The 115081-nt window shown below is 36.7% G+C and overlaps 4 protein-coding genes across 4 annotated transcripts; all 4 read left to right on the plus strand.

The window, feature by feature from the left end:
- Positions 1 to 4856: 4856 nt before the first annotated feature.
- Positions 4857 to 53979, plus strand: GCSAML (germinal center associated signaling and motility like). Its single transcript, XM_043912506.1, has 5 exons — positions 4857 to 5003; positions 32292 to 32351; positions 35871 to 35923; positions 51144 to 51172; positions 52082 to 53979. The coding sequence occupies exons 1-5, from the start codon at positions 4975 to 4977 to the stop codon at positions 52313 to 52315; spliced, it is 405 nt and encodes a 134-aa protein (XP_043768441.1). The 5' UTR covers positions 4857 to 4974; the 3' UTR covers positions 52316 to 53979.
- Positions 53980 to 75781: 21802 nt separating this feature from the next.
- On the plus strand, positions 75782 to 76714 carry LOC122700944 (olfactory receptor 2G2-like). The gene has a single exon (XM_043913966.1). It carries the CDS (start codon positions 75785 to 75787, stop codon positions 76712 to 76714), a length of 930 nt encoding a protein of 309 aa, XP_043769901.1. The 5' UTR covers positions 75782 to 75784.
- A 12192-nt stretch (positions 76715 to 88906) lies between these two features.
- Positions 88907 to 89860, plus strand: LOC122700945 (olfactory receptor 2G2-like). The gene has a single exon (XM_043913967.1). The coding sequence runs from the start codon at positions 88907 to 88909 to the stop codon at positions 89858 to 89860; it is 954 nt and encodes a 317-aa protein (XP_043769902.1).
- A 15240-nt stretch (positions 89861 to 105100) lies between these two features.
- LOC122700946 (olfactory receptor 2G3) lies at positions 105101 to 106078 on the plus strand. Its single transcript, XM_043913969.1, has one exon. The coding sequence runs from the start codon at positions 105129 to 105131 to the stop codon at positions 106071 to 106073; it is 945 nt and encodes a 314-aa protein (XP_043769904.1). The 5' UTR covers positions 105101 to 105128; the 3' UTR covers positions 106074 to 106078.
- The last annotated feature ends 9003 nt before the right edge of the window (positions 106079 to 115081 follow it).

Raw genomic sequence — 115081 nt, forward strand, 5'->3', positions numbered from 1 at the left:
AAGCAAGATCCTCTATGACCCACCTCCTAGAGTAATGGAAATAAAAATAAAAGTAAACAAGTGGGACCTTATTAAACTTAAAAGCTTTTGCATAGCAAAGGAAACTATAAACAAGGTGAAAAGAAAACCCTCAGAATAGGAGAAAATAATAGCAAATGAAACAACTGACAAAGGATTAATTTCCAAAATATACAAGTAGCTCATACAACTTAATGCCAGAAAGACAAACAACCCAGTCGAAAAGTGAGAAAAAGACCTAAAGAGACATTTCTCCAAAGAGGACATACAGATGGCTAACAAACACGTGAAAAGATGCTCAACATCGCTCATTATTAGAGAAATGCAAATCAATACCACAATGAGATATCACCTCACACCAGTCAGAACAGCCATCATCAAAAAGTCTACAAACAGTAAATGCTGGAGGAGGTGTGGAGAAAAGGGAACACTCTTGCACTGTTGGTGGGAATGCAAACTGATACAGCCACTATGGAAGATGGTATGGAGATTCCTTAAAAAACTAGGAATAAAACCACCATATGACCCAGCAATCCCACTCCTAGGCATATACCCTGAGGAAATCAGTGTTGAAAAAGACACATGTATCCCATTGTTCATTGCAGCACTATTTACAATAGCTAGAACATGGAAGCAACCTATATGTCCATCGACAGGTGACCGGATACAGAAGTTGTAGTATATATACACAATGGGATATTACTCAGCCATAAAAGGAACGCATTTAAGTTAGTTCTGATGAGGTAGATGAACCTAGAACCTATTACACAGAGTGAAATGAGTCAGAAAGAGAAAGATAAATATTGTATTCTAATGCATATATTTCTTTGGAGAAGGAAATGGCAACCCACTCCAGTATTCTTGCCTGGAGAATCCCAGGGATGGGGGAGCCTGGTGGGCTGCCATCTATGGGGTCGCACAGAGTCAGACACGACTGAAGCAACTTAGCAGCAGCAGCAGCAGCAGCAATGCATATATACAGAATCTAGAAAAATGGCCCTGAAGATTTTATTTACAGGGCAGCAGTGGAGAAACAGACATAGAGAATAGACTTATGGACATGGGGAGAGGGGAGGAGAGGGTGAGATGTAGGGAAAGAGTAACATGGAAGCTTACATTACTATATGTAAAATATATAGCCAGTGGCAATCTGCTGTATGGCTCAGGAAACTCAAACATGGGCTCTGTATCAAACTAGAGGAGTGGGATGGGGAGAGAGATGGGAGGGAGGTTCAAAAGGGAGGGATATATGTATACCTATGGCTGATTCACTTTGAGGTTTGATAGAAAACAACAAAATTCTGTAAAGCAATTATCCTTCAATAAAAAAATAAATTAAAAAAAGAGAAAATATAATAACGGTCATCCTAACTGGTTTGAGGTGAAATCTCATTGTGGTTTGATTTGCATTTCCCTAATGAGTAGTGATGGTGAGCGTCTTTTCACATAACTGTTGTCCATCTGTAAGACATCTTCAGAGAAATTTCTACTCAAATACTTTGCCTATTCTTTTATCGGGCTACTTATTTTTCATTATTATTTTTGCTATTGAGTTGTATGAGTTTATGTATTTTGAAAATTACCTTTTTATCAGATGCATAGTTTGCAAATATTTTTCCTTTTTTGTAGGTTATCTGTAGGTTGCCTTTTCCCTCTGTTGACTGTTATAACATAATGCCTATAGTTAACCAAAAGGTATTGTACACTTAAATTTTTGTTAAAAGTATAGATCTCATGTTAACACATGCAAACACACACCTACATGCAAACACCAAAAGGACGTAAAGAAATTTTGGAGGTGATGGTTGTTTTTATTAGCCCGATTGTGGGGATGGTATTGAGTATATATGTGTGCCTGCTAAGTTGCTTCAGTCGTGTCTGTCTCTTTGCGACCCCATGGACTTATGGACCCTATGAGGGTCCTCAGTCCCTGGGGATTCTCTGGACAAGAATACTGGAATATGTTGCCATGACCTCCTCCAGGGGATCTTCCAGATTCAGGGTTCAAACCCACATTATCTCTTACATCTCCTGTGTTGGCAGGTGGGTTCTTTACCACTAGTGCTATACTATATATAATATAGCACTATACAATTTATACACACACACACACACATATATATATCCACTCACCAAATTGTATATGATAATTATATTTGGATTTGTTTTATTCCAATTATCCCTCAATAAAGCTGGAAAAAAGAAAAAAAATAAGAAACTGATCTTTGAAAAACCCATTTAAAGGCATAGAAAGACATGTGCAAAGGAAGACCTCCTTTTGGAAATTTTTTTAACCCAAGGGGTACATATGTGTATTCACAGAGCAAAGACTATAAATATACATTAAAATACATAGAAATTGTTTCTGGGTAATAGGATTCTGGGATATTTAAATGTTTTCATTTTTTCTTATTTGTACTTTCTAGATTTTCTATGCCAAGCATATAATAACAATGATAAGAAAAACCCATGTTATCAAATATCTGACTTTAAAAGTACAAAGTGAGATGATAGTTCTGACTATAAGAGTAAATAGAATGCATTTTGTGCGCCTTTCAAATAAATGACAAACGAAGTTGTTGATAGGGAAGAGATGAAGTAGAGAGAGCAACCATGTGGAGAATATTGACAGGGAGGATTCTTCTAAAGAATAAAAATGACCCACATCAAGTGTGTAGTTTGAGATATTGGCTTTGAAGGCTAGTATCTTGTTCTTCTACACAGCACTGAGACTACTAAATGAAATTTCTTATAGCATGCATGTCAGCTCATTCAACAGTCATAGCCACCATCATTACATAATATTTTACACTAAAATCCACTTTCACTTATATACTATCTATTTCACAGGTGAAGAATGTCAGGTGCAGGAGGCTCATTGGCTAGCCTTCAGTAGTAGAATTAAGAGTGTTAGTCAGTCAGTCATATCCGACTCTTTGCAACACTATGGACTGTAGCCCACCAGGCTCCTCTATCCATAGGATTTTTCAAGCAAGTATTCTAGAGTGGGTTGCCATTTCCCCCTTCAGGAGATCTTCCCCACCCAGCAATTGAACCTGCATCTCCTGTGTCTCCTGCATTGCAGGTGGATTCTTTACCCTTTAAATCCTTGTCTTTCTCCTGACCAACTCATGCTAGTGTGAGCAGAGGGGACCCTAAAGAGGTTGAAGAAATTGGAGACCTTGGGTGTTACTACATCTCCATCACTGAATGTCTGGCTCCCAATGGGGACCTACTTAAGCATTTAGGGACTGATGAGTTCATTTGTGAGTAATAAATGGTTTATGGCACTGGTTCTCAAATCTCAGCAGGCAATAGGAGGAAGACATCCCAAGAGTCTCTGATTCAGCAGGTGTGAGCTGGGACCCAAGAATTTGTATCTCTAACAAGTTCTCAGGTGAAACGGATGTTCTTGGTTTGGAATCATGCTTTGAGAATTCCTCGTCTAGCACTGTGTTCCTTAAAGGATCAGCAGGAGTGGCATCTACCCAAGAGTTTGTTAGAAAGGCAGATTGTTGATTCCAGCTTGACAATCAGAATCTGCATTTACAAGATCATCAGATGATTATTATAGATGTGAAAGTTTGGGAAGCAGGGCTTTAGTACACAGGTTCTCAAATACGAGTTGGGTAAGCCATAAACCCAGAATGGGATGTGTGACAATCTTGCTGCAGATGTATTTTTCTCACAATTGTGATTGAAACATAAACTAGAATTTAGAAATTTCTGAACCAGAATTTGGGCTTTCCCAGTGACTCAATGCAGGATCTGCCTGCAATGCAGGAGCCACAGGAGACATGGGCTCGATCCCAGGATTGGGAAGATCCCCTGGAAGAGGAAATGGCAACCCACTCCAGTATTCTTGCCTGGAGAATCCCATGGACAGAGAAGCCTGATGGGCTATAGTCCACAGGGTCACAAAGAATCAGACACAACTGAAGCGACTTTGCACACACACACAAGGCCTGATACTTCCTGAGCTCTGCCAATGGCTAAGTTAAAACATCCTCAGTCCTGGTATTTGGAAAAAGAGAATTGGAACATATGAGTGTATAGTTTCTGAATTCAGCAGATCAATTTCATGTTGGATGAGAACTGAAGAAAAGTGGCTACTTGTTCTCTCCTCTTTTGCGTGAGAACTATAACGAAAAAGCTATTTCACTCTCCCAGCAACAATGGCTCAGAGTCAGCAGGCAGCTTATTGCCTGCCTTGAAATTATCACTGTGGCCAGCTTGCGCTCTGTGGCTCTGATGGGTGGTGTAGGGGAGGAAGTGGGGAACCAGATGGTGGAGATTGTATGTTAGGCCCTGGCACCTTCCTCCTTGTAATGTTAGTCTTGAAAAAACAACAGGAAGAAAAATTTCTTTTTTACTTACCTTGAATAATGTCCAGACTCTTCTATTTTTCTTACTCTTTCTCTGCAGTCTTGTCTTTTGAAGTATCAGACCACTAAGGAAAGGCATTTACATTTGATTTGATTTTCATAAATGGAAGAACAAACAGACATTTGTTTTATTTTTAACTTTATTTCTTTTCCTTTTAGGAGGGTTTCTTTTTGTGTGTTTGGAAGAGGACAAAATATTGAGAGTCTTGAAATCTCAAATTTCTGAGAAATAGGGATAGTCCCTGCCCTGTCTGACTCTGAAATCCTGACATTTTCTTGAAAGCAAAATGAACCCTAGATTTATTCTTTCATGTTTCAGCCTGATTTTTCCACACTCCACACACACACACACACACACACTCACATTCACACTAACATCTCTTCCTTTTCCCCTCCCCTGCCTTCTCTACCATGCCTATGCCCATCCTCTGGCAACTTGTCATTGGTGAAAGCATGAATCAGTGGTCAGATGTAACATCCTGCCCCGTTTTGTGGCCACTGTCAAACTTTGGTCAAGACACCCCAAGTGGAATTAAACTCAGGATCTGAGAAACAGAGTCACAGTGAGAGAATGGGAAATAATCTCATGAGAGAAATCAGGTAAGTCCTGACTCTGGGCACAGCCCTTCTTGGGAAAAGAGACAGGAAGAGGGAGGTGGGGTGTGTGCATTTGGAATGGTGAATCAGTTGTGCTTTAAGAAGGTTGAACTTAAAGACAGCATCTCCTAAGAACACACAGGAAGCTCCCAATCCACTTTCTCTTGGCCTACTTTGGAATTGTGGTAGGTTGCCAGATTTAGAAAATAAAAATACAAGATGCCAGTCAGATCTGAATTTCATAGAAACACACGCATTTTTGTTTTTTTTCAGTATAAGTATCCCTCTTGCAATATCTGGAGCACTATTGCACAGGTCATGTGCTGTGCATGGGTCATACTTAAACTGAAAAAGTTGTTGTTTATCTGAAATTCAAATTTAACTGTGCATCCTGTCTTTTATCCAGCAACCTGGGTCTGTGATCACTTGAATCTTTCTACATCTTTTTCTTCATCTGAGTAGAGGGCTTATCTTGCCATTCATTGACTTCATGGGATCAGAGTGAAAATAAACACCCAAGTTCTTACAAATTGTTGAAGCAAAATAATTCACTCAAGTGTTTTTAACTTAAGTAGTGCCTTTTGTGGGTGATTTTTATCCCTGTCCTTATCAAACACTTCCCTCTTTCTCATAGGTGAATAATTTTTTCTTTGCCTAAGATATATAGACACACTTCTTTTTGTTGTTGTTGGAATGACTTTTATTTTATTCTTTATTGGAATATACTTGCTTTACAAGACATGTCTTTTTTATCCATTCGTCTGTGGTCTTAGATTGTTTCCAAACAAGATATATCAAGTGTTGGCAAGGGTGTAGAGAAAAAGAAAGACTTGTATACTGTTGATGGTTCAGTCACTGTGGAAAATAATTTAAATAATTAAAAAATGCAACTATCATATGATCAGGCATTCTTGCTTCTGGGTACATATGCAAAAGAAATGAAACCAGGATCCTCCTATGTTTGTTGTAACATTATTCACAACAGCCAAGACATAAAAATAACCTAAGTATTGAGCAACGGATCAATGGATAAAGATTGTCTTTTCTTTTTTCTCTTGTTTTTCTTGGTAATAGCCATACTAATGAGGTGATATCTCATGTGGTTTGATTGATTTGTATTTCTCTGATAGTTAATGATTGTTGCTGTTCAGTCTCTAAGTTGTGTCTGACTCTTTGTGACACCATGCACTGCAGCATCCAGGCTTCCCTGTCCTTCACTGTCTCCCAGAGTTTGCTCAGACTCACATCCATTGAGTTAATGAGCCATCCAACCATCTCATCCTCTGTTGCCCCATTTTCCTCTTGCCTTCAATTTTTCCCAGCGTCAGGGTCTTTTCCAAAGAGCTGTTGTTGGCCATTTGGATGTGATCTGTAATACAGGTAGATTGATCTGGCCTTGCGGCACTCAACATATTGCTCCTGTGTTCCAATGAGTATATCCGTTTCCCACTAGCTAACATCTAAACTGTGGAACATTTGTTTTAGAATTTAAAGTCCTATATATTGTTTTAATCACTCCCTCCTTGTTCTCTTCTCCCTTTGGGCATTGCCTCACTGTCTTGCTTAGCAACCAGCCTCCAATTAAGTACTTTCTACTTACTAATGGAGTCTCTCCAAGGCAATTTTTACTTTGAATATATCTTTACAGCCCCTATAACTGTCTAGAATGTAGAGAAAAATAGAAATCTAAAGAATGTGTACTTAGTTAGTTAAATATACCTTTTTCCCCCTTCTGTCATAAATATGTTGTATGGATTTTGTCAATCTGGTCTCTTGGCCAATTTGAGTTGAAGTGTGCCTTGGCTGTCAGAATTCTTGCTCCAAGGTTCATTTTCAACCACTTTTTATTTGCCAAAATATAATATTCCCTCTACAGTGCTGTGGCCAGATATTACATCTTCCTGATCTTTACCAGAAATTATTCTTTCACTATTCAATGACTTGTAAATGGTTCATACACACTGATGATTCTAAACGCATCGTGTTCTGTCATGGTTATATGGGTGAAAGACTTTTAGATAATGTATTCTCTGGTCATGAGGATAGTACTCTTAAACTTTGAAAATCCCTGAAATTCTTGCTAATGATCTGCAGAAAGAAGGCTCTCAATAAATGTTTTCTGGCTAGTGGGAAGAAGCATGTGCGCTCATTGGAGAAAAGCAGAGATTAAAATTGTCCTCTTCAGATTACTGAGACTTAAAGGAGCTTTCCATTTTTAGCTGTCTTCCTATCTGTATTGATTTTTAAAATATCCAATCTTATCTGTTACCGTGTTCTGATAAGGTTGGTGGTCTCTTTCAAAACAGTCAAGAATTGTGCTTACTTTACAAACATGAAAGCATCATGAGGATGCTGATTCAGTTCAACCATGTTGTAAACGAAGCCAGTTAGACTCAAAGAGATGAAAGTGTCTTGGTTTGCTTACCCTCGTCATTGCAAAAACCCCTTCTTATTCTACTCTTCATGGGATGGCAAAGAGTCAGACACAACTGAGCAACTAACACACACACATATATTCTACCCTTTAGCCACTGCTTTCTGCTTAGGATCCTATTCCCACCTTCTGGAGAAACCTATCAGCTAGATTTCAGATCTATTTTAAAGTTCAGGAAGATGTGAAGAGGAAGTAGACAGATGTTATCTTAGGATTTCTCATGGTTGTCATCTGTGAATGATGCCTCCACAGTAAGAGGCATCCTTAAGAGGCATCCAGTAAGAGGCATCTAGGCCCTCCTGCATGCCCACAAATGTCAAGGCAACCAGATTCTCTAGTATTCAAGGAACTCACAGGACTGAGTGAAGTATTCAACTTGCATTGATAGTAGAGACTAATAATTATTTCAGGCTTGCTCTCTGCTCTATACACCATTAAGAAGTTCATAAGATTATCTCATTATTTTTCCATACTAAGTGGTTATTTTTATCCTTAGGTATGGTTTCACTGGAAAAATACAATATTAAGTATAAAAGTGTTGGATTTTTGAATACATTTATTAATTGATGATGGGAGGTTATTTTATTTTCAGTAAGTAAAATATGGGTAATTTCTGTCTAGAGTACTCTTTGCCTTGGTGAACTTCAAACGGCAGGTTAGCAGCACTGCTTGCAGTTCATACAACTGGATAAAGGAGAAATGAATACTTTATAACAAATAATTCACCTGAGAAATCATGAAGCTAGATTAAGCTTATATTTGATAATTGTCCTATTTTTCTTGTGATCCTGAATAAGCTCCTTGGTTTCTATGATTGCATAACTGTATCTCCACTGTGAGGGTAATAATATTGCCAGATCCTAGATTTAGTTGTGATGATAAAATGAAACAATGTATATGTGTTAGTGGGCTTCCCTGATAGTTCAGTTGGTAAAGAATCCGCCTGCAATGCAGGAAACTCCAGTTTTGATTCCTGGGTGGGGAAGATCCCCTGGAGAAGGGATAGGCTACCCACTCCAGTATTCTTAGACTACCGTTATGGATCAGCTGGTAAAGAATCTGCCTGCAAGCAGGAGACTTGGGTTCAATCCCTGGGCTGGGAAGATACCATGGAGAAGTGAAAAGCTACCTACTCCATTATTCTTTCCTGGAGAATTCCATGGACTGTACAGTTCATGGGGTCTCAAAGAGTTGGACACGACTGACCAACTTTCACTTTCACTTTTCATATATGTTAGCAGGAACATCAGTTCAGGTTAGTCTCTCAGTTGTGTCCAGCTCTTTTTAGCAGAAACATAGTAGCTGATTAATGAATGATACCTATTATTTAATTCCATTAGTACTGAAGTCAACTTTATTTTCAGATTCTTGAGTTACAGTGCATTTTGTCTCAGTGAATTACTCATAGAAATTATTTAATTCACAACGAACCCCATTCAATGCACTGCAGTTATGATTGAGAACAAGACGGAAGAAATTCTACCTCATGGAACTTGTTCTAGCAGGAGAAATGGGTTACAATTTTATAAATCATGCACTTCAGGGAGTTATAAGCACTATGAATGAAATATAGCAAAGAGAGCAGTATGATGTCATGGAGCGCTAATATTAGAGAGGCATGGGTAACTGGGAATAAGCAGATTAGGCAAAAATCTGTGGGATTAGCTTCCAGACAGAGAGACCATGTGTAAAGGCCCTGAGGAGAGTCAGAGTATGGTGTGTAATGGGATGAGGAGGGCAGGGGACATGAGGTTAATAGGGTCACCACTTGGTCACTTCATATTTTACAACTGCTTGTCCTGGGCTTTTTTTCTCTGAGTGTTATTGAGATATAGTTGATATGCAAAATTCATATATTTAAAGTATGTATTTTTAAATTGATACATATTTACACTTCTGTGATATCATCACCACAATTAAGGTACTAATATCTTAATTAGTGGAGATAATTAAGAGTGAAATAGAGGAGAGTGAAAAAGCTGGCTTAAAACTCCACATTCAGAAAACTAAGATCATGGCATCTGGTCCCATCACTTCATGGCAAACTGATGGGAAACAAGGGAAACAGTGAAAGACTAGTTTTTTGTGCTCCAAAATCATTGCAGATGGTGACTGTAGCCATGAAATTAAAAGACGCTTGCCCCTTGGAAGAAAAATTATGAACAACATAGACAGCATATTAAGAAGAAGAGACATTACCTTGCCAAGCTAAGGTTTTTCCAGTAGTCATGTATGGATGTGAGAGTTGGACCATAAAGAAGGCTGAGCGTCAAAGAATCTATGCTTTTGAACTGTGGTGTTGGAGAAGACTCTTGACAGTCCCTTGGACTGCAAGGAGATCCAACAAGTCAATCTTAAAGGAAATCAGTCCTGAATATTGATTGACTGGAAGGACTGATGCTGAAGCTGAAACTCTTATACTTTGCCCAAATGATGCAAAGAACTGACTCATTTGAAAAGACCCTGATGTTGAAAAAGACTGAAGGCAGGAGAAGAAGGGAACAACAGAGGATGAGATGGCTGGATGGCATCACTGACTCAATGGACAATAGTTTGAGCAAGCTCCAGGAGTTAGTAATGGACAGGAAGGCCTAGCGTTCTGCAGTCCATGGGTCACAAAAAGTCGAACACAACTGAGTGACTGAACTGACTGAACCATCACCTCCAGTTTCCTTGTTTAGTGTGTGTGTGTATTTTGTGTCTGAGTTAAGAACACTTAACATGAGATCTTAATATATTTTAAAATGCACAATAACTTATTATTAACTATAGGCACTATGTTGTGCTGCATATTCTGGAACTAATTTATATGATATAACAGAAACATGATATTATTGAGCAGCAATTCCCCCTTTCCCTATCTCCCCAGCCCTTTGCAACAACCACTCTACTTTACGTTTCTATGAGTTCAACTATTTTCCTTTTTTAAAAAATTTAAAACTTACTTAGTTTTCATTGAAGAATAATGCTTTACAATATTGGTTTGATTTCTGCCATACATGACGTAGCCATAGGTATACATATGCCCCCTCCTTGAACCACTCTCCCACCTCCCAGCCTTTCCCACCCCTCTAGGTTGTTACAGATCCCCAGTTAGAGCCTTGAGTCATAAAGCAAATTTCCATTTGCTATATATTTTACATATGGTTGTGTATATGCTTCCATGCTACAATTATTTTCAGCTTCACATAAAATTGAAATCACGCAGTATTTGTTCTTCTGTGACTGGATTATTTTACTTAAGCATAATATACTCAAGATTCATCCATGTTGTTGTAAAAGGTAAAATACTTTCTTTTTATGGCTAAATGATTTTAGATAGTATGTATATGCTACATGCCACATTTTCTTTATTCATCTGTGAATGGGCATTTGTGTCGTTTCCATATCTTATTTATTGTGAATAATGCTGCAGTAAACATGGGAAGGCAGACATCTCTTTGAGACCCTGATTTTGATTTCTTTTTTTTTAATATCCTAATATATTTATTTCAACTTGCTTTTGTGATTAATTGGATTTTGATTTCTTTGGACATATGCTCAGAAGCAAAATCACAGAAATAATTATTTTGTTTTTAATTTTTTTTTAAATAATATATTTTATTTAACACAATTTGTTCAAAATATTATCATTTCATTGTTTAATTACTACAAACATATTAATGAGATTTACACATTCTTCTTTCCATACTGTCTTCAAAATCTAGTATGTATTTACAGCTAAGCACAGCTTAATTTGAAATATAGTTATATTTTAATTGTTCAATAATTCTTGGCTGCCATATTATGCAGCATATCTATAGAACTTTTCATCTCACTTCATCCTGCCTTTTCTCTGAGATTTGTTTCTTAATTAATAAAGATATGTAGAGATTTCAGCATAGTCAGAGTATGGATTTTTTGTTTTTAATTTTTTTGAGAAGTCATCATACCGTTTTCCATAGTGCCTGCATAATTTGCCTACCTACCAATTTCTCCACATCATTGCCAATATCTGCAGATATATATATCGGCTTCCCTGGTAACTCAGTTGGTAACAAATCCACCTGTAATGCAGGAGACCCCGGTTCACTTCCTGGGTCGGGACGATCAGCTGGAGAAAGGATAGGCTACCCACTCCAATATTCTTGGGCTTCCCTGGTGGCTCAGAGGGTAAAGAATCTGCCTGCATTGCAGGAGACCTGGTTTGATCCCAGGATTGGCAAGATCCCCTGGAGGAGGGTATGGCAGCCTACTCCAGTATTCTTGCCTGGAGAATCCCCACAGCCTGAGGAGCCTGGAGGGCTACAGTCCATGGGGTCATAAAGAGTCAGACATGCCTCAGCTATAAAACAACACACACATGCAATATATTTTTGATAACAGCCATGCCATTTTAATAGGTGTGAGATGATATAACTTAATGTGATTTTGATCTGCACTTCACTGATAACTTTGTTGAACATTTCCAGGCAGCTGTTGGCTGTTGGTATACCTTCTGTGGTGATGAAGGTAAAATGAAACAGTTGTGCTCAAAGAGTTGAATTCACATATGCCATGATGAAAAATGCTTCCCTCTTTTAAGGTCAGTCAGAATTTATGGGAAGCCTATACGAGACAGCACTCTTGGCCTTAAAAAAATAATAACATAGAGGAGGGATTACAGTGGGTGCCGACTAAAAAGTTGATAAGCCCCTTGAACAAATACTGTACTTAATAGCTGTTCTGTACTTAAAAAAATTAGAAATTATATAGCTGAGAGATGATAAAAGCTTTTCAAGGTCACTTCTGCTATAAGATGATGAAACTACAGTGTACAAATGGTGATTTAACTAACACATGTATATGTTGTGAAATGATTACCAGGATATATCAGTAATTCCTGATGTCAAGTCATGTGTCATTTCCACTATACCACAACAACCTCTTTTTTTTTCAGAAAGGGCAGATGTTAATGTATTCTTCATAGAAGCCCAAATAGTGTGCAATAGAAATAAGAGGAAGGGATGAATAGAATTCTGATTTGGACTGGCAGGGACGTAGGGCATGTTTGAAGAATTGCAGCTTGGATTGTTCTGCAAATGTTAGGCAGGCTGAACAAAGTGGAAAAGACTACAAACTAAAGGGACAATGTGTGAAAATGTGTAAGAGTTTGAAGTACGTGGTGTTTCAGGAAGTACAATTGTCAAATATTAGAGCATATTGTTCAAGGATAATCCCAATAGGAGAAGAATTTGAAAATGAGATTTGTCATTTGATGATAAAAAGTCTTCAAAGGCATCCAGGGAGTGATAATGCAATGAACATTTGTGAGTGGAGAAAGATGTAATGTGGCTTATATGTTAAGAGAACTGTCTGTCCTTAGTGTGTAAGGTGAAATGGAGAAAAATGGACAAAGTTAAGAAGCTCTAAAAAATACATGAATTAAAAGGAAATGAAGAGCTGAAATTCAGCAGGAACAACCAAAATGGAAAAAAAGAGGTTTGGTGAAAGTAAATGCACTTTATTTTGGTGTTTGTCAGTCATTTAGATCACAAATGTGGCATGAGAGAAGGAAAAAGTTATTCCCCTGAATGACATATCAGTCTCTTCCTGGCCTCTCCTGAGGACCTCTCCATTATTAGAGACTCTTGGGATATGCTGCACATATTTGGAGATGAAGGAGACACAGAAACAAGGAGAGCAGTGATGAATATTAGGCGAGGTGGTACTTCCCAACTTCCTCCTGTAACTGTCAAATAAATCCCCATCAAATCTGCCAGAAAGAGGAAACAGAAATGATAAGAATCAGACTCAGCTCTCCCTCTTTCCTTTGTCTGTGATAACACTTTTTTATTCTCCAAACTCAGCCGTTACCCCATTTTCACGGAATGAAAGAGCCGTTAGACCTGTACCAAAGATTTTCCAGACTTCACTCTCAGACACTCTAATGCAATGGCATTGAGGGGGAAGGGAGAGAACATTTATCAAGCAACCGAACAAGTGCCAAAATATTGTATAGTTGGGCTAAATCATCACAATGATACCACAAAGGAGATACTGCTATCCCCATTTTGATATGTTTTGAAATTAAGGGTGCAAGGGTTTCAGTCTCTCAGTTAGAAGGGGTGGTTTAAGTCATCAAACATGTAGCCAGCAAGACTCCAAAGGCCACAATCTTTGTTTGATTACTTGAGAGAGGTTTTCTATAAGGCTTCCCTTCTTTTCAAGAAGAGGGTACTTTGGACCTTCTGGAACATGGAAGGTGGGAAGCCTGCCGGTGGTTCTCAGAGGAGTATGAGGGGATGACATGAAGCCCTCTGCCTGTTGCTTGTCTATTGGGTTCAGCATTAAATGGATAATAAGAACTGTTTCCTTCTGGAAATCTATAGCTGACACATACATTATATTTAGAAAGTGTGAATCTTCTCTCCATCTATCCAATGATAGGGTTCAGGACGTACTGCCCTTAAATATGGTGCCTTGGTGTATTGACTATCTCAAGCTGAAGGAATTCAAGGACAGCAGAAGCAGGATGGTTATTCTGATTTCCCAAAACTTGCCTTTCTTCCCTGAAAGCAGGAGATGGATCCCTTATGTGAAAGGTGCTCTCCTTGTTCCAAGAGGAAGAGAGACATTTCTATCACCAGAGACAAGGAATTTAGGGTCAAGAAAGCTATGCTAATAAAACTTGTTACACCCTTATTAGCTCTAGATCAATCCCTCCGCCTTGTCAATGCTTTCCAAGCTTGTTGTGCCTTTGTCTCAAAGATATACAAGCTTCCTTTCCTGGTCACTTCTGGTCTTCTTTCTCAAGTGAAGGTTCTCACATGCATGAAAAATTCAATAAAATTTGTATGTTTTTCTCCTGTTAGTTTGCCTCATATCAGTTTAATTTTTAGGCCCAGCTGGAGACCTAAAGAAATTAGGGGAAGACTTTTTCTCCTCTGCATCATCTATCTACTTCAAGTTTGTATCTATATATGTACACAGCATGCAAACAAGCCATTATTGACTAAAAATAATGAAATTTCTGAATAGTGCATGGAAACTTTAAAATTATAGATTAATAGCTTTATTGTTCTTGATCATCTTAAATATTTATTTATTTATTTATTTTTTCAGTGGGTTTTGTCATACATTGACATGAATCAGCAATAGATTTACACGTATTCCCCATCCCAATCCCCCCTCCCACCTCCCTCTCCACCCGATTCCTCTGGGTCTTCCCAGTGCACCAGGCCCGAGCACTTGTCTCATGCATCCCACCTGGGCTGGTGACCTGTTTCACCATAGATAATATACATGCTGTTCTTTTGAAACATCCCACCCTCACCTTCTCCCACAGAGTTCAAAAGTCTGTTCTGTACTTCTGTGTCTCTTTTTCTGTTTTGCATAAAGGGTTGTCGTTACCATCTTTCTAAATTCCATATATGTGTGTTAGTATGCTGTAATGTTCTTTATCTTTCTGGCTTACTTCACTCTGTATAATGGGCTCCAGTTTCATCCATCTCATTAGGACTGGTTCAAATGAATTCTTTTTAATGGCTGAGTAATATTCCATGGTGTATATGTACCACAGCTTCCTTATCCATTCATCTGCTGATGGGCATCTAGGTTGCTTCCATGTCCTGGCTACTATAAACAGTGCTGCGATGAACATTGGGGTGCACGTGTCTCTTTCAGATCTGGTTTCCTCAGTGTGTATGCCCAGCAGTGGGATTGCTGGGTCATATGGCAGTTCTAGTTCCAGTTTTTAAAGAAATCTCTGCACTGTTCTCCATAGCGGCTGTACTAGTTTGCATTCCCACCAACAGTGTAAGAGGGTTCCCTTTTCTCCACACCCTCTCCAGCATTTATTGCTTGTAGACTTTTGGATAGCAGCCATCCTGACTGGCGTGTAATGGTACCTCATTGTGGTTTTGATTTGCATTTCTCTGATAATGAGTGATGTTGAGCATCTTTTCATGTGTTTGTTAGTCATCTGTATGTCTTCTTTGGAGAAATGTCTGTTTAGTTCTTTGGCCCGTTTTTTGATTGGGTCATTTATTTTTCTGGAATTGAGCTGCAGGAGTTGCTTGTATATTTTTGAGACTAATCCTTTGTCTGTTGCTTCATTTGCTAATATTTTCTCCCAATCTGAGGGCTGTCTTTTCACCTTACTTATAGTTTCCTTTGTAGTGCAAAAGCTTTTAAGTTTCATTAGGTCCCATTTGTTTAGTTTTGCTTTTATTTCCAATATTCTGGGAGGTGGGTCATAGAGGATCCTGCTGTGATTTATGTCGGAGAGTGTTTTGCCTATATTCTCCTCTAGGAGTTTTATAGTTTCTGGTCTTACATTTAGATCTTTAATCCATTTTGAGTTTATTTTTGTGTATGGTGTTAGAAAGTGTTCTAGTTTCATTGTTTTACAAGTGGCTGACCAGTTTTCCCAGCACCACTTGTTAAAGAGGTTGTCTTTTTTCCATTGTATATCCTTGCCTCCTTTGTCAAAGATAAGGTGTCCATAAGTTCGTGGATTTATCTCTGGGCTTTCTATTCTGTTCCATTGATCTATATTTCTGTATTTGTGCCAGTACCATACTCTCTTGATGACTGTGGCTTTGTAGTATAGTCTGAAGTCAGGCAGCATCTTAAATATTTTATGATCTCTATATGACTCAGCCTTTCAAAGATGATAGTTTAAAGGAAAATTCAATAACAGAAAATCTATATTTCCTCTGGTGGAATTAGACCCAGCCCATATTTCCTCAGGCAATATGGATTTAGAACTTACATTTTGGACAGAATTTTATAATCAGATCTCCATAATTGTTTATGAAGAATTCTTACATTCCTGCTCAGGGCTAAAGTAACCAAATTAAAAGCTTGGATATTCCCCAGAGAATAAGGCTTTAGTATGCCTCTGTATTCAGAAAGGGGAGGTAGTAAATTGACTAAAGAAAAGGAAAAAGTACCTTAAGAGGAAATTTATTTACCATCTCACCATTGTGCCCTTACTTTTAAAATTGTGTTCAGCGCCAAGTGCTTAGCCAGGCATCAGAGACTGAAGTACCTGACTTTGAAGCAGATGAATTTTTCATGTGTAGATGATCATGTGGTTTTTTCTTTTTATTCTCATTAGTTAATAATTAAGTGTAGAATTTGATGACTTAGTGGTGCTTTTCTGCTTTCCAAAAAGTAGAAAGAATGTGTTAAAGATTTTCAAGACAAACTACTCTTTGTGACCATTGAAAAGTATTTTGCATTGTTATTTTCATCTAGGTTCTAATAAAGTGGCAGGTGCTTTAAAAGCAGCAAAAGGAACAAAGGAATCACCACTAACAGGAAGACTAAGGAGTGGTATCTTGTTGTTTAGTCACTAAGCGGTGTCTGACTCTTTTGTGACTTCGTGGACTGTAGCCCGCCAGTCTCCTCTGTCCTTGAGATTTGCCAGGCAAGAATATTGGAGTTAGTTGCCCTTCCTTTTCCAGGGGGTCTTCCCAACTTGAGAATCAAACCCACATTTCCTACATTGACAGGCAGAGTCTTTACCACTGAGCCATCTATGTAAGACCATTCTCATTATGTTTTCTCCTTCCTCCCTAATTCCCAATCTCACTCCTCTTCCCATAAGTACTAATTTTAATTTATTTCATGTGTAGCCTTAGAGTGTTTGGATCTGAGTCTTTGAAATGTTAATAGATGCAAACAATAACTTAGTATCAACTTAGTCCGTTTTCTTCTATACTCATCAATATCTTTGAGATCTATATTTATTAGAGTATCTGCCTTGTAACCTCTTATCTGAGCTTGCTTCACACCATCCATTCATTGCCAACCTGCCTACCAAAGTCCTGCTGTGGATATCTAAAACATACCTCTTATATCCCTTTGGAAGGAGTGACCTGGAATATACCCCATTTCTTTACCGGGAGGCTACACCTTCTACTCTCCCTTTCTGGAGTTTTTGGATCTTCACATCTGTTCCTATACTTGAAAAATGCATGTTTTCTAATTTTGCCATATATTTTAAACGTAAATTTGTAACCAATTGTTATTTTAATTTTCATTTCTCTGGTTGTTCATTGGTGATTTTGTGTATCTATTCAGATGCTTCTTAGGCTCTGAAGCTTCTTTTAAATGTTTACTGTCCAAATCCTCTGCTCCCAGAGCAGCAAGCTGAGTTCCCTGTGCTACATAGCTGCTTCCCACTAGCCAGCTTTTTACATATGGTGCTCTGTGATGACCTAGAGGGCTGGGAATTGAGGAGTTGGGTGGGAGGGAGGCTCAACAGGGAAAGGATGTGTGTGTTCTTACGGCTTATTCACGTTGTGCAGCAGAAATCAACACAGTATTGTAAAGCTATTGTCCTCCAGTCAGAAATAAATTAAAGCAAAATAAAATACCCAAACAAACAGAAACTTTTTTGCTCATCTTTTCCTCCCTCTTTGGTTTCTTGAATTCTTGTGGATTAACAAACACCTTTTGAATATTGTAGACTCACCTCTTGAGTGTTAGCCAGGTTAAAGAAAAAAGTAATGACACTTGTTAAAGATGGCAAGGAAGACTTGATTTTATAGCTGGGGAGAGAGATGAGGCTGAAAGAAATTTACAGTCAAGGAACAGGGTAGGGGTCAGTGGATGAAAATTTACTAAGAGGAAATAGGGTTAAAAGTGGTTCTGGCTCAACTGACCTAACAGAACTCTTGTTGAAGACAGGCCATGATGATCAGAAATCTCTTGGTGGATAGTGGAGAACAAGGAGCTTGGTGGGGTTCTGGTTAAAGCACCTTGGCAGGATTTTTACTAAAACTGGATTTTATGGAGAAGTGCACAGACAAGCCTAGGAAGAGGTTCAGGAGACTGATTCAAGTTTGCTAGCCATAACAAATACCTAATCTTACTAGGCATCCATCTACTTGCTACATTTTTATTTATTAATACCTGAAGTCCTAAATGTTGATGTAATAAAATTTGTCAAGTTTTTGCCTCATGATTTGTGGTTTGGTTCTTTTAAGATAAATTTCCTTTAATTGATTTCTGTATTAAGGCAAAATTTGCATATGGCAAAATGAGCAAATTTTAAGTGCAACACTTGTTGAGTTTTACAAATGTGTATACCTATGGAACGTGGTATATATCTATAGAATATGTGTATAGTCATAGAACATGTGTATACCTATAGAACACACCAATCATGACATAATTTTTCATCATCCCAGAAATTTTCCTCATGCCTCTTCTCAATCACCTCAAAGTACTCTTCTATTCCCATGTTTTTTTTTTTTTTTTTTGCAAATGAGCTAATAAAATATGTACTTTTTTTTTTGCTTGCTTTTCAGTCAACATTAATGAAAAGATTCATCCATACTGTTGCATGTGACAAAAGTTCATTCTTTTTTGTTACTGAATATTCCAGAGTCTGTTTAGGTGCAAATACACAAGAATATGATTATGCATTCTTCTATCCATAGTATTTGAGTTACTTCCTATTTTGGGCTATAATGAACAAAGCTACTATAAATATTCATGTTTAAATACTTTTGTGGATAGATGTTTTCTTTTCTCTTGGGTAATTCCTTAGGAAGAAGTTTTCTCCCATTTTTATGTAGCAAAGCTATTACTCTGAATTTTTTTGTACTGATTTTCTTCATTAGATCTTTGATCTCTATTAGTATGTGGATTAAGTTAGGGATTTTGCTTTTTTTTCTCTCAAAAAAATGACCCAGATTTTGCAACTTCAATTACTAGAAGATATATTCTTTTCCCATTGAACTATAATTACTTCTATATTATATATGGAGTGTCTACATATGGTTGGTTTATGTCTTGTATTCCTTTACTAGCAGCATATAGATTTTATTATTATGACTTTGTAGTACGTCTTGATATCTGGTGTGATGTTATTCTCTATGACATCACAGAGGCTTGATATAATAAATATAAACCATAGTAGAATGATTTTAGTAGGATGGGTTTTAAATGTAAAGACTTTGGTACCTACAAAATCACTGGATTGGCTCTAGTTTTGGCTTTCAGCCTGGGCCTCTTTTTTTTTTTTTTTTTTTTTAATTTTTTTATTAGTTGGAGGCTAATTACTTCACAACATTTCAGTGGGTTTTGTCATACATTGATATGAATCAGCCATAGATTTACACTTATTCCCCATCCCGATCCCCCCTCCCACCTCCCTCTCCACCCGATTCCTCTGGGTCTTCCCAGTGCACCAGGCCGGAGCACTTGTCTCATGCATCCCACCTGGGCTGGTGATCTGTTTCACCATAGATACTATACATGCTGTTCTTTTGAAACATCCCACCCTCTCCTTCTCCCACAGAGTTCAAAAGTCTGTTCTGTATTTCTGTGTCTCTTTTTCTGTTTTGCATATAGGGTTATCGTTACCATCTTTCTAAATTCCATATATATGTGTTAGTATGCTGTAATGTTCTTTATCTTTCTGGCTTACTTCACTCTGTATAAGGGGCTCCAGTTTCATCCATCTGATTAGAACTGGTTCAAATGAATTCTTTTTAATGGCTGAGTAAAATTCCATGGTGTATATGTACCACAGCTTCCTTATCCATTCATCTGCTGATGGGCATCTAGGTTGCTTCCATGTCCTGGCTATTATAAACAGTGCTGCAATGAACATTGGGGTGCATGTGTCTCTTTCAGATCTGGTTTCCTCAGTGTGTATGCAGCCTGGGCCTCTTTATAAACATATCTTTATGCTACAAAATTGACCAAGCTACCCTGCCTAAGCGGTTTCTAGGGTGATTCTATATTAAAAATTTCCCTACCAGTACTGTTTATGAGGCTTAAGAATGGACACCAGAAGGCTGATGCACAAAAACTTCTTGTCTGTGAACCTGACTTTTGGAGGAAGAACCACAAAAAGGCTTCTTCACACTTTCAGCAGCATATAATTTGCAGCTTCAATATTGGTGGCAAATGATTCTGAGGAAGGCAGTCATCACTTTCCTTTTTCCAGAAAGAAGATGGAATAGATGTTAACAATGCCCATTAACTATGCTCAGAACATGTCCTCTTTATTCCTCACTTCAAAATTGATTTAACTTTTTGAGGACTTTTACCTCTCATATTTATTAAAAACTAAATTAGTTGAGTTAATCAAAAGTGTCAGCTTGAATTTTGATTGGGAAAGCATTGGATATATAGATTAATTTCAGTACAAAAAGCTATGTTGATGCAACCACTATTCCAGTCAAAACAGTTGTGTATAACTCTATTCAAAATTTTAGTGTATTTTAAAAGAGTTGTAATTTTTTTTTTTTTTTGATTCTTTGCTTAGGTTGATTTCTAAGTACTATTTATAATACCAAATAAAGTACATTATTCTCTAGCCTAGTGTTGTTGAAATGTTATTGAATTTTGTAAGATCGTTTTGTGTCTACCAGTCTTGTTAAATTTGTTATTTAATGGTTTGTTAAGTTAATGCTACTGGGTTTTACATATAATTAACATATAAACTACAAAAAATACTTTTCTATTTCTTTTCATTTTTTACAACTCCTGCCTTTTTCTTGTTTTTTTTTTTTCATTAACTTTTCTGTATGCTTTTGATATATTGCTTTTATCAAAATAAGGAAGTTCTGAATTATAATACATTTTATGAGAATTTTTATTATTAATGTGGCTAAATAGTATCAAATGAATTTTTGAAATTGTTGAGATAACCTTTAAATTTTTTGGTTAGATTTCTAAGATGGTAAATTATGTTAATAGGTTTCTTTCATTTTTTTTTTTTAAATTAATGGCTTAGAGGTCTGATAGCAATCAGTGTTTGATAAACAGAGATGGTAGTGAGAAAGCAATCAAATAATGAACATAAAATCCATTATCAATTCAGAACCGTATTGTTACTGACTTTCCTGTCCTGTCTTAGCAGTGTCTAAGTAAACTCTGGGCTTGTGAATAAGAGAGATTGTTAATAAGTAATGGGAAACGATTAGGAAAGGCTTTTCTCCTTGTCTTTTTTTCTCTATTAGTGAATTGGAAACACTGTCATTTGCATGATCCGTATCCGTTCCTCAAGATTCCTTACTAATATAACTTTGATTTTATTTATTTTAGCAATATAATCAGCTCTAATATCCCTTGTAGGTAGGCATATCATTAGATGTTCAATGAGATGACCTGGAGCTTCCTACGAAATCTTTTTCTTTTCTAATAAATATATTCAGCATAAATGGCATCTACTTTCCCTTTTATAATTACTTTGAACATGGACATGATGTCTGAGGTTGTGATAATAACAAGACAAGCATAATAGTGACACCAAAAAAGCAGGCATGGCAAAAGTAACAAGGGTGTCTGCCAGATAACACCCCTGAATGTCTCAATCCAATATCTGTAAATGTATCTCTCTCTAATTATTTTCAGAAAAATGCACAAAAAATGCATAAACAAAAATTTGCTTAAGCTTATAATTTTTCTGTTAGCAGATTAACACAAGCTAAGTGAAAAATACAGTACAAGTCAATAATGGCATTGAACTTCAAATAGTTGATAATATGGTTATTTTTTTAAACTTTTAATTTTATTTTGAAGTTGATTAGCAATATTATATTAGTTGTAGGTGTACAGCAAAGTGATTCAGTTATACTTATTCATGTAACTATCCTTTTTCAAATGATTTTCCCATGTAGGTTTTTACATAATATTGAGCAGAGCTCCCTTTGCTATACAGTAGGTCCTTGTTGGTTATCCATTAAAATACATCAATGTGTACATGTCAGTCCCAAACTCTTAATCTATCCCTCCTCTAGACCCTTTCCCTCTGCTGACCATAAGTTTGCTCTGTAGGTCTGGGAATCTGTTTTTGTTTTGTAAGTTCATTGTATCATTTTATTTAGATTCTATATATAAGCAATATCATACAATATTTGTCTTCACTCAGGATAACAATCTGTATGTGCATCTATGTTGCTGCAAATGGCATTATTTTTAATGGCTGAGTAATATATCATTGAATATATGTACTGTATCTTCTTTATCCATTCATTTGTCGAGGTACATTTAGATTGCTTCCATGTCTTGGCTGTTTGTATTGATAACCTACCCTGTCTGGGATAACACCTAGTTGACTGTCATGTGCTTTTTCTGATTTTTCAAACTTTATTATTTCTATTAAAGTATATTTGACTTCTAATGCTTTATTAATTTCAAGTGTACAGCATACTGATTCAGTATTTTTACAGATTATACTCTATCCAAAGTTGTTACAGGAAAATGGCTATAATTCCAGTGCTATACAGTATCTTCTTGTTGGTTATCTATTTATAATAGTAGTTTGTCTCTCTTAATCCCATATCTCTAATATGCCCTTCCTTCTTTTTCTCTCCCTTTTGGGAAACACTAGTTTGTTTTCTATATCTGTGAATATCTTTTGCATATATTCATTTGCATTATATTTTAAATTCCATATATAAGTGATATCAAACATTATGTCTTTGTCTGACTTACTTTGTTGTTGTTCAGCTGCTCAGTCATGTCTGACTCTTTGCCACCCCATGGACTGCTTGCGACTTTGTGACCCCATGGACCCCCTGCAGCATACTAGACTTCCCTGTGCTTCATCATCTCCTGGAGTTTGCTCAAACTCATGTCCATTGAGTTGATGGTGCCATCCAATCATTTAATCCTCTGTCATCCCCTTCTCTTGCCTTCAGTCTTTCTCAGCATTAGGGTCTTTTCCAATGAGTCAGCTCTTCCCATCAGGTGGCCAAACTATTGGAGCTTCAGTTTCAGCAGCAGCATCAGTCCTTCCAATGAATAGTCAGGGTTGTTTTCCTTTAGGGTTGATTGGTTTAATCTCCATGCTGTCGAAGGGACTCTCAAGTCTCCTCCAGAGCAGTTCAAAGGCATCAGTTCTTTGGCCATCAGTCTTTTTTATTGTTCAGCTTTCACATCTGTACATGACTACTGGAAAAACCATAGCTTTGATTACACAGACCTTAGTAGGCAAAGTAATGTCTCTGGTTTTTAATATGCTGTCTAGGTTTGTCATTGCTTTTCTTCCAAGGAGCAAGCATCTTTTAATTTCATGGCTGCGGTCACCATCCACAGTGATTTTAGAGCCTAAGAAAATAAAGTCTGTCACTGTTTTCATTGTTTCTGTAGATCCACCGATGTAGCAACAAATTTGATCTTTTTTAAAGACTGAATATTATTAATATTATGTATTACACACATACATCTCATGTCTTCTATATCCATTTATTTGTTGATGAACACTTAGGTTGTTTCCATATCTTGGCTATGTGATATGGCTATGTGATATGTGAATAGTGATATTGTATGTACACAGCATACAGCATCATGTGTCTTTTGCATACATGCTCTTGTTTTCTTTTGCATACATGTTCTTGTGTCCTTTGCACACATGTTCTAGTTTTCTCTAGATGTAGTATCAAGGAGTGGAATTTCTGGATCATATGTAGTTCTATTTTTAGTTTTATGAGGAATCTCCATACTGTTTTTCATAGTGATTGTACCAATTTGCATTTCCACCAACAGTGTACAAGGGTCCACTTTTCTCCACATCCTTTCCAACTTTTGCTGTTTGCAATTGTTTTGATAATGATCATTTTACAGGTGTAAGATGATACCTCAATGCTGTCTTGATTTATGCTTATCTAATAATTTATGATGTTGAACATCTTTTCATTTGTCTGTTAGCCATCTGTATGTCTTTGAAGAAATGTCTGTTCAGGTGCATTTTTTGTTGTTGGGTTGTTTGTTTTTATGATACTGAGTTGTATGAAGTATCTATATATTTTGGATATTAGCCTTTGGTTGAGCTCATCATTTGCAAATATTTTATCCCATTCTGTAGGTTGTATTTCCACTTTATAAATAATTTCCTTTGTTGTGCAAAATGTTTAAGTTTAATCAGATCCAATTTGCTTATTTTTGCTTTTATTTATTTTGGCAAAAAATGTTGTTGTAACATGTCAAAGAGTGTTTGCCTATATTTTTTTTAGGAATTTATGGTTACAAATTTTACAATTAGGTCTTTAAATCATTTTATTTTTATGTCCAATGTGAAAATTTTTTCTAATATCATTGTTTTACATGTAAATGTCCTATTTTACCAGGAAAATTTGTTGGTATATTCTTGCCAATGATTAGCTGGCTATAGATACATGAATTTATTTCTAGATTCTCTTTTCTGTTTGATTGACTTATGTGTCTGTTTTTTGTGCCAGGACAAACCCGTTTTAATTACTGTATATAAGTAGTATACTCTGAAGTCTGGGGGAGTGATACTGCTGTGTTCTTTTTTCTCAAGAGAGCTTTAGAAATTCTGGGTCTTTTGTGGTTCCATATAAATTTTAGGATTATTTGTTTTAGTTATGTGAAAAAAGTCATGGGTGTTTGTTGCGGTCCTTTAATGGACCGGAACCTGGTGGTCCAGAGTCGACGATAAGAAAGCAAAAGAGAGAAAGAGGCTAATATTTTTTGGGTTATGCAGAGAACCAATAAAGCCCCAGGACAGCGCTTGCACCACTCATGTAGGCACAGGGCGTCCTCTCAAAGAGGTCTTGAAAGCCCGGGCAAGAAAGTGAGCTCGGCAGGCTTCCATGCTCCAGAGAATCAGCCAGAAAGAGACATAGAGAAAGAGAGAGAGAGAGAGAGAAAGGAGGACATGGGGACTCAGGTCTCTAGTGGAAGGAGGGCGCTTTATTGAATTCTGTGAGTATATATACTGTTTTACAAGGTAGCTTCTTCAGCAAAGATAAAGATCAAAAGACCAGACTTACAAGTTACCAAGGAAACAAGGAGTAATAGGGGTCATAAAGCCAGGAGACAATCCATATCAAAAGAAAGAGGGTCTTAAATAATCACTTTCACTGTATGGAAAAGCTAATGAAGGAAATCCATGCATGCATTCCATCTCATGACCTCAGTCCTGAGAGCAGCGTGCCACTCCACTTGTTCCTGTAGAAACTGATAAGGAACAGAGGGCTCATGAGAGACAGAAAACAGCACACAGGAATCCTACTGTTAAACATTCCCTGACAGGTGTTTTGATAGAGATTGCATTAAATCTGTAGATTGCTTTGATTAGAATACTCATTTTAACAATATTAATTATTCTAATACAAAATCACAGGATAGCTTTCAATTTCTTTGTATCATCTTCAATTTCTTTCATCAATGTTGTATAATTTTCTTAGTATACATCTTTCACCATCTTGGTTAAATTTATTCCCAGATATTTTAATTCTTTTTGATGTAATTTTAAACAAGATTTTTTTAAAATGTTCCCTTTTTGAGGATTAGTGTACAGAAACACAAAAGATTTCTGAATATTAATCTTATATCTTGCAATTAGGAGGGATTTATTTACTTTAGTAGACTCTTTGTAGACATTAGGGTTTTCTATATAAAGTATTGCATTACTAGTATTAATGTACAGAAACAAAGAAGATTTCTGAATATTAATCTTATATCCTGCAATTGTGAGGAATTTATTTATTTTAATAGACTCTTTGGAGACATTAGGGTTTTCTATATAAAGTATTGCAAATAGGAACAGTTTTACTTCTACTCTTCTAATATAGATGTATTTTATTTCTTTTTCTTACCTAACTGCATTGGCTAGAATTTCCAATACTATGTTAAATAGAAGTGGCAAGAATGAGCATTCTTGCCTTGTTCTTAAATTTAGAGAAACAGCTTTCATCTTTTCACCATTGAGTATGATGTTAGCTGTGGATTTCTCATAAATGGCCTTTATTATGCTCACTTATATTCCCTCTATCAGGGATCTTAGTTTTCTGAATGTTGAGTTTTAAGCCAACTTTTTCACTGTCCTCTTTCACTTTCATCAAGAGGCTCTTTAGTTCTTCTTCACTTTCTGCCGTAAGGGTGGTGTCATCTGCATTGCTGAGGTTATTGATATTTCTCCCCGCAATCTTGATTCCAGCTTGTATTTCATCCAGCCTGGCATTTCACTTGATGTACTCTGCATATAAGTTAAATAAGCAGGGTGACAAAATACAGCCTTGATGTACTCCTTTCCCAATTTAGAAACAGTCTGTTGTTCCATGTCCAGTTCTAACTGTTGCTTCCTGACCTGCATACAGATTTCTCAGGAGGCAGGTCAGGTGGTCTGATATTCCCATCTCTTTCAGAATTTTCCACAGTTTTTTGTGATCCACACAGTAAAAGGCTTTGGCATAGTCAATAAAGCAGAAGTAGATATTTGTTTGGAACTCTCTTGCTTTTGTGATAATCCAACAGATGTTGGCAATTTGAACTCTGGTTCGTCTGCCTTTTCTAAATCCAACTTGAACATCTGGAATTTCACAGTTCATGTACTGTTGAAGCCTGGCTTGGAGAATTTTGAGCACTACTTTGCTAGCATGTGAGATGAGTGCAACTGTGTGGTAGTTTGAGCATTCTTTGGCATTTCCTTTCTTTGAGATTGGAATGAAAACTGACCTTTTCCAGTCCTGTGGCCACTGCTGAGTTTTCCAAATTTTCTGTCATATTGAGTGCAGTACTTTCACAGCATCATCTTTTAGGATTTAAAATAGCTCAACTGGAATTCCATCACCTTCACTAGCCCTGTTCATAGTCATGCTTCCTAAGGCCCACTTGACTTCACATTCCAGGATATCTGGCTCTAGGTGAATGATTACACCATTGTGGTTATCTGGGTCATGAAGATCTTTTTTTGTAAAGTTCTTCTGTCTATTCATGCCACCTCCTGTTTATATCTTCTGCTTCTGTTAGGTCCATACTGTTTCTGTCCTTTATTGTGCCCATCTTTGCATGAAATATTCCCTTGGTATCTATAATTTCTTGCAGAGATTTCTAGTCTTTCCCATTCTATATTCCCTCTATACCCAGTTTGGTAAAAGTTTTAATCTGGATTTTAATCATGAATGGAGGTTAAATTTTATCAAATGCATTTTTCTCATCTGTTGAGATGATCACATTATTTTTATCCTTCCTCTTGCTAATTTTGTATGTCTCACTGATTGATATGCAAACATTGAACCATTCTTGTGTTCCTTGAATAAATCCAACACAATCATGGTACATAGTTCTTTTAACATATGATTGTATTTGGTTTGTGAGTATTCTTTTGAGAATTTTTGCATCTGTATTCATCAAAATTCATCTGGGCAATTCCCAGATGGCTCAAGTGGTAAAGAATCTGCTTGGCAAGGCAGGAGACAGAAGAGATGTAGGTTTGATCCCTTGGTCAGGAATATGCCCTGGAATAGGAAATGGCAACCCATTCCAGTAATCTTGCCTGGAAAATTCTATGGACAGAGGAGTCTGACAGGCTATGGTTCTTGAGGTAGCAAAGAGCTGGACACATCTGAGCATGTACATACACTCATCAAAAATACTGTCCTGCACTTAGGATATTCTACTCAATTAGAATAGAAGGTAAATAAAAATTATCTCAGACAAGCAAATATAAAAAGTTTTCATCAGTACCAAATCTAAACTAAATGAAATTTTGAAGAGTCTTCTTGAGGTGGAAAGAAGAATCTATGGAAAATAAAAAATCTCAAATTGGATGGAGAAATATTGTACAAATTATTGAATTTTGGTGTTTATTTAGATTTCTTTTGTGGAGCTATGATGTATTAAAAAGTTAAAGTCATACATTTGGAACATTTTTAAAAAGAAAGAAAAAAGCACAGAAAATATGGAAAAATCAGCCCTTATCTCAGTACTTTGACCAGCATACATTTTAAGCTTAATATGTGGTTTTCAAATGATAGAATATTGACAATTTATTAATTCATTCAATAAATCTTTGTATATCATCAATGCCTGATGTTATCTGAATTCTGTTTGGTTAAAACAAAATCTTTTACTTTATGCATGACAATTCATAAATGCCTATTTATGTAGAGTAATTCTAATGACAACAAATTCCAATTAAGTATCTTCTAAATTAGGAACTTTATGACCCTGTTTTTTTAATTTTGAAATACAAACAGCCCTTAGAAGGGTAAATTAGTGAATCATTGAAAACCTCAAGGCGAATCTTCATTGATCAGATTGGAAAAAAGAAATCATGAGAAACTGGATTCTAGGGAAACAGAAAAAGAAAAGCAAATAGGGGACACCAAAATTAAATTTTTCCTGATTCACAATCTATATTGTTAAGTAATTATAACTTCCAAATTTGAGAGTTTCTGAATACTATCCAGAAATCTCTACATCAGAATAGAAAGAAAAGGTTCCCTTCCTCTGCAAATCTGATTTACTTTGTATTTAACAAGTTCTACTCTTTGCTTAGTAGTCCTGTGTGTCAATATCTAACAATGTTTCTTGAACTTTAAACACTAATATTGAAGAGATGACTTCTCTCAATAATGTCAGTAAGCAGGTATGAGGCTCATAGTCTGAGATATTTTACATGAACTCTTATATAGAAACAAGAGAATATACTATTTCTGAGGATTTGGTACTAGTGGGAAAAGACTAGTCCAAGAAATGCTATATTTGTACAATGTACATAGTGAAAAATTTGATTAACTGAATCATGGGCTTTGGTCTCTGATGAATTATTCTGTAACCATTATATAATCATTCAAGTCACTGGTTCCTCTGGTTGTAGCTTCATCATTCAGTGTTTGACTGATTCTCATAATAATGATTTTAATTAATGAGAATAAAACTAAGGGTAATATGCACAACATACACTTCTCTGAATGTAGGTGAGGATTACATTGCTCTACATGTACGTGAATGGCAAAACAGAAGGCTTTAGAGAATCTTGCTCTGGCTCAGAGGGCTGGGATAGGTAGTCCTAGTACTCCACATAGACATATATAGCATGCTTATGCTACCTGGCCTCACTGGAGAGGCCAAACCTTTCCATTGTAAGGGGCTTTCAACCTTCTTGGCACCTCCTTTCTCTTCTGGAGAACTCAGGAAATTTGCATGTCAGATCATGATCAATCCAAGCCCTAGAACTTTCCTGATTATAAAAAATTAAACTGAGAGAATCAGGGATCTGATTATAGAATTTTGTTCCATCATAAGTCTGGCTTCTGGTCAATTTCCAAATTGCATTCTGTATCTGTGACTGTCAGTTTCAAAGAAAATGAAGTTTAACAGAAAGGAAAAGCAGGCTTCTTTTTAATAGTAAGAGAAGTGTACTCACTCTCTAGTCCACCATCACTGTAATAAAAACCAAATATCATGAAAAAGAAAATTACAGACCTATATCACTGAGAAACATAGATGCAAATGTTCAACAAAATACTAGTAAACAGAATCCAACAACACATTAAAAAGATTATATACCGTGATCAGGTGGGACTTATCTGAGGGATGCAAGGGTTTTTCAATACATACAAATCAATGAATGTAATACACCATGTTAACACATTAAAGAATAAAAACTATATGAACATCTCATAGGTACAATAAAAGCTTTTGACAAAATTCAACACCCATTTGTGATAAAAAAAAAAAGTACCCAGAAAATGAGCATAGAGGGAACCTATCTCAACATAATAAATGCTATATATGACAAACCCACAGCAAACATCATTCTCACTGGTGAAAAACCTGAAAGCATTTCCTCTAAGATCAGGAATAAGATAAGGATGTCCACTCTCACCACTGTTATTCAACATAATTTTGGAAGAGCTAGCCATGGCACTATGAAAAGAAAAACAAAGAAAAGGAATCCATGTTGGAAAAGAAGAAGTAAAACTGTTATTGTTTGTGGATGACATGATACCCTACAGTAAAAAAAATCCTAAAGATGCCACCAGAAAACTACTAGAGCTAATTGATGAATTTGGTAGCTACTGGATACAAAGTTAATGCACAGAAATCTCTTGAATTCCTATACATTAGCAATGAAAGATCAGAAAGAGAAATTAAGGAAGCAATGTCATTTATCATTGCAACAAAAAAGAGTGAAATACCTAAGAATAAACTCACCTAAGGAGGTGAAAGCTATAGTAAGAAATGGCAAGCCACTCCAGTATTCTTGACTGGAAAATTTCATGCACAGAGGAGCCTGGTGGGCTACAGTCCATGGGGTTGCAAAGAGTTGAATAGGACTACTTAACTGAGCACAAGGAGGCAAAAGACCTGTATTTATAAATCAATAAGAAAACACTGATGATGAAAGAAATCAAAGATGACACTAACAAATGGAAAAATATACCACGTTCTTGGGCTGGAAGAATCAATATTGTGAAAAATGACTATGCTACATAAAGCAACCTACATATTCAATGTAATCTCTATCAAATTACAAACAACAGTTTTTAGAGAGTTAGGACAAAAAATGTTACAGTGTGTATGGAAAAGTGAAAGACCCCAAATGTCCAAAGTAATCTTGAGAAAGAAAAATGGAGCTAGAGGAATAAAGCTCCCTGACTTCAGCTGTTGTTCAGTCACTCAGTCATGTCTCACTCTTTGCAACCCCATGAACTGCAGCACGCCAGGCTTCCCTGTCCTTCACTGTCTCCTGGGGTTTGGTTAAGCTACTATACTACAAAGCTACAGTAATTAAAACAGTAAAGTACTTGCACAAAACAGAAATATAGATCAATGGAACAGGATAGAAAGCCCAGAGGTAAACCCACGCACCTATGGGCACCAAATCTACGACAAAGGAAGCAAGAATATACAGTGGAGAAAAGACAGTCTCTTCAACGAGAGACTGGAAAACTTGACAGCTACATGTAAAAGAATGAAATTAGAACCTTATACCACACACAAAAATAAACTCAAAATAGATTAAAAACTGAAACATAAGACCAGACACTATGCAATTCTTAGAGGAAAACATAGGAAGAACACTCTGACATAAATCACAGGAAGATCATTTTTGACCATCTCCTAGAGTAATGAAAATAAAAACAAAAATAAACAAGTGAGACCTAATTAAACTTAAAAGCTTTTGCATAGCAAAGAAAACCAAAAATGAGGTGAAAAGACAACCCTGAGAACAGGAGAAAAGAAAATGTTTGCAAAAGAAGCAACTGACAAGGGATTAACCTCCAAAATATACAAACAGCTCGATAACAACAACAGCAACAACAACAAAAAACCTCACTGTGTGGAAGACCTAAATAGACATTTCTCCAAGAAAGATATACAGATGACCAAGAGGCATACGAAAAATTGCTCAATATCACTAATTATTAGAGAAATGTAGATTAAAACTACAATGAGGTATCACCTCACACCAATCAGAATGGCCATTTCAAAAAATCTACACACAACAAATGCTGGAGAGAGTGTGGAGAAAAGGCAACCTTCTTGCACTATTGGCGGGAAGGTAAATGGATATAGCCACTATGGAGAACAGTACAGAGTTTCCTCAAAAAACTAAAAATAGAACTACTATATAATCCAGCAATCCCACTCCTGGGCATATACTCTGAAAAACTATAGTTCAAAAGGCACATGCCCCTCAGTGTTCATTATAGTACTATTTACTATAGCCAGAATATGGAAACAACCTAAATCCAGGTGAGTGGATAATGAAGATGTCATACATATATACAAGGAAACATTTTTCAGTCATAAAAAGGAACAAAGTTGGGTCATTTATACAGATGTGAATGGACATAGAGTCTATCAAACAGAGTGAATTAGTCAGAGAAAAACACATACCATGCATTAACATGTATGAGTGGAATCTACATATATGGCTGATTCAGTTCACTGTGCAGCAAAAATTAACACAAATTGTATCCCATTTTTTTTTTTTTTTATTAGTTGGAGGCCAATCACTTCACAACATTTCAGTGGGTTTTGTCATACATTGATATGAATCAGCCATGGTGTATCCCATTTTTTGAAAAATGTTAAGGAAAGCTAAAATGGAGACAAAAAGATTTGGAGAGAGGTAACAATCTCTTTTTTTCTTGTGTGTTTTCTAGTTGCTTGAAAGACAATCAAAAGGAGCTTGGGAAGGTAAGCCCAGACGTGAAAAGAAAACGGTAAGAACACAGCATTTCAGAGCATTTTCCCCAGAGATTTACTTCCAGAATCTCTGTACCATGAGAGCTAATGTCCTAACTTAGATCTCTTAGAGCCCCAATGATAAAATCCTTTGGCGATTGCCTCTAAGACTTGGCAGAATGTTAGATGGAGACTCTAAACATGAAAACTGGGTCATTAGTACACATATTTTGTTTCTTAATAGTTATATAATGCAAATGCATGAATGAATAGCTGATATAAAGGATATTTGTTTCTGGTTGGTTATTTGGAATGACCACAATTCTAACCTATTCCACATATTTAGGATAATTTGGGGAAATATAAATCTAATCATGTCTTTCCCTTAAAACCCATCTATGTTTTTCTATTACACCTAGAATAAAATCCAAACTTTTCACCATGGACTAAAATTCAACATAGATTGACTCCTGTGTATGTCTCCAATATCATTCCTCACTCTGCATTCTCACCTGTTTTCTCCCAGGAAGTCATATCCTCCAAGCCACTAATCATCTTCACCTTGGGGCCCTGGCTCATGCTGTTTTGGTAGTGCACATGGGTTTCATTTTCCTTGTTTGTGACAGAAAATATCTCCTCTGGAGATGCTGGCTCTTATGATTTCTATGAGCTCCTTGACTAGGCTATGTAAGAATGCTATTTCCATACCACGTCGATTTTCTACACTGCCCCTTTCTTTATATTTTGCTGTTGTTCAGTTGCTCAGTTGTGTCTGACTCCTTATGACCCCATGGATTGTAGCACGTCAGGCTTCCCTGTCCTTCACTATCCCTGGAGTTTGCTCAAACTCACATCCATTGAGTCGATGATGCCATCCAACCTCTGTCACCCCCATCTCCTCCTGCCCTCCATCTTTCCCAGCATCAGGGTCTTTTCCAATGAGTCGGCTCTTTGCATCAGGTGACCAAAGTATTGGAGCTTCAGCTTCAGTGTCAGTCCTTCCAATGAAAATGCAAGATTTACTTCCTTTGGGATTGATTGGTTTGATTTTCTTGCAGTCCAAAGGACTCTCAAGAGTCTTCTCCAGCACCACAATTTGAAAGCATCAATTCATATTTTTCTATGCCTTTCTCTTAACTTGTAACTTTATATTGTTAGTTTGGCTTTTTACATTCCATCTTCCTCTATAGACTAAGTGCTTGTGAAGGCTTTAACCACTGCTTGAACTTGTTAGTGTCTATCAGTTGCCCAACCTTGGCAGGACACTCATGGGGGGAAAAAAAAAAGAAGGCAGTGCAAAAGCAATCTATATCTGGACACTCATATCTTGCCACTGCTTAGATTAACAGAAACACCATGACTTGTTTGTCAGTCATGAGATTTTCATATCTTTGTACTCAACCCCTTTCCTAATCATTTCATCTCAAGGTCTGTGTTTCTGTCTCTGAGATGACCCTTTCTAGTCTTACAAAGTGTGAAGGTATGGGGGGTGGAGAGGAAGACCTTGATGTTTGTTGGTGACAGGAAATAATTTTTGAGGAATCAGTCATTTCCTAAGTTGCAGCTATGCTTTCTCTGCACAAAGGAAAATGTAGAAATGGTGGAGTGGCTATGCCTTCACTGTGACTCTTCACAACTCCCCTTTACATTTTGTAGCTGGAGAAGAGGCAGAAAATATCTTTTGATGTTTCTGAACTAATGTTTTGATTGCATTCTATATCTGTAATGTTTTCCCATGGATGTTCCAGGATTCATTATTCTTGAAGTTCAGAAGCTATTACACATCAGTGTTCCCTATGATTTGTGTTTTTTTCACCCATAAAATCAATTTTCAGATTCAAGTCTTTATTTCAGGAGTTCGTTTTAAAAAATATCTTTGGATATTTTTGTTTTAATTGTTTGGTTCTCATGACCTGAAATAACAACTATGTGTATATTAAGATTTCTTTTTTTTTTTTCATAATTATCATTCTTTTTCTAACCACTCTACCTCTTTATTTTCTACCATTTACCTTTTAGTCTCAAGTATGTTTTTTTATGCTACTGCTTGTTTTTTTTACTCTTCCATGCTTTTAATACTATTTTACTTTCTCTAAAAGCTTTGCCATTTCTCTCAATTTTTCCCCCCTGATTTATGCTAGCCCACTTTCCTGCTCCATGTATGTTAATAATTTTGTTCTTTACTTGTCTTTATTACATTGTTTCTATTATCTATCTATCTATCTATCTATCTATCTATCTATCTATCTATCTATCTATCTGTGCAGTCCATGCTTGCAACTTTGTGCTTAGGACCTTGCTGTGCAAGCATGTCATTTGTGAGATAAAGTAGTGTGTGTATTTGTCCATTGGTTTAGCGAGAGTGCTTCCCTGGAGGCTCAGACAGTAAAGGTTCTGCCTAGAATGCAGGAGACACGGGTTTGATCCCTGGGTTGGGAATATACCCTGGAGAAGAGAATAGCTGCCCACTCCAGTATTCTTGCCCAGAGAATCCCATGGACAGAGAAGCCTGGTGGGCCATAGTCCATGGGGTCACAAAAAGTCAAACATGATTGAGCATCTAACACTTTTACTTTTTTGGGAGAGAAGAGATAATCTAAGACTCAGACTTTGATTTTAGTATGTTTTCTCTGATTGCCTCCTCATTGAATATTTTCTTCCCTCTGCTCTGAGCACATCTCTGTTTTATATTCATTACCCTCTTTGAGTTGCAAATATCATTATAGGTTGTATCCTTTGTCACTTCCATTTTTTCCCTTAAGAGTCTGGGAAAAGGAAACAAAAGCTGTGTTGGCAACTTCACGCCCTCTTTGTCTCTTCTTTGTTATGTGGTGTGGAATTGCGTGGCTGTAGAGATAATCTCTTATTTCTTTCATCACTAGCCCATACTTTTTATGTCTGTCACTGCAAGTTTGTAATTATAATTTCTAGAACTTATGATTTATCTTTAAAGATGTCCTCACTCATCCAGAACAGCAGAGAAATAAATTGAATTTCAATATTATCCTTTGGGTCATTCTCAGTTTCACTATATTGCACATATGCTTTTCATATATATGATAATATACAATATATGTGGCCTAAATAATTTAGTAATTCCTAAGTACAATAAATTCATAAAATACTTTGTTGGCATTTGTGGAATTTGTTCTCTACTTTTCATTCTTTTCTTAGATTTGTGTGGTTTTCCTTTTTTTCACCTTTATTGAAGTATAATTAAAAAATAAAATTTTAAGACAAAGTTTTAAGATAATTAAAGAGTACTTGATGATTTATGTATACATTTTGAATGGATTGCCCCACTGATGTAATTAAAACATCCATCATCTCACATATTTACCTTTTTAAAATGTGAGAGCCTATTTCAATTATACAATACAGCATTAACTATATTTCACGGTTTTTCTGAAAAGGGAGTAGCAAGCATTTAATTTTATTTAACCTTTGAACTATAAATTTAGAATGAGCTTAGGTTAAGGGCAATGAAATAGTTCTTTCAAGTGCAACTTTGGCTTCAGGGAACTGGAGTCTCATGTTATTATCTTTTTCCTTTGTAGGCAGGAAGTGACTACATATGAGATAGAAAATCAAGGTCAAGATAAGAAGAAAAGTAAGTCATTGCTTCATGATATTTTTCATACTAGGGATGTTGTAAACATACAAATTAGCTGATGTTCTGATACTATGTTCCAGCTGGAGGAAATTCTGCTTGGAGTCCTTATAGGGATGTGCTGGTCCTTTACTTATTTTTGTCTCATGAGACTGATCTCATTAATCTTTGTATTACAGTAGTATTTGAACATGATTTATTTCTAGCAGCATTTCATAGATTTCTAGGGGAAGGAATTAACCAAACTCTGCCAATTTTAATTTATATATTGAAATTTTAAAATAGGGTCACATTATCTGGTGTTTTGTTTTTTTTTTTTAAAGCATTTACTCCATTTGATATAGTATCTAGGTGTTGTTGCTTAGTTGCTTGGTTGTGTTGACTCTTTGTGACCCCAAGGACTGTAGCCCACCGGGCTCCTCTGTCTATGGGATTTCCCAGGCAAGAATATTGCAATGGGTTGCCATTTCCTTCTCCGGGGGATCTGTCCAATCCAGGGATTGAAACTGTGTCTCTTGCATTGGCAGGCAATTCTTTACCACTGTAATAATCATGCAATTACTCAAAATGAACAATTGTGAAGAAAACTCACATTTTCTTATCACTATTGCTTCAACTGTCCTCTCATCTTACAGTCAAACTTCTTGAAAGAATTGTATGGCCTCATTATTTGGGACTTTGCATTTCCCAGTCTAAGCTCAGAGTAGTTTACTTCTGGTACTAATGTTCCACTAAGCATATTCAATGGACTATGAAATGATACATTTTACCAGACTGCATCACAGTCATAATTAGAATAACAAGCTTAAAGAGCATCATAGTGCATTGCATATGTAATTGTTATATGAGAATTATTTCTATTTTATATATGTATATATATATATATATATATATATATATATATATATACATTGAACCAGGATATAAAATATACTTTTAAGTATGGATCACATTAAAAAAAGCTGAATGTCTCTGTTCACATGTAACTACAGACTCTAAAAGACAATATTCAATCTTAATCTCCATCACTGTATCTCTAGCACTTGAAAATGTTGCTCAGCATCTCCCTCCTGAAATTCTTCCTTCCTTCATTTATTTGACACCACACTCTACTCTGGATCCTCAATTGTTGACCATTGCTCTACTGTCTGATGCTATCCTGTTTCAGTACATCTGGAATGCTGGTGCTTGAACCAGATTTGGAAACTTTCTACTCTTTTGAGGAGCTTCTGTATGATGGATTTTATTTTTTTCTAATCTTTGGTAGAAATTTCTAGGGAAAAGTATCTGGGGAAAATGTTTATTGTAAGAACTTTTTTCACTTCTAGATGCAAACGCTTTTGTAGTTATAGATTATTCACATTTTCTGTTTCATCTTGTCAGTTTTGCAAGTTAAATTTCTCATCAAACTTACCCTTTTTAATTAAAATTCCGAGTCCTAAACTTAAAATTGTAAGTATTTAATGTTTGCGGGATCTATAGTGATGCCCTCTTGCTATTCCTTTGAGCCCAATTCCAACTGATATATGGCTTACTCAAATCCTAAGAGATTCACCATATACTGTGTCACTTTTATTTACAGGAAGAGTAGATGCAAATTGATTGAGGTGGCCGCTGCTGCTGCTGCTAAGTCGCTTCAGTCGTGTCTGACTTTGTGCGACCCCATGGAAGGCAGCCCACCAGGCTCCCCCATCCCTGGGATTCTCCAGGCAAGAACACTGGAGTGGGTTGCCATTTCCTTCTCCAATGCACGAAAGTGGAAAGTGCAAGTGAAGTCGCTCAGTCGTGTCCGACTCTTAGCGAGCCCATGGACTGCAGCCTACCAGGCTCCTCCGTCCATGGGATTTTCCAGGCAAAAGAGTACTGGAGTGGGGTGCCATTGCCTTCTCCGGATTGAGGTGGGGCTATCCTGAAATAATTCAGGCTACTGACCACCCACCCTCCAAAACTTTGCCAAGGTGAAGGTTCCTTCATTTTCCTTTGGCAAACTATATATCTAAAGTATTCCAGGGTACCTGTCCCTTTATGTTCACCAGGATCTATCAGCCTTATGTCCTCTATATAGTAGATTATTTTTATGTCCTGCAGATATATGAAATGATCAATGTTCCTGCAAAGCAGATATTGACAGAAAGACAGAAATTGATAAAACCCTGAAATACACCAATGAAGCAGCACCAATGAAGCATGAAAGCAAATGTATCTAAATATCTGCCAATGCACTGCTTTAGTGAATTAACAGACCTCATCTGCAACAGTAAATGCAAATGAAGTTATCTAATTAAATTTGTGAAAATGTCCAAGACCCAGCCGCATTTACTGAGGCCAAAAAGGGAAATTAAGTGAAAAAGTTATCAAAATTACCACCTCTGCATCTTTTTGATATTAAAGTCAGTAATTTTCTGGTTTTATTTTATTGCTTTTAGTCAGTTTACATTCCATTTGGACCAGAGCCAGTTGAGGAGAATCTATATGATGCTGCTGCAAATTGGTCAACGTATCTGCTTTCACCCTTGTTTTAGTCATGGTGATATTCATCGGATATACTTATGGACCCCTTCAACACACTATGACATAGACACAGGAAAAAATTCCCTTCTTCTATTAGTGGGCTAAGGTAAAATAAGATTCTTTTAGGGAAATTTCCTTGGTCCTTTAATCAGCTCTTGAACCACAAATTTAAAGTATCATATTCTCTGTTTATGTGCTCCAAAAACAATCAGATAATCAGTAGTCTTCATATTTCTCATTCTTTCCCAAAAGGTCTGTTAGAGCAGTCATTTAGGCTAGTCTTTTCCACTCAAGTGACCACAGGTAAATTTTAAGTCTTTTGCCATTTGTACTGTGGACTACTTGTGTCTCATTTTTTAATACGGGATCTGCTCTGCCCCTAAACCTAATCAGCTGATGTACCTAAGTCCAGATTCTCATACCTTTGGAAGATTGTTACTTCAACCATTCCTGGTTCCAACAATTACAGATCAGTCATAATTATTGGGTTGAACTGCAGGAAAGATGTGGCAGTCTATTAATGGTGTGTGAATCATAATAGAGCCAGAAGACTTACCAAAATACAAACAGCAAGAAAAATTTGCAATTTAGAAAGCAATGTGATGCTTACCATGTGTTATTTCATGGACATAGGCAAAGGAAGGTTTTCTTTGCCATTTTCTGAGATGTTGGGGCAAGGATGAGAAGGTTATAGAAGTATATTCATTTAAATATTCTTACTTTCCTAAATCTTTAGATATTTTCCTTTTTTGGCTTTATAACAAGGAATATATGGGTAGTAGGTAGAATAAGGGGTTTCACAGGTGGCTCAGCAGTAAAGAATTTTCCTGCCAATACAGGAGATGTGGGTTCAATCCCCGAGTTGGGAAGATCCCCTGGAGGAGGAAATGGCAACCTTTTCCAATATTCTTGCTTGGAAAATCCCATGGACGGAGGAGCCCGGTGGACTATAGCTCATGGGGTCACAAAGAGTTGGACAGGACTGAGCTATTGAGTATGCAAACAGGTATTAACAGAATAAAGGCACCCAAAGATATCCAAATTTGACTATGTTTTTAAATGTCAAAAGGGAGTTTACATATGTGATTCAAGGTTTCTAGGTGGGGAGATGAACAAATGCTCTTAAAATGTAGAAGAGAGAAGTAGAGTGTCAGAGTGTCAGCACAGTGTCAGAGTGATGCTGCATAAGAAAAACTCAAACAGCTATTGCTTGTTTGTAGCAGTGGAAAGGATAATGATCCAAGGAATGAGTGCAGCTTCCAGAAGCCGGAAAAGGCAAAGAAATTGAGTCTCCTTTAGAATCTCCAGAAAGGAATGCAGCCATGTCAACATCTTGATTTTGGCCCAGTGAGACTCAGAATTCTAATATCTAAAACTGTGAGATATTAGTAATAAACTTGCATTGTTTTAAGCCATCAGGTTTGTGATAACTTCTTACAGCAGTTTTTGTTCAGTCACTCAGTCATGTCTGACTCTGCAACTCCATGGATGGCAGCACACCAGGCTTTCCTGTCCTTAACTCCCAGAGATTACTCAAACTCATGTCCATTAAGTCGATGATGCCATCCAACCATCTCATCCTCTGTTGCCCCCTTCTCATCCTGCCCTCAATCTTTCCCAGCATCAGGGTCTTTCCAGTGGGTCAGCTCTTTGCATCTGTTTTGCAGAAAGTTTTCACTTTCATCTCAGGTTCACAAGATTTGTTAACAAAATAAGCCACTGGTTATATAGAAATAAATAACACAGATATTTATTAGAGAATTATCTAGCTTACTTTCAATACACTAACATTAAAAGAAAGGACAAATAGAAAGAGCAGAAGATACATCACCAAATTGGGCTTTGACCAACATTCAGACTCAATCAGCTCTGGGAAGTCCCGTGTCACAGCACATCTGGAGTCCCAATTGGGAAAGGGTCCCAGGCAGCATATCTAATCCATGGGTGAGACTTCAAAGACTGCAGTTTGGGTCTCCCATTTATAATCCCAGGACAGATGCAAACTGATATCATCATCAATCTGTGACCAAATTGCAAGCCTAGTTTCATGTTAATTCTGTTTGATTTGTCTTGTAAAACTTGGAATGTTGTTAAGCCTGGGGCTTGGTTGGCAAGGCCCCCTTCAGAGGCTCAACAATCTCAAGATTCTTCCCCCATTTTTTCTAAAGTACTGAAAGTCCTGCACTCACAGCAGGCAGTCACTCCCAGTCAGGGCAGTGTCCAGGCAGGTTAGAAGCAAAGTCAGAGGCCTGCTCTGCTTTGTCTCTGAAGCCTAAATAGGATTGTATGTGTGTGTGTGTGTGCGTGTGTGTACTTAGTCTCTCAGTCATGTCCGACTGTTGCAACGCCATAGACTGTAACCTGCCAGGCTACTTTGTCCATGGGATTCTCCAGGCAAGAAAACTGGAGTGGGTTGCCATTTCCTTCCCCAGGGGATCTTCCTGACCCAGGAATGGAATCCAGTTCTCCTGCACTGGAGGCAGACTACTGACTGAGCTACAAGGGAAGTTTAATTTCCCTAACAGCATCAGGTGGCCAAAGTATTGAAGCTTCAGTATAAGTCCTTCCAGTGAGTATTCAGGGTCTATTTTCTTTGGGATTGACTGGTTTGATCTCCTTGCTGTCCAAGGGACTCTGAAAGAGTCTTCATAAGCACCACAGTTCAAAAGCATCAATTCTTTGGCACTCAGCCTTCAGTTATGGTCCAGCTCACAACCATAGCACTACTGGAAAAACCATATCTTTGACTATACAGACTTTTGTCAGCAAAGTGATGTCTCTGTTTTTTAGTACACTATGTTTGTTATAGCTTTTCTTCCAGGGAGCAAGCGTCTTTTAATTTCATGGCAGCAGTAATAGGAGACAATTACAACCTGAAGCAGTAATGCCTTTTTATACAGGCCATTACTGAGATCAATTCCTAGGCAGCCACTCTAGTTAATAATTAGATGTGCCTCTCAACTCTGTGAATTGCAGTATTGAGTCCAGACTTTCTGATAAGTGCATCAGTATCTAGACATTCATTCCGTTCCATACCATATGTGTGCTTTGTTTAATAATCTAGGACTCACAGAATCAATTCAGTAACAACACAGTGTTGCTGAATTCACACTTTTGTTTGTTTGATTTGGGCAGGTTGTGAATACATATTAAGAGCGTAAATAGAAAGGAAAATATTCTCTTTCTTTTTTAAAAATTTATTTATTTTAATTGGAGGCTAATTACTTCACAATATGGTAGTGGTTTTTGCCATACATTGAAATGAATCAGCCATGGGTGTACGTGTGTTCCCCATCATGAACCCCCCTCCCCACTCCCTCCCCATCATCCCTCAGGATCATCCTAGTGCACCAGCCCTGAGCACCCTATCTCATGCATCAAACCTGGACCGGAGGTCTGTTTCACATATGATAATATACATGTTTCAATGCTATTCTCTCAAATCATCCCACCCTAGCCTTCTCCCACAGAGTCCAAATGACTGTACTATTATATCTATGTCTCTTTTGCTGTCTCGCATGTAGGGTCATCGTTACCATCTTTCTAAATTCCTTATATATGCTTTAATATACTTTATTGGTGTTTTTCTTTCTGACTTACTTCACTCTGTATAATAGGCTCCAGTTTCACCCACCTCATTAGAACTGATTCAAATGCATTCTTTTTAATGGCTGAGTAATATTCCATTGTGTATATGTACCACAGCTTTCTTATCCATTAGTCTGCCAATGGACATCTAGGTTGCTTCCATGTCCTGGCTATTACAAACAGTGCTGCAATGAACATTGGGGTACATGTGTCTATTTCACTTCTGGTTTCCTCGGTGTGTATGCCCAGCAGTGGGATTACTGGATCATATGGCAGTTCTATTTCCAGTTTTTTAAGAAATGTCTACACTGTTCTCCATAGTGGCAGTGTGCTAGTTTGCATTCCCACCAACAGTGTAAGAGGGTTTCCTTAATTTCTCCACATCCTCTCCAGCATTTATTGTTTGTAGACTTTTGGATAGCAGCCATTCTGACTGGCATGAGATAGTACCTCATTGTGGTTTTGATTTGCATTTCTCTGCTAATGAGTGATGTTGAGCATCTTATTATGTGTTTGTTAGCCATCTGTATGTCTTCTTTGGAGAAATGTCTTCTTAGTTCTTTGGCCCATTTTTTGATTGGGTCATTTATTTTTCTGGAATTGAGCTACAGGAGTTGCTTGTATACTTTTGAGATTAATTCATTGTCAGTTGCTTCATTTGCTATTTTCTCCCATTCTGAAGGCTGTCTTTTCACCTTGTTTATAGTTTCCTTCGTTGTGCAAAAGCTTTTAAGTTTAATTAGATCCCATTTGTTTATTTTTGCTTTTATTTCCATTACTCTGGGAGGTGGGTCATAGAGGATCCTGCTGTGATTTATGTCAGAGAGTGTTTTGCCTATATTTTCCTCTAGGAGGTTTATACTTTCTGGTCTTTGATCTGGTTTAGATCTTTAATCCATTTTGAGTTTATTTTTGTGAATGGTGTTAGAAAGTGTTCTAGTTTCATTCTTTTACAAGTGGTTGACCAGTTTTCCCAGCACCACTTGTTAAAGAGATTGTCTTTCTCCATTGTATATTCTTGCCTCCTTTGTCAAAGATCAGGTGTCCATAGGTGCGTGGATTTATTTCTGGGCTTTCTATTTTGTTCCATTGATCTATATTTCTGTCTTTGTGCCAGTACCATACTGTCTTGATGACTCTGGGTTTGTAGTGTAGCCTGAAGTCAGGCAGGTTGATTCCTCCAGTTCCATTCTTCTTTCTCAAGACCGCTTTGGCTATTCGAGGTTTTTTGTATTTCCATACAAATTGTGAAATTATTTGTTCCAGTTCTGTGAAAAGTTACCGTTGGTAGCTTGATAGGGATTGCATTGAGTCTACAGATTACTTTTGGTAGTATACTCATTTTCACTATATTGATTTTTCCAATCCATGGACATGGTATATTTCTCCACCTATTTGTGTCCTCTTTGATCTCTTTCATTAGTGTTTTATAGTTTTCTATATATAGGTCTTCTGTTTCTTTAGGTAGATTTATTCCTAAGTATTTTATTCTTTTTGTTGCAATGGTGAATGGTATTGTTTCCTTAATTTCTTTTTCTTTTTTTTTTTCTCATTGTTAGTGTATAGGAATGCAAGGGATTTCTGTGTGTTAATTTTATATCCTGCAACTTTAGTATATTCATTGATTAGCTCTAGTAATTTTCTGGTGGAGTCTTTAGGGTTTTCTATGTAGAGGATCATGTCATCTGCAAACAGTGAGAGTTTTACTTCTTATTTTCCAATCAGGATTTCTTTTATTTGTTTTTCTTCTCTGATTGCTGTGGCTATAACTTCCAAAACTGTGTTGAATAATAGTGGTGAGAGTGGGCACCCTTGTCTTGTTCCTGACTTTAGGGGAAATGCTTTCAATTTTTCACCATTGATGATAATGTTTGCTGTGGGTTTATCATATATAGCTTTTATTAAGTTGAGGTATGTTCCTTCTAAGCCTGCTTTCAGGACGATTTTTAATCATAAATGGGTATTGAATTTTGTCAAAGGCTTTCTCTACATTTATTGAGATAATCATATGGGTTTTATCTTTTGATTTGTTAATGTGGTGTATTACATTGATTGATTTGTGGATATTAAAGAATCCTTGCATCCCTGGGATAAATCCCACTTGGTCATGATGTATGATCTTTTTAATATGTTGTTGGATTCTGTTTGCTAGGATTTTGTTAAGGAGTTTTGCATCTATGTTCATCAGTGATATTGGTCTTTTCTTTTCTTTTCTTTTTTTGTGTGGCATCTTTGTCTGGTTTTGGTATTAGGGTGATTGCAGCCTCATAGAATGAGTTTGGAAGTTTACCTTCCTCTGAAATTTTCTGGAACAGTTTGAGTAGGATAGGTGTTAGCTCTTCTCTAAATTTTTGGTAGAATTCAGCTGTGAAGCCATCTGGTCCTGGGCTTTTGTTTGCTGGAAGATTTCTGACTCAGTTTTAAAATCCGTGCTTGTGATGGGTATGCTAAGATGTTCTATTTCTTCCTGGTTAAGTTTTGGAAAGTTATACTTTTCTAGAAATTTGTCCATTTCTTCTGAGTTGTCCAATTTATTGGCATATAGTTGCTGATAGTAGTCTGTTATCATCCTTTGTAATTCTGTGTTGTCTGTTGTGGTTTCTCCATTTTCATTTCTAATTTTGTTGATTTGATCCTTCTCCCTTTGTTTCTTAATGAGTCTGGTTAATGGTTTGTCTATTTTATTCATCTTCTCAAAGAACCAGCTTTTAGCTTTGTTCATTTTTGCTATGGTCTCTTTTGTTTCTTTTGCATTTATTTCTGCCCTAATTTTTCAGATTCCTTCCTTCTACTAACCCTGGGGTTCTTCATTTCTTCTTTTTCTAGTTGCTGTAGGTGTGAGTGAGTGAGTGAAGTTGCTGAGTCGTGTCTGACTCTTTGCGACCCCGTGGACTGTAGCTTACCAGGCTCCTCTGTCCATGGGATTCTCTAGGCAAGAATACTGGAGTGGGTTGCCATTTCCTTGCTGTAGGTATAGAGTTAGGTTATTTATTTGACTTTTTTCTTGTTTCTTGATGTAAGCCTGTATTGCTATGAACCTTCCCCTTAGCACTGCTTTTACAGTGTCCCATAAGTTTTGGGTTGTTGTGTTTTAATTTTCATTTGTTTCTATGCATATTTTGATTTCTTTTTTGATTTTTTTGCTGATTTGTTGGTTATTCAGAAGCGTGTTGTTCCTCCATATGATGGAATTTTTAATAGTTCTTTTTCTTGTAGCTGACACTGCATTGTGGTCAGAAAAGATGCTTGGAATGATTTCAATTTTTTTGAATTTACCAAGGCTAGATTTATGGCCCAGGATGTGATCTATCCTGGAGAAGGTTCTGTGTGCGCTTGAGAAAAAGGTGAAATTCATTGTTTTGGGGTGAAATGTCCTATAGATATCAATTAGGTCTAACTGGTCCATTGTATCATTTAAAGTTTGTATTACCTTGCTAATTTTCTGTTAGTTGATCTATCCATAGGTGTGAGTGTGATATTAAAGTCTCCCACTATTATTGTGTTATTGTTAATTTCCCCTTTCATACTTGTTAGCAGTTGCCTTACATATTGGGGTGCCCCCATGTTGGGTGCATATATATTTATAATTGTTATATCTTCTTCTTGGATTGATCCTTTGATCATTATGTAGTGTCCTTCTTTGTCTCTTTTCACAGCCTTTATTTCAAAGTCTGTTTTATCTGATATGAGTATTGCTACTCCTGCTTTCTTTTGGTCTCCATTTGCATGAAATATCTTTTTCCAGCCCCCCACTTTCAGTCTGTATGTCCTTTGTTTTGAGGTGGGTCTCTTGTAGACAGCATATATAGGGGTCTTGTTTTTGTATCCATTCAGCCAATCTTTGTCTTTTGGTTGGGGCATTCAACCCATTTACATTTAAGGTAGTTATTGATAGGTGTGGTCCCGTTGCCATTTACTTTGTTGTTTTGGGTTCACGTTTATACAACCTTTCTGCATTTCCTATCTAGAGAAGATCCTTTAGCATTTGTTGAAGAGCTGGTTTGGTGGTGCTGAATTCTCTCAGCTTTTGCTTGTCTGTAAAGCTTTTGAATTCTCCTTCATATCTGAATGAGATCCTTGCTGGGTATAGTAACCCGGGTTGTAGGTTTTTTTCTTTCATCACTTTAAGTATGTCTGACCATTTCCTTCTGGCCTGAAGAGTTTCTATTGATAGATCAGCTGTTATCCTCATGGGAATCCCCTTGTGTGTTATTTGTTGCTTTTCCCTTGTTGCTTTTAATATTTGTTCTTTGTATTTAATCTTTGTTAATTTGATTAATATGTGTCTTGGGGTGTTTCACTTTGGGTTTATCCTGTTTGGGACTCTCTGGGTTTCTTGGACTGGGGTGACTAATTCCTTCCCCATTTTAGGGAAGTTTTCAACTATTATCTCCTCAAGTATTTTCTCACGGCCTTTCTTTTTGTCTTCTTCTTTTGGGACTCCTATGATTCGAATGTTGGGGCATTTGACATTGTCACAGAGGTCTCTGAGGTTGTCCTCATTTCTTTCAATTCTTTTTTCTTTTTTCCTCTCTGCTTCGTTTATTTCCTCCATTCTATCGTCTTCCTCACTTATCCTATCTTCAGCCTCTGTTATTCTACTGTTGGTTCCCTGCAGAGTGTTTTTGATCTCATTTATTGCATTATTCATTATTGATTGACTCTTTTTAATTTCTTCAAGGTCCTTGTTAAACATTTCTTGCATCTTCTCAATCCTTGTCTCCAGGCTATTTATCTGTACTTCCATTTTGTTTTTAAGATTTTGGATCATTTTTATTATCATTATTCTGAATTCTTTTTCAGGTAGACTCCCTATTGCCTCCTCTTTTGCTTGGTTTGATGGGCATTTATCATGTTCCTTTACCTGCTGAGTATTTCCCTGCCTTTTCATCTTGTTTAGATTGCTGTGTTTAGGGTGGCCTTTCTGTATTTTGGCAGTTTGTGGTTCCTCCCATGGGTTGGGTTGGACGGGTGGCTTGTCAAGGTTTCCTGGTTAGGGAAGATTGTGTCAATGTTCTGGTGGGTGGATCTGGATTTATTCTCTCTGGAGTGCAGTGAAGTGTCCAGTAGTGAGTTTTGATATGTCTATGGGTTTGGTTTGACTTTGGGCAGCCTGTATATTAAAGCTCAGGGCTATGTTCCTGTGTTGCTGGAGAATTTGCATGGTATGTCTTGCTCTGGAACTTGTTGGCTCTTGGGTGGAGCTTGGTTTCAGTGTAGGTATGGAGGCTTTTGGATGAGCTTTTATCTATTAATGTTCCCTGGATTCAGGAGTTCTCTGTTGTTTTCCAGTTTTGTACTTAAGCCTCCTGCCTCTGGTTTTCAGTCTTATTCTTAGAGTAGCCTCCAGACTTCTCCATCCATACAGCACCAATGATAAAACACCTAGGTTAATGGAGAAAAGATTCTCCACAATGAGGGACACCCAGAAAGGTTAGGTGAGTTACACAGAGAAGAGAAGAGGGAGGTGGGAGATAGAGGTGACCAGTTGGAGAATAGGGGGAATCAGCAGGGGAGAGAACAATCTAGCCAGTAATGAAATCCCTATGTGCTCTCCACAGCCTGGAACACCCAGGAGAGGTTCATGGAGTTACATAAAGAAGAGAAGAGGGAGGAAGGAGATAGAGGCGACCCTGAGGAGAAGGGGGGGGGGGGTCAAAAGGAGAGAGACAGTTCAGCCAGTAATCAGTTCCCTAAGTGTTCTCCACAGCCCAGAATACCCAAAGAGATTCACAGAGTTGGGTAGAGAAGTGAAGGTGGAGGGAGGAGACAGAAGTGACATAGGGGAGAAAAAGGAGAGTCAAAAGGGAGAGAGGGCAATCAAGCCAGTAATCACTGTCCTAAGTAAAAATGGGTACTGAAGATTGGATTCTTAAAGGTACAAAATTGATAACAAATACCAAAAAGCAAAGATTAAAAATTGAGTCCAGATTGGACTCTCAAAAGTACAATATTAAAAAAGCAAAACAAAAATCACAAAAATTATAAAAAATAATATGAAGTTTGCTTTAAAAATAGGGTCTTTTTTTTTTTTTTTGCAAGGTAATAGTAGGTTATAAAAATGAAAATTAAAGGAGTAAGAGGACTTAAAAATAAAAGAAAATAAAAAAATTAAAAATGATAATAGTAAATTATATGTAGGAATTTCTTTTGGAGCTGTTGTGGGCAGTGTGGGGTCAGTTCAGTTTCAGATAGTTCCTTGTTCCAGCTTATACTTCTCAAGATCTACAGGCCCCTTCCAATGTAATCAGTGCTAACTACAAGGTTTTAATCTGTTGCACTTGTCACTTCCAAAGTGGTTCCCTCTGTTTATTTTGGCTTCTTCTGTTTGCAAGTCTCTTCAGTGTCTAATTTCCACCCTGAAACAAGGGGGTGAAGGTGGTCACTTATTTAGGCTCCCTTGTTCAGTCATGCTGTGGGGAGAGAGGAACACTGCAAACAAGTATCACTGGTGTGTGTGGGGAGTGCTCACAGTGTTTTGGCCACACTGGGTTTGCCCCCACTCACGGAGTGTGTGCTTTTATAGTCTACACTGCTCAGGCTCCAGGTTGCTCTGCAGGGGAACTGTCTAAAGTGGGCCCTGGGTTGCATGCACTTCCCAGGTCTAAGCTGCTCAAGTTCAGGTTCTCGGGTACTCCACCAAGGCACAGACTCAGCTGGGCCTGTGATTTGTGCCCTTCCCAGGTCCAAGCAGCTCAGATGACAAGGTGCTTGGTGAGCACACACTCCCCAGGTGCAGGGCATCTTACCACCTCCCCCATCCCAGCCACTCAGTTTCCTGGGTGTGCAGTGGGAGCACCGTCTCAGGTGTGCCCTGTGTCTCTTCTGGGGAGCTGATCTCTGGTTGAGACCTTTCTGATGGATGTCAACTGTCCAGGATCCCTGGAAGACTTGGTTATCAACTAGGAGCCTGCTCACAGTTTGGTAGAGGATGCCATCTCTGGGGCCGAGATTGCCCCTTTCCAGCTCTGGCTGTTGTCCACCTGCCTTTCTGCCTCCAGAGGGGGATGGGCCAGTCTGCTGCTGGCTAGCTCTCCTCTGGTATTCACTCAGTCCTTTGTTCTGTGAGCAGGCTGGCAGTGTCTAAGGTTAGGGCTTTTTGCGGGAATGTTCTCTCTCTCTTTTTTCTCTCTCTCTAGCTATCCCTCAGTTTGAGTTGCTATCTCACATTAGCTCCCTCAGATTGCCCGCAGGGCATTCAGGCCTGGTCTTTACCCTAAGCAATGCAGCGCGTGCCTCCCTGTTCAGTCCCCGCTTGCTGGTAGTGGATGTGAGCATCTGGGCTACTTCTCCGCTGGGAGTTGCCGTTAGGCATGTAATCTGTGGGTTTTATTTATTTTTCCACCTGGTTATGTTGTCCTCTGAGATTGCAAGACTCCCCACAGACCTGCTGGTGAGAGGGTTTCCTGGTGTTTGGAACTTCTCCTCTTTTACGACTCCCTCCCAGGACTGGTCTCCATCCCTAACTCTTTTGTCTCTCTTTTTATTTTTTATATTTTGTCCTACCTCCTTTCGAAGACAATGGGCTGCCTTTCTGGGTGCCTGGTGTCCTCTGCAAGTGTTCATAAGTTGTTTCGTGGAATTTTCTCAGTGTTCAAATGTTCTTTTGATGAATTTGTGGGAGAGAAAGTGGTATCCCTGTCCTCTCTCTCTTTCTTTTATAATCTACTTTATGTCAAGGGTATGCTTGGATCTGATTTTTGTCTTCAGTATGAATAAGATAATGTATTCTTGGTAGGAGATATTGGCTGACCTTCCTTTGCAAGATAAATTTCAGGGTTTTCAATCAAGGAAAGATGAGTCCCACTCTCCAAGACCAGAGAGAACACCTCATGTGACACAATGATCTTTCTTGGAGTTTGGAATTCAGGTTAATTGCCGTCATCAGAAATTTTCTCAGATATTTCCATTCTGGTTCTAAGCCTCATATATATATATTTTTTCAATGTTCTAACTTCAAATAAGAAGTCTACTCTGGATATGAATTTAGCTGACCTTTAGCACAATGAAGGCATGTTTCACATTTTTAACCTTAGAATAAATATGCTTGTTTTTAAATATGTTAAGCTTTTCAGCACCAAAAGCTGTAACCACTTCACCCACTGGTGTATGATTTTTTTCATGCCTTTCATACTTGTGCTTGGTTCTCCAAATTGTCACTAATGCTACAATTGAATTGTGCTCAAGCTACATAATTCCCTCAGTTTCTGATTATAAAACAATACTAATTTTAAAACATATTTGGTTAATTGATTCATTACAAACTATGATATTTATAAAGATATATTTTTATATGGATAAATATAACATTTCATACTTGAAATCAGTGCATTGAATGTGACTTTTCTGTGAAGAACAAAGAGGTGTTAAAAGTTACTAGCATACTGTTGTTATACAGAATCTGTATATTTAACATATTCTATGATTTTGCTCACAATCACTTTCAAGCCTATTAAGTTGTAGATGTTAAGAATCATTCAATGTTCCTTTTACAAACTGGGATTTTACTATATTTAGTAGTCTAAATATAGTAACCTGTAGTTCTAACATATTTATTAAAAATATTAGCAGTGAATCTTAGATTAACAGATGTATAATTCAGTATTTATAGCTGTAATCAAATTGAATCTGTATTTAATTTGATATAGTCACTTTTGTTATGTCAGTACCTATCTCTATAATGACTGTTCATCTTAAGAATTGTATGATTTTCCTATGATAACTTTATAAAATTTATATCTTAATTTTATAGCCATAATTATTTTTTATTTATACTTGCCATTTTGTATTGTCATAGCATATTTATCAACAAAATTTTATTATCCAGCTTCAAAATTTACTTTTAGTCACCAACTTCATTATATATCATTTACACAGAAAGATAGTACTGTTGTTGCCCCCAAAGATGTGTCCTTCCTTAAGAAAGATAGTACTGTTGTTGCCCCCAAAGATGTGTCCTTCCTTAAGAACCTCAATAATAACATGGAATTATGACATGTTTAGACAGTGGACCTCTTCGAAGTTTTCATCATTTTTTCCTACACTTTCACTATCTTCTTACCCTCAATTTGTGATGTCCCAAAACTCTTAGATTGTTTTCTTTTTATTTTTTACCCTCCAGGTAAAGGTGTTCCATCCACTTCTAATCAGGTAATACAATCATTGTTACATTTGTCTGATAAATGCAAAATACAGACAACTTCATACAAACCTACTTGTAGATCTTCCTTAACATGCAATTTCTGAATGGATTTATCAAAGATTTTCATAGTTTAAATATTAGTCCTGGTAATTCTAATGCAAAAATAGAAAGAAATAAAAAAATAAAAATATTTTAACAAATTTAGGTGATAGGTAAGTTTGTATTGTTTTCTCAAGTCTACCAAAGTCTAATATTTTTATTTTCAAAGCTACTATAACAAAAGTAAATCAAATTTGCAACTACAATCTGACCACCATAAAACATATATTATTTTTTAGCTTTCCACCTTTCCTTTTAATCTTTATGTCCAGGACTTAGCTTTTATATTTATAAACATGGTGGATATCAATCAACAGATGAAAAAACACTTATTCTTTTTAATATTATATCACAAACATTTTATTGATTTAATTAGCAGTATTTTTTCTTTCATGGTCCATACAATTTAAAATGTATTTAGATTCTCATTACATTAATTAAATTTTATCCTATGAAGAATTTGCAATTTGATTAATTACTTATAGATCTGTGATTCTGATTGTTGCATATAGTATACCTCAGTATGTGTGACATAAAGTATACAACTACTTTTCTCTAGATGTTCAGGGAGATAACAGTGTCTTGTTATTCTTTTTTATTATTTGTAGTGAAATGAAAACAGAATTAGTGGTAGTTTGAAGCATAGGATATGTTGCTAAAATGAAGTCTTTAAGACATCAGGGCTTGGAGAGAGGGCCTTGAATACCTGAGGTGCAAGATCATCATTAGACAAGAAAAAAGGAGGGATGGTGGAGTACAGAGTTCAAATCTGATGATTGATTCTAGATCCTTGATTTCTTTTTTCTTTGTACTTGCAGGAAAATGAGAATGTCAGTGGTTGTGAAGAAGTATGTTACTCTGTCATTAATCACAGTCCCTATCGGAGACCCTCCCTGAACTCCAACGATGATGGTTATGAGAATGTCGCAAAGAGAGTGAGACCATTAAGGGAAGGGCCAGAAACAGAATATGCCCTTCTCAGGAAACCTTGCACTATTAGGTCTTCTTCCTGTACAGCTGAGAATGATTACGAAATTGTGCTTCCTCAATAGAATACTCCTGCCTCATTATCTTCCAGTAACAAAGATGACCAAATGGTGACCTCCAGGGGAGTCTTTCTCTTTCAGCAGTACAGCAACTTTTACTTCTGGCCAGATTTTGTAAATGATATTCTTTCACTGTACCACATTAAGAAACTGAAATATCTCATCAACATGGTTTGGGTAAAGCCACATAAGTTGATATAATGATATAGAGTATTCGATCTCTTTTTCTTTGTAAGGTTTGAGGATGTGGAAATTGTAGGGGGGGGTCCTCCCTAGAACAATAAACATCTACACATATGTTACTTAGAATATCCAACTCCAATTCTACTTTCCAAATTTCAGAGGCCAGCATTCACAGTCCTAATTACCTATTTAATTTTTGAGGTGTAATCTACTCAATAAATTCTTAACATAATAAGACCAGTGACCAGAACCTTTGCTAACTGAGTATTTACTTCAATTTTGCCTTTTCTGCATACTGGAGATTTTGCATGTAAATTTGTGGTAGCAATTTAAGAATTAACAGGGTTTGATATTGGCCTTTCTAAGAGGAAAAGCTGAGAGTGCAATTTAAAAAAAGGAATGAGGAAAAAAAAAAAAAAAAGAATGAGGTTTAGTAGCCCAGTGTCTTACTTTCTGATAGTCAATCAGATAAATTTGTTCCAAGTTTACTAAAAACTGAAAGCATACTTGTACTTACAGTTTTGTTCACAATATACTAGTTAATTTAAATACTAGTTATTTTTAACGAAGAAGGAAGAATAGTGTCTGGTTTTAAAATTCAGGCAAATTAGTAAACAACCCATTTATTTTTACTTTCATTCTCAAGGAGAGTCTAAACAACTTGCCAACTTCCCACTGAGGACATAAAGGATGACATAATTGAAAAAACATCAATAATTAATTTTTATATAGCTACAATATACTGACCTTTTAGGTTACTGGCAAGGATAAATCACTAGATAGATGTCAGCTAACTTTCTGTTTTGTTTTTCATATTTTTTCATTAAAACGACATGTGCTGTAGGAAGGAATCTGGTTTCTAGTTATTAGTTTAATACTAGACTTAATCTAAAATAATGTCTGTTATTCTTCTATGCACATTAATTTCTAACAAAAGGTAAACTGAGACACTTCTCTACACTGGAGCTCCTTTACTGCCTCCTCTATAGAACTACCTGGAAGAGAGTGGGTAGACAGAGAAAATGGACAAATTAACAGAATGCAATAGCTCATGTCAAAATATAACTTACCTTATTTATTAGGAATGATCTCATATAATAGAAGATACAGATAATTACCATTTATGGAGCATTTGCTGGGTTCTAGTTGTGTAACTTATTGGTTTTATACAAATTTTGACTCCCTATTCTTGGTAAATTCTTGTGTTCCTTTGAAGTGATTTCAATGTGTGGAAGGAGAACTTAATAGAAATCTTATAGTTCTGGAAAAGTCACCCTTTCTGAAATATGTAGAAATATTGTAGAAATCAGTCAACCTTCAGAAATGACAAAACTGTTTTTTATTGTAGAAATTAGTCAACTTTGGGAAATGACAAAATTGTTTTACCTTGTAGAAATCAGTCAGCTTTAGGAAATGACAAAATTATTTTTTCTCTGTATGCTTTTGTAGTTATTTTTCACATGTAATAAATACTATATTCAAGATAATGACTTATTTTAATATACTTAATGATATGGAATTATAGGAGAAGGGGCAGTCAATAGGACAATGAATATTACTGTTTAGTAAAAGAAATATAGAAATCTAAAAGCATAGATGTGACCTGGTTGTAAATCATACCCTATTTCTTGTGGAGATTCAGTATTTGTTTTTAATGTATAATCTGTCTTTTGTTCAGCATAATGAATGTTTCACCTTGTATTAGTAGTTGACATTTTTATTAGTATATTACTGAATGAATAACTCATAATTTTTAATCTAATTATTTGCTGATGGGTATGTGAGGCATTTACAGTTTTGACATTATAAATAAAGCTGCTATACATTTACTTGAGTACTCAGATGTATTGGTTTGCTAGGGTTGCCAATATATCACAGTCTAGGTAGCTTCAATAACAAAATTTTATTTTTTCACAATTCTGGAGGCTGCAAAGTTCAAGATCAAATTGTAAGCCAGAGGTTTTCTGTTTTTCCAAGACCTGTTTTATGCCTCTTTCCTAGTTTCTGATGACTTATTGGCAATCTTTGGGATTTGAAGACTTATCAGTAAGACCTTTATGTCTCAAGAATAGGAAATACATTTTACTAAAATTCAGTGATTTTCTATGTATGTTAGTGAAATATCTAGGCGTCTAGCGGTATGGGGATGTTGAGGTATTATTTCTGAGGTAAATAATAAATTGTTGCATCTGGCTACTACTGTAAACAAAAAAGAGAGCCAATGCCTGCGGAATTTTGAAGACACAATATTTGTGGATTTTGCTAATAACAAACTCTTTATTTGGATTTGCAGCTCTTGTCTGTTTATGGAGTGACCTGAAAAGTTGCTAGTTTTTAGTGGGGCCCAAGACAAGTGACAGTTCTGCATCAGGTCCAGGCTGCTCTCCAAGTGCTCTGCCACTTGGACCTTATGATTCAGCAGATCCAGTGGTGCTTGAAGAGTCAGTGGCACATAAGGAAATTGTCTGGAGCTTTGGAAAGTTCCTATAGGTAAATCACAGGGAAGGCCCTTAAAATTTTGGATCCATCCTCCAAAGATCATTACTATCCTTTTGAGAAATAGCTCTGAGTCTAAAGGTTTAATCATGGGTCACCAAGTTGCCTTGCAACTTGAGTTGCCCATCATCAACTGTGTCATTTGACCAAGCCATAGAATCGGGCACACATGATAACATTCCATCATATATACCACTGGAAGTGGTATATATGACTTTGGGCCAAGCAAGCCCTGAAGGCACAAATAGGTTACATGAAGAAGTGGCCCAAATGCCCGTGGTTCCCATTCCTGCTATAGCACTTTCTTTCTCCCAACCTGTACCTATTGCGCCATGAGAAGTTTTCCACAATCAGCTGACAGGAAGAAAGACTCATCTGGTTTACAGATGGTTTTGCACCTACACAGGTATTACACCTAAAATGGAAAGCTCTTGCTCTACTGTTCCTTTCTGGAACATCCCTGAAGAACAGTGCTGAAGGGAAATTCTCCCTGGGCAGAACTTCAAGAAGTGCACCTGGTAATTCACTTTTCTTGGCAGAAAAAATGGCCAGGTGTGCAACTGTGTAGATTCATTTGCTATGGCCAGAGGCTTAGTGAATGGTCAGATATTTGGAAGGAACATGATTGGAAAATTGGTAAAGAGGCCTGGGGAAAAGATATGTGGTTAGACCTCTCTTAACATGTTAAAACTATGAAGATATTTGTGTCTTATGAGAATGCTCACCAAAGTGTGACCTTAGCAGAGAAAGATTTTCATAATCAAATGGATGGGATAACCTGTCAGCCTGTAGATACCTGTCAGCCTGTTTCCCCAGACCTATCATTGCTCAGTGGGCTTGTGAGCAAACTGATCGTAGTGGCAGGGATAAGCTTTGTTTGGGCTCAGCAACATGAAATTATACTCACCAAGGATGACCTTGTTATGGTCACTGCTGATGGGCCAAGTGTCAGCTGCAGAGTCCAACACTGAATCCCTGATGTAACACTATTCCTGTGCTGATCAGACAGGTACCTGGCTGTTGTGATTCAGTAGCTAAGTCCTGGCGGACTCTTTATGACCCCATGGACTACAGCATGCCAGGCTTCTCTGCCATTCACTATCTTCTGCTGTTTATAAACTCTCACTATTTGAGTTTGCTCAAATTCATGCTCAATTGATTTGATGATGCTATCTGACCATCTCATCCTCTAACACACCATTCTCTCTTTGCCTTCAATCTTTCCCAACATCAGGGTGTTTTGTATCACTCCCATTAAGGAAGGACATTATTTTTGTTTTTAATGAAATAGGCACTTTTTCTGGATGAGGTTTTCACTCCTTGAATGCAACACTTCTGCCAAATGCACCAGCAGTAGTACCAACAGTGGAATGCCTTATCCACTGTTATGTTACTCTTCTACAAGAGCATTGCTTCTGATCGATGAACTTACTACACAGAGAAAGAAGCATGGCGATGGGCCCATGATTATGAAAATCATTGATTCTACCATGTTCTCCTGAAGCAGAGGGCTTGACAGAACAAGGCAATGATAATTTGAAGACTCAGTTATAGCACCAGTTCTTTGGCAATATGTTGCTTGGTTGAGGCCAGGTTCTCCTTGGCTGTGTACGCTCTGAATCAGTGGCCACTACGTGGTGCTGTTTCACAGGTCCAGCAATCAAAGGGTGAACACGGGAGGGGCGCCACTCACTATTACTTCTAGTGACACATTAGCCAAATTTTTGCTTTTCGTCCTCAGAAACTTATGCTCTGCTTGCCTAGAGATCTTACTTCCAAAAGGAGAAGTATGTAGACCAGGAGAAACAATAATGAACCAGAAGTTAAGACTGCCACCTAGCCATTTTGGGCTCATACCACCTGATCAACAAACAAAAGGAAATTATTTTCCTGGTTGGGGTAACTGATATGAATAACCAAAGGGAAATAAATTGGACTGGTCGTCTACAACAGAGAGAAGGAAGAGTATGTCTGGAATCGAGGGTATCCCTTAAGGTTTTCTTAATGCTACCATGTCGTATGACTAAGGTCAATGGGAAATTACAACAACCTAATTCAGGTAGGACTACTAATGTCCCTGACACTTCAGGAATGGCTTGGATCACCCCACAAGGTAAAAAACCCACAACTATCTGAGCTACTTGCTGAGGGCACAGGAAATATGTAATGTGTAAAGAAAAATGATAATTATCCAGCTACAACCATGTGACCAATTACAGAAATGAGGATTGTAATTGTTATGAGTATTTCTTTTATGTTGCTATGCATGTGTTTGTTTATGAATTATATCATATATATATTCACACACATATATATATAAACTGTATATAAAATGTACAGTATATACACATTTTACATATTATATATACCTGTACATTTATATTAAGCAAATGTCTTTACATCTTTCCTCTCATTTTCTTATCATGAAACATAAAATGTATTGACTTTCCTTATATATACATACATACACATATATACATATACATTTTAACTTTATATCACAGTATTTAAGTTACAGAATATCAAACAGAAGAGTGAATCTCATCCAAGGACTTTGCATTCTTTTTTGGGGAGAAGATTAGTATACCTTTGGATATACAAAAGATAAGCAAGAGGGGCTTCCATGGTGCCTCAGTGGTAAAGAATCCACCTGCCAATGCAGGAGACACGGGTTCAACCCCTGATCTAGGAAAATCCCACATGCTGTGGAGTCGCTTAATCTGTGTGGAGCACCTAAGCCTGTGCAACACAACTGTTGATCCTGTGCTCGAGAGCCCAGGAGCCATAACTCCCGAGCTCACGTGCCACTGCTAAAGCCCACGCCCTAGAGCCTGTGCGCCTCAACAAGACAAGTCTGCAACGAGAAACCTGCATACCACAGCTAGAGACTAGCTCTGCTCACCACAGCCGAAGAAAAGCCCACGCAGCAACAAAGACCCAGCGCAGCCAAAAGTAAATAAATAAAATTTTAGAAAAAGATAAGGAAAGGTATAATTTTGTTCTTTCTCTTTTCTTTTTTTTTAACTGATTTCTGAATTTGTGTCATTCACAAATTATATTTCATCCTTTCTTCTGTAAAGTAAACATCTAAGATCATAAATTTAAAAGTACTGTTTAAGCTGTATTCTACATATCTTAAAACACATTTCGACAACTGTTCAGTATTTAATATTTTCTGTTTTTACTACATTTTGGATCGTAAGTTATTTAAAAGCACATTCTCGATTTCTAGTATCAGTTTTTTTTTCTTTTTTCTGTTAATATTTTCTAATTATTGTTGTTGGCGAAGGATGTCTATATAGTACTAGTTCTCTGAAATCTGTCAAAAATTGTTTCATGATACAGTAAGTGGAAAAGTTTTGAAACTATATCATAGTGAGCTAAAAAAATAATGTAACTTTGGTTCCATTTTGTATATACCGATTAGATATAACCAGTTAATCATGTGGTTTAAATAGCCTATCTTCATTTTTTTCCTTTAAATGTGATAATTATTGAGAAAAAAATGTGTTTAAAATATCCTACTATGGTGGTAAATTTGTCAGTTTCCTTTCATTCTATACCATATTTAGTTATATATTTTGAAAGATATTATTAACTTCATGCAAAGTTTAGAATTGGCACCTCTCCTTGTTATCCTCTTATATATCCTCTTTACTTAAGCTTTATTTTTTCTAATATTAATAAAGCCATATCAGTTTTGTTTTGGTTATTATTTGCATGACTCAATTATCTTTTTCTATCCTTTTTCCTCTCAACTTTTCCATGTCCTTATATGTTAGATGCCTCTTTTAAATAGCTTAGCTTATAGCTAAATATTGTTTTTCTAGTCTAGTCAGCCTTTGACACTTTCTTATTTATTTAAATTGAGATATAACATTGTATTAGTTTTAGATACAAAACTAATAATGGTTTAATATATGTATATATAGTTAACATCCATCATCACTCATAAGTACACATTGTTTTTTCATGATAAGAACTGTTAAGACTTACTTAGCAACTTCTAAAGATACAATACAGTATTGTTAACTATAGTCACCATGCTGTTATTACATCCCCAGACCTATTTGTCTTTTAACTGGAATTTTGTACATTTTAAGCACTTTTACCCATTCCACTCTGTTATTTTTTTATTTGCAGATTTAGTACTGTTTAAGAAGATGTGTATGGATGCCACATAAGCAAAGGGTGGACTGCAACTTGTCTAGGCTGGTCAAGCAACCATCTAGATGTTGTGATTTTTTTTTTTAGATGTGATTATCATTTAAGTGGGTAAATTTTTAGTAAAGTTCATAACCCTTTACAGGCTTCCCTTGTGGCTCGGCTGGTAAAGAATCTGCCTGCAATGTGGGAGACCTGGGTTCGATCCCTGGGTTGGGAAGATACCCTGGAGAAGGAAAAGGCTACCTACTCCAGTATGCTGGCCTGGAGAATTCCATGGACAGTCCACGGGGTCGCAAATAGTCGCACACGACTGAGCAACTTTCACTCACATCACTTAACCTTTTATAATGTTGTGTGGGCCTCATCCAATCAACTAAAAGCCTTAATTAAAAAAGACTGATATAAACCAAGAAAGAAAGAATTCTTTCTAAGACTGCAACATAGAAGTCTAGCATAAATCTCCAGACTCCTGTCCTACAGAATTCAGATTCAAGATGCAGCTTCAATTCTTACCTGAATTTTCAGCTGTCAGGCCCACTTAGAAATTTCAGGCTTATCAATCATTACTTTTGTGTGAGAAAATTCTTTCTCTGTCTCTCTATGGACAGATAGACAGACAGATAGGTAGATAGATACAGATACAGATATATTTTTTGTATTGGTCTATCTCCGTGGAAAACTCTGCCTAGTAATCATTATCTGTTCATCAATATATCTTAGGCATTTGAGCTTTAAAAATAAATCTCAGAGACTTCCCTGATGGTCCAGTGGTTAAGAATCCACCTTGCAATGCAGGGAACATGGGTTTCATCCCTGGTCGAGGAACTTGGATCCCATACTACTGCACAGCAACTAAGTTTGTGTGCCACAACTAGACAGTCTGTGCAGTGATGAAATGAAATTCATGTGAAAGGAATTCACAACTGCTGAACAACCATGAGAAAACCTATTAAAAAAAGATACCCCACATCCAAAGACAAAGAGGAAGCCAGAATGAATCAGTAAAAGGGGTGTGGTCATAATAAAATCAAATCCCATACCCAGCAGGTAAGCGACCTACAAACTGAAAAATAATTATACCACAGAAGTTATTCCACAGGAGAATTCTGAGCCCCATGTCAAACTTCCCAGCTGGAGGTCAGGGAATGGGAGGAAGAGTCCCCAGAGAATCTGGCTTTTGAAGACCACTGGGGTCTGATTGCAGGGCTTCCACAACACTGGAGAAAACAGAAGCTCCACTCTTGGAGGGCACACACAAAGTCTTGTGCACACTAGGACCCAGGGGGGAAAATTAGTGAAACCATAAGAGACTAGGCAAGATCTCCTTGGTAATACTGAAAGGTCTTCTGCAGAGTTTGGGGTGGCTGAGGCTCACTTCAGGGATGAAGACACTGGAAGGATCAGTTCTGGGAAGTACTCATTGGAGTCAGCCCTTCCAGAAATAGCCATTAGCCCCACCAAACAGTCTGTAGGCTCCAGTGCTTCGTCACCTCAGGCCAAACAATAAAGAGGTTTGGAACACAGCCCCATCAATCAGCAGACAAGCAGATTAAAGTTTTACTGAGTGCAAGACTGACCACCAGAGGGACAATACCCAGCTCTACCCACCACTAGTCCCTCCCCTCAGAAAGCTTGAAAAAGCCTCTTAGATAGTCTCATACACTAGAGGGCAGACAACAGAAGCAAGAACTACAACCTTGCAACCTGCAGAAAGAAAACCATAATCACAAATTCAACAAAGTGAAGCAGTAGAGGAATATGTACCAGATGAAAGAACAAGATAAAGCCCCAGAAAAACAATTAAGTGAAGTGGAGATAGGAAAAAAAGTCAGAATAATGATAGCGAAGAAGATACAGGATCTCAGAAGAAAAAATTCTTTTATTTAAAAATTAGATATGTTTGACACATACCCTGCATGTTCTTAGTCACTCAGTTGTATCTCTTTGCAGCCCCACGGATTGTAGTCCACCAGGCTCCTCTGTCCATGGAATTTTCCAGGCAAGAATACTAGAGCAGCTTGCTGTTTTCAACTTTAGGGGATCTTCCTGGCCCAGAGATCAAACCTGTATCTCTTGCATCTCCTTCATTGGCAAGCATCTTCTTTACCATTGAGAAATATGGAAGGAGTCCCAAAAGGAGAAAAAAGAGAGAAAGGGACTAAGAACATATTAAAAACATATTAGGTAAAACTTCCCCCAACCTGGGAAAGGAAACAGACATACAGGTATAGGAAGCACAGAGAATACAAAACAGAAAGTCCCAAGCGGATCACATCAAGACAAAGTGTAATTAAAGTGGTAAAAATTAAAGATGGAACAATATAAGCAGCAAGTGGAAAGCAACAGGTTATGAACAAGTGAGCTATCATTACACTATCAGCTGACTTTTCAGCAGAAACTCTGTAGGCAAAAAGAGAGTAATGCTTTATATTGAAAACGATGAAAGCTAAAAACCTAAAGCCAAGAATAATCCATACGGCAAGGCTTTTATTAAGATGTGACAGAGAGATAAAACATTTCACAGACAATAAAAATTGAAAAGGTTTAGCTCCATGAGACCAGCTCTACAATAAATATTAAATAGACATCACAAAATGGAAAAGAAAAGGCCAGAATTTAGAAAATAAAAAGCTGTAAAAGAAAAAAGTCTAATGGGAAAAAGCAGGTATACAGTAAAGGAAGTATAAACCTTTTATGAAACTAGTAGAAAGATTAAAAGACAAAAGTAATACAATCATCTATAATAAAATTAGCTAAGGGACACACAAAGGAAAAAGATATAAATATGGATGTCAAAAACAGGAAACATAATGGGAGAAAGTAAAAATTCAAGGTCATTAAAAAGGATTTGAATAAGATATCAGAAACAAAACAGTTACATATATATGTGTATTTATATACACACATATTTTCTATATTGCTATATATAAGCCTCATGATAATCACAAGCCAAAAATTTTCAGTAGATAAAAACACAACAAAGAAAAATTCCAAACATAACATAAGTTAGTCATCATATCACACAGAAGGGAAGGAAAGAAGAAGAAACACAAAAGAACTACAAAAATAATCTTGAAACAAGAAGAATGGCAATATGCACATATTAATACTTATCAGTAATTTATTGATTTACTTTTATAAATTTACTTTTTATTTTATATTGGGGTATAGTTTATTTACAAGATTACATTAGTTTCAGGTGTACAGAAAAGTGATTTGGCTCCACATATACATATATCCACTTTTTCAGACTATTGTCCTGAATAATCTTTAATAATAATAATTTTTTCCTGAATAATAGCTTATTACAAAATATTGAGTAGAGTTCCCTGTGCTATACCTTAATCTTGCTGATTATCTATTTTATATATTTTAGGGAATACATGTTATTCCTAATTTATCCTGCCTTTCCACCTTTCTCCTTTGGTAACCATAATTTTCTTTTTGAAGTGTGTCTGTTTCTGTTTTGTAAATGTTTGTTTTTATCACATTTTTTTAGCTTCTGCATGTAAATGACATCACATGATATTTGTCTTTCTCTGTTTGACTTATTTCATTTAGTATGCTAATCTCCAGATCGATTATATTGTTGTAAATGACATTATTCATTTTTTAAATGACTGAGTAATATTCCATTGGATATGTGTACCATGTGGACATTCAGTTTGCTTCCATACATTGACTATTGTAAATAGTGCTGAACATTGGGGTGCATGTATCTTTTGAAATTATGGTTTTTATCCAGATATATGCCCATAATTGGAATGCTGGATCACATGGTAGTTTTAATTTTGTTTTTTTAAGGAATATTCATAGTATTCTCCATAGTGGTTGTACCAATTTACATTCTCACCAACAAGGTAAGAGGGTTCTAGGGTTCTCTTTTTTTCCACACCCTTTCCAGCATTTATTGTTTGTAGACATTAATGATAATGACCATTCTGACTCCTATGAGGTGATATCCCATTGTAGTCTTCGACATGTATTTTTTTTCCGTTTACTTTTACTAGTTGGAGGCTAATTACAATATTGTAGTGGTTTTTGCCATACATTGACATGAATCAGCCATGGATTTACACGTATTCCCCATCCCGATCCCCCCTCCCACCTCCCTCTCTACCCGATCCCTCTGGGTCTTCCCAGTGCACTAGGCCTGAGCACTTGTCTCATGCATCCAACCTGGGCTGGTGATCTGTTTCACACATAATAATATGCATGTTTCGATGCTATTCTCTCAAAACATCCCACCCTCGCCTTCTCCCACAGAGTCCAAAAGTCTGTTCTGTACATCTGTGTCTCTTTTTCTGTTTTGCATATAGGGTTATCGTTACCATCTTTCTAAATTCCATATATATGCGTTAGTATACTGTATTGGTCTTTATCTTTCTGGCTTACTTCACTCTGTATAATGGGCTCCAGTTTCATCCATCTCATTAGAACTGATTCAAATGAATTCTTTTCAATGGCTGAGTAATATTCCATGGTGTATATGTATCACAGCTTCTTTATCCATTCATCTGCTGATGGGCATCTAGGTTGCTCCCATGTCCTGGCTATTATAAACAGTGCTGCGATGAACACTGGGGTGCACATGTCTCTTTCAGATCTGGTTTCCTCAGTGTGTATGCCCAGCAGTGGGATTGCTGGGTCATATGGCAGTTCTATTTCCAGTTTTCTAAGGAATCGCCACACTGTTCTCCATAGTGGCTGTACTAGTTTGCATTCCCACCAACAGTGTAAGAGGGTTCCCTTTTCTCCACACCCTCTCCAGCATTTATTGCTTGTAGACTTTTGGATAGCAGCCATCCTGACTGGCGTGTAATGGTACCTCATTGTGGTTTTGATTTGCATTTCTCTGATAATGAGTGATGTTGAGCATCTTTTCATGTGTTTGTTAGCCATCTGTATGTCTTCTTTGGAGAAATGTCTGTTTAGTTCTTTGGCCCATTTTTTGATTGGGTCATTTATTTTTCTGGAATTGAGCTACGGGAGTTGCTTGTATATTTTTGAGATTAAATCTTTGTCTGTTGCTTCGTTTGCTATTATTTTCTCCCAATCTGAGGGCTTGACATGTATTTTTTATAGTAATTAGCAATGTTGAGCATCTCTTCACATGCTTTTTGGTTACCTGTATGTCTTCTTTGGAGAAATGTCTATTTAGATATTTTACCTATTTATTGATTGGGTATTTTATACATATAGATGTATATGTTCCCTTGGTATCTCTCATTCTCTTGAAGAGATCTCTAGTCTTTCCCATTCTGTTCTTTTCCTCTATTTCTTTGCATTGATCTCTGAGAATGGCTTTCTTATCTCTCCTTGCTATTCTTTGGAACTCTGCATTCAAATGGGAATATGTTTCCTTTTCTCCTTTGCTTTTCACTTCTCTTCTTTTCACAGCTATTTGTAAGGTCTCCTCAGACAACCATTTTGACTTTTTGCATTTCTATTCCATGGGGATAGTCTTGATCCCTGTCTTCTTTTAGATGAAGCTGCCCAGGTTTCCCAGCACCACTTAGAAAGAGACTGTCTTTTCTCCATTGTATTTTCTTGCCTTCTTTGTTGTATATCATTGACCACAGGTGTGTTTATTTCTGAGCTTTCTATTGAGCTTCACTGATCAATATGTCTTTTTTTTTTTTTTGCCAGTACTATACTATTTTGATGACTGCAGCTTGGTTGTAATAATATAGTCTGAAATCACAGAAAGTATTTCCTCCAACTTTACTTCTTTATTCTCAAGATTTCTTTGGTATTTGGGATCTTTTGTGTCTCCATACAAATTTTTTAAAAGTTTATTCTATTTTTGTGAAAAATGCCATTGGCAATTTAATAGGACTTGAATCTGCTTTGGGATAATAGTCATTTTCACAATGTTGATTCTTCCAATTAAGAATATGGTACATCTTTACATCTGTTTGTTTAATCTGCATTTACTTTCATCAGCATCTTACAGATTTAAGAGTATAGATCTTTTGTTTTCTTAGGTCAGTTTTTTCCCTAGGATTCTTGTTCTTTTTGATGTGATATTAACTAGAATTGCTTTCTCAGCTTCTCTTCCTGAATTTTCATTGTTTAGTGTATAGAAAAGCAACAGATTTCAACGTATTAATTTTGCATCCTGTGACTTTACCAAATTCATTGATGAACTGCAGTAATGTTCTGGTAGTATTTTTAGTTTTTTCTATGTACAGTATCATGTCACCTGTAGTCAATGACAGCATTACTTCTTTTCCAATGTGAAATCTTCTTATTTATATTTTTTGTCTCTGATTGCCATGACTAGGAATTCCAAAACTATATTGAATAAAAGTGGTAAGGGTAGACATACTTGTCTTGTTCCAGATATTAGAGGAAATGCTTACAGCTTTTCCCTGTTGAGTGTGATGTTAGCTATGGTTTGTCATATGTGGTTTTTAATACATTGTGGTATGTTCCCTTTATGCTCACTATTCAAATACCTTATGATTATTCAGTATAAGTGACAAATAGATTCAAGGGATTAGACAAGATAGACAGAGTGCCTGAAGAACTAGGGACACTAGTTCATAATATTGTACAGGAACCTGTGATCAAAACCATATCCAAAAAAAAAAAGAAATGCAAATAGGCAAAATGGTTGTCTGAGGGGGTCTTGCAAATAGCTGAGAAAGGAAGAGACCTGAAAGGTAAAGGAGAAAAGGAAAGATATAGCCAACTGAATGCAGAGTTCCAAAGAATATCAAGGAGAGATAAGAAAGCCTCCCTAAGTGAACAATGCAAATAAATAGGCAGAAAAAACAGAATGGGAAATACTAGAGATTTCTTCAAGAAAATTAAAGATACCAAGAGAATAGTTCATGCAATGATGGGCACAACAAAGGACAGAAATGGTATGAACCGGACAGAAGCAGAAGATATTAAGAAGAGGTGGCAAGAATACTATGAAGAAGAATTATGCAAAAAAGAGAACAACTAAGCAAAAATCTTCATGACCGAGATAATCACAAAGGTATGATCATTCACCTAGAGCCAGAATGTGAAATCAAGTGGGCCTAGGGAAGTATCAGTACAAACAAAGCTAGTGGAGGTGATGGAATTCCAGCTGAGCTATTTTGAATCCTAAAAGATGATGCTGTGAAAGTGCTGCACTCAATTTTCCAGCAAATCTGGAAAACTCAACAGTGGCCACAGGACTGGAAAAGGTCAGTTTTCATTCCAATCACAAAGAAAGGCAATGTCAAAGAATGTTCAAACTACCGCACAATTGCACTCATCTTACACGCTAGCAAAGTAATGCTCAAATTCTCCAAGCCAGACTTCAATAGCACGTGAACTGTGAACTTCCAGATGTTCAAGCTGGATTTAGAAAAGGCAGAGGAATGAGAGATCAAATTGCCAACATCCGCTGGATCATTGAAAAAGCAAGAGAGTTCCAGAAAAACATCTACTTTTGCTTTATTGACTACACCAAAGCCTTTGACTGTATGGATCACAAAAAACTGTGGAAATATCTTCAAGAGATGGGAATACCAGACTACCTGACCTGCCTCCTGAGAAATCTGTATGCAGGTCAAGAAGCAACAGTTAGAACCGGACATGGAACAACAAACTGGTTCCAAATCGGGAAAGGAGTATGTCAAGGCTGTATATTGTTACCTTGCTTATTTAACTTCTATGCAGAGTACATCCTGAGAAATGCTGGGCTTGATGAAGCACGAGCTGGAATCAAGATTGCCGGGAGAAATATAGATAACCTCAGATAACGCAGATGACACCATCCTTAATGGCAGAAAGTGAAGAACTACAAAGCCTCTTGATGAAAGTGAAAGAGGGGAGTGAAAAAGTTGGCTTAAAACTCAACATTCAGAAAACTAAGGTCATGGCATCTGGTCCCATCACTTCATGACAAATAGATGGGGAACAGTAGAAACAGTGGCAGGCTTTATTTATTTGGGCTCCAAAATCACTGCAAATGGTGACTGCAGCCATGAAATTAAAAGATGCTTGCTCCTTGGAAGAAAAGCTATGACCAACCTAGACAGCATATTAAAAAACAGAGACATTACTTTGCCAACAAAGGTCCATCTAGTGAAAACTATGGTTTTTCCAGTAGTCAGGTATGGATGTGAGACTTGGACTATACAGAAGGCTGAGCAACACAGAATTGATGCTTTTGAATTGTGGTGTTAGAGAAGACTCTTGAGAGTCCCTTGGACAGCAAGGAGATCCAACTAGCCAATCCTAAAGGGAATCAGTCCTGAATATTCATTGGAACGACTGATGCTGAAGCTGAAACTCCAATACTTTGGCCACCTGATGTGAAGAACTGACTCATTTGAAAAGACCCTGATGCTGGGAAAGATTGAAGGTGGGAAGAGAAGGGGACGACCGAGAATGAGATGGTTGGATTGTCACCGACTTCATGGACATGAGTTTAAGTAGTCTCCCAGGGTTGGTAATGGACAGGGAAGCCTGATGTGCTGTAGTCCATGGGGTCGCAAACAGTTGGACACGACTGAGCGACTTAAATGAACTGAACTGTGTTGTCTAACAGGAACTAATGTAGAATTATAGGTCATTTCTACTTCAGAGTAAATTAAAAAAATACTTGTAGAAAAGAATATGAGATTTGTGATTGCCAGAGGCAGACAGTGTTGTGAAATGGAACTGAATCAAGGTAGTCAAAATGTATAAACTTCCAGTTATAAGATAAATAAGCACTGGATGTAATGTACAACATGATTGAATTACCGTGCTGCATGTTATATATGAAAGCTGTTAAGAGAGTAAATCCTAAGAAATCTCATCACAAGGAAAAAAATTTCTATTTCTCATATTTGTATGTATATGAGATGATGGATGTTCACTAAACTTATAATGATAATAATTTCATGATATGTAATTCAAATCTTATACTCTACACCTTCAACTTATACTACAGTGCTGGATATCAATTATATTTCAATTAAATTGGAAGAAAACGAACAAAATGATTTAAGGTGACAGCGAAACACATGACACAAAACTGTATGGTTTGCTAGTGGACTGTAGGTTTCCTAGAGCTTAAATTATACCAGTAACTGTAAGCTGTTAACTAGCAACAAGTTTGATTTATTTTTTGTATTAATTGAAATCTATGACACTTGTATTTAAAGTAAAGCCATGGATTAAAATATAGGTTTAAATATATATAAAACTTTCCAAAGCAGAAGCCTTCAGGCTCACATACTCAGTAATTAATTCTATCAAACCTTTATAGAATAAGTTAGTCATTATCTCCAGAGATACTATTGAAATTTTCTAGGCTGTTAAAAATGTTTCAAATGACAAAAAAAATATGACTTTAGGGATTACAATGAATTGTTCTCCTTGGCCTTCTTCTGTTAATAAGTATTTCCTGGTGGGGCATAGTATCCCAGAGGACAAATGCATGATCTCTCTCTGTAGTATGCAAAGCGTCCACACCAGGAAAATTGACAACTTTTTAATAAATTGTGTCTATTCTCTGAACACCACGTGAGGCAGAACATCTTTACATACTCCAAAGGTTGTGCTACTCTAAATATGCGTTATTCTTAAGATAACATGCTTTTTAAACAGCTAATATTTCCTCAAAATTTAAATGTTACAACATCTGGAAGGATAACTGCTAAATATGTTTCATAGAATTCTGTTTGAACTATCATGCTGACCAAATAAGAATGTCCATGCTATAAGAGTTGGATAAAGTGAGGGAGTTCATTTAATTGCTACCAAATTATAATCATAAGTTTATTACTTCAGAGAGACTTCTAAAGCATTTATAGTAGCTTCTTTTAAGAGCCATAAATTTGGTTATAGTCTGTTGACTTAAAAATCTTTTTAAAATTAAACTTAAAAAGTATTTTAATCTTTCTTTAAAGCATAGAGATATTTTAATTTTCATTCTTTTTTTACAGAGGTGGCAAAGAAACACATAGAGATGAAACCATGGGTTCAAGGATATTTAATGAGTTGGCAGCAGACAATTTTGGACTAACGTCACCACTAAGCAGGGAAAAGGTAACTGGGTAATGCATTTCTAAAGAAGAGATGTCAATGAGTTTGTAAGAGATTGACTACTGTGTGGCTTCCAAAAGTTCATTGGTTTGGTATATTCATGAAAATGCAGGGTTCTTTCCCTGCTTTGTGGGCTTAAAATGTTATATTTTAAGTTATATTTCCTTAATCGTTGATACTCAGCATTAAAATTATATAGCAGCAAACTCTTCCTCTCCTGGACAATACTTAAATTGGGGTTATAATAAGAATTAAATTTGTGTAACCCAGCCCTTTCACAGTTCAATTTTTCTCCATTCTTTCATTTTACTTTAGGGAAAAGGGAAAATCAGTAAAAAGGGGAAAATGACCTACTAAGATCAAACCAAATGAATAATGCAGGAATGGTACAAGTCTCTTATGATAGAATGATAGCTATGAACTCCACACTAGACATCTCAGAAGCAATTATACATAAAACCTTTATATCAGCAACTTTATGGGTAAGTTTTGTAAGATTTTTCCAATACTCTTTACTCTCATAAGCAACATGTAAACATTTCACAATATCTAATCAGATAACCCCAATACACATTGATTGCAGTAAGCTATGCTTAGATCTACTGGTTTAGGGTTCACTCTACTGAACAATAGAAACATCTGTACTGCTACCTCTTTCCCCACATTCATGTGTGGTGTGTACTTCTGAACCAGAAAATATCACCCTAAGATTAAACTCTAAACATTGGCTTCATTCATGCCCGGTTTTGCTCATCTGACTAAGTGAATATCTCTAGCTCCAAAAGCTGCAAAGATGTATCATATATGCCAGTTTCCCCACGATTGTATTTCTTTTACTCCTCATCTTCTTTCCCAGTGTTACTCTCTGTCTCTATCATTTGTCAGAATGCCACCTGCCACCAACTCTGTCTATATGTTCTTATTAAATTTTCCTTCCTCTCTTCACCTCAGAGCAGAACACACAGATGTGTATATATGAAATAGGTTTTGGTATACCACCATCGTGACACTGCTTTCCATCCGTGGTCTTGGAGTGTTTGAATGTAAATATCTGAGAGCTCTCCAAGGTATTAGCACAGCCTGAAAGGCTTGAAGCTAAAACTCAACACAGGGCAGTTTTCATCAAAATTAATCTCTTAGAAAACAAAGTACTATGAATGAGACACTAAAGAGATGACTTAATAGGTAGTGGTAGTTGCATAGCCAATACACGTATGTCCATTTCTTGCATCTTAGCAAGAACCCAGGAGGCCAGCACAGTGTGAGGAGTTTGGGAGTACAAACACCTGGGCTCAGATTCTGGCTTTGCCACTAAAGTCTCCATGAACACGTTACTTCTCCACTCTCAGCATCAATTTTCTCATCTTTGTTGATAAAAAAAAACACTTTGTTGATAGTAAAAACCACTAGTCTCATAGAATTAAACAGGTTCACAGAATGCACATACTCAGAACAGAGTTTGGTGTATGATGAGTCCTCTGTGTCTCATTCATTATGTACTCATGATTGAATTACTGACTTTCAGTGATACTTATAAAACACATTTAATGCCTCATGGCAATATATCTTAGATGCATGGAAAAAACTGATGGTAATATCTTAACTTTATTTATAAAGACACTTAGTTCTAGGGACATAAAACCACTTCCCAAAGTTAGCCAGGTAGTCAGTGATCACCCTTAGAGAAAATGCCAAATCTCATGTTTTATCTAGTGAATTCTTAAGCAATTACACAGATTGCAGTCCTGTCTTGGAATCCTCTCAGAATTGATGCAACATAAACAGCCAAGACACTACTCTATTTCAAAAATGGTAACAGCAGGCAGAAACTTTCTGCAGCAAAGTATTGAGACCAGGTAATGCATTTTCTTTTGTAAGTGAGAAGCAGCTTCCAAACTCAACTATGAGAGGTGCGGTTCTCTGTATATCATGTAACAAACATTTGCAGATAAATAGAAAACCCATTTGGAATTCTCTTATCAGAATGGCCTGTTCAGTAGTACCATGAGATAAGTTTGTTTTTATTTTCAAAGACATGAATTGGATCAAAGACAGTGGAAAGTAAAAGTCAGCAGACATTTACCTTTTCCTTCTTGCTGTTTTAGATCCCGTTTCTATCACCTAGCCTCTGCTGAAGTCTTCAGAATAATTTCTTGACATTTCTATTCATAAAGTGACCCACATGGTTTTCATAGTTTGTAAAAATGCTGTATGGATTTCTAGTACCTAAATAGCCTAAGATCAATCAACAGCTGGTTGTAGCTTCTCTATCTCTCTGCTCTCTCCAGCTCTTGCACTTTAAGCTCCAGGCAATAATTTTCAGCAGTTACTGATGATATCAAGTTATTTCAAGTCTGTGTTTTTTCTTTTTTTTAAAACTCATTAGACTGCTGCTGCTTCTTGAAATAAACTTGTGCAACTCAAGAGCACTCTATAATCTTAAAAGCTCAACTCAAATATACTTTCTGAGATCTTTCTTTATCTCCATTTTTCCTCCCCTCTGTTAGTTATTGGAAAATGGAATAAATTTGCTAAGTAATTGTACCTAAAACTTCTCATTGTGCTCACTTCTTGAGTACACTTGTGCTTCTACTAGCCAGCAAAATTTTTGATACAAAATTCATGCTTTTTAAAATGTCTTATTCCCCTTATATAGCATAGGACATAGTATATATACAATAAATTTTGGTGAATACATTAGCTGATATAATGTCTAAGAGAAATAGTTAATTTGCAGTTATTCACCTAACATGTATAAATACCTTAATACATGCTGTTAAAAGGATAAGAAAACTGGTCCTCAATGTGTTTATGACTGAATAGAGAAGAGTATAAAAATTAAGTATATATAGATTTGATATTGATGAAAAAGAGGTGAAAACCTCAATCTTGATTCATTCTAAGTTGTTTTGTTTTCAAGGTAGATGGAAAATCTCTGATCAATAGACCAGGTATCATGGGATAATTGATGATATTACACACTGGTATTCTCTACTTTAGCCCCTTCCCTTTATTACAAAGTCTTCTTTCTGAATATTTAGATCTTTTTCTTTGTCATTTATTATATTATAGCGTAATATTTGAATATGTATTATAAGTTCATTATTCTAGATCTTCTGTCTTTTATTTCATATATAATGAAGCATAATATATAATTATATATAATGGAATAAATAATAAAAATATATTACTATGTGAATATGTAAAAATATTTCATATATTAAATGATAAAAGATAAATATATTATTAGATAAGCCACAAGTTCTTCTTTTAAAATTTTATTTGAAAGTGAAAGTGTTAGTTATTCAGTCATGTTTGACTCTTTGTGACCATATGGACAATAGCCTCTGTCCATGGAATACTTCAGGCAAGAATACTGGAGTGGTTTGCCATTCCCGTCTTCAGGAGATCTTCCCAACCCAGGGATCAAACCTGGGTGTCCCATGTAGGAGGCAGATTGTTTACCATCTGAGCCACCAGGGAAGCCCAAGTTTTATTGATACATAATTATATGTTCATTTTGACTTTACAATCATTTTTTGGAAAATATGCTAGACATGAAGTACATCAAGATAATAGACATCGCATTCAATACTCTTTAATGCTAATAATGTGTAAGTACAGAAATACAGAGTTGTAGAAATGAATTGCAAAAGTGACTTCTGTAAAGATTCACCAAAGTGTTGATTAGATTGAGACTTAAAGAATGTAAAAATATCTAAGCAGATGTGGTATGAGGTATGAGTGAATACTATTAAAAACACAGTATGCAATAAAACTTAACAATGGAAAACCACATTCTAAGTTTGGAGAACTGAAAGTGTTTCCTTCTGAGGCTTGGAAGGAGTTGTTGAAAGCCACCATGTTTGGCTAAGGCATGATTATCGAGGGGCTAGTCAACTACATGAAGGACTTCTGACCTTGCATTTTAACACTCTCTCCCATACATGAAATACAATATTTATTCGCATCTTTATCCCCAACCAAAGCACTGCCATTCTAGATCCACTATCTCAAACAGTCCTTACATTACCCCTGTAAATTAGAACTATTCATCATCTCCATGTTGCAGTCAAGCAAACCAAAGCCCAGTGATATCTAGAGATTTATTCAAGATATACAACTAAGATGTGAAAGACCAGGACTTAAACCTTTTATGCCTCTGAAATCCTTGACTTTTCATCATGCTCTATAGACTTCCATTAACACAAGGCGAGGCAATGATTGCATGTGTGTCTAAGCACAATAAATATGACTTTGGTGGTGTCTTGGTGGATTTTAATGACACAAAAGAGAAATTTTGAAAACCTGTGCTGAAACAACATACTTAGTGGTAAAAGAGATATGGTTTAAAAAAATAAAAAAACTTGGCAGGATTATTTTTAAATAAAAACTTCAGGACAAAAATTTAAAGTATTAAAGTGTTACCCCTTTCAGCTGCATTTGTATTTTAAAAAAGACTTGGGGAGTGATAATGATTAATTTGCCATAAGTTCTTCAAACATCCAGAGTTTTGACATTTGGCTGGGGATAGTGCTTATATTCATTTAGCTGTTCTAATCATATTATTAAGCAATTTCCATAGTCATAAAGGTTATATGTATATGATTTATGTGTTTATATAGGATTTTAATTATGAATAGGTGTCAAATGAGTAGCTGGTAACAATGTGTCATAGGTTGGGTGGGACTCTAGGTCAAAGTCTTTATGACAAGAAAGGCATCAAAACAGTGGTTTTTAATTTTGTTCTTGAACATTGTAGAAATGATCAGTCTGATTTTTCCAGGCATCAACTGACTTGGAACTGAATTGATGCACACTGTTCTTAACTACTCAATCTTATTTCACTATGTGCAAAACTTCAATAATTTTAACATCTTCCTATTCATTGGCTCGATATTCTAATGGTAGTTAATTCCTAACAATTTTTACTTCATGCTCTGAAGCATTTCTTGCATTCTATTGATATCAACTTCACTGTCTCTAATTGTGATTGTCTACACTGTTATTTTATGGACTTCCCAGGTAACACTAGTGGTAAAGAACCCACCTGCCAGCGCAGGAGACACAAGAAATATAGGTTTGATCCCTGGGTTGGGAAGATCCCCTGGAGGAAAGTATGGCAACTCATTCCAGTTTTCTTGTCTGGAAAATCCCATGGACAGAGGAGCCTGGCAGGCTATAGTCCATAGAGTCACAAAGCGTTGGACACTATTGAAGTGACTTAGCATGACATTGTTATTATTAGCTGCCTACACAGTTTCTGGACTAGGCTATCGTCTGTTTTAAATGATTCTACACTGTGCAGGCATACTTATCTTGCAAAGGAAAATTTAAAGCAAATCAAAACCCTCCTACAAAGCCTAGGCTATGCAGATAATGTGTATTGATATTGGTATCTTTGAAAACGTGACTCAAATTTACCTTGTATCCTATTCTGTTATGTGGCATAGTCAATAAGCAATAATCATGCTTCAAATTTAGTTCCTTTTTTCTATGCCATCCTATAATGTACTCTCCATTTCTATACTCATTTCTTTGTAAAAAATAATTTTATTTATTTTTGGCTATGTTCAGTCTCTGTTTCTGTGTGAGCATACTCTCATTACGGAGAGTGGGGACTATTCTCTAGTTGCAGTGGCACATGGACTCAGTAGTTGCAGCTCCTGGGTGCTAGAGCACAAGCTCAATAGTTGCGGTGCATGGGCTCAGTTGCTCTATGGCATGTGGGATCATTCCAGATAAGGGATCAAATCCATATCTCCTGTATTGGCAGGTGGATTCTTTACCACTGAGTCACTAAGAAAGCCCTTTATATTTATATCTTACCATCAAGACATGTTTTCTTCTTTGATTGTTCTCATCTTTTTGAGAGCACAGTTAATCCAATCTAAGCCTTGTCCTTGATAGTCTTCTCTCTACTATACATTCTCATAAATGCACTGCTGACACAGATAATAAGATGCATATTCTCACATGTTTCATCATGGCCCTACCTTACTTAATCTATTTGGTAGGTTCTGAGAATGCACTTTGATGTTTATAATTCCTACATTTCCTACAAAATTCCATTACTTTTATATTGAAAAAAAAAATGATATTGATGAAAAGGTGTTGAGAATTTCAACCTTGATGCATTTTAAAACTTTTGTTTTATCCTCAAGATAAATGGAAAATCTATGATCAAAAGGTCAGGCATGCCACTTCACAAGATAACCAATGATATCACACTCCAGTATCCTCTACTTTGGCCCTTTCTCTTTACCTATATCCAAAGTCTTATTTCTCAATATCTAGATCTTAATTCCCTGGTGGCTCAGATGGTAGAAGTGTCTGCCTACAATGTGGGATACCCAGGTTTGATTCCTGGATCGGGGAGATCCCTTAAAGGAAATGGCAACCCACTCCTGTACTCTTGGAAAATCCCATGAACAGAGGAGCCTGGTAGGCTACAGTCCACGGGGTTGCAAAGAGTCAAACAGGAGTGAGCGACTTCATTTTCTTTCTTTCTTTCTAGATCTTAATTGCCAAGGGCATTGCTATAAAATTCTTTCAGTTTCTGTTTAATGTGACTTCATCATTCTGGAGTGAATAATCAAAGTAAGAGTAATGCAGTGGACCAATGAGAGCAGACTCCGTGGGTTCATCCTGGTAGGTTTTTCTGACCGACCTCAATTAGAGCTCATTCTCTTTGGGGTAATCTTGTTTCTTTACTTCATGACGCTCCTCGGCAACTCTACCATCATCCTTGTATCCCTCTTGGACTCTAAACTCCATTATCCCATGTACTTTTTCCTCTCCCATCTCTCCTTCCTGGACCTTTGCTTCACCAGCAGTATTATTCCTCAGCTTTTAGTCAACCTGTGGAGTTCAGATAAGTCTGTCACATATGGTGGCTGTGTGGTTCAGCTCTATGTCTCCCTTGCCCTGGGATCCACGGAGTGTGTCCTTCTGGCTGTTATGTCCTATGACCGCTATGTTGCAGTCTGCCGTCCTCTACATTATGCCTTTGTCATGCACCCTCGGGTCTGTAACATCCTGGCCTCAATGGCGTGGCTCAGTGGGGTGACGACCACCCTTATACAGTCCACCCTCACTCTACAACTCCCCTTTTGTGGGAATCGCAAAGTGGATCATTTCTTCTGTGAAGTTCCTGTGCTCATCAAGTTGGCTTGTGTGGACACCACTTTCAACCAGGCAGAGCTCTTTGTGGCTAGTGTCTTATTCTTGGTGGTGCCGTTGTCACTCATCTTGATGTCCTATGGGAACATTGCTCAAGCAGTTCTGAAGATAAAGTCAGCCATTGGACGACGTAAAGCATTTAGGACCTGCTCCTCCCACCTGCTGGTTGTCATCATTTTCTATGGAACCATTATCTTCATGTATCTGCAGCCAGCCAAGAGTAGATCCAAGGACCAGGGAAAGTTTGTGTCCCTCTTCTACACTGTGGTGACGCCCATGCTTAACCCCCTTATTTATACCCTGAGAAATAAGGAAGTCAAAGCAGCACTGAAAAAAATTCTGGGGAAAACTTTATGATTTAGTGAGGCATGGCTGTCAAAAGTTATTTAAAAGAGCATTATTAGGACAGTAATTTAATGGAAGATGACTCAACAAATAATTCAGTTATGTTCATAAGTTAGTTTCCATAGAAAAATTTTAAACAAAGCTTGAAATTCTAAGTAGGATGAACTTGCGTTTGAATGTCCATTTCATGACAGAACAGCTGGGTGATCCAAACAATTTGCATAACCTTTACATCAGCTATAAATATAAGCTGGAATGAATGATACTGAGCAGCTTAAATTAAAATTAGATTATTCTAGGTATTTTATTGCTTATAAAGTTTATTCATAAATTTAATTTATTAGTCATAACTACATGGGTATTATACTTTTTCTTTTGCATGGACTGAAATATTTTGACAAATTACTCATGTCAGAAAGAACAAATCCTAAACATCCACAGTATTGTTCTTTCAGCTAACCATGGATTCCTGAATCCCTCAGGTTGTGGTTCCATTACACTGAGCTCATTATTGCTGTGCTTTCCACCTGTTTGACAATTTTCTGACTTTTTAGTGTTCTCTCCCTAGTAGATTTTTAAGAATGGCAACTATGCTATGACTGGATCAAAGTTTAAAGTAAAATCTGTACAAAGGTGACTTCCAGATGTGTGCTTCAGTATAGATATTTACTGTCTATATTTTCATGTTCAATTATGTATGTCACTTCTACACCTGGGTACATTAAAACAACCTCAGAATTAGTACATCAAAACTAATCAAAAGTTCTCTGGTTTTTTGGTTATTTTTTACTATTCTCAATATCACAAAATGGAACATACATCATCCCAACTCTGTCTCCTATTTCATTTGCTGTTTGTAACTTATATACAATCTTATGGATTTTACCTTTTAGTTATCTCTCTGGTCTATCCACTTCTTTCCATTTTAATTTTCTACCACAAGTGTACTTCTAAGATGGCTTCCTTACTAGGCAGAAGATATTTATTTAATGAACTAATCATGTTTTCCATTATGTATGTTATTAGGTACATGCAATTTTTAACTCCTCATGAAACTTATATTTGTCTTATCTCCTTTACGAAGTACATTTGTTTATTAACAATTATTCAGGCATTGAGGACACAGATGTTAGCAGAACAGCATCCACCCTTGTAAAGGGTTTATATGCTAATCATCCAACTCAGTCAATTGATAGATTTTCACCGTGTGATGGTATCTCTTGTCAAACAATAGAAGTCAATGTTAGAGGGAGAAAAACCTCACTTTCATCAATTTGATTGTAATCAAATCTATCTCAATATAATATTAATGGCTACGTGTTTTTTTTTTTTTTAATTTGGATTTTTGGTATTAAGCTGATACAGTTGCAAAGCAACATTATCTAAGCAGTAGCACCTCACCTTGAAGAAGGAAGAATGAGTTTATACTGTTATTTGCTAAATCACAACTATTTTAATGTGTGTGTAAGAAAGGAAAGAATTCATGGGTGAATTTTAAAGGGTCTGACAGCTTATAATAGCCAAATAGTCTTCAAGTGGTATGTTTTTGGTGACAGAGAGGACATTTTTCTTTAAAATGATTAGAAGACTTACATGATATATACACAGATATAGCAAGATATAACTGGAAATAGAATGTTTTCCACTATATTGAGGAGGGTGCAAGCATCTCTGAAATCCAAGTAAACTGGAGCTTAATAATAGAAAAATGAAAAGGAAAACAAGCTTATGCAGCATAAGCCCTGACAGGTTTTTTTCTTTTTTTGGTAACATAAATGCCTGACTTAAGGTTTGATTGCTGAAGCACCCATTTCAGTGGTGAATCCACTTCACAGATGGCTATCTCTGACAAATTGTTGGCCATCTGACTTGATAAAGAGACAGGTCACCTCCACCCAATAAGGCTCTTTTGTTTTAGAGATCATAGGTCACTTCAACAACTGACCTTTTGGGCTGATAAGGACTTTTTCCTCTTTTGGCTTTCTTTCTTTCTTTGAAGTATAGTTGATATACAATGTCATGTTAGTTTCAGGTGTACAACATACTAATTCTATATATATATATATATATATATATATATATATATACAAGTGTATATATTTGAATATTTCTGTTTTATAAATAAATGCTTGTATATCCTTTTTTTTTTTTCAGATTTCACATGTAAGTGATATCTCATATTTGCCTTTCTTTGGTTTGGGTACTTTATTTTTTTTATTTATTTATTTTTTTATTTTATTTTTTTTATTTTTTATTTTTATTTTTTTTTTCCAGTGGGTTTTGTCATACATTGATATGAATCAGCCATGGATTTACATGTATTCCCAATCCCTATCCCCCCTCCCACCTCCCTCTCCACCCGATTCCTCTGGGTCTTCCCAGTGCACCAGGCCCGAGCACTTGTCTCATGCATCCCACCTGGGCTGGTGATCTGTTTCACCATAGATAGTATACATGCTGTTCTTTTGAAATATCCCACCCTCACATTCTCCCACAGAGTTCAAAAGTCTGTTCTGTATTTCTGTGTCTCTTTTTCTGTTTTGCATATAGGGTTATCGTTATCACCTTTCTAAATTCCATATATATGTGTTAGTATGCTGTAATGTTCTTTATCTTTCTGGCTTACTTCACTCTGTATAATGGGCTCCAGCTTCATCCATCTCATTAGGACTGGTTCAAATGAATTCTTTTTAATGGCTGAGTAATATTCCATGGTGTATATGTACCACAGCTTCCTTATCCATTCATCTGCTGATGGGCATCTAGGTTGCTTCCATGTCCTGGCTATTATAAACAGTGCTGCGATGAACACTGGGGTGCATGTGTCTCTTTCAGATCTGGTTTCCTCAGTGTGTATGCCCAGCAGTGGGATTGCTGGGTCATATGGCAGTTCTATTTCCAGTTTTTAAAGAAATCTCTAGGCTGTTCTCCATAGCGGCTGTACTAGTTTGCATTCCCACCAACAGTGTAAGAGGGTTCCCTTTTCTCCACACCCTCTCCAGCATTTATTGCTTGTAGACTTTTGGATAGCAGCCATCCTGACTGGCGTGTAATGGTACCTCATTGTGGTTTTGATTTGCATTTCTCTAATAATGAGTGATGTTGAGCATCTTTTCATGTGTTTGTTAGCCATCTGTATGTCTTCTTTGGAGAAATGTCTGTTTAGTTCTTTGGCCCATTTTTTGATTGGGTCATTTATTTTTCTGGAATTGAGCTTCAGGAGTTGCTTGTATATTTTTGAGATTAATCCTTTGTCTGTTGCTTCATTTGCTATTATTTTCTTCCAATCTGAGGGCTGTCTTTTCACCTTGCTTATAGTTTCCTTTGTAGTGCAAAAGCTTTTAAGTTTCATTAGGTCCCATTTGTTTAGTTTTGCTTTTATTTCCAATATTCTGGGAGGTGGGTCATAGAGGATCTTGCTGTGATTTATGTCGGAGAGTGTTTTGCCTATGTTCTCCTTTAGGAGTTTTATAGTTTCTGGTCTTACATTTAGATCTTTAATCCATTTTGAGTTTATTTTTGTGTATGGTGTTAGAAAGTGTTCTAGTTTCATTGTTTTACAAGTGGTTGACCAGCTTTCCCAGCACCACTTGTTAAAGAGGTTGTCTTTTTTCCACTGTATATCCTTGCCTCCTTTGTCAAAGATAAGGTGTCCATAGGTTCGTGGATTTATCTCTGAGCTTTCTATTCTGTTCCATTGATCTATATTTCTGTCTTTGTGCCAGTACCATACTGTCTTGATGACTGTGGCTTTGTAGTAGAGTCTGAAGTCAGGCAGGTTGATTCCTCCAGTTCCATTCTTCTTTCTCAAGATTATTTTGGCTATTCGAGGTTTTTTGTATTTCCATACAAATTGTGAAATTCTTTGGTCTAGTTCTGTGAAAAATACCGTTGGTAGCTTGATAGGGATTGCATTGAATCTATAGACTGCTTTGGGTAGAATAGCCATTTTGACAATATTGATTCTTCCAATCCATGAACACGGTATGTTTCTCCATCTGTTTGTGTCCTCTTTGATTTCTTTCATCAGTGTTTTATAGTTTTCTATGTGGTTTGGGTACTTTAAATTTCTACTCTTGTGTTTTAAGTTCACCTACAAAGAATGAACTTAAGAAATCCTAGATTCCCGCTCATGATTTCAATAAAGTCAGAACCCCAAGCCTGCTACTCTTCCCCCCAACACTATGTGGCCCCATGTGTGCTGGGTAACTGTTAAATTTTGTAAATAATAGAGCTTTATTTTTCAAAGTTTCCTGAAGGTTACTGCTGAAGGGTGTTTTGCAAGTATATAAGAACTACAATTTTGTCCAGCCACAACATTGATTATTGATAGTCTGACATCAGCACAAAACAGCTTAATAGGCAGGGTGTAGAATTTGGAGATTGTTGGTAAGCATGATCAGACTTAGACAATCAAGGAAAAATGGGGACTCTTTGGTTTTGAATAAAAACAAAGCAGCAATTAATTTTGCTTCTACAGAACAATTAAAGTATTATATGAATATAGAAGAGAAATAAGAATAGAATTATTAACTAGTCTGCTCAAAAATGTAAAGTGGCATTTTACAATAGTGAGAACAGAGCAGTGTAATAATGCTTGACATTTGCTGTTCAGTTGTAACTCATTCTACAGCCACCTCGATATTGTGGGCCAACTACTTAAGAGATCTATTCTTGAGGTTATTTTTCTGAGTTGCTGTAATTTTTCTGAAATCTCTGTAATTGCCAAATTAGTATTTTTCCATTGTCCATGCAAGCATTATAAAAGGGTTCAGTTCAGTTCAGTCGCTCAGTCGTGTCCGACTCTTTGTGACGCCATGAACCACAGCACGCCAGGCCTACCTGTCCATCACCAACTCCCGAGTCCACACAAACCCATGTCCATTGAGTCGGTGATGCCATCCAACCATCTCATCCTCTGTCGTCCCCTTCTCCTGCCTTCAATCTTTCCCAACCTCAGGGTCCTTTCAAATGAGTCAGCTCTTCACATCAGGTGGCCAAAATATTGGAGTTTCAGCTTCAACATCAGTCCTTCCAATGAACACCCAGGACTGATCTCCTTTAGGATGGACTGGTTGGATCTCCTTGCAGTCCAAGGGGCTCTCAAGAGTCTTCTCCAATACCACAGTTCAAAAGCATCAATTCTTCTGCACTCAGCTTTCTTTATAGTCTGACTCTCACAACCATGAGCACTGGAAAAACCATAACCTTGACTAGACAGACCTTTGTTGACAAACTAATGTCTCTGCTTTTTAATATGCTGTCTAGGTTGGTCATAACTTTCCTTCCAAGGAGTAAGTATCTTTTCATTTCCTGGTTGCAATCACCATCTTCACTGATTTTGGAGCCCCCCAAAATAAAGTCAGCCACTGTTTCCACTGTTTCCCCATCTATTTGCCATGAAGTGATGGGACCGGATACCATGATCTTTGTTTTCTGAATGTTGAGTTTTAAGCCAACATTTTCACTCTCCTCTTTCACTTTCATCAAGAGGCTCTTTAGTTCTTCTTCACATTCTGCCATAAGGGTGGTGTCATCTGCATATCTGAGGTTATTGATATTTCTCCCGGCAATCTTGATTCCAGCTTGTGCTTCCTCCAGCCCAGCATTTCTCATGATGTAGTCTGCACATAAGTTAAATAAGCAGGGTGACAATATACAGCCTTGACATACTCCTTTTCCTATTTGGAACCAGTCTGTTGTTCCATGTCCAGTTCTAACTGTTGCTTCCTGACCTGCATACAGGTTTCTCAAGAGGCAGGTCAGGTGGTCTGGTATTCCCATCTCTTTCAGAATTTTCTACAGTTTATTGTGATCCCCACAGTCAAAGGCTTTGGCATAGTCAATAAAGCAGAAACAGATGATTTTCTGGAACTCTCTTGCTTTTCAATGATCCAGCAGATGTTGGCAATTTGATCTCTGGTTCCTCTGACTTTTCTAAAACCAGTTTGAACATTTGGAAGTTCACGGTTCACATATTGCTGAAGCCTGGCTTGGAGAATTTTGAGCATTACTTTATGAGTATGTGAGATGAGTACAATTGTGCGGTAGTTTGAACATTCTTTGACATTGTCTTTCTTTGGGATTGGAGTGAAAACTGACTTTTTCCAGTCCTGTGGTCACTGCTGAGCTTTCCAGATTTGCTGACATATTGAATGCAGCACTTTCACAGCATCATCTTTCAGGATGTGAAATAGCTCAACTGGAATTCTATCACCTCCACTAGCTTTGTTCGTAGTGATGCTTCCTAAGGCCCACTTGACTTCACATTCCAGGAAGTCTGGCTCTAGGTGAGTGTGAGTGATCATACCATCATGATTATCTGGGTCATGAAGATCTTTTTTGTACAGTTTTTCTGTGTATTCCTGCTACCTCTTCTAATATCTTCTGCTTCTGTTAGGTCAATACCATTTCTGTCCTTTATTGAACCCATCTTTGTGAAATGTTCCCTTGGTATCTCTAATTTTCTTGAAGAGATCTCTAGTCTTTCCCATTCTATTGTTTTCCTCTATTTCTTTGCATTGATCACTGAGGAAGGCTTTCTTATCTCTCCTTGCTATTCTTTGGAACTCTGAATTCAAATGGGTATATCTTTCCTTTTCTCCTTTGTTTTTCACTTCTCTTCTTTCCACAGCTACTTAGGATAAATTTAATTGGCAAGTGTTTTGGAAAGTGCCAAGGTAAGTTCCCGGTGTTCATGTTAGTTGCTCAGTTGTGAACTATTCTTTGTGACCCCATGGAATATAGCGTGCCAGGCTCCTCTGCCCATGGAATTCTCCAGGCAAGAATACTGGAGTGGGTAGCCATTTCCTTCTCCAAGAGATCTTCCCAACACAGTGGTTGAACCTGGGTCTTCCACTTTGCAGGCAGATTTTTTACCTCTGAGCCATGAGGGAAGTTCCTGGTATCTTACCACATAAACCCTTAGGTGATATTAACAAATGATGATCACAGGGCATTTTTTCATGATCATATCCTGGAATCTTCTGTTATGGACATTTTAATGTGCAACACATTTTCCATAGAGGGAAAATGGTAATTTTCTTATCCTTCTGGGGACGTTCTGAGGCCATATTAACAGCCTTTTTTTTTTTTTTTCCCTAGTATAAACCAACTCCTAAAGGAGGAAATAAGTCACTGGGGTTTTACCCTTTCAAGTTCATTCTTTTCAGAATTGGAATCAGCAGCGATCTCTCATTTTCTTCTGGCGTGTTTCTATGCAAACCCCAGCATCTAGTTTAGAAACTATTTACTTTTTCATTATTTGCAACTGGCATTTCCCTATTGTACCACAGACTGCATGAGAAAGAGAAACAGCTTTCTGAGCTGTTGCAGAGAGATTCAGTTCCAGAGAAGTAGCTTTCTAGCCATTGTGATATTTCTTACTCATAACTGAGGGTCAAAACTCATTCGTATAGTAAACTCCCAAAGATAGTTTCAGTATTCTTGCATACTCTTCCAGGTTAGGAAGAAAGATTAGGTATTATCTTTGTGGGCATACTGACATTAGTTTAGTTGGTACTCAGTGACAGGGCTTTTCAACAGCCTGAATGTTTCCTTTTCTCAGAACCTTACATTTGGTTCCTAGCTAGCACTGTCTTGAGCAGTTCCTGTGGCTCTGGGACCTTAATCAGGAATACCTTTATATTTCCTCTCAAGACACAGGCACCTGGAAATACTGTGGACAAAGAAGTAACTCCTGAAGCTAGAATTCATGCTCTCAGCCTGAAACAGGTATGTTGACAGATGGTACCTGCTGTGGTTATCATAGTCTGGTTGTATGTTTTACTGCATGTAAAGCAAGCTATGAAAACAAAGAAACTCATCTGGCTCAGATGGTAAAGCATCTGCCTGCAATGCAGGAGACCTGGGTTCACTCCCTGGGTTGGCTAATAATCCCTAGCTAATCTTCCCAGCTATGGAGCCATCCCTTATATGGGCTATACTTTCAGTACGATATACGTTTTCATGGCCCTCTATATTTTATACTTTCTTTGTCCAAGATGAGACCTATATAGAATGCTGCTTAGTGAAGAGAGTTTCACTCTCTGTTCATGTGATTTTGTTAAATTTTAACATATCAGGCACATAATATGTGGAATGTATAATACAGGCTTATAAGCATTCCATAGCTTTTAGAACTGTTCCTGCTTAGAATAGTATTCACTTTCTATTTTCTGCCATTTGTGTTTAAGCTACTAGTTTTAAAGAGAGAAGTGGAAATACTGCATTCATGGTCAATATTTACATCTTAAAAATGTTTTTCACAACTTGTTTTGAAACTTTCATGTTTAGTAATGCATAATGTGTTCTTAATGAGCAATAAAGATATTTTACTTGCTCAGAAAAATAGTTACTTAATGAGTCCAAGTCAGTGATATCTATAATTGGAATTAATTGCTTCCTGTGAACTTAGCAATGTACATTTGGAAGGTGTTTGGACACTGCTGCTGTTCCCTGTAAGTCCACTCACTCATGTTTATTGTGAAGTTTTTAAAGGTTCAGATGAAAGAAAATGTAAACTGAAGTAGTAATTGTTTACTATGCAAATAAAAAGTCAATGAATTGGAATATTGCCAGTGAAGTGGAAGGTAGACATTTTGCAGGGCACTGATCTGAAGTAATAGAGAACTAATAATAGTTAATACTGCATAATATCTACTAAAAATATTTGAAAAAGGATCATTTGCTTTAGTATTAAACATAAAGTTTATGGTATTTCCTACTGAGAAAAGATGAGAAAAAGATGAAATAGATATGTCAGAGTGCTTCAATTCTGTAGTTATAAGACTGGGATAGAGTTCATAAAAATCAAGAAGAGGGCCATGTGTGGATTTGATCCCTAGTTATGACATTATACGGAGAAGGCAATGGCAACCCACTCCAGGACTCTTGCCTGGAAAATCCCATGGATGGAGGAGTCTGGTAGGCTGCAGTCCATGGGGTCGCTAAGAGTCAGACATGACTGAGCAACTTCACTTTCACTTTTCACTTTCATGCACTGGAGAAGGAAATGGCAACCCACTCCAGTGTTCTTGCCTGGAAAAGCCCATGGACGGAGGAGCCTGGTGGCTACAGTCCATGGGGTCGCTAAGAGTCAGACACGACTAAGCAACTTCACTTTTCACTTTATGACATTACAATCCACTTTCTCAGCCTCAGGCTTTCGATAAAGCCATATTCAAATAGATAGCAGAACCATATATGTTTGACACATCTCTAATTTGAGGGAAGGTTGGTAAGTTCTGATCATTCATTTGGTAGTGATATCTACTATCTACTAGTTGACTAAAGATATGTTAGTTTCCCTAGGGAAAAAGAAAGAGGTATAATATGGTGGAAATAATATGAGTGAACTGCTGAATAATTTTTGAAAGGCTACTTTGTGCTGACCACTCTAAGGGTTAGAGACAGAAAAGTCATATTTTATGTGACTCCTGGCCTCATGAATCTCACAATCTGTTATGAGTAGACACATATACCACTTAGTCAAATGCAAAAATATATTTGTCCATTATCCAGTTTCCCAGATAGTTTAAAAACAAAGTTTTTTTTGGAGTGTATGGTAGTAGGGTATGCTTACTACCATAAGGATAATAAAGAATGTTTTATTTACCCTTAATAACTTGCTTTCAAAATATGAATTACAGTTTGCACTCACACTTTGAGTCGATAACAAATATGCACATGATTATAGGAAAAAGAAATAAAAAATCATGGCTAGCATTTCATTTCCTAGAGACTTTTTGGAGCCTGAAGGATCCTGGGTCTCTGAAAAAAAGAAAATGAGCAATTTTTCAAAAGAACATAAACAAACACTAAGGGAAAGAAAAAGAAAGATAGGTAAGAGTATAGAATTAACTGGTTGATCATAAGAAATAGATTCATATGTTGCTTTAAATACTAAATACATATGCTCTTTTGACTGAGCACATAGCTCTGAGTAGTTGATTTTTAATTAATACCAGTCTCATCTGGTATATTTAAAAATTACATAATGTTACAACTAATTTCCACTCTTTTGGGGTGATGAAAAATGGCCTTATTCTCACTTTATTGAAAGTTGCTTAAATAAACCTGCTTTTTTCTCTAGTTGAAATTAACTGAGTAACTGAGTTTCCCCTTCATGTGACTAGAGAGACATCAATATAAAGGGGGTACATTTGGTTGGATGGAAATGATAATAAAATTAATTTCCTAAAACAGATGATGGTGCTTCTTTTTTTACAGCTTTATTGAGGTAGAACTGATATATAAGTAAATTCACAATTTATTTAACATATATAAGTCCATGTGTCTGGACATACGTGTGGACCCATGATACAGTCACCACAATCTAGGTAATACATTTATACGTCTTCTCTGAAAGTTTCCTTGTGTTCTTTTGCTTTTTGTGTCAATGTGTGGTAGGAACACATAACACGATTTACCCTGGTACCAAATGTTAAGTACATGATATAATATTGTTAATTATAAGCAATATGTTGGACATCAGCTCTTTAGAACTTATATTGTATAGCTGCAATTTTTAAACCATTGAGCACCTCCCTGTTTCCTCCTCCTCCCATCCTCTGGCCATCACCATTTTATGTTTCTATACGGCTGACTGTTTTACATGTTACATATAAGAGGGGTGTTTGTCCATTTGTGTCTGACCTATTTTACATGGTATACTGTCCTCAAAGTACATCCATGTTGTTGCACATTGTAAGACTTGTTTCCTTTTTAAGGCTAAATAATATTTCATCAATATGCTAATAATACTCCACTAATTAAAGTTGACTAAAATACCATAAGGGGCTTCCCAGGTGGCACTAGTGGTAAAGAACCTGCCTGCCAGTGCAGGGGGTGTAAGACACACCGGAAGCTCCCCTGGAGGAGGGCGTGGCAACCCCGCCAGCATTCTTGCCTGGAGGATTCCCAAGGACAGAGGAGCCTGGCAGGCTACAGTCCATCAGACACAACTGAATGGACTTAGCACGCATGCACGGAATATACTGTATCTTCTTTATTTATTCATAATATTTTATCAATATGCTAATAATACTCCATTAGTTAAAGTTGAATAATATATCATATCTTTCTCCCATTATTAGATGGACACTTAGGTTGGCTGTTGTGAATAATGCTGCAATAAACACAGGAATGAAGTTATCACTTAAAGATCCAAATTTCTATTCTTTTGGGTGTATACCCAGAAGTGGGAATGTTGGACCGTATGATAGTTATAGTATTTTGAGGAACATTGATTCTGTTTTTCATTCTCACTAATACTGTACAAGGATTCTAATTTCTCCATAATCTTTCCAACATTTGTTGTCATCTGTTTTTTTTTTTTTTTTTTTGATAACAGCCATCCTTACAGGTATGAGGTGATATCTCATTGTGGGTTTATTTGCATTACCCTGATGATTAGTGATGTTGAACACTTTTTCATATGCTTACTGGACATTTGTATGTCTTGTTTTGAGAAATGTCTGTTCAAGTTCTTTGTTCACTTTTTTTGGTCATCTCTTTTGTTGTTGTTGTAGACATTTGAATCTCTTACATATCTTGGATGTTATGTATAATTTTATATATTTTCTCCCCTTCCAGAGATTTTTGCTTTTGTTGCCTGTGGTTTGGTCTTATGTCTTTAAAATCATCGCCAAGACCAATATCCTCAAGGTTTTCCTCCATGTTTCTTCTAGGAGTTTCAGTTTCAGATTATACATTCAAATCTTTAATCTAAGTTGATTTATGTATATGGTGTAAGCTAGGGGTTCAATTTTATTCTTTTGCATATGGATATTCAGTTTTCCCCGAACTGTTTATTGAAGAAACTGCCCTTTCTACATTGTGTATTCCTGGTCTCTTTGTTGAAGATGACTTGTTTACATGCAAGCATTTATCTCTAGGTTCTCTATCCTGCTCCATCGATCTACACGTTTACCTTCATGCCAATACAATACTGTTTTAATTACTATAGCTTGATCATTAAAAAAAAAATCTGTTCTTTTCTATCTTGCAGAGCATCAGAAGACACCTATACCATTGAGAGAGTACGCACTGTATTTATTCAGAATGCACACAATAGGAAAATAGTATGAGGTCTAAGCATTTCACATATAACTTTGGGGAGAGATGACATTGTCATTTATCTGACCTTATGTAATATATAATCTTTCTCAGCTATGACTTAACTTTCTGGAACATACTTTGCACATGGGGATGGTGAAGAGCACCAATGAGGGAAATATAACAGGTTTTATCCTGTTAGGGTTTTCTGATTATCCTCAGTTACAGACGGCTCTCTTTGTGGTCATCTTGATCTTATATTTACTAACCATTTTGGGGAACACCACCATCATTCTGATATCTCATCTGGAACCCAAACTTCATACACCAATGTATTTTTTCCTTTCTCATCTCTCTTTCCTGGACCTCTGCTTTACTAGCAGTGTTATTCCTCAGCTCCTGGTAAACTTGCAGGATCCCATAAAAACCATTACCTATGGTGGCTGCATGGTTCAGCTCTGTGTCTCTCTTGCTCTTGGATCTACTGAGTGTGTCCTTCTGGCTGTGATGTCCTATGATCGCTATGTGGCCATCTGCCGTCCCCTCCACTATGCTCTCCTGATGCATCCTCATCTCTGCATGGCCCTGACATCTTTAGCGTGGCTTAGTGGGGTGGCCACCACCCTGGTACAGTCCACTCTCACCCTGCAGCTACCTTTATGTGGGCATCACCAAGTGGATCATTTTATCTGCGAAGTCCCTGTACTTATCAAGTTGGCTTGTGTGGATACCACCTTCAATGAGGCTGAGCTCTTTGTGGCTAGTATCCTCTTCCTTGTTGTGCCTATCTCCTTCATCCTAGTCTCCTATGGTTACATTACCCAAGCAGTTTTGAAGATCAAATCAGCTACTGGAAGAAAGAAAGTTTTTGGGACCTGTTCCTCCCATGTGACAGTTGTCATCATGTTCTATGGAACCATCATGTTCACGTACCTGCAGTCAGCCAAAAGTATATACAAAGATCAGGGAAAGTTTGTCTCTCTCTTCTACACAGTGGTGACCCCCATGCTGAATCCTCTTATTTATACTCTGAGGAACAAAGAGGTCAAGGAAGCACTAAGAAAAGTTCTAGGGAAGATTCTGGTAATAAAGTTTACATGATTGTCAAAAAATTGTTTAAAGCACTACTATGATAAACACCAAATTTTTGTGGTTAAAGAAAATCACATAATGTTTTAAAACTATTTTTTCCCATTTCCTTTTGATTAATTTCTTCTAAAACATTCTGTAATATACTATGGAATGTATGTGTCTAGTCCCAACCTTACAAATACACAGTAGTAACATAAATCCTTTGGCTCATGTCTTTTCTCCAAAATATATTATATATGCAGCATTTGAGGTTTAATTAGATATTTTATAAGAAATATATTTCTTGAAAATATTCAAGAAATATTTTAAATTAGCCGTTTAAAATTTTTTGAATAATATATTCAATCTCTTACCCTTTATGTTTCTCTAGATAGATGTATGGCTTACTTTTTTGCAAGGATGTATCTAAGATGGATGAACCATGGGCAAGCTGTCATAAAGCAAATTCTTTTACTTTACCTATACTCTATCCACTTAAAATGTGGTAGACATATACAGAGTTGCATAAATAGCATGAAGACAAAAGCCACACATTAAAGGTGGAGAATAAAGCAGAAGCAGAAACTTGATTTTATTATGTTGTAGTTGAACCAATTGAACCACTGTGAACTAACATCGGACTCTGATTCCTAAGAAAAAGCATAGCCATGGACTATTCTACAGATTGCAAAACCATATAAAGAAAAACACTATTGTTGTTAGTATAACCATGCACTTCTTAATGTTGTTGTTGATTATTTCACTTTTTAAAATATACAATAATATACTTTCTTTTTTTACATTTAGACCCCTACAGTTCATATATATAAACATATTTTTATAATTTGGAAACTCATTTTCCAGATGAAAGCTTAACAAAACTCATTTTATTATTTATGCTACAACACTGATTTTTTTTACCTATAACTTCATTCTGAAAGATCTTTGCTTATAACATTCCTTTTCTGAAAATTAAGACTTTTGCACCTTGATTCTGAGAAATTTTGTACAAACACATAGTATTAAAATCTCTATTTCACTGCACTGTAGCAAACATTAGGTTGTACAGCCTATAGTTGGCAAAAATACTCTACATTCCATAGATTTTGGAAAATTGTGTCTCCATTTTTATTGCCTCAAGGCATTTAAAAATTTCCTCTTTAGTTTCTTTGCTGACCCATTAATTGTTCAGTAGAATGTTGTTTAATCTTCACATGTTCATGTTTTTTCCAGTTTTGTTTTCATAATTATTTCTAGTTTCATAGTGTTGTGGTCAGAAAAGATGTTTGATGTGATTTTAATCCTCTTAAATTTACTGAGACTTGTTTTGTGGCCTAACATGTAAACTACTATGCAGTTTTCAGGTAAACTATTTTGTATATATTTATTAAGACAATCTGGTTAATATATCACTTAAAGTCAATATTTTCTTATTGATCTTCTCTTTGGATGATTAATTGATTGATGTAAGTGGGGTATTAATGTTCCCTATTATTATTGCTTCCCTGGTGGCTAAAGAATAAGAATTCACCTACAATGTGGGAGACCTGGGTTTGATCCCTGGGTTGGGAAGATGCCCTGGAGGAGGGCATGGCAACCACTCCAGTATTCTTGCCTGGAGAATGCCCATGGGCAAAGAAGCCTGCTGGGCTATAGTCCAGGGGGTCACAAACAGTTAGACACTACTGAGTGACTAAGCACACACAAACACTATTATTGCATAACTCTCAACTTTTCCCTTTATATCCATTAATATTTCTTTGCTTTATATATTCAGGTGCTCCTGTATCAGGAGAGTTAGTATTTATGAACATCACATCCTTTTTTCAGATTGACCTCTTTATCATTATGTAATGCTATTCTTTGTCCTTTGCTACAGTCCTTGTTTTAAAGTCTATTTTGTCTGACATGAGTATTGCTACTCTAATTCTCTTTTAATTACATATGTGAATAACTTTTTCCATTCTTTCACTTTTAGTCTGCATATGTCTTTGTATTTAAAGTAAGTCCCTTATAGACTGCATATAAATGGATCTTTTAAAAAAATCTGTTCAGTCACCCTATGTCTTTTGATTAGAGCATTTAGTTCATTCATTTACATTTAAAGTGATTATTGAAAGGTGTGGACTTGCTATCATTTTGTTACTTGTTTTCTGTGTGTTTGTTGTAGGTTTTTGTGTGTGGTTATCATGAGGTCCATATAAATCGACCTATACGTACAGCAGTTTAAGCATACAGTTGCTTAAGGTTGAATGCATTCCAAAAGCCCTGCAGTTTTACTCCTCTCCTCACTGTTTTTTGTTTTCAATAGCATATTTTACATCTTTTTATTTTGAATATACCTTAAGTACTTACTGCTGCTGCTGCTGCTGCTAAGTACTTACTAGTTACAGTTAATTTTACTATTTTTGCTTTTTAGCTTTGTAAGTGGCCAATCCACTGCCTTTATGATGTATTTTCCCTTACCAATGAGATTTTTCCTTTCATATATTTTCTTTTTTCTTATTATGGCCTTTCCTTTTAAGCTGAAAGAAGAACCTTTAATATTTATTGTAACAGTGGTTAGTGATGATTAACTCCTTTAGCTTTTCCTTATCTGGAAAACTCCTGATCTCTCCTTCAATTTTATGATAACTTTGCTAAGTAGAGTATTCTTTTTTTCCCTTTTAGTACATTAAATATGTCCTGCCATTTCTTTCTGGCTTGCAAAGTTTGTACTGAAAGACAGCTGGTAGCCTTATGAGAGTTCTCTTGTATGTTATTAGTTATTTTTCTCTTGCTTCCTTTAAGTTTTTCTTTCTAACTTTCACCACTTTAACTGTGACATGTCTTGGTCAAGATCTCTTCAGGTTCATCTTGTTTGAGACTTTCTTACTTCCTGGACCTGGATGCTTGTTTTCTTTCCCATGTTAAAGGAGTTTTCAGCAACTATTTCTTCCTTTTTTAAAATAAACTTTTATTGGAGTACAGTGCTTTAAATTAAGTCATTGTTTCTTCAAATAAGTTTTCTGCTCCTTTCTCTCTATCTTCTCCTTTTTGAACTCCTATAATGTGAATATAAGTATGCCTGGTATTACCTCAGAGGTCCCTTAAACTATTTTTAAAATTCCTTTTTCTTTTTATTGTTTTGATTGGGTGATTTTCACTAGTCTTCTAGATCACTTATTCATTCTTCTGTATTGTCTATTCTACTATTGATTTCCTTTAAGGATTTATTTTTCTTTTCATTTATTGTATTATGTAGCTCTGATTGATTTTTTAAAAATATTTTCTAACTCTTTGTTGAAGGTCTCAATTCTTCTCAGTTTGGTGAGCATCCTTATGATGATTACTTTGAACACTATCAAATAAATTATATCCATTTCATGACATTCCCCCCCCGGGGTTTTATTTTGTTTTTTTGTTTGGAACATAATTACTCTATCTTCTCATTTTGTTTGAATATCTGCAGTTTCGTCCTATAAGCTAGGTAATATAGGTACTCGCCTGGTCTTAAAGTCATGGTCTGGTGTAGGAGCATCTCCTATACATTGTGTTTACTGGGCAGCTTTTTCAGGTCACATAAGCTTTTAGGAGTTAATTTTTAATTAATGCTAATCACACTTAGTGTATTTCAATCATGTAATCTGATGATTATTTTTCACTATGGATGATAAATATCTTCTCCTTTAGTTGAATAAAACCTTAAAATCTAAATAAAAACCTAAGTTTTGTGTCCTTAAATGGAATTATCCAAGTTTTCCCTTTCTGTAATGAGGAATACACTAATAGAAGGGGTTAACTTTAGCTGACCCTACTTCTACTCCTGCTTTATTGACTGTGCCAAAGACTTTGACTGTGTGGATCACAATAAACTGTAGAAAATTCTCAAAGAGATGGGAATACCAGACCACCTGACCTGCCTCCTGAGAAATCGGTATGCAGGTCAAGAAGCAACAGTTAGAACTGGACATGGAACAACACACTGGTTCCAAATAGGGAAAGGAGTATGTCAAGGCTGTATATTGTCACCCTGCTTATTTAACTTATATGCAGAGTGCATCATGAGAAAGGCTGGGCTGGAAGAAGCACAAGCTGTAATCAAGATAGCCGGGAGAAATATCAATAAACTCAGATATGCAGATGACACCACCCTTATGGCAGAAAGTGAAGGAGAGCTAAAGAGCCTCTTGATGAAAGTGAAAGAGGAGAGTGAAAAAGTTGGCTTAAAACTCAGCATTCAGAAAACTAAGATTATGACACCTGGTCCCATCACTTCATGGGAAATAGATGGGAAACAACAGAAACTGTGACAGACTTTATCTTTTTGGGCTCCAAAATCACTGCAGATGGTGATTTCAGCCATGAAATGAAAAGACACTTGCTCCTTGGAAGAAAAGCTATGACCAACTTAGACAGCATATTAAAAAGCAGAGACATTACTTTGCCAACAAAGGTCTGTCTAGTCAAGGCTATGGTTTTTCCAGTGGTCATGTATGGATGTGACAGCTGGACTATAAAGAAAGCTGAGGGCTGAAGAATTGATGCTTTTGAACTGTGGTGTTGGAGAAGACTCTTGAGAGCCCCTTGGACTGCAAAGAGATTCAACCAGTCCATCCTAAAGGAGATCAGTCCTGGGTGTTCACTGGAAGGACTGATGTTGAAGCTGAAACTCCAATACTTTGGCCACCTCATGCGAAGAGTTGACTCATTGGAAAAGACCCTGATGCTGGGAAGGATTGGGGGCAGGAGGAGAAGGGGATGACAGAGGATGAGATGGCTGGATGTCATCACTGACTCGATGGACATGGGTTTGGGTAGACTCCGGGAGTTGGTGATGGACAGGGAAGCCTGGCGTGCTGCAGTTCATGGGGTCTCAAAGAGTTGGACACGACTGAGCGACTGAACTGAACATATATATGTGTTAATATATGGTATTTGTTTTTACTTTTCTGACTAACTTCACTCCGTATAATAGTTCTAATGGCTCTAAGTTCATCCACCTCACTACAATCAACTCAAATTCCTTTTTATGACTAACATTCCACTGCATATATGTATAACATCTTATCTATTCACCTGTCAATGGACATCTAGGTTGTTCTGATTGCCTAGCTATTGTAAATAGTGCTGCAGTGAACATTGTGGGGTACATGTGTCTTTTTTACTTCCCTGGTGGTTCAGAAGGTAAAGCATCTGCTTACAATGCGGGAGACCTGGGTTCAATCCCTGGGTCCAGAAGATTCTCTGGAGAAGGAAATGGCAACCCATTCCAGTACTCTTTCCTGGAAAATCCCATGGATAGAGTAGCCTGGTAGGCTACAGTCCATGGGGTTGCAAAGAGTCAGACACTACTAAGCAGCTTCACTTTCTACACTTGATCTTAGCCAAAAGGCCAAGAAGCGATAGCTTCACTTTCAACTTCACTTTCTCACAGTATATGTCCAGTAGTGGGAGTGTTGAATCATGTGGTAGTTTTATATCTAGTCTCTTTTTTTAAGGAATCTCCATTCTGTTCTCCATAGTGGCTGTACCAATTTACATTACCACCAGTGCAAGATGGTTCCCTTATCTACACATCTTCTCCAGCATTTATTGTTGTAGATTTTTTGATGATGACCATTTCATTGTTGTGAAGTGATGCCTCATGGTAGTTTTGATTTGCACTTCTCTAATAGTGAATGATGTGGAGCATGTTTTCACTTGTTTATTGGCCATCTGTATGTCTTCTTTGGAGAAATGTCTGTTTATATCTTCTCCCCATTTTTTGATTGAATTGTTTGTTTTTCTGATATTAAGCTATATGAACTGCTTATATATTTTGAAATTAATTCCTTGTCAGTTCCTTTGTTTGCAGTTATTTTCTCCCATTCTGAGGGCTGCCTTTTCATCCTGTTTATAGTTTCCTCAATTGTGCAAAAGCTTTTAAGTTTAATTGTGGCTCAGACAGTAAAGAATCCACCTGCAATGTGGGAGGCCTAGGTTGGATCCCTGGGTTGGGACGATTCCCTGGAGAAGGAAATGGCAATCATTCCAGTATTTGTGCCTGAAGCATCCCCACGGACAGAGGAACCTGGCGAGCTACAATCCATTGGGTCATGAAGAGTCAGACATGACTGATTGACTAAGCACAGCAAGCCCCACTTGTTTAGTTTTGTTTTCATTTCCATTCCTCAAGAGGTGGGTCAAAGAGGATATTGCTGCAGTTTATGTCAAAGAGTGCATTGCCTGTGTTGTCCTCTAAGAGTTTTATAGTTTCTGGTCATAAAATTTAAGTCTTTAAACAATTTTGAATATGTTTTTGTGTATGGTGTTAAGAAGTGTTCTAATTTCATTGTTTTACACATAGCTGTCCAGTTTTTCCTATACCATGTATGGAAAAGGCTGTCTTTTCTCCATTCTATATTCTTGCCTCCATAGTTAAAGATAACATGCCCATGGGTGGATGGGTTTATCTCCCGGCTTTCTATTTTGTTCCCTTTGTCTAAATTTCTGTTTTGTGCCAGTACCACACTGTCTTGATGACTGTAGCTTTGTAGCATAGTCTGAAGTCAGAAGTTGATTCCTCCAGTTTTGTTTTTCTTTCTCAAGATTGCTTTGACTATTCAGGGTATTTTGTGTTTCCATATGAAATTGTAAAGTTTTTGTTTCGTTCTGTGAAAAATGTTACCTGGGTTATCTGGGTTCTGTGAAAAATGTTACCTGGTTATGTTACCATCATTATCTGAGTCATTAAGATGCTATTGTATAGTTTCCTTGTGTATTCTTGCCACCTCTTCTTAATATCTTCTGCTTCTGTTAGGTCCATATCATTTCTGTCCTTTATTGTGCCCATATTTGCATGAAATGACCCTTGGTATCTCTAATTCTCTTGAAGAGATCTCTAGTCTTTCCCATTCTATTGTTTTCCTCTATTTCTTTGCATTGATCATTAAGGAAGGCTTTCTTACCTCTCCTTGCTATTCTTTGGAACTCTGCATTCAGATGGGTGTATCTTTCCTCTTCTCCTTTGACTTTAGCTTCTCTTCTTTTCTCAGCTATTTGTAAGGCCTCCTCAGACAGCCATTTTGCCTTTTGCATTTCTTTTTCTGGGGATGGTCTTGCTCCCTGTCTCCTGTACAATGTCACAAACCTACATTCATAGTTCTTCAGGAGCTAATCCCTTGAATCTATTTATCACTTCCACCGTATAATTGTAAGGGATTTGATTTAGGTCATAGCTGAATGGTCTTGTGGTTTTCCCTACTTTCTTCAGTTTAAATCTGAATTTGGCAATAAAGAGTTCATGATCTGAGCCACAGTCAGCTCCTGGTCTTCTTTTGGTGACTTTATAGAGCTTCTCCATCTTTGGCTGCAAAGAATATAATCAATCTGATTTCAGTATTGACCATCTGGTGATGTCCATGTGTAGAGTCTTCTCCTGTGTTGTTGGAAGAGGGTGTTTGCTATGACCAATGTGTTCTCTTGGCAAAACTCTATTAGCCTTTGCCCTGCTTCATTTTGTACTCCAAGGCCAAATTTGCCTGTTACTCCAGGTATCTCTTGACTTCCCACTTTTGCATTGCAGTCCCCTATGATGAAAGGGACATCTTTTATTGGTGTTAGTTCTAGAAGGTCTCGTAGGTCTTCACAGAACCACTCAACTTCAGCTTCTTTGGCATTAGTGGTTGGGCACAGACTTGGATTACTGTGATATTGAATGGTTTGCCTTGGAAACAAACAGAGATCATTCTGTCATTTTTGAGATTGCACCTAAGTACTGCATTTTGGACTCTTGTTGACTATAAGGGCTACTCCATTTTTTTCTAAGGGATTCTTGCCCACAGTAGTAGATAAAATGATCATCTGAATTAAACTTGCCCATTTTAGTCCATTTTAGTTCAATGATTCCTAAAACATTGACGTTCACGCTTGCCATCTCCTGTTTGACCACTTGCAATTTACCTTGATTCATGGACTAACATTTCAGGTTCCTATGCAGTATTGTTCTTTACAGCATCCAACTTTACTTCCGTCACCAGTCACACCCACAACTGGGCATTGTTTTCTCTTTGGCTCTGTCTCTTCATTATTTCTGGAGTTATTTCTCCACTTTTCTCCAGCAGCATATTGGGCACCTACCGACCTGAGGAGTTCATCTTTCAGTGTCCTATCTTTCTGTCCTATTTATACTATTCATGGGGTTCTCAAGGTAAGAATACTGAAGTGGTATATTACAGAAAATATGATCAATATTTTATAATAAAATTAAATTGAGTAAAATGTATATAAACTTTGAATCACTAGTGACATTGTATACCTGAAACTAATATGATAATGCAATTACTATACTGCAATTAAAAATAAATATGTTTTGAGACAGATTTGAAAAATAGATTTTTTTAAAAAAATTCATAATCTCACAAAAATGTCAGATCTAGACATATCTTCAGATGATTTTAATTTTAAAGTTATTAATACTTTGCAAGTTAATTTCAAAATTATTAATGCTTAACAAGGACAGATGCTCAGAGAGCAAGTTATATGGTTCATTGAACCCAATATTCAGAAGGAAGAAAATTGCTCTATTGATCTCTCTTGCAATTGGGGGTGTCCCTTGTAGCTCAGTCAGTAAAGAATCTGCCTGCAATGCATGAAACCTGGGTTCAATTCCTGGGTCTGGAAGATCCCCTGGAGAAGGAAATGGTAACCCACTACAGTATTCTTGACTGGAGAATCCCATGGAGAGAGGAGCCTGGCAGTCTACAGTCCATGGGGTCGCAAGAAGGGGACATAACTTAGTGACTAAACCACCACCACTACCTCTTGTAATTGGAAAAAAGAAAGAAAAATACCCAGAAGTAGGCTATTTTTATTTATTTATTTATTTTATACTGGGCGAGTCTGATAACTTCTATTTCCTTAAGCAAATATAAGGTCCCAAAACAATATTCAAGGAAGAAAGGAAAATCTCACAGTTGGGAAATAAGTGTATCCTGTCTCCCTGGATGATCCTCAGAATTAGTGCCTTGACTAATTGTCTGTTGGGGACACAGGTTTTCCCCAGAAGACTTTTAACTGTAAACAAGCCATGGCCTTTTTGTGATATTGCCAACTTCCCCTTTTTAGGATCCCCTTCTGTCATAATTCTCATTACCACTAAAAGTTTCCTCATGGTTGGCTTCTGTTGGAAATATGACTCTTTGATAGACACCATTTTGAAGCCTGTCATCTTCTGGTCAGGCTCTGGGTTAGACATGTAAACACACAACTAAGAAAATGCTGTGTAATGAACCTCCTGAAGATGTGAAAATTTCAAACAGAACAAAATAGGCATAATAGTAAGTAAGGATTGTCTGTTCAGCCTTAATTGAATACACTTGGATCTTGAAGGGGTTTATAAAGGTTACTGAGGTAGCAAGTTTTTGGTTTCTATTATTGCTGGATTTGATCTATCAGTTAAATAACAGTGGTTTCTGATGAGACAGATAAGCTATCTGCACTCAGGTTTGCCTATCAAATAAGGGAATAGAGTAATTTATGCTATTCTTCATAGGTATAAACCATTGTCATTGACTTGTTTAGATGGCTAATATTTTTTGAGTTAATTGTGCTTTTACAGAAACACTATAGATGATTATGATGATAGACAACAGATAAATAGATATAGACACACTCAATTCCACATCAATACAACTCCACAGCTCAATTAGAGCACTTCAATTCAACGTGATTCAGCTTTCTGTAAAAATTTACTCATGTGAATTACCATAAGGAAACTTTCATTAAATAGGGAACCACTACAAGCTTTTCAACTCTGGAGCTCTCTGCCATTTTCGAAAAATGGCTCTAGTGGTGAAGAATCTGCCTGCCAATGCAGGAGATCCCAGAATCACAAATTTGATCCCTGGTTTGGGAAGATCCCCTGGAGGAGGAAATGGCAACCCACTCTAGTATTCTTGCCTGGAGAATTCCATGGACAGAGAAGCCTGGCAGGCTACAGTCCGTGGGGTCACAAAGAATCAGAGATGACTGAGTGACTAAGCACACACAAATGCACAATTTAACCAAAACAAAGGGAGGGTTTGCTTTATTGATTGGATTTCATTGAGAAGAAATGTTATATTTTCTAGAGATCTATTCTTTCTTAATTCTAATGACATTATGGTCTCTCTCTCTCTCTTTTTTTTTTTCCTTATAGGATGTAATTTATTTTACTGAAACTTAAAGGTCAGCAAGAATACAAATCTTCATGGGTAGAGGGCACTTGATTACACCTTAGACCAGGAACTTTACTCAGGAGAGCACTTCCAATCTGTTTTTTAAACACATGAACTGAGAAATCTACAATCACTGAAACTGAATTTTCACCAATAGTGCTGTGCTGTCAGTCACTCAGTCATGTCCGACTCTTTGCGACCCTGTGGACTGTAGCCCACCAGGCACCTCTGTTCATGGGGATTCTCCAGGCAAGAATACTGGAGTGGGTTGCCATGCCCTCTTCTAAGGGGTCTTCCCAACCCAAGGATTGAACCCAGTTCTCCCACATTGTAGGCAGATTCTTTACTGTCTGAGCTGCCAGGGAAGCCCAATAGAGTAGCCACGAAGGAACATAGCATATGGAAAATATGCTAGATCAGAAAAACTTATGTCTCACACTGAATTTCTCCAAATGGAGACAGGACAGAATTATGATATTTTAGGCTGTCCCAAAGCTTTCTACAAGCAGGCAGTTGAGGTAATGAACAAAGGCTGAGTGGCACAATAGCACAGGTAACAGAGGAGCTGATTCTGGCTATGCCAATATTCCATTATGTATATGTACCACATCTTCTTTATCCATCCCTCTGCTGATAGATGTTATTCTTCAACCCTAAATTTAGGCAGTTACAAAATCTTTGCCTAGCAGGCTTCATGGGAAAATCTGCCACCTCCACATGAGACTCGCTGCATAGCCAGTGCACTGCGATCTCTGAAAGGTTGCAGTCAGACTCAAGCTCCTGTGGCTAGTCATGTTCTTAGATACATTGGTATTTATGTCCTGGGCATCTTCACTGCTAGGTCTGTTTGTCTGAAGCTTTGGAAAGAGGCTTTCCTCATGTGGCCTCCCCAGTGGCTCAGTGGTAAAGAGTCTGCCTACCAAAGCAGGAGGCACAGGAGATGCTGATTCTAGGGATAGAATATCCCTAGGTTGGGAAGTTCCCCTGGAGAAGGAAATGGCAACCCACTCAAGTATTCTTGCCTTGAAAATCCGATAGACACAGGAGCCTGACGGACTATGGTCCGTAGGGTCACAAAGAGTCAGACAGGACTGAGTAACTGAGCACTTCTTCAGGTACTTCTGCCAATGCCTCCTTGTAGGGGGAGAAGGGGAAAACTTTAAGACTTCTTCCACTCTGATTCAGTGCTCTATTTTTCCATACCTTGTCCTTTTCTTCTCTCCCTCCCCTTGGTTTTAGGATCATGAAATTGCAGGAGCTACTTTTTTTAGGGCACCCTCAACAGTGATGCCATTCCATAAAGGGACAAGAAACACGGAGGAGTAGGTGCTTTCTCCAGCTTTAGACTCATGCTATCACTGTAAGTGGTTAAGGGCTTCCCTGTCACTTTGTTTTGGCTCATTGGGTTTTGTTTTTTTCCTATATATGCAGTTCAGCTCTCCCTCTCAGCTCTGTTTATCTGACTGTAATTTATTTTTCTTATATTTTCTGTACAGAAATTTTTTTTTTTAAAAGAATCAGACTGTGGGAAACAGGACACCTGAAAATGCATTCATTTCTTCATCAAGCTGTTACTGAATTATTATGCCTCAGACATCATAAAAATTACATTAAATATCAGTAAAGCATGACCCTTCAGTTTAAGAAGTAGCTTATGATTGGGTAGGACTAAAATTAGGTCAGTAGAGTCTTATACTTTCTATTAATATGATAGAAGTACGTTTAGAGTATAGCAGTGACACAAAATAAATCGTGTCAGCATGGAGAGTGGAGGTGAGTCAGAGTCAAGGGGGAGTTTGTATGTTACAGATCAGTGCTGAATTTTGAAAACTGTGGAGATGATTTTCAGGTGATAGATGTTGGAGAGAATATTCTGGTAGAGGAATAATAAAAGATATAGCTAACTGAAGACAGGAGATTGCAAATTGCTCAGTATGGCAGGGTAATGAATCAGCTTGTGGGGGCAGAGGCAGAGGCTAGATAGGCCATGGACCAGCAGAAGGAAGACCTTGAGTGCTTTGCGTATGGTATCCATTCCTCTGGTTGGTGGTTCATGCTTAGTTTGAATGATTAAAGGCAAAGATCATGACACCCGGCTACACCTCATTTATCGATTCTTGTATCTGCTTATCACTTTTTTTCTTACCCAATCAATTCTACACAGTTAGATATGATATTTTAAAACAGTCTTATTCATAACTGTCAACATTTCTAGTCTCTTTGGATTTCAAAGTCTTTCACAATCTCAACTGTAGAATACAATCTTATTTCTCCTTTCACCCATATGCAATAGCTTAATTGTTACTTTTGAACTGTGGTGTTGGAGAAGACTCTTGAGGGTCTCTTGGACTGCAAGGAGATCAACCAGTCCATCCTAAATGAGATCAGTCTTGGGTGTTCATTGGAAGGACTGATGCTGAAGCTGAAACTCCAATACTTTGGCCACCTGATGTGAAGAGCTGACTCATTGGAAAAGACCCTGATGCTTGGAAAGATTGAGGACAGGAGGAGAAGGGGACGACAGATGAGATGGTTGGATGGCATCACTGACTCAATGGACATGGATTTGGGTGGGCTCCGGGAGTTGGTGATGGACAGGGAGGCCTGGAGTGCTGTGGTTCATGGGGTCACAAAGAGCTGGACATGACTGAGAGACTGAACTGAACTGAATTGTTACTTTAAGAAAATACAAGGAGAATCCCCCATTTTAAGATCTCTTGCACAATTTGGCCCTGCTTTCAACTTCTTTCTTGCTTTTTGATTTATGTGTTTCTTAAAAATAGCTTGTTTCTGCCTGCTTCTTGTATTAATATCTATATTTTCCATATTTTATTCTTTTGTCATGTTTAGCATAACAATTTTCAATTATAGAGACAAATAGACATTAGAAACTTCTGTAAACGTCATCATGAGCTAACACTGGAAAATATTTTTTCTACCTCTTTTGGACTGAAGAAAAACACACCTGGCTCACACCTGGCTCGGGGTATATAAATAAACACACTAGAAACAATCACCTCATTTTAAGACTCCTATACTAAAATTTCACAATCAGTCAAGAAGAAAAACTTTGACCAAAGGCATGGTAGAGGAGGATGGAATGAAACATGTTTTGAAACGGGAGTCTTGGTAAGTTGGGCAAAAATCTATCAGAATGGGAAATACAGTCTGTCATTTTATACTTCTTCAGTTTTCTCATTCTGAAAGCAAATTATCATAGAATCATCTTATAGTCCTTATCTTATCCCCCTTTCCATAACAAAATCACTATTCAATTAATTTTGACATTTATATTCAATTACTTTTCCTCCAACTAATTTTTATTAAACTGCTGTCAATCTTTATTGAACTGTTGTCATTTCCAAGAGTTTTCAGTCTATTTGCATTACAAGGCCACTAGTTTATATGATAAGAACTATCAAAATGTTCCTCACTGAACTCCCTGACAATAATTTTTCCACATCCATCTATAAATCATTACCAGGCCAATATTTCCAAAACAGAAATAGATAATATCATTCTCCTGTGTGCTCATAAGCCTCCAAAGACTTCATTGTTTGCACAATGAAGTTAATAACTACCTTACTTAGAAATTTCTACAATTTTTGGCTTCAAATACTTTTTTTCTAGGCAAAACTTTAACACTCACTTTTTTGCTTCTTATAAAGGCAACTGAATTATCCACACATGTTCTACTTGTGTTTACCAAGTGATCTTGAATTTCTTCACCTTTCACATAAACTCTTTTCATTTTTGCTTTTAATCTGTTTATGATTTTATCATGTTGAAAGTTAAGGAGTTTTTCAAGGTTTATCTGACTCTTTCAAACAAACTACATTTATAGAGCTAATATATTTAGCTCTTCATTAATAATGTATATTCTCTTGAGTATGATATTTTCTGCATTGAATATTAGGAAATTTTAGCCAGCGTGTTTATATAATGTTGCTTTAAAATATAACTAAAAAATACATTTTATTTTTGGCACTTCAGTCATTGAATGAACATATATAATTTGATTTATATTATATAATTTGGCTCCTCAAACATACCTTTTTCATCCCCTCCTAGTTATTTCCGATGCTTTCTCACATGTCAAACATTGATCTTATATCCCTTCCCATCCTAGTATTACCTATCTTTAAACATATTATTTTAGTTAGTTTTATACATAAAGACTCCTAGACTCCATATTTCAAAATGATATTTTTTCAAGTATTATTTTGCAAAATCTATTTGAAAATTATTTACTTAGATCATACTTTTAAATTTATTTAAAAATTTGAATTGTTTATCACTTAACTATTCAATTTTCCTTTGTGTCTCTAGATATACAATTAAACTCAAGACTATCTTACCTTTCTCTGTTTAGGCAGTGACTAGAGACGAGAGTTTAAGAGTGCCATCTCCATTTGTGCCTGTGATAAAACCTGAATATCACATTTTGCATGCAGATTTTGTCAACAGTTAAAAACCACTTTATTTTGAGAGACACTTGATTTCAGAAGTAAGTAGATCATTACACATTTCTTGACATGCATACAAATATCCACTTTGAATGAATTTAATAATCAGTTTCCAGATAACCCCAAAGCTGAAAGCATTTATTATTTTTAAAGAAGAGTCACTGGACTGGAATGAAGTAACATGGATTAATGTTCCGAGTCCGTAAAACATTACTCAGTTGCTTCAGTCCTGTCCAACTCTTTGCAACACCATAGGATCTTCTCTGTCCATAGGATTTTCCTGGCAAGAACACTGGAGTGGGTTGCCATTTCCTTCTCCAGGAGATCTTCCCAACCCAGGGATCCAATCCGAGTCTCCTGTGTCTCCTGCACTGTAGACGGATTCTTTGCCACTGAGCTACTAGGGAAGCCCAGTAACACATTGAGGATGAAAAATTAACAGGTTGGACAAGTCAGTCTTCTTGATCCTTTCAGTTCATACATTCTGTGATTCTGGGATGAGCTGTTTCACCACTACTATTCAACATAGTTTTGGAAGTTTGGGCCACAGCAATCAGAGCAGAAAAAGAAGTAAAAGGAATCCAGATAGGAAAAGAAGAAGTCAAATGAATCTGTTTTTATTCCTCTTTTAGCAGGTGCAGTTCCCTCTAGAGGATGGAAAAAGCCAATGAGAGTTCTCTGATTGGTTTTGTCCTTCTAGGATTCTCAGACCACCCTCGCCTAGAGGCTGTGCTCTTTGTATTTGTCCTTTTGTTCTACCTCCTGACCCTTGTGGGAAATATCACCATTATCATCATCTCATACCTGGATCCTCCTCTTCATACCCCTATGTACTTCTTCCTCAGCAACCTCTCCCTTCTGGACATCTGCTTCACCACTAGCCTTGCACCTCAGACCCTAGTTAACCTGCGAGGACCAGAGAAAACCATCACTTATGGGGGTTGTGTGGTACAACTCTATATTTCTCTAGCACTGGGCTCAACCGAGTGTATCCTCCTGGTTGTGATGGCCTTGGATCGCTATGTTGCTGTTTGCAAACCTCTTCATTATGTGGTCATCATGAACCCACGGCTATGCCAGCAGCTGGCATTTATCTCTTGGCTCAGTGGTTTAGCCAATTCCTTGATTCAAGCAACCTTTACTTTGCAGTTGCCCTTTTGTGGCAACCACAGGCTGGATCATTTTATTTGTGAAATACCAGCTCTCCTTAAGTTGGCTTGTGTGGATACCACCATCAATGAGTTGGTGCTTTTTGTTGTTAGTATCCTGTTTCTCCTAATCCCCCCAGAACTCATCCTTATCTCCTATGGCTTCATAACTCAAGCAGTGCTGAGGCTCAAGTCACTGGAGGCAAGGCACAAAGCCTTCAGCACCTGCTCTTCCCACCTTACAGTGGTGATCATTTTCTATGGCACCATAATTTACATGTACCTGCAACCAAGCAACAGTTATGCTCAGGACCAAGGCAAGTTCATCTCACTTTTCTATACCATGGTGACCCCCACCTTAAATCCTATTATTTACACTTTAAGAAACAAGGATGTGAAAGATGCTCTGAAGAAACTTCTCACAGGAAAACTGTGCTCTCTACAGACATGATGTGCAAGGAAGTGATCACAAGTCATATAGTTACTCAGTTTCTACTCAGCCAAAACACTGTTCTCAGTTTTATACAAATTAAATTATTGTTCACTTGTTTTATCTATATAAGGAATCTCCTGTTCTTTTATGTGTAAATAGCAAAATGTATATATCTTTATCTGTTGAGAGCTTGAACCATGGAAAACAGAATTGTGCATGGGTATACATTGTGACCTCAGCACAAAGTCTGTACTTTACTTCTGACACTTATTCCCAAGGATTCAAAAAGGAAAAAGAAAACCATTAAGTATTTACCAACTGTTCACTGAAAGTTAAGAAATTTTGATAGACTTTTCTAAGACCACTTTCAAATAAAATTTATATTTTTAAAATAACTTTTATCAGTTAAAGTAATAGAGAAGTCTCAGTCAAAGATTATCCAATGAATCTTAGTACATCAAGAAAACATTACAGTTATGAAAAGTTGGGTCACTTTTGGTATAATTTTTTTCTTTTTTGCATTGTACGGATCCCACTCCATAAACAAAATATGATTCTGTATAGGCTACAGTAGTAATTCTGTAAATAAATGTGTGTTTAAGTGTGTGTATGTGTGTTTGTGCTATACTAGTTGGAAGAGAACAGAGCAAATATGAAAGTATAATGATAAGTAGCAGAAAACATATTATATTTGATTGATAATTAATTCATTGTTCCTAGTATATTGTCTCATAAAGAGGGCAATGGGTTATCAAAGCTTTTCTGTTGTGTCATTTTCAACAAAGCAGTAAAATTTCTGACAAATCAATATTTTTTCTTTTTCAAAACAGGCATCAATGATGTGCAATACTATTCTACATTGAAATTTATAACTCTTATCATTTTATGTGGAGAATAAATCATTCCTTATAGCAAAAATGGGTAGGCTACCCATTAGAAATGGAAGTTTCTATTAATATGAAACTTCTAAAACTAGATTTGAGGCTTTCCAAGTGGTGATAGTGGTAAAGAACCCGCCTGCCAATGCAGGAGATGCAGGTAAGAGGTGCAGGTTCCATCCCTGGGTCAGGAAGATCTCCTGGTGGAAGGCATGGCAACCCACTCCAGTATTATTTGCTTGGAGAATCCCATGGACAGAGGAGCCTGGCGGGTTACAGACCATAGGGTGGCAAAGAGTTGGACATGACCAAAAAGACATATCATCAAAACTAGATTTCATAAATATAAATATAAGCTATTTTCAACTAGATATAAAAAGATAATGTGGAACTTTGCACAATATCAGTAACTTAAATATGGAAAAAATTATTATAAAACTGAATGCTGGCAGATAAGTCAAAAGTAACTATGTGCAGAGTAAACAACTCTTGATTATGTGTGGTATAAATAAGAAGCAGCTTCAATAAACATTTTCTTTACCATGGAAAATTCAAGTTACAGAGTAGTATTTCACTTTATTTCTTATTGAAGTTAAAGTTGGTGTTATCTGTTGAACATGGCAAAGACTGAAAATGTTCCTTGGATAAGAGGTGGAGGATCAAAATTCACACAAATATTGTGTGTTGCAAGAAAATGAAAGGATTTGAATTAATAATGCATTTTCATTCTGGTTAATGAACAGACATTTATAAAGAAGATTTTCAATACTATGATTGTGACTATGCTTCCAAACTAATGAAAATAAGAAAGTTTCTGGATTTGATTAAACCAATGTCACAGAATATTTGTCTTTAGAAAATTAAGTTAAAAAGGAAGTTATATATTGACAGTACTTTTTTATTACATCAACTTTGCCTAGAGAAGAAAGGAAACAAAAAGGCATAGCTATGATCATAAGTGTCCTAGCTCAGGGATAACTTAAATATTTAATTATGTTTAGACAGATAATATGACCACAAATTTGAAAAATCACGTTTTAAGGTTGAGAATTTACCTTTTAAATCAGATAATTAGCATGTGGTATAAATAGCTTGCTTTCTGTGATTTAAAAAATAAGCCACATTTTGACATTATTTTCACTAATTGGGTTTTAAAATTATAAAATATTTGACTATCTTATAAATATCATCCAAACAAAATTTAATCTTAGCATACTACAGAACATAATTAAGAACAACCAAATTAGTTTGCCAACATCTCTGAACAGAATATTTCCAACTTCAGGCATATGATTTAAATATTTTATTGATTTGTAACTGATGAAATAGAAATAACAGGCTATATTGGGAAATCTCTCCCTCTTTATGGATTTTTTGATCAATCTAAATTAAAAAAGCCATTAATACTTGTTTCCATGTTCAGAAACCTATAAATTTAGAGTAATTTAAAAAAATTTAATAAGAAAATATACAAAATGCTTAACTTAAGCTATTTTTTAGCAGAAAATTTTATTTAATTTTAATTTTATTGGAGTATAGCCGATTTACAATGATGTGTTAGTTTCAAGTGTACAGCAAAGTAAGAGTTATACATATACATACCGCTCTATTTTTGGATTCTATTCCCATATAGGACATTAGCACTGATTGGAACTTCCTGTGCTATACACTTGGTTCTTATTAGTTATCTATTTTAAATATAGTACTGTATATATGTGTGTATATGTCAATACCAATCCCCAGTTTATCAGTCCCCTCTTACCTTCTGGTAACCATAAGTTTTGTTTTCTACATGTACTGTCTTTTTTTGTGGATAAGTTCATTTGTTACTCCCCTCCCCTTTTTAAAATTACACATGTATGTGATAGCATATGATATTTGTCATTTTCTGTCTGACTTACTTCACTCAGCAGGACAATCTCTAAGTGTTACCACAAATGGCATTATTTCATTCTTTTTAATGACTGAGTAATATTCCATTGTATATACATTCCACATCTTCTATATCCATCCTTCTATTGATGGACATTTAGATTGATTCCATGTCCTTGCTAGTGTAAATAGTGCTGCAGTGAACATCAGGGTGCATGCAGCTTTCCAAATTATGGTTTTCTCCAAATATATGCCTAGGAGTGGGATTGTGGGATCATATGATAGCTATATTTTAGATTTTTAAGAAACTTCCATATTGTTCTCCACAGTGTTTCTACCTACTTACATTCCTCCAACAGTGTAGGAGGGTTCCCTTTTCTTCACACCCTCTCCAGAATTTACTGTTTGTAGATATTTTGATAATGGTCATTCTGGCTGGTATGAAGTGATACATCCTTATAGTTTTGATTTATATTTCTCTAATGATTAGTGATGTTGAGCATATTTTCATGTCCTTTTTAGTCATTTGCATGTCCTTTTTGGAGATAAGTCTATTTAGATTTTCTATCCATTTTTTTATTGGGCTGTTTGTTTTGTATCCTGAATTGCATGATCTATTTGTATATTTTGGAGATTATTCCCTTATCAGTTACTCTGTTTGCAATTACTTTCTTCCATTTTGAGGGTTGTTTTTTCATTTTGTTGTTTATGGTTTACTTTGACTTCCCTGGTGGCTCAGAGGGTAAAGTGTCTGCCTGCAATGCTGGAGATATGGGTTCGATCCCTGGGTTGGGAAAATCCCCTGGAGAGGGAAATGGCAACCCACTCCAGTATTCTTGCCTGGAAAATCCCGTGGATGGAGAAGCCTGGTAGGCTACAGTCCATGGGGTCACAAAGAGTAGGACACAACTGACGACTTCACTTTCACTTTCTTTAATGGTTTACTTTGCTGTGCAAAGCTTTTAAGTTTAATTAGGCCCCATTTATCTTTGTTTTTATGACCCTGGGACTTCCCTGGTGGTTCAGATGGTAATGAATTGGCCTGGAGTGCAGGAGACCTGGGTTTTATCCCTGAGTCAGAAAGATCCCCTGGAGAAGGGAATAGCTACCCACTGCAGTATTCTTGCCTGGGAAATCCCATTGACAGAGAAGCCTGGTCGGGGTACAGTCCATGAGGATGCAAGAATTGGACACGACTGAGTAAACTTTCACTTTCACTTTTAACTGTTTTTATTTTTTGCCAGTCTAGGCAGTGGATCCTAAAATATCTTGCTGTGATTTAAGTCAAAGAGTGCTCTGCCTATGTTTTCCTCAGAGTTTTATAGTGTGAGCCTTATGTTTAGGTGTTTAATGCATTTTGAGTTTATTTTTGTGTATGGTGATAGAAAGTGTTCTAATTTCATTATTTTACATGGAGCTGTTCAATTTTTCCAGCATCACTTATTGAAGAGACTGTCTTTTCTCCATTGTATATCCTTGCCTCCTTTGTCGTAGATTAGGTGACCATAGGTATATGGGTTTATCTCTGGGCTTTCTATCTATTCCTTTGATCTATATTTGTTTTTGTGCCAGAACCATACTGTTTTGATGACTGTACACAGAAGTTTTGTGTAGCACAGGCAACAACACAATTAAAGTAATACAGAGGACTATTCAATTAATGTTTCTGGGGTGACTACTTATTCTTTGGAAATAAACTAGAGCCATGTGCCCACACTTTGCCTAAAATTGACTGGCATTTAAATCAGGTAAATGTAATAACTAAGAAAACATAATAGACAAAGTGTGCTTTGAGCATGGTCAGGGGCAACTTTACATCACACATGTTATTTTAAAAAATTCTATTATGTGCCTTCATCATATTTTATTATTTGTTTGGCCTTAGAGCATTCTTTTTTTTTTTTTTTTAATAGCAACTGACCATCCTATTTATTTGGCTGTGATGGGTCTTAATTGAGCATGTGGGGTCCTTCACTGAGGCACGCAGACCCTCTGCTGGGATGTGGGCTCAGTGGTTGCAGCATGTGTGCTCTCTCGTTGTGGCTCATGGGCTTAGTTTCTCTGTGGCATGTGGGATCTTAGTTCCCTGACTAGGGTTTGAACCCAAGTCTGCTGCATTTAACCACTGGACCATCAGAGAAGTCCCTCTTCATCATATTTTAATAATAAAGAGAAAAATCTTTACTTCCCTAGAGATGTGTTACCGTTTCAGTGTGTATGTAATTAAATATCTGTGTATTTAAAAATTTAGAGTAATTAAAAATAATATACTTCCATTATGTTAGACACCTTTTTTTTTTACTTAAATAGACTGTTAAAATGAAATTTTCAATTACTTTGTGTATGTTTAAACAAGTTTATTTTACTTTGCCCTAAGTGATAATTACGGAACAACAGAAAGTAAATTTATAGAGCCTATGTCATAGACATGATATATATGCTATGTTCAAATTGTTCTTCAAGTGTGAATATATTATGAGCTAGATCAATTCTTTACCTAGGCACACATCAGACAAACCATGGGTTTTACAATATGCATTCATGAAACATAGCCTCACAAAATACATTTTAGTGGTCAAACAAGTTTTAATAGTTCTAAACATACTGGCAGTCTAATTTTAAATTTTCTGTTAACAAGTTTGATGTCTTTTCTAAAAATAAATGGGCACTTAACATGGCTTTTTATGCATACAGGCTGAATGACTAATTCCTGGATAGTATGAGTTGCTTAATTTTTTGAGTTGCTGGAAATGTTGCCAGTAATTTAGCCCCAGGGAAATCTAAGCTATCCACTCTGGCTAGCCTAAGGTCTAGGGAATAAACTGTAGTCCACACTCTGGAATTGCAGATTTTTGGTCTTCTACTGATTTTAGTAGCAGAGTTTAAATAATAAAAGATCCTGATACGAAAGAGATGGGTAATTGATTTATTCACATTGATATCAGATGAGAAAGAAAATTTTCAGAATTTTTCCTACAGCATCCAACAGCTGATTGGAAAGAATCCTTGTGTGTTCATCTAAGGTCATGGTCTACCAGCTTGAGGAGTCTGAGTGAGTTGATTGTGAGACTGATTTCTTATAGCTTTCATATAGAGGTCTTTGCTCCTACTCTGCCTTATGCCTCCAACTCCTGTTCATAATTAACTTTCATCCCTAGAAATTTTTTTTGTCTGATCCATATCACCATCTTTGTCTTAGTACAGATTTCTGTTTTGTTTCTGTTGTTGTTGTCTCATCTCTGATAATTTTATTCTCATGATTTCTTTCTCTATCTACATGATAAATCAATGCAATGATTAACCATTAGAATGAACCATTCAGGAAGTACACCTTTATTCATTTTAATGTACAAACTTGTATCTTTAAGACTTGGTAGACCGTCTTTGGAGAGATTGTTGAGATTTTGTGAGGAAGACACTTTAAACTTACTTATCTATGAAATCAAGCTTATTTTTAATTTTTTAAACTATATTCTTTAAGAGTCTTTATTGAATATGTTACAATATTGTTTTTGTTTTATGTTTTGGGTTTTTGGCCATGAGGCATATGGAATCTCTGCTCCCTGATCAGGGATTGAACTTGTACATTCTGCATTGGAAGGCAAAATCTTAACCACTGGACCACCTGGGAAGTCCCAGAAATCAAGTTTAATAATACGTCTTTACAGGTTATTATGATGAAAACATGAGGTAATGCATTGAAAAACATTTAGAATTCATTCATGTACTGTTTATATGATACTATTTCTTAGTCAGTCATCCATTTTATTAGTTTTTTCAAAATAATTCTATAAATTGCTTAACAAAACTGATTTTACTGGTCTTGGTATATGTTGTGTATATGGAGGGTGGAGAAGAAAACAAAGATACTAAAAGACAAATACTAAACTAAATAGATGTTTAGGATTTTTTAACAACGTAAATATGGAAAATAATGATATTTTTATTTTCATAAGTGAATGTATTGATGGTAATATCTAAAGCTAAAAAGATAGGTAAAATATTAAAAAATAGATTAAATTAGAATCTGTATAAAAAATATAGAATAAGTGTGAGTAACACAAAGTGGAGTTTGAAATAAGACTAAAACTACAGATAATTGGAGTTGAGAATTGGTGGACAGTATGTCAGAAGTTCGGAGAAGGCAATGGCACCCCACTCCAGTACTCTTTCCTGGAAAATCCCATGGACGGAGGAGCCTGGTAGGCTGCAGTCCATGGGGTCACTAAGAGTTGGATATGATTGAGCGACTTCCCTTTCACTTTTCACTTTCATGCATTGGAGAAGGAAATGGCAACCCACTCCAGTGTTCTTGTCTGGAGGATCCCAGGGATGGGGGAGCCTGGTGGGCTGCCGTCTATGGGGTCGCACAGAGTCGGACATGACTGAAGCGACTTAGCAACAGCAGCAGCATGTCAGAAGTTAAGCTAATGTAGCAACTAATAAAAGCAGAAAATCTTTGGGCTTCCCAGGTGGTGCTAATGGTAAAGAACCTGCATGACAATGCAGGAGAAGCAAGAAACATGAGTTTGATCCTTGGGTCGGGAAGATCCCCTGGGGTAGGAAATGACAACCCACTTCAACATTCTTGTCTGGAAAATTCCATGGACAGAGGAGCTTGGAGGGCGACAGTCCAGAGGCCACAAACAGCCAGACATGACTCAGCACAATGAATCTTTAGTTTTGTTAGACATCTCTTCTAAAGATCTCAAAATACAGATGTACTTCTTTCAGTAACTGGATAAATATTTTATTAAATCTAGAAATAAGCACACCAAAAAACCAACTTTTGTGGAAGTTACATTAGGACCATTCTGGAAGGGGAAGGGCAGATGATCATTGATTTAGTTTACTGAGTAGAAAAGTATGATTTTTTATTTTGCAATGTTATTCTGAAATGTATTCCCCTAAAGTGGACTGAATCTACATTTATAAAGCAAAAACTCACTGATTCAACTCCATCTTTATTCCAAATATTGGTCAAGCACTTCCCAAGGTGTGATTTTATCCAACTCTTCCATACAAACCTGTCAAGCATATACTATTATTGTGCGACTCATATCTTTGAGAATTTGACTAGCATAATATTTTTTCAAAGAATGCTTTGTCTTCAGAAAAAAAAAACACACACAAATTAATGCTTTGAATTGGTGAACTAATTCAAGTTTACTTTTGATCAAATTAAATTGGTTAATTACCAAAAGAACATTCAAGGCAAAAACCGATTGGAAAGCCATTTTTTCCCTCTTTTTAAATCAGTACAGTTAGTTTTCCAAATCATTATTAAAGACACAATTGTGCCCCTAAACAAAGTAACTACTCTTCTCTTAGATGTATTATTCTTTTTTAAGTCTAACAGGAAATCTTCATAATAAAAAATATTGTTTGAATATTCTTCTTTAATTGAAACATTGAAGTTGCTTCTAAAGATACTTACATAGTAGAAACCTGGAATTATGTAATCAAAATGTTATTTATGCAATTTTAACAAGTCATGGTAACTTGGATCTCCTTTAATACTTTTATTCATCCACAGATTATACAAATGCTAACTTCACACATGTGTGTTACTTACAATTCCATTTCCATAACCCTGCATCCTTCCTCCACCTGGAATCTGGATGCTTTCATTCATTCAAAATGCTTTGATTCTTCATAAGGCAATTAAAAAATTTACTTCATCAACAACTCAGCTTAAAATGTTTTCTTTGGTATCTAAATTTCTGTGGGACCTCTATCTGACAACTATATCCACTATATAGATAAATATAGAGGTGTGTGTTAGTGACTACTGATTTTCAAGCCTCACAATGTTTTTCAAAGGCATATATAAAATAATAATATATAATACAGTATACAATAACATAAAATATAACATTATATATTACATAATACATAATATCTGATAATATATAACAATTACAGAGATGATGTAATATATAATACTATATGATAATATGTAATATTATGTAACAATATATTATATATAATAGTATAATATATAATTACTTTATCCATACCTTTAAAAAACACACAGTATATATACAGATTATGACATAATATTGGGTATTAATCATTGGATATATTTTATTCAATAATTTTATATACCTTTGTAAAACATTATGTGCACTTGAAAGGCAGAAATAATAATATATTTATTTTTATGCTCCAATGATGTTTCCTAAATGTTTGAAATATTGAATATTTTTGTTCCTAAAAAAAAATTAAAAAGACACTATGGTCCTGCAGACTATCTCTTGCTCATATTTGACCTCA

Source organism: Cervus elaphus, chromosome 9 (genome assembly GCF_910594005.1).
Source record: "Cervus elaphus chromosome 9, mCerEla1.1, whole genome shotgun sequence".
Taxonomy (NCBI): Eukaryota; Metazoa; Chordata; class Mammalia; order Artiodactyla; family Cervidae; genus Cervus; species Cervus elaphus.

What these genes read in the sequence shown, in the direction of transcription:
- LOC122700945 (XM_043913967.1), top strand. Translation starts at nt 88,907, where the DNA reads ATGGGGATGGTGAAGAGCACCAATGAGGGAAATATAACAGGTTTTATC.
- LOC122700944 (XM_043913966.1), top strand. Translation starts at nt 75,785, where the DNA reads ATGCAGTGGACCAATGAGAGCAGACTCCGTGGGTTCATCCTGGTAGGT.
- GCSAML (XM_043912506.1), top strand. Translation starts at nt 4,975, where the DNA reads ATGGGAAATAATCTCATGAGAGAAATCAG. An exon ending in AATCTCATGAGAGAAATCAG is followed by an intron (nt 5,004 to 32,291) that starts GTAAGTCCTGAC and finishes TGTGTTTTCTAG; the next exon opens with TTGCTTGAAAGACAATCAAA. An exon ending in TTCCATCCACTTCTAATCAG is followed by an intron (nt 51,173 to 52,081) that starts GTAATACAATCA and finishes TTGTACTTGCAG; the next exon opens with GAAAATGAGAATGTCAGTGG.
- LOC122700946 (XM_043913969.1), top strand. Translation starts at nt 105,129, where the DNA reads ATGGAAAAAGCCAATGAGAGTTCTCTGATTGGTTTTGTCCTTCTAGGA.